At 42.4% G+C, this 121,896-nt stretch overlaps 2 protein-coding genes and 1 long non-coding RNA gene across 4 annotated transcripts; 2 read left to right on the forward strand and 1 right to left on the reverse strand.

The window, feature by feature from the left end:
- The first annotated feature begins 22,999 nt into the window (after positions 1 to 22,999).
- Positions 23,000 to 81,355, forward strand: LOC140896978 (uncharacterized). Its single transcript, XR_012154655.1, has 3 exons — positions 23,000 to 23,147; positions 52,056 to 52,205; positions 81,008 to 81,355. It is a non-coding gene; the product is annotated as an uncharacterized lncRNA (long non-coding RNA).
- On the reverse strand, positions 30,934 to 62,634 carry ZNF831 (zinc finger protein 831). 2 transcript variants are annotated; one of them, XM_073309206.1, is made up of 6 exons: positions 62,505 to 62,634; positions 43,495 to 47,825; positions 42,288 to 42,433; positions 36,725 to 36,897; positions 33,159 to 33,328; positions 30,934 to 32,166 (listed from the first exon to the last, which is right to left on the reverse strand). In XM_073309206.1, exons 2-6 carry the CDS (start codon positions 47,791 to 47,793, stop codon positions 31,315 to 31,317), a joined length of 5,640 nt encoding a protein of 1,879 aa, XP_073165307.1. In that variant the 5' UTR covers positions 47,794 to 47,825; positions 62,505 to 62,634; the 3' UTR covers positions 30,934 to 31,314. The 2 variants fall into 2 exon arrangements, with proteins under 2 accessions (XP_073165307.1, XP_073165309.1); XM_073309208.1 differs by lacking the exon at positions 62,505 to 62,634 and adding an exon at positions 49,835 to 49,865.
- A 17,841-nt stretch (positions 81,356 to 99,196) lies between the features above and the next one.
- Positions 99,197 to 109,946, forward strand: LOC140896969 (androgen-induced gene 1 protein-like). Its single transcript, XM_073309192.1, has 6 exons — positions 99,197 to 99,445; positions 100,829 to 100,972; positions 102,591 to 102,692; positions 104,204 to 104,319; positions 109,349 to 109,500; positions 109,880 to 109,946. The coding sequence occupies exons 1-6, from the start codon at positions 99,197 to 99,199 to the stop codon at positions 109,903 to 109,905; spliced, it is 789 nt and encodes a 262-aa protein (XP_073165293.1). The 3' UTR covers positions 109,906 to 109,946.
- The last annotated feature ends 11,950 nt before the right edge of the window (positions 109,947 to 121,896 follow it).

The following is a 121,896-nucleotide window of genomic DNA, read 5'->3' on the forward strand; positions in this document are numbered from 1 at the left end:
CTTCCTTAGTGTCCTTTAGATACTTGGACCAGCTGGCCCTAATGTTACTTAGAACTTCTTGATGTTGCATGTCTGTCAAGGTTGCTTCTTGTGGCTGTTGTTGTATCTTTTCTGACAGTGGTTTTGTATGTGTCAACAACATCCACATACGTCGTTACATCATCTTCAAGCTCATGGGCAGTTGAGTGCAATGCTGGGCTCCCTGACAGAGTGTCTGCTACTACCAGGTTTTTCCCAGGAATGTATTTAGCAGTTGGGTTAAATAGCATTAACCTAATTAATAGCTTATTAATAGGTGTTGGCATATCAGCAATCCAGGTCTTTTCTGTTGATGAGGGTTACAAGCAGTTTGTGGTCTGTTATCAGTGTAAAAGAATCCAATCCACATGGATATCTGTAAAAGTTCTCATATGTCCATGCTTGCCAGGCACTCCTTTTCAATCTGTGCATTTTGTTTTTCAGCTTCTGAGAGTGCATGAGAGCAAAATGCAACTGGCTTCCACTCAGATCCATGTTGTTGCAACAAGACACCACAGAAGAACATAGCTGCTTTCATTCATTCTGGCTATTGTGGGTTTGTTCACGTCATAGTATGAGAGAATTGAAGCTGTTGAGATCATTTCTTTTACTTTTGTGAAGGCAGTTTCTTAATTTGTCCCCCGTAGCCACAATATGTTGGACTTTAATAGTTCATTCAGTGGTTTTTGTCACTGGAGAAGGGTCTTCTAGATCAACCAAGTTAATTTACTATCCTCAATATGCATCTCAGTTCTGGTACACTCAATTCTCAGATTTCTTTTACTTTCTCAGGGTTCGGACTGATTCCATCTTTGTTTATTGTCTATCCCAAAAATTCACTTTGGTGTAAGTAGAAAATGCAATTTTCTTTGTTTAGTTTCAGTCCGGACTGACTGATTAGGCTTAGATCTTCGTTGAGTGTTTTGTTGTGTCCTTCCATTGAAGACATACATATCAAAATATTGTCCATGAAAACTACAACTCCATTTCTGTTTGTTATCAGTTCTGCCATCTTTCTTTGGAAAATTTCAGGTGCATGGGTAATCCCAAGAGATAATCTTCAAAAGCAAAATCTCCCAAGGACTGTGATAAATATAGTCAGTTTAGAACTCTCTTTGGCTAAAGGAATTTGCTAGAATCCACTTGAGGCATCCAGCTTGGACAGTACTGTAGCTCCTTTTGTTTGGGAGAGGAAGTCATGTAGTGTTGGAAGGATATATTTTTCTTTTCACAACTGCTTTATTAAGTCTTTTAATTCATATGCTTCCATTTTTTTTTATAATCCCCTTTTTGACACCATGATGAACCAAATTTGAATGGGTCACAGAGCTTCCATCTCAGATTGATGCAAGAGATGTGTTCCCTTAAGATATCTTTAATGCACAGCCAGGTATAGCTGTTGTATACTCAGATATTATACCTAGTGGCTGAGTGGTATAGTACGATTTAGTATTCCATTCCATCATCTCTCCTTTTTCCTCCCTTTCGCTGCTGGACTCGAGGCCAGTCTATGCCCCTGGTCCTACAGGGGCATCTCCTCTGGCACTAACAGATAGTAACTGCCCATCAGGTGCTGCTAGATGGCTTTCACTCAGTAACTGGTTCCCAGGCTGGTGCCCGCAGCTAGCTGATTTCACATCTCCGATCCCTTTGTCTCTCTCCTCCTGTTCCAGATCCCTCACGCTCCTGAGAATAGCACTTCTCCTCCCTGGTCACTCTGGGTAACAGAGAGCCATCTGGCCAGATAACTGTTTGGCTCCCTGCTCCAGTCCCCTTACCCACCATGACACGTGGCTTAGTCATCTGGGTTGGGAAATAAGGAGCCAGCAAATTCATTAAAACACTGAGGTTGGTTGGGCTCCCCTGGCTGCTTTTTGTTAAATTACAAGTGTGTCTAACATAGACTTGGTCAGGAAAATGGACTGGATGAACTGGGGACTTGAGGAACTGACCAAAATTGCACCTGACCATGTAACATCCTATGCTGAAAGCAAATTCCAAGGAGTACACAGCGTTGCTTGGCTGCACAGGCATTTAGTGAGTTTCATGCTTCGACTTGGGCTTTTGGCTAATTAAGTCCTTTCTGAGCCACAGTGTTCTCGCTTGTGGAACTTACAATGCGCTATAGAGAGAGTTTAAGGTAGCTGTCTCGGGAGGCTTATGCAAGTCCACCCCATCTCAGAAAGCATATACAGTGCAAACGGAAAAGGTTCAGAGAAGGGCAACAAAGATGATCAACGGTATGGAACAGCTTCTGTACGAAGAGAGTCTAAATAATCAGTACTTTTTCATACAACGCACAACTAACTTGTGAAACTCATTGCCATGGAATGTTATGGTGGCCAAAAATATAACTGGGTTTAAATAAAGAACTGCTGTCCTGAGGATACATCCATCAATGGTCAGGGATGCAACCCCATGCTTGGGGAGACCCTACACTGCTGATTGCCAGGAGTTGGGAGGGGAAGGCTGGTGTGGATCACTCTAACCATCCCATTCTATGTACTCCCCCTGAAGCTCTGATACTGGCCCCTTTTCCTGCTGGACATGAAGTGTAGCTTATAGGATGGTTTTGGTTAAGAAATAAGCAGATGTTAGATTTTGGGCCAAATGTAGAGAAATATGGGAAATGGAATTTGCTAATGTGAGGGAAGTCAAAGCTAAGTTGGAGACAAAGTGTTGTTATGGGAAGGTCAGAGTTAGCAAGGATCTGACCCAGGGTTATGTTACCATTATGTTGTTTTGGTTATAACTTGTTCGAGCAAGGTTTGTAATGAGTGTTTTTCAGAATTGTGAGTGTTTTATTAAAAAATGCTGTATATTCTGACAGTATGGGAAGCCCACAAATATTTGGTGCAGTGCTACATATGGAATTGCAAAACATTGTGGGACAAAGATAATAGAATCTTTGGAGGTAGGATATGGTACAATATCTCCACGGTTTGCAACAAGAGACATAGACATCTCCCAAAAGTTGATCTTGCTGGGAACAGGCCCTTTGAGGAGTACTTGCTTGGTTGCATGCAGCTGGGATAGATATATTCAATAAAATTGCTTTACCTAAACATATAACCTTATTGTATCACTTCACAGCTCTTAAATCTGTTTTGTCTACATAGGAACATCTAGGAAAAATAATCTGAATTAACTAAAATTGTGGATTAGTTAAAACATCATTAAAACCCAGCATAGATGCTGTTATGCAGAATTAGAGTGCCCTTGTGAAAAAGTCTCCTTAGGTTTTTCTCCTAGAAGGTGGAAGGCCCTGATCATGCCCCATTATTTACACTGGGGGGTTAGATGCAGGCCCCAGTTCCTTATTTCTTGCAAGGGGCACTTTTCCCTTAGCGGGCCTTCTTTAGTCTCTTCTGACGGCAGATCAAAAGGAAAGTTAAATGTCCCAGTGCACCAGAGAGTAACTTCTTTCCGGAGCCCCTCAAAGGGGAAAAAAGACCAACAAAACCTTCTTCCTTCAGGGGGTCATCTGCATAGTGGTTTCTGAGGTGTTCTTCTGGCTAGGCTGCTGAATTGGCTCACTCTATCAGGCTTACCCTGGAAGTTTGTTGCACTCCTCGCGGGATGTGAAGATCTCCTGGATGGGCAGCTTTAGGAATCACTTCAGCTGTTTCCTTCTCAGGATAATCTCTTCCCCCATCTGACAGCTGTTTCCTTCTTTTAAAGGCTTCCTCCTTACCATACAGGATTGACAGGACCAGAGGGGTTGGGCTAGCCCAGAACACAGGGCCTCTCTGGTACCTTCTTCATCACTGTGGGGTCTATACACCCCATGACAGGCCTTAATTCAGTTTAGCTTAATTCACTGTGGAAGCTAAACCAAATTAAGGCCATTCTAATTCTGAAGAACAGCAGCCACACAAGTGTTTTATGCGGTTTAACTAATCCATTTCATAGGCCTGGTCTACACTACAAGTTTATGTCGGATTTAGCAGCGTTAAATCGAATTAACCCTGCACTTGTTGATACAACAAAGACATTTTTTTTGACAAAAAGGGCTTTTAAAACCGATTTCTGTACTCCTCCCCAATGAGGGAATTAGCGCTGAAATCGACATCACCGTTTCGAATTAGGGTTAGTGTGGGCGCAATTTGAAGGTATTGGCCTCCGGGAGCTATCCCACAGTGCACCATTGTGACCGCTCTGGACAGCACTCTGAACTCGGATGCACTGGCCAGGTGTACAGGAAAAGCCCTGGGAACTTTTGAATCTCATTTCCTGTTTGGCCAGGCGAACTCATCAGCACAGGTGATCATGCAGTCCCAGAATCAAAGAAGAGCTCCAGCATGGACCGAACGGGAGGTACTGGATCTGATCACTGTATGGGGAGAGGAATCCGTGCTATCAGAACTACGTTCCAAAAGACGAAATGCCAAAACATTTCAAAAAATCTCCGAGGCCATGAGGGACACAGGCTACAGCAGGGATGCAACACAGTGCCACGTGAAACTTAAGGAGCTCAGGCAAGCATACCAGAAAACCAAAGAATCAAACGGATGCTCCGGGACAGAGCCCCAGACTTGCCGCTTCTATGCTGAGCTGCATGCAATTGTAGGGGGGGCTGCCACCACTACCCCACCCCTGTCCTTGGACTCTGATGATGGGGTACTCTCCGCCATGCCTGAGGATTTTGCGGATGGGGAAGATGAGGAGGAGGTTGAGCTTGAGGAGAGCACACAGCACACCGTTCTCCCCGACAGCCAGGATCTTTTTATCACCCTGACTGAAATAGCCTCCCAACCCAGCCAAGCCGGAGAAGGGACCTCTGGTGAGTGTACCTTTTTAATTATAATACATGTTATAAAAGCAAGCGTTTTTTAATGATTAAGTAGCCCTGAGGACTTGGGATGCATTTGTGGCCAGTACAGCTACTTGAAAAGTCTGTTAACGTGTCTGGGGATGAAGCGGAAATCCTCCAGGGACATCTCCATGAAGCTCTCCTGGAGGTACTCTAAAAGCCTTTGCAGAAGATTTCTGGGGAGAGCAGCTGTATTCTGTCCTCCATGGTAGGACACTTTACCACGCTACTAGCAAGTGATCTGGTATCACTGCATGACAAAGCCTGGCAGCGTATGGTCCTGGTGTTTGCTGGCTTTCAAGCAACATCTGTTCTTTATCTCTCTGTGTTATCCTCAGGAGAGTGATATCGTTCATGGTAACCTGGTTGAAATAGGGGAATTTAATTAAGGGGACATTCAGAGGTGGCTGTTCCTACTGGGCTGTTTGTCTGTGGCTGAAAAGAAATCCTCCCCACAGTTAGCCACGCGGTGGGGGAGGCCATTGACGCTGAGCTGTTCGCGTTTGGCTAGCAGGGATTTTCACGCAGTGGAGTGAGGGGTAAAGCGATGATACTAGAGAATCGGAAGTGGGGGAGGTTAGTTTGGTTTCTGCTGCTGCTTGTTAACAGGAAAACCGCAGCACTAAATGGCCAACTCAACGTGCTTTGCTTGGTATGGGAGAGGAGGGTGCTGCTGTTATGAAGGTTGCGGAAGCTGAAAAACTATGGCTTACCATGGCCGCCTGCAAGCCGAATTCTGTTGCCCATAACTGTGTGTGTGATCTCTAACACCAAAGCCGCAGGCACTCAATATAAGATGCAAAATGCGACCTTGTACCAAAATCACACGTGCTATGTAATGTGAATAGTGTTCATCGTGAAAGTGTATAGACATTGTTCTGTAAAATGTATCTTCACTGCCTTTTTTTCCACCAGCAACTGCAAATGTTTCAAGCCTCCCTCCTCCGTCCCAAAGGCTATTTCAGATAAGGCGGTGAAAAAACCGCACACGCGAAAAAATGTTCTCTGAGCTCATGCAATCGTCTGGCACTGACAGAGCTCAGCAGAATGTGTGGCGGGACACAGTAGCAGAGTACAGGAAAGTGGCTGATGAATGTGAGGATAGGTTTGCGGCAGGAAGACCAGAGGAGATATGATGCAACACTGGGTCTACTGCTGGATCAAACGGACATGCTCCAGTGTCTGGTGGAGATTCATGAACAGCAGCAGGATCACAGACTGCTGCTGCAGCCCCTGTTTAACCGCCCTCCCTTCTCCCCAAGTTCCATAGCCTCCTCACCCAGACGCCCAAGAATGTGGGGCCGGGGGAGGCTCTGAGCACCCAACCACTCCACCCCAGTGGACAGCCCAAGCAACAGAAGGCTGTCATTCAACAAGTTTTGAAGACTTTTCCTTCCCTCCTACCCTCCTCCCACATCCCACCTGGGCTACCTTGTGAGTTATCTCCCTATTTTTATAATCAATTAATAAAGAATACATGTTTATTGTATAGTAGTGACTTTATTTCCTTTGCAAGCAAGCTGTGATCAAAGGGGGGAGGGCGGGTGGCTTACAGGCAATTTAGAGGCAACCAAGGGGGCGGGTTTTCATCAAGGAGAAACAAACAGAAGTGTCACACAGTATCCTGGCCAGTCATGAAACTGGTTTTCAAAGCTTCTCTGATGCGTAGCGCTTCCTGCTATGCTCTTCTAACCACCCTGGTTTCTGGCTGCACTTATTCAGCAGCCAGGCGATTTGCCTCAACCTCCCACCCCGCCATAAACATCTCCCCCTTACTCTCACAGAGACTGTGAAGCACACAGCAAGCAGCAATAACAATGGGAATATTGGTTTCGCTGAGGTGTGAGCGAGTTGGTAAACTGCACCAGCGACCCTTTAAACGTCCAAATGCACACACTATCACCATTCTGCACTTGCTCAGCCTATAGTTGAACAGCTCCTTACTAGTGTCCAGGGTGCCTGTGTATGGCTTCATGAGCTAGGGTATTAAGGGGTAGGCTGGGTCCCCAAGGATAACTATAGGTGTTTCAACATCCCCAACAGTTATTTTCTGGTCTGGGAAGTAAATCCCTTCCTGCAGCCTTTTAAACAGACCAGAGTTCTTGAAGACGCGAGTGTCATGAACCTTTCTCGGCCATCCCACATTGATGTTGGTGAAACGACCCTTGTGATCCACCAGTGCTTGCAGCACCATTGAAATTACCCCTTGCAGTTTATGTACTGGCTGCCTTGGTGGTCTGGTCCCAAGATAGGGTTATGCGTTCCGTCTATAGCCCCACCACAGTTAGGGAATCCCATTGCAGCAAAGCCATCTAGTATGACCTGCACATTTCCCAGAGTCACTGCCTTTGATAGCAGCAGCTCAATGATCGCTTTGGCTACTTGCATCACAGCAACCCCCATAGTAGATTTGCCCACTCCAAATTGATTTCTGACTGACCGGTAGCTGTCTGGCATTGCAAGCTTCTAAAGGGCTATTGCCACTCACTTGTGAACTGTGAGGGCTGCTCTCATCTTGGTATTCTTGTGCTTCAGGGCAGGAGAAAGCAAGTCACAAAGTTCCATGAAAGTGCTCTTACGCATGCGAAAGTTTCGGAGCCACTGGGAATCATCCCAAACCTGCAACGCTATGTGGTCCCACCAGTCTGTGCTTGTTTCCCGGGCCCAGAATCGGCGTTCCATGGCATGAGCCTGCCCCAGTAACACCATGATCTCCAAATTGCCGGGGCCCGCGGTTTTAGAGAAATCTGTGTTCATGTCTTCATCACTGTGCTGCCGTCCCCTCCTCGCCTGGTTTTTCAGGTGCTGTTTCTGCGTAAACTGCACGATAATGCGTGCGGTGTTTACAGTGGTCATAACTGCTGCGGTGAGCTGAACGGGCTCCATGCTTGCTGTGCTATGGCGTCTGCTCAGGCAATCCAGGGAAAAGGGCGCAAAGTGATTGCCATTGCTTTCATGGAGGGAGGGAGGGTTGACTGACAACATTTATCCATAACCATCCGTGACAAATTTTTGGCCCCATCAGGCACTGGGAGCTCAGCCCAGAATTCCAATGGGCAGCGGGGACTGCGGGAACTGTGGGATAGCTACCCACAGTGCACCGCTCAGAATGTCGACACTTGCCATGGTACTGTGGATGCACACCGCCAAATTAATGTGCTTAGTGTGGATGCATGCACTCGACTTTGTACAGTCTGTTCCCAAAAATCGACTTCTGTAAAATTGGAGTACTTTTGTAGTGTAGACATGGTCACACCTTTAGTTAATTCAGATCAGCTTTCCTAGATGTCCCCATGTAGACTAGCCCTTAGACACAACCAATGGGAGACATAACTCTTACTTTGGCCTGGTCTACAGTAGAAAATTAGGTTGGTGTAACTACATTGCTCAGGGGTGTGAAAAATCCATCCCCCTGAACGACGCAGTTAAACTGACAGAACGGCCAGTGTAGACAGAATTCTCCTATTGACCTAGCTACTGCCTCTCAGGAAGGTGGACTACCTAAGCTCAGGAGTGTGCACAAAGTGGGGCAAGCAGGGACAGAGCCCTCCCCACCCCCCCACAGTAATTAGAAGGGGCACAGAACTCCTCTGGGGCTGTGGGGGGGAAAGTGAGCTCCTCTGGCCCCAGGGCCAAGGCGGGAGCTGACAGCTCCTCCAGCCCTGGGGCGGGGGGGTGGAATCTGTCCCCCCACCCAAGTTTAATATCGGAAGGCTGCTCGCAATGCATGTCCAGGCAGAGCTCTTAGCTGCAGTGTTGGGCAGCCAGATCCCCTCCTCCAGGAGCTAGAGTTCTCTAGAACCACCCCACCCCTTCTCTGCCTCCATCAATTAGCAGCTGAGATGATATAGAGTGACAATCCTCCTAACCAATAGTAGAGTGGCAGTGAGCAGGGCCCCTGGGGGTGGGGAAGGCAAGGAAGTGATTGGTGGACTGAGGAGCATAGGGTCCGGGGGTGGGCGGGCACAGGGTACCCCGCAGCCGTGGTGGGCAGGAGAGGGGAGCACATGGTCCCCAGTGGGGCCCTGGGGGCGGAGAGTGAGCTCCTCTTGCCCCCGGGCCATGTGGGAGCATAGAACATGCCCCCCCACCAAAAAAGGGGTCAAACTTTTATTCCTGTGCATGCCCCTAAAGGGGCGAACCCCTCCCATCGGCGTAGGTAGTGTCGTCACTGAAGTGCTACTGTGGTGGAGCTGCATCGTTGCAGCGTTTGACGTGTAGACAAGCCTGTTCCCTAGCTGTAGATGTGTTAAAGAGATGGGGCATTTTCCTTTCTTCACTTTCCTTTATAGTCTTTCTTCTGTCTAAACAAAATAACTTTTAAAGTTCAAGGCTTGTCTACCCTTGAAATGCCACAACAGCACAGCTGCGTTGATGTCACGCTTCAGTGTGGATGCTATCTACACCGATGTGAGGGGTTCTCCCATTAGTTTATGTAATCCACCTCCCCGAGAGGCAGTAGCTACGTCGACAGAAGAATTCTTCCAAAAACCCAGTGCTGTCTATATTGGGGCTTAGGTTGGCTTAACTATGCTGCTCAGGGATGTGGGTTTTTCACACCCCTAAGCGACATAGTTAAACCGATTTAATTTTCTAATCTAGACCAGACCTTACTCTCCAGATGCCAATTGTTTGGCCATCATATTTAGCTGGCTCATCTCTCCCAGACGCAGGCTGAAAAGAGGCATGACTTGCTGGGGTGCTGCTGACTCACGGTACCCCATCAGTCATTGCTATGGACTGTTGGAAATGGCTGACCAATCTGTTCATGGGTAGTTTAAATGTACTCTGTTCCAGCAGGGTTTCTTGTTGCACTACTCACGGGCAAGAATTTAGGGGTAAACCGTCCAAAATAACAAGGAACCAAGATACAATTGGCTTGTCAGAGGAAAAAGATATTTATAGCTATAAAATGAAGGGGTTTGAAGAATTCCACTGAATAATTTCCTGTTGACTTTATCGTTCTCACTAGTCTTCCTATCTTCCTCAAGGGTGTTAGAAATACATGTGGGGAAGCATCAAGAAATGATTGAGTCTCTGTACTGTGTGTCCTTTAGTCGATATTTTTGTTTTTTAACAGACGACTTACTATTGCAACACAGCTGCTGTTTCTATAGTCCATCTTGGAAAATTTCCATTCTAAATTGCTATTTTAAGTACAAATTTTTCAACTGTTTAAAATCTCACTATGCTGAAACCTGATCTTGAGAAGTCAAAATAATAATTTCACTCGATTTCAAAGTATTTCTTTGTTGCGCTAATGGTGAACTGTGTCTTGTTGCATTTTTGGCACAAGCTATATATTGATTTCCAAAGCCAGTAACATGGAATATTACCCAGAGGGATCCTCAAGTATTAAGTAATAGAGTCAGATGAACAGCAGCTTGTAATTTAGCACAGAAATTTTGAATGTGTGTGAAATAAGATTTTCAAAAGCACAAGCATTGGTCTAACTCTGCGCCATTTGAAATCAGTGGTGATAGTAAAATTCCTATGGAAGCAGAATTAAGCCAACATTGAGCACCTTTAGAAATCCTGCCTATGTAATACCAACGGTCATATACAGCCTTGGGTTGGGGTCTAGCCATTATTTTAATTATATTTAGTGCTCTTAAAAGGCAGCAGATTTACAGTCCTGCAGATTAAATTCTTCTCCTTATAAACTGGACTCATAAAGCATGTCCCCAGTCAACTCTCCCAATGTGCCTCAACTCTCACCTGGAGATGCCACTTTTAGAGAAGAGAGATTAGTTCAGTACCTGGTCTCCCTTCTGAGATTGCAAACAAAGGAGCCATTTGGTATTAATGTGATGGTTTTTTGGATGTGACACTTGTCCACTAGGAACTAAACTGAGATCACCAAACTCGCTTCACAAATTCTGTCACACCAGTCTTAGGTCTTGGTCATTACCATCCTGTGCTAGATTTGAATTAGCAACCTAGAGGCTAAATCTAATCTAAAATCAATTGTCAGTAAATCTAGTGCTGTCCATAGTTCTTTTATCTGTAATTGACACCCGTCTTGATGATTCAGCTATTTTAGTGTTAGTGTAGCTTTCTTTGATTAGTCCTGGGTGCACCATGAGCTTAGGAAGGCTCAAGGAGAAAAAGTGCTCATGATTATTGTATATGACCTCAAAAGTAGAAAGGGCAGGATCCAGAAGATGAGTCTTTCAAGTGTGTTCAGTTAGTATGTGAGTCTTGAGATACAGCTAAAATAGCATTTTTGGTGGCATATTCAGTTAACTCTGTTGCTCCCCATTCCAAACAGAACAGAGCTGAGATTAGTAGAATCTTTCACACTTCTGAACCATGACTATTGTATTTGAGTGTATCCTTCTCCCCCTCTCATGCTTTGTCTACACTACACGGCTTTTAGTGACACGGCCGTGTTGCTAAAAGTCAGGCAGTGTAAACGCTGTTTGTCGGCACTTTTGCCAACAAAATGCTTCCACCCCCTTTGAGTGGGGTTCGCGTTGTCAGCAGGAAAGCGCTCCTGCCAACAACGAGCCATTTACACTGCCACTTGCCGCAGCAAAACTTTTGTCTTTTGGGGAAGGGCCTTTTTTAAGCACGTGTGAACGACAAAAGTTTTGTGGTTCAATTGGCAGTGTAGACAAAGCCTTAGGGCTTGTGTCATAAAAATAAAGGAAGGGTAACCACCTTTCTGTATACAGAACTATAAAATCCTTCCTGGCCAGAGGCAAAACCCTTCACCTGTAAAGGGTTAAGAAGCTAAGATAACCTCGCTGGCACCTGACCAAAATGACCAATGAGGAGACAAGATATTTTCAAAGCTGGAAGGGGGGGAACAAAGGGTCTGTCTGGCTGTGTGATGCTTTTGCTGGGACCAAGTCAGGAATGCTCTTCAGAACTTCTCTTAAATTAGTAAATAATCTAGCTAGAAATGCGTTAGATTTCCTTTTGTTTAAATGGCTGGTAAATAAGCTGTGCTGAATGGAATGTATATTCCTGTTTTTGTGTCTTTTTGTAACTTAAGGTTTTGCCTAGAGGGATTCTCTATGTTTTGAATCTGATTACCCTGTAAGGTATTTACCATCCTGATTTTACAGAGGTGATTCTTTTACCTTTTCTTTCATTAAAATTCTTCTTTTAAGATCCTGATTGTTTTTTCATTGTTCTTAAGATCCAAGGGTTTGGGTCTGTGTTTTCACCTATGCAAATTGGTGAGAATTTTTATCAAGCCTTCCGCAGGAAAGGGGGTGTAAGGCTTGGGGGGATATTTTGGGGGGAAGACGTCTCCAAGTGGGCTCTTTCCCTGTTCTTTGTTTAACACGCTTGGTGGTGGCAGCATAGGGTTCAAGGATAAGGCAAAGTTTGTACCTGGGGGAACTTTTTAACCTAAGCTGGTAAGAATAAGTTTAGGGGGTCTTTCATGCAGGTCCCCACATCTGTACCCTAGAGTTCGGAGTGGGGAAGGAACCTTGACACTTACCTACGCTGGCAAGTTTTTTCGATGAAACTAATGTCGCCAAGGAAAAATTGACAAAAACAAAGTTGCCAAAGCATGTCTACATTTGCTCCCTCTGTCAACAGATCATGTCCACATTCGGGGCATCTTTGTCGACAGCGAGAGCAGTGGACAGTGGGTATGTATCCCACAGTGCCTGGCAACACCATCCGTTGCTAGGTGTTGTGAGAATGCGGAAACAGAGCACGGTGTATCCTGGGATGTGCAAAATGTACCATCATGCACTGCTTTGTGTCCCTTTCCTCCAAAGGCCTCTGGCTTCCTTTCATGCCGTTTTTCCAGCTGTCATTCTTTTGTAGTGCACACCAGCATCTGCAGTGAGAGAGGTAGATCCTGCACTTCTCTCCTATGTGCTGTTAGCTGTCATGAGGACATCGCGCATGTCAGCACAGTTACTCAGAGTTACTCGCAAAGTTAGCCGAGGATGAATCACAGGCCCCCAAGTGTCATATGGACGGCAGCAACTTATCAGTGCTTTGTGCATTCACAGAGCAGCTGCATACGGTAGACAGTCGCTTTTCGGCTAGGGAAACAAGCACTGATTGATGAGATCGCATTGTCATGCAGGTGTGGGAAGACGACCAGTGGGTACAGAACTTTAGGATGTGTAAAGCAACCTTCATGGAGCTTTGTGCTGAGTTGTTCCCCGACCTGCAGCATAAGGACACCAGAATGAGAGCTGCCCTTTTGGTAGAGAAGCGTGTTGCAATCGCTGTGTGGAAGCTGGCGAATCCAGACTGCTACCGGTCAGTTGCAAATCGATTTGGAGTAGGAAAGTCCACTGTTGGGGCTGTATTACTCCAAGTGTGCAGGGCAATAAATCACATCCTGCTGCATAGGACCGTGACTCTGGGAAATGTGCATGACATAGTGGGTGGCTTTGCAGAGATGGGTTTCCTTAACTGTGGCGGGGCGATTGATGGCACACACATTCCAATTTTAGCACCAGACCACCTTGCCTCTTAATACATCAATAGGAAGGGATACTTCTCCATGGTGTTGCTGGCGCTTGTGGATCACCGGCGGCATTTCACGGACATCAGTGCAGGCTGGTCTGGAAAGGTGCACATGCATCTTCAGGAACAGTGGCCTGTACAGAAAGCTGCAGGCTGAGGCTTTCATTCCAGACCACGAGTTCACAGTGGGGGATGTGGAAATACCCGTAGTAATCCTGGGAGACCCGGCTTACCCCTTACAGCCCTGGCTCATGAAATCTTACACAGGGCACCTGGACAGCAGCAAGGAGCATTTTAACAACAGGCTGAGCAGGTGCTGCATGGTAGTCGAATGTGCCTTTGGCCGTTTGAAAGCTCGCTGGAGGTGTTTAAATAGCAGGCTAGACTTTACCGAGGATAATATTCCCATGGTCATAGCCACGTGCTGCACTTTCCATAATCTGTGTGAATCTAAGGGTGAAATGTTTGCTCAGGTGTGGAGTACTGAGGCAGAACGCTTGGCTGCACAGTTTGAACAGCCAGATGCTGGGGCTGTCAGAGGAGCCCAGAGGGCTGCTATTACCACCAGAGAGGCTTTGAGGAACCACTTTGACAATGAGGGGCACTAACACATGTCTGCTTTGGAGTTGCTTCCCTGTTGTGTCCATGTACAAATTTGGGGCCCAAGATCCATGCAACACAATGCTTTAGAAGCCTGTTCCTGAGAGTGGATTGATTTGCTATATGCTTTTGTAGAACACAGAATAAAAACGCTGTACCATTAAATACTTCAGCCTTTATTTATTGTTAAAAAGGATAAAACCTCACAACTGTGTGTAGCTCCAGCTATCATTGTGCCAGCTGCGAGTGGGGGTGGAGCGATGGGGAAATGTAGGAGTGCTGTGGAGTGAAAAGGAATGTGTGGGCATGGGCGGGGGGGGTTGGCAAAGAATTGTGCATCTGCTGCAGTGGCGCTCGACCACGGATCTGCTCAGTCTGCAGCTGGATCAGGGACTTGAGCATCTCTGTCTGATCCTCCATCACTTTTAGCATCCGCTCTGTCGCTTGCCTAGCAAAAGCAGCACTCACCTTTCTGTCCTGCCTTTCGGCTTCCCAGCACTCTTTGCATGCCCTGGTCTGTCTCTCATCGTACTGCAGCACCTCGTGGAACATCTCCTCTTTGCTGTGCCTAGGTTTTTTTCTTATCTGCCGCAGCCAGTCGGCGGGGGTGCGTGGTGATAGGTGCATACTGAACAGAAGAGGGATTGTTACATTCCAGCAAACAATTGAAACATTTTAGTAAAAAGGACATTTTGCTAGTAGAAATCACTTTCTCTCTGAGACTCTAGGCAGGCACACAGCTCCGCGAGCACCCCAATCATGGTGAGTGTCGGGAGTGCGGGGAAGGCGGTTGTGCGTACGGACAAAAAGGCAACGGCTTTCAGGGCAGCTTTTCAGGGAACTCATTCTAAAATTATCCCATACTTTTTCACAGGCGGCCAACCTGCTGGCTGACATCTCGCTGCTGAGGGTGAGCAGAGAAACCAGGGCTCAGCTGCTGCATGCTTGCAGCTTTCACCCTGGTCTATATGCAGCTCAGCTATGTGCCGCTTTGGTCCCAGTTCCAGTGATTGCTAAATGGCATGGGACAGTTTCCTACAATGGGGGAACTAACAAGGCTGCAATCCCTTGGAATCTGCGGCAGAGGATTAACAAGTACCTCTTTGAAACTTTCCAGAGCCTCTCTCTGGAGAATTCCCTGCAGGTCTCGATGTCCATTGACACCCTGCTTGGCCATGTAGATTAGCTACACAGGGCAATGTCCATCTCACAGAAAACACTATCTGCCTCCCACTTTTTGGTTCACTACACAAGCCAAGCAATTTACTCAGAGTCTCATCTGCTTCCTGCTCCCCACTGAGCACTTCTGGAGTGGAGAAAAGTTCCTGGCTGCCTGCCCCACTGGGCGACCCCACTTCTAGCTCGACTTCTTCATCCACAATTTCAGCCTCCGGGTTACTCCCTTTCAGCTGCATGCGAAGTTTCCACAGGGCAACCAGCGATGGAGGTGGGGTCACCACTGAGGACAGCATTCAGCTCCTTATAGAAGCGGTATGTCTTAGGTACACCACCAGAGTGATGGTTCGCCTCCTGCACCTTATGGTACGCCTGCCTCAGCTCCTTCATCTTCGCTCTGCACTGCTGCGTGTCCTGATCATAGCCCTTTTCACACAAGCCTTGAGAAATTTGCCCATATGTGTCCTGATTCCTACGGGTAATTTGCAGCTGAGACTGAACGGGCTCCTCTCCCCATATACTGATCAGATCCAACAACTCAGCGGCGGTCCAAGCGGGAGCGCATTCGGTATGATAGCCAGCCATGCTCACCTGGGAAGCCAGCAAGCAGGAAATGAGATTTAAAATTCCCAGAGCTTGCAAGGGGGAGGGGTGGGTTGGCTGCAGGGGAGCGGAGTTCAAACCGCTGACCAGAGCGGCAGCATGGGAATTGTGGGATACTTGCTGGAGGCCAATAAAATTGGGGAAAAAAACCTTGTGGTGTCTACACTGGCGGTTTGTCGACAATAAAGGGAGGGGGAAAGACAAAAGTATCTCTCAGGGATGGAAGTTTTTTGTTGCCAAAACTAGGCGGGTTTGTTTGTTTGTTTTTTTCGAAAAAAGGCACATTGCAGTATGTATACTATCGCTGTTTTGTTGCCAAAAGCCAGTTAGGGTTCGTATTTAGTGCAGCCTAGTTTTAAATCACTCAAATAATGTAGCTAATAGACTTCACTGTGGGAGGAAGTGTTCCATGATTTCAGTCTAAATCTTCCTCTGTTCAGTTTAAATCCCATTCCTTTTAGTGATGCTGTACCTCCCTGAATCTCTTTACCAGTCCCTGTCCCTCCTGGGTGAATACACCCTCCAAATGTTTTGTGAACAGTTCTCATTACCCTTGTATTGTAGTCACTGTATTTAGCCAAGCTCTACGCCCAGTTGTATACATTTTCATTGAATTTAATGGAGCTGTACTAATATAATTGAGAACAGAAGATGGTTTCTTTTAATCATTCCTCATAAATGATCCATTTCCTTAAAGATTTTTTTGTTTTCTCCTCTGAATTCCTTTCACTTTGTCAGCATCTTGGGGGCAAAGAGGCATGCCCAGAGTTAGCACCTGAATTCTTTTTGAAGTATGTAGCATGTTTCCACAAGCATGTTATCAATTATGGATAATTCCATCATTCCTCTTTTCTGACTATTTTCCAGAAATTCACATCTAAATATGCACATCTGGTACAAATAAAAAAAAATCTGATTTGTACGTGTTTCACATCAGACCTCCAAGGATAATGACTGCTTTTCTTTGCCTATATATTTTGATCAACCCAAGTTGGTAAATCCTCTTTTGCATAATCCCATAAGCTTCATAATATTGCACAGGATGAGGTAGCTTTTTTGTGCTTTGCTAACTGTGTTTACTTTCACTGATACGGTCAGCTTCTGAAGAACGTCTCATGAACAGAATAACATTTCCAGTTTGAATGTTTTGCTCCATTTGCAGCCAAAATGTTTATACAATACCCCAGTCAACAAAGTTACGCAAAACTCTTTCATAAACTGGGTATGTCTGCAATTGGAATAAAAATCATTTGTGTGCTACAGCAGATGTGCCAATGTACTTTGCACATCTGTAATGCCTTCCATCTGAGGATCTCAAAGCACTGTATGGACATTAATATCTCTACTTTATAGACAGAGTAAGAAGCATAGGAACAGATTCCCCCCACCTTTCTTTTTTTGGAGGGGAGGGAAGAGGAACAAAGCCCAAGGTGTACAGGTGAACATATGTTGCAGCTGTGATGGTGCTATCTGTAATTACACATGCAGGGCCTGTCGTCATTAGGGCTACGCATTTTAATGTAACTTTATTCCATAGGGCCTAGAGCTGGTAGACCACTGATGTCAATGGGGAACACATGGGGTATATAAGTCTAAGCAGGACCTGGCATTTATGTTCTTCATATGTGCATATGTGCAGTGTGCCTCGGGTGGCACGTGACCAGTTTTCATCATCAAATTTAGTCCGCTGGTTGGATCATTAGCTTCCCCAGCTTGGGCTGGTACTGACTGGGAGTGTGATGTCAATGCTGCTCCATTTCTCCCTCCCTTACCCCTCCTCCCCCCCGCTGCCACCTTTATGTTGAAAGTGCTATAGAGCAGGGGCCCTGTGTTTGCATTCTGTAAAGTACCCCATCCATGCAGAGGGCTATATAAACAATAGCCCTGGTGTAGTATAGATTTAAAGGTGGCAGAATGGGTGTAAACAATGACATTTAGGATTCCAAGGTTCAACTGAAAGTGGGATAGAAAGAATGTGGGTTTGGCATGTCTAGTTGGAAGAAACTGCAAATCCTGTATTCTGAGTGGTGGCTGCATGTGTGGGAGAGAGAGAGAATTCAGTTTTTTATCTCCTTGGTGAGAAGAAAAGGTTGTGAAAGATCACAAGTGAAAATTAATATCAAATGGTTACTTACCTTTCAATGACTGTGATTCTTGGAACTGTGTTGTCCACACAGATTCCACCCGTGGTGCACACATGCTGTGCATGCCCAGGATCAGATTCTGTTGAAATAGCCATTTCCATTGCACCCTGGGAGTCCTTGCCGCCACTATAACCAAGGATATAAGGGATGGAGCAGTCTCAATGACTTCTCAGTTCTTTTGCCAATAAAGAATCCCAGTTGTCAGGACTCCCAGTAAGCAGGGACATTGTGGAATCGGAATGCACAATACATCTCTAAGAACCACAACTACAGCAGGGTAAGCAACTGTTCATTCTTCTTTGAGTGATTGTCCACATCGATTTCACTCGTGGTGACTAGCAAGCAGTATTCTGTTCATGGAGGTGGGTTAGAGGAGTTCTGTTTACATATCAGTCAAAGGACCTCCCTACCAAAGCCTGCAGCTGATCTAGAGGCTTGCACCAAGGTGTAATGAATAGAAAAAGTGTGGACTGACCTTCAAGTCACTACCCTACAAATCTCAGTCAATGGGACATATTCAAAGAGGTGGTGAAAACTGCTTGGGCTCTAGTTGAGTGAGATCTGATGCACCCAGGAGGCTTTCTGAGGTAGCACATAGCGGGTAAATATGCAGTCCAAAATATACTTAGGCAGTCTCTGAAAGGATATTTGTTGCCCTCTCATTCATACAGCAAATGAACAAACAGTCTTGGTGATGCTGAGATTGATCTGCTCCTGTCCCAGCAGAAAGACAATGCTCTCATGATATCCCTCGTGTGGAGTTTTGCCTCAGCCAGGAAAGAATAACATTTTGGGAAAAAGACCTGTAGATGAATAGATTGTCAGAATTTCACATGAAGCAATCATGAACAGGTATTTTGGGTGAGGCCTGTCTTGTGAAAGATGCTGTGGTGGGGAGGGGCTGTCAGGAGCGCCTGAATCTCCCCTGTTCTCTTGAATTAGGTAATAGTCACCAGGAAGGCCATCTTCATGGACAGATGGTGGAGGGACCAAATAGCCGTGGGCTCAAAGGGAGATCCTGTCACATCAATTGGCACTTGGTTGAAATTCCATGGAAGATGGGGTTCTATGATTGGTAGAAAGGCATGGGTAAGACCTTGGAGAAATTTCCTCCTGATAGAATGAGAGGATACCATGTGGCCCTGCACCAGGGTATGGCTTAATGAGATTGCAGCCACGTTAACCTTAATTGAGCTGAGACCATCCTGACTGAGTAAGAGCCCAAAATATTGGGGATTGTCCCTTGCAGCGAAGCACAGTGTTGTCATTTGGACCAAATAGAGAATTCTTTCTAGTTGGCTTGGCAAGTTCATCTCATTGAGGGCTTTCTGTTGTGACACAGGATGTTCAGGACCACCACAGAGCAGTCTTTTGCGGTAGCTGTCAGCCAGCCAATATCCAAGCTGTCAGGTATAGGAACTCTGGGGCTGGATGAAGGACCTGACCATTGCTTGAGACAGAAGGATGAACTTTTGAATGGACAATCTCAGTAGATCAGAGTACCAGAACTGCCTGGCCCAAGCTGGGGCTATTAGGATGATAGTCCCTGCATCTTGCCTTAGCTTTCTCAATACCCCAGGGAGTACAAGTGTTGATGGGAAGGCCTACCTCGGACCTGGACTCTGAGGAATGAGAAAGGCATGCATGAGGCATCTGTTCTTGCCTCCTTGGGAGCAGAATCTCTGACACTTGTTGTTGTGGCGCATCATGAACAGATCTATTGTTGGATATCCCCATCAGAGGAGGATGATGATGAGGACTTGAGGGACCACTCGTGACTCTGGGAGATCCCTGCTGAGCTCATGCACTATAGTGGGCTGAAGGCCAGAGAGATGGAGAGTTGTCAGAGTGACGTGTTCCAGTTCCTCACACATGGCCTCCTGGCACAAAGAGAACAATTGTGCTCCTCCTTGCCTGTCAATGTAATGTATTGCCATGGTGTTGTCTGAAGTTCCTGCCTGATAATGCCTCAAAAGAGGGGTAGGGATGCCTTGGATGCCAGCAAAAATGTTCTAAGTTCAAAGACATGGAAATGAAGGGAGGCCTTGGGGGCTGACCACTTATCTCAAATTTTTAGGTGACCCACGTGGGTTACTTACCATGGGGTGGAGGCATACATAACTAGTTTTCGATGGAAGAAACATGGAGAACAGAACTTGTTGCATCTGATTACAAGGGAGACCCTCTTGTCCATGTTGTCTCAGATAAACTGATTTCAGATAACTGATCTTTGTCTCAGATAAACTTTGCAGCAGTGAAAGGTAAAGTTTGGCAAGCTGTGTGATGTGTATATATGTGCCAGCACTTGACCTGGAACCTTCAAACAGGTTCTCACCTGTGTGATAGGCTGCCCTTGAAACTGTCATGTGATGTCTATCATAATGTGGCCCCTCTGAGACAGGTATGCTCCCAACAATTTGATGCTGTGTGTTTGGTGTCAATGTGGATTTGATGCTTTGCTTTTGGCGTCATTGTTGATTTGTCCTTGTTGACCCTGTATGCCAAAAAGATCTAGCCTTTGGGTCTTTTTACCTGGAAGTGGATCTTTCCTGTTGCCTGGGATCCCTGGGTGGAATGCTAGAAGAAGTTCATGTAATCCTTAGCCAGCACCTGATATCTCCTGTCTGCATATGTGAAGGTCCTAGAGATGGATACGGGGTGTGCCATATGAGTTTTGCGGGTTCCAAAAGCCCTTTGTCAATAGGAAAGGCTGTCCTACCAGATAATGAGAGTTGGAGGATATCCAGTTGTTTGTTTTTTTTCTTGAATTATCTTGAGAGGCGTACCCAAAGTCTCCTCAAGAGATCTTAAAATGCCTTAATTCATCCGAGAAGGCAGTGGAAGAAAAGTTAGTTGTCTCCTTTGGTGATGAGGACGAGATGGCCAGTAGTCAGAGGAGAGATTATCTCTGCTAGGCTCTTATTCTTCCTCCATATGTTGTTGACACATTAGGGTTGATACTAGAGCCGGCTGTAGTACCTGTTTTGGAGAAGGCTGCCTTGGTCTGGAGACAGCAGAAGAAGCTGGTTTCTTGACATAGGGACTGATACCTCAAGGTGACATGGGACCAAGACAAGTAGGAATACTGTGGGAAAGGAGGGCACACTAGCTTGACAGTTCCCTTCTGGAACCTGTGGACTCATGGGTGTGTCTCAGGGATTCCATCTTCTATTGTCTGTGTCCAGGGAGTTATTCATGGTAGACATAAATCTTATTCCAGGGAAGATGATCTGCGGTGTTCCCCAAAGGAGGCCAAAAAGGTGAAGTCATCTTCCATAGACAGGGCATCCCCTGTCAAGTCTATGCCCACCACCATCACATTGAAAGAGGGACCCATTATATTTATTGCCTCCCTCAGTCTGTCCACGATTAGAGACTCTGATACTGGCCCCATCACGAAGTCTGCAGCCACTAAGAAGTGCGGTGGTGTGAGTAAAGCTTTTGGTACTGAAGAGTTGGTCAGTGCCAAATGAGCAACTGGCATCACTGAGGTCACTGCCAATGAGCCTGGTTTGGGTTTCCTCAGCACTGCAGTCATCATCCTGAAGTCATCTGTGGCTGGCGTACGTGCGTCAGTCCCCTAAGCAGTACTGGAATTAGTGTAGTGCTTACGGTGAGAAGCGATCTGTGTGGGTTTCACCATGGAGTTCAGCAAGGCCAGCTTTGTGGCTCTGAGAAGGCACCTAAGGGAAGGGTTTCTTGGGACCTTCTGCTGAGCAGAGCAGAACAGCAAGGTTTCTGGTAGTCCCTTGAGGTTGGGATGGTGTCGTGGCTCACCAGGGCACTGGAGGAGTGTAAGTGACCTGAAGGTGGTGATCTCTCCAGTTGTTTCACAGGGTCAGTTGAAGCTTGTACAGACCTCTCCGGAAGATGAAGCTTCAGTCACCCTTCTGTCTCTCAAAGTGTGCTTGGAAAATGTCCTGCACGTGGCCATCTCCTAGGCAGAGAAGGCATCTCAGGTGGCCGTCATTGATGGGCATTGTGGTATCACACAATGAGCAGATCTTAAATTCTGGAGACTTGCTTTTGGCCATTTTAGGCTGTGTATAGGAGGAGGAAGGAGATTATCTTGGGCCTTGTACATGGGGTTGTGGAGGCAAGAACCATTAATCTTATTAAAATGACAATAGAGAAGTCTTAGTTTTTCAATCCATCCTTTTTTCTTAATGATCTAAGAACTATAATGACTAGAATAACAACAGGTCTACAGATCTAAGTGATGGAGCTGCCAGGTTCTGTGTCTCAGCCACAGGTGGTAAAAAGGAACTGAAATGCAGTTGAGGCCACCTCACCTCTGACACCCTCATTACGAGGGCTCCCAAGGCACAGGTGTGGTCCCAGTGCATGCTGCTATTTCAAAAGAATCTGCTCTGGCACGTATGGGCCATATACGCACCAATGGTGGAATCTGTGCGGACAGTCACTCAAACAAAATGTTCTGGCAGTTCAAGTCTTCCCCAATGTTGATGCTAAATCACGCTCCTACTGATAAGTACGTAAATTAAGGAGCACTTTAAATGCTTCAGGGCTAATTTCACACACAAGAAAAAGTGGAGACATTTTTTCAGATACCTTGTCTAGAAGCAGTGAATGTATGAGGCTTAGCAGATTATGCGTTTTTGAAAATAGTTTTATGTTCAACAAGACGATAGAGCCAGCAGCAACCACAGTGCAGGCAGATACACTTGGCGATCTGTTTTGTTTTTGTTTTTTGGGGTTTTTTTTTGCTTGCTCTCAAATTGGTAAACAGCAGTGGACACACCAAATGATACTCGAGCAAAGCACTGCAATAAACATTCCTGATTTTTTGATTGGTCCCTAGTTTTGGACTGTCTTAATCTATGTAAACAATATAATTTTGTATCTATAATTTTAAAGATCTCTGTTGCATCACATTAAAGCCTCAGTTCCTCCTAACTTAGCCTCTTGAGACCTTTGTTGCCCTACACTGCACATTCTCAAGGGCAATATAATTTTCCTGTGCTAAGGTTACTAATACAGATCACAGGATTCCAGGTAACTAGCTTCAGTACAAAGCAAAGATTTCATTTATTCTTCAGAGGCCAAGCCCTGGCACAAAGGTTAAGTAAGCAGATTGTGGCAGGGGATCTTCACAGGGACCATGAAGAACTAATCTTCCCTCCCAGGATGTGACGCATTAGTGCACCCTCTCCCCAAACGCTGCAGCTCACGGGCTCTAGTCACAAGTGGGGTTTGCCCCATGGAGCCACATCTAGACAGAAATAACTACAGCTAAAGAAAGTAATACACAGGATTTGATATAAAAGAAAACAGATCTCCTTCCTGTCTGAAGAGGAAGATAAGAAACATCCACCTCAGTAAATGTAGGTGCAGAATATGGATTTTGTCAATGGTTACTGTTTGTTGTAGTAGTGTTCTGTTGTAAGGTTGAGGGAAAAAAAGGAGAGAATGTGAGATTTGCTGTCACTTGCAGGGACATATTTGTAATCACATTTGTTTACAAAATAGGACGTGTACATCAGAGCAGGCACTGACTTGACAGGATAAAGCGTCACAGATTTGCACTGTGCATAGTGCCCTCATGTGGATTTTAGTGTATAGTTACATTTGCAGATTCATTAAATTTTATATGATAATTATATGACAGATGTGGTAGCTGCATTAAGACTCCGGCAAGAACTGTCCAGTACAATCCCATGTGTTAACCCAGACGGAACTCCAGCATCCTCATCAAACCCAAAATACTGTATTTGTGATTTGACCTGAATTGAGACAGAGCTCAGTAAAATTCATCTTAAAAATGAATTTTATGTTGGCAAAAGGTGGCAGAGAGGAGTGTGCTGCAATTTTTCGGTTCTCTGAGAACTTGTTTCCATGGTGCTTTATCCCCCACCTGTAGGGATGTAAATTGTAGTCCACACTCACATGCCATACACTAACTGCATGACATGCACTAAAAGTTCTCTAATGTGTGTTAATGTAATCCCATTTCAAACCGTAGTTAATGTGCACTAGGGAACTTTTAATGCATGTCAGCAGGGTTCAAATGGACCAGTTAGTGCACTACATGTTAATGTGGACTAAATTTTACACCACTCTGTTGCAGACTGAAGCACTGTGTACGCAAGCCCGAACACTACCGAAAACACCACCACAAACTGCAGCTGTGCCTCTGGAATGTGAACAACTGACCACTAAAAACTGTACTGAATCCCCCAAGTCTTTTCTCACAGGCTACTTACCAGGAGAGAATAACAGCTTGTGGTCAGTGGAATGGATTCCTACCCCACACACAGGTGAAACACTGTACATTCCAGTGCCAATAGTCTGAAGGTTACAGTCCCTTCCCTCTGCCCTGCAAACCCATTTCTTTACTGATAGTGTTGTTGTCCAGGATGAGTGGATATTTAAACAGGGAATGTAAGCTAAAGAATGTGCGTGTGTTTAAATATAAAAGGCAAAGAGGAAACCACAAAACGTACTGGTGGCTACTGATGATATACATCAGAAGCTATCTACATATTCCACTTGGGGGATTTCACTGGCACAAGTTAAAAAATGCCACAAACAGCTGCAAAAAACTGAAACACTTTCGGCATGGTAAAACCACGTTAGTAACAATGTACTGTCTCAATGCAAATCTTCCTGTGAGCCAGATGGTGAGGCAGCAGCAGCGAAAAAGATGGGTGGAAACTTCTCAGAATGAGGTTTTGGGTCTCTGGCCTTGCTACATCTTCTAATGTTGCAGTACATTCAAAGGGCCTGATTCTGATCTGGGGTAGAAGACTTTTATCCCAGTGTAACTCCACTTTCTTCAGTAAAGTTACTGCACTTTTTACTGGTGTAAATGAGATGTCTGGACCTCTGAATGCTAGAATGCATTATTTGCAATACTAGTCTGCAATGAAAAACAATTTGTACAGTCATTTCTTATGTGAGTTGAGGTTACTTGTTCATAATGACGGGACTAATAATCAGATCAGTGGCGAATGGTAAATTAATTTTTTTATTAATAGTAAATGGGACTGGTACATGAAATTACTTTCTGACAAACACAGTGTAGGAAGGTGTCCAGTTTACTAACTAAGGGAACTCCGAGAGGAGGCTGTATAGGCGATGTCTTACAGTAAGTGAACACACTGTTAGAAAAGTTAGAACAATGATTGTGTCTAATGGACCATTGTTTCAGTAATCAGTATTCGTGTATCAGTTTTGACGTGAGATCACGTTTGACACAAAACATCATTAAATATCAAGGATTATTGAAATCAGAAAATTTACAAAAGAAAGAAAAAATAGCTATGGCTAATCATCAGTTTAAAAGTACATTTCCTTATCTCGCTCGCTTAAAATCATCTTGTTTCTGTTTCGTCTTAAAGCCAGCTGTGGTACAGCAATGCAATTGGATGCTGTAATATAAAACTCCAATAGCACAACTGTTCCTCTGAAAGCATTTGTTATCCACTCTCACTGGAATGTTGCCAAGCAAATAATCTAAAATTACGCTTAAAACTGATCATTTAACAACAAATATTACATGAACCCTTTTTTAATCTAACAAACTCCCTATACCCAGATAACTAATTTATTCCAAGGAATCTCTAGCACTATCATCAGCTGGAACACAGCTGTGTTGGAGGCTTTGATCTGATCTGATGGTAGGATATCTTCTCTTCCAGCTTCATTAAGATGCAAATAGGGGGTTTCCCTGCAGCTGGATCAGATGAAATAGGTAGGCACTGGATTTTTCCATTACCCATTTGAAAGCCCACGCATTTGTTGTTTCTGCAAAGTCTCTTAACAAATAAAACCTATGAGCAGTTAAAGTTTTGCTTTAGTAGGTTATCAGATGGAATGGCAAGAAACTGTTATCATAAAAGTCTAGAGAAAAGAAGCGCTCATGCCCAGCATTACTTTAGATTACACGGTGGTGTTGAAAATGAAGAAGGAAATTGAACTGGAACTGAAACTAAAGCACTGCCAACATGTATACATTTTCTGATCATTTCATCTAATTAAGTTATTAGCACAGAATCCTGAGCTACAATAATGCCACAGCATGTCAGGCTACTGCCTCCAAAGTTAAGGAACACGATCCAAGAATAGCACAGAGAACATACCATCTAGAGGAAGATTCTGAAGACATTCCAGGGATTTTCTCCACTGGTGGTAGCACTGACCAGACTACACAGATTTCCCAGACATTGGTAGCATTCAAACATCCATTTTAGACAAGCCAAAATGATCAAGAGTTCAACATGAAGTGCCATAATTCATGACGGAAATTCTTAAACTAATTTTTTTTGCAAAATAGGCAGATTTTCTTCTGACATTCAATATGAACTGTGATCTGGACATCTGACACCTGTAAAATGACCAAGTTCCATCAGTGCCTATTTAAAGAAAAATGAACATTTTAACTAGTGCTTGCCTATCCTTGAAGTATCACTCCCTGAAATACAATTTTTTCCCCTGTAATATTTCTATTCTTTTCTTTAAAAAAACCTGTTTCATTCTCTTCAGAACAAAACTGCAAGTGGCTGACTGGCTCTGGCCAACTTTTCTATTTGTGTCATTGATATGCAAACCAGCCATCTGGTTTACTCTGTATGTCATGTAAATATGTGTATCTTATTTTTCTCCCTATATATTCAGGAGCTTGCCATAACTTCGTAGGATTCGGTCTGACTATTCTTTGTAAGGATATTGTCCCAATCTAAGCTATTGTACTTGTCTCTCTTTTGGGCCTTGAATCAAGAAAGCATCTCTGTTCCAGACAGCACTTAAGCAAGTGGTTAAAGTTAAGCACATGCTTAAATCCCACTGAAGCAGATGGAAGTTCAGCACATGCTTAAAGTTCAACACATGTTCCTCAGGTGTTTTCCTGAATTGAAACCCTTCAAGCCTTGATATTTGTTTTGAGTATAGTGCCAACCATACTGTCAACTCTTGCTAATCCGTACTATAATTGTTTATTAATCATTGCCTCCACAGGTGTAACCTCGAATTAGCACTAATTGGCTTTCTTTATATTCTCTTCAAGAGCAATGTCTAGTGTCAAATTCTCCTTTGTGTGACAGCACTGCAAGTTCACTGACAACAATGCAGTTACACCAGTGTAAATCAGACAAAAATATAGCTCCCTATATCTAATCAGTTTCCATTACGTTCCTGACTAATTCCTGAAGTACATGATCACTACCATGTGGACCTTCTCTTCTATGCAAAACATTCAGTTTCACCCATCTGTGTAAACTAAACAGCTATCACTATAGTTTTCACCAGCAGACTGGTGGTGTTCAATGGGAATATATGGTAGTTCTGATATTCAAACAGCTTTCCTCCGACCCTGTATTTGTCTGATTCAGCTTTCACTGCTACAATAAGAAGTAGTAGCAAGAGGCTGGCAGTGCATAGACCGTGGACAAAAAATTCATTCTTAAGGAAAAGTGCCTCTCTGTGATAAATTATTTGATCTGTTGGAGCTGTTACTGCAGTGCAAGGATACTGTTGTCAATTCCTGTCCTTATACATGTTTTGCCATAACTTTCCCACACTATAATAGCTTCTTTCCTAAAGGTGTTCTTTTAAAACCTTGAGTGGGTATTAAGATTGAGTAGAAAGTCTCCATTCCTCTTACTTGGTTTATATGCACAGAAGAAATCTTATATGATCTGAGTCCTGAGCATACATTATAACCTGTCAGTCATTTAAAGACTCTGTTTTAAGAGGTAAATTCAGTTTTATTTTATATCACTTCAGTGATATTTATGACTATTTTTAATATGGGATTCTGTTCCCAAATTCACTGCTGATGTAACTGGTTTAACTCTAGAGACTAGAAATGTACTCCTCTGGACAACACATTTTATGTTTAATCTAAAAATTAATGCAATCATAATATTTTTCTTGACACGTGAATAGAAAATTTTCCTGTTTTATATTTACTAGCAAAAGAAATTTGCAGCTGATCAGTTGTATTCATAGAATCATAGAATCATAGAATATCAGGGTTGGAAGGGACCCCAGAAGGTCATCTAGTCCAACCCCCTGCTCAAAGCAGGACCAATTCCCAGTTAAATCATCCCAGCCAGGGCTTTGTCAAGCCTGACCTTAAAAACCTCTAAGGAAGGAGATTCTACCACCTCCCTAGGTAACGCATTCCAGTGTTTCACCACCCTCTTAGTGAAAAAGTTTTTCCTAATATCCAATCTAAACCTCCCCCACTGCAACTTGAGACCATTACTCCTCGTTCTGTCATCTGCTACCATTGAGAACAGTCTAGAGCCATCCTCTTTGGAACCCCCTTTCAGGTAGTTGAAAGCAGCTATCAAATCCCCCCTCATTCTTCTCTTCTGCAGGCTAAACAATCCCAGCTCCCTCAGCCTCTCCTCATAACTCATGTGTTCCAGTCCCCTAATCATTTTTGTTGCCCTTCGCTGGACTCTCTCCAATGTATCCACATCCTTCTTGAAGTGTGGGGCCCAAAACTGGACACAGTACTCCAGATGAGGCCTCACCAAAGTCGAATAGAGGGGAACGATCACGTCCCTCGATCTGCTCACTATGCCCCTACTTATACATCCCAAAATGCCATTGGCCTTCTTGGCAACAAGGGCACACTGCTGACTCATATCCAGCTTCTCGTCCACTGTCACCCCTAGGTCCTTTTCTGCAGAACTGCTGCCTAGCCATTCGGTCCCTAGTCTGTAGCTGTGCATTGGGTTCTTCCGTCCTAAGTGCAGGACCCTGCACTTATCCTTATTGAACCTCATCAGATTCCTTTTGGCCCAATCTTCCAATTGGTCTAGGTCCTTCTGTATCCTATCCCTCCCCTCCAGCGTATCTACCACTCCTCCCAGTTTAGTATCATCCGCAAATTTGCTGAGAGTGCAATCCACACCATCCTCCAGATCATTTATGAAGATATTGAATAAAACCGGCCCCAGGACTGACCCTTGGGGCACTCCACTTGATACCGGCTGCCAACTAGACATGGAGCCATTGATCACTACCCGTTGAGCCCGACAATTTAGCCAGCTTTCTACCCACCTTATAGTGCATTCATCCAGCCCATACTTCCTTAACTTGCTGACAAGAATACTATGGGATTACTATACTATACTATTATTCCTATTGTATAATTCAGGGAAAGGCATCACTGCAGAATGGCAGGGTTGTACTGTATCTGGTGAGCACCCCGGATTACCTGATCCTCCCACATTCACCCTATGGTGCAATTGCATTTTTAAAAACCAAACCCTAATAACTACCACATTCTTAGTGTCATTGTGACCTTCAAGTTTAATTTTTATTAAAACAAAATAAGTTAAGAATATAAAGGAACAGAATTTTTTTTAAAAAATATACAAATAAGTCAGTTGTATCATTCTTATCAACATTCAACAAACAAATAGTATTTCAGGTACTATATATTGCATATTCAACAAAAATATGCAATTACAATATGCAACTTACATGGCCAGCCAGTCCCCCAGTGTTCATACCTTTCATGCTACTTAACTTCCCAAAACAGGGATTTCATACCCATATTTGCTAGTCTTTAGTATAAACCTTCCCATCTTAATACACTATTTGGCCTTCTCATGTCCCTGTTCCATACATGGAAATCCCATTGAAATTAAGAGCAGTTTTGCATAAAGTTTATTTACAGAATAGGGCTCCACTATCCACTTAGTCTCTGACCTATAAGCTTATAAAGGCATAATTCTGATTTCATTTACACTCCTGAAAATCAGAAACTAACTCTTCTAAAGTGTATGGAGTTAATGCTAGTGTTATAAAACCAGCATATAAGAAGTGAGATCAGAATAAGGTCCCAGGGTTTCACAGAAGTAAAAGGGGAAGATAGCTAATGTTCATTTTTAGTAAAGCAATACATCCATTCTTCCATGCAATCATGTTCCCAAATCCTGTAGGAACCCTACTGAAATCTCTCTGATTTTGGAAATGAATATGGTAGTATTTTTATAAGGAACAAATAAAGACTTTGTAGGTTATTCTTTATTCTGTGTGCTTTACTGCTGACAAAGAAAAAATCCTGCTAACCCCATTAACCTTTTTCAACACAAGGGCACTAGTATTTATAATTAGAAATCAGTATAGCACTCTGATCATGATATCAATTTACCTAACAGTAAAAATATATACCAACATAATTTGATGCTAAATAAAAAGCTCTCTGCAGGGCAAATTGGAACTATGGTCACATTCATAATGCATATGAGTGTAAAGGGATGACGTAGAGCTTAGCATTTGGTTCCATTTGTGTGTATCCACAGAAGGGTTGCCATTCTGGCACTTTTCATTCACTTCTTACAATATGCATATGTTTCTCTGACATACATAGATAGTACACTAGACCTATTTATGACTAGGACCCATACAGCCTCACTTGTGCATGATTGCATGATTATTCTTTCCTTAAAGTACATGCAATTATGACTATCACATGAAAGTTAATCCATAAAATCCTGTATATGAGTCCAAATCATACAAAAACCTCATAGCAAAGGTAAGTATAAAATTTGACTCTAGTACAGCAGTGCAATGATTTCAAACTTTCTCTGTCAGTTTAAACTAGCTTTCTAGTGAATGGTAAGTGTATCTGGTATTTTACTGACTGGAGATGTTTTCATGTAAACAAAGTAAATGTTGGGTTTCAAAGCAGAAGTTGATTTACATTTGGGCTAAACTTCAGAACAAAATAAAACAAAACAGTGTAACTTGCTTTTAGAGCACAATCCGAAAATCTGATCAGAGAAAATCTCTGTGTTAAAAATCTCATTACAAAGAAACATTGACATTACCTATTTACACCCCAATTCCTCAAAGTAGAGCTAAAGAATAAAATATTTCAGTAGATCTCAGCAGAAAAGGCACAAAACACAAAGCAGGGCATGCTTGTGTCATTTTGTCACAAAGAAGCATTGACCATTGTACAACATGGAAAAAGTCAGTATTTGTGTGACATCTCTCAATATCATAGATACATGGGGGATATATCTTCCTCCCAATGTACATACATAACTTCCAGCAAAGCTGGAAATAATTACTAAAAAGGGTAGCACAGGGATGAAAATATACCCAATGGTTTGTTACAATCTACACCTCAACTTATGCATTAAGGTGGCTGATAGCTGTTTTATCATTATTGGTAAACAAATACACTGCAGTGTCTTTATAATACAGTCTCTGTGAACTGGGGATTGTGGGTGTTATGTGGGATTGATGAGGTTTAGTGGAGTTGGGAACCACCTTGTGCATTTAAATATATAATTTAACTGCTTCCTTGCTCCATACAAAAGCATTAAAATATGTAAAAGAAGCCTGAGTCCTTGCAAAGAAGAACGGTTGTTCTTAGAAGAGAACTTTGCCTATACTGTGCAGGAATGGCTATTCTGATGTTAAGGTGCTTCAAAAAGTCAGATCAATGATCTACAATTTCCAAGGCATTTCTCTCTATAATGCACCGTCATACATCCATCTGCTGTGGCAGTGTCCTGTTTGCTATATTTCTATAACTAGCCTGTCTTCATCATCACTGCTTGTGTCAGCGTATTCCACTCGGGTTTGTTTCCTTATCATCTCTAACCCTCTTGTTTTGTACGTTTTGGAAGGTGTTTCAGAGCTAGCTGTGGACTCTGTGGGACTGAAGGGAAATGAGGGCTCTTTAAAAGTATTAGTGCCAGTTTCATTAAGTGTTCCATGGCCATCTGATTGTAAGCAGGCTCCGTTCTTGTCCACGCATCCATGAGGACTGGTATCAGAAGAGTTTATCCCCTGTATATTAGCTGTGCTAGGTAAGCTAGTACTTGCGATTGATGTCTCAGGAAGGGTGTTTACCTTTGATCCCAATGAAGCTGAACACACAGTTTTGGAACTAGGATTAAGTTTGTCCTTCAGAGCTGAGTAAGAATTTCCTTCCATTGGATGTTCCTCCTTTCCTGAGGTCTGGATCAATGGGTATAATGCAGTAAAAGTTTGACCTTGTGACTCTACATTGAGTATATTTTTGTGGTTAGCTTCTGGACATAAGAAAAAAGGAGCAGTAACCTCTGAACCCATACTCACATGCTGGCAGCATGTGCCAGTGCCTACAAAATCAAAAGGAAAAGACCAAAGAGAGGACTCCACAGGGTCAGAATGAGCATTTGGCTGTGACTCCACTGGAAATGATTTCTGAAGCATGAGAGGTTGAGCCATTAAACAGCAGATGTTCAGATCATTGTTTGTTTCTCGCATGGCTGCTTTAGCTGGTGATGAACACGAGCATGTTACCATAGGTAATCCTGGAGTTGCATTAAAGTTCTGAAGAAAGAAATTGCCTCTTGAGTGTTTCTCAGTTGGTCTAGTAACATCCTGCAGCAGATGTGGGCAGGGGGGGAAGGATCGGGAAGGAAATGAATTTCAATTTACATTAAAATTTTCAATCCAAAGCAATTTCATCCTTTGTAAAGAGAATGAAATAACAATTATGTTGACTATATCCACATGACTATAAGACTGTTTATATTGGGTGTAACTCTGTTGAGATCAACTGAGTTATACAGGCATAAATGTGGTCCTTCATCTCTACAATTGTGATTATATTTGCTTTCCTTTTTGTCATAACTACAAGACAAAGTATTCATCCCTCCAGTGATTGCTAATTTCTAATAAATGAGGTAAATTACTTGTGCATTTCTCCACTATTGGTTAGTTGTTGAAGGTTTTTTTGTTGGTTGTTGGTGTGTCTGTGTGTATTTTGTTTTTTGCTTTTTAGCTAGGTGATAGCTTATGGCTGAAATAGGGGGTTGCTGACTAACTGCATGGTTACATGGTGTCCGGTTGATTTTCTTTATGTTGAAATACTATGTACACATTGCAAGGGAGTGTGTATAACTGAAGCATTAAGGAGCTAAAAACACAGGGTTTATTATGTTGTTTGTGAGCAGTATAGAAATACCAAGGTGGGTGTGCATCTACAGCAAAGTTGGTTTGTTGAGGAGCATCTGAAGAGTTAGATTCCTAAATATGAGAATTAATTTTCATAAAAATGTAATTTTACAATAGTAATTTATACTAATATATTCAAAACTCATATAGTAGCTGTGACAGTGAGAGAAATGCCATTTCAAGTTATGTTATTTTCATTGCAAAAACATTCTAAATTCAGTGATTTTGAATGTTTTTGCAGCCATGTTACCTTACCATCTTTGCAGCATTTGTAAAAACACAAAATCTGAGAAGCAAATAAATGGGAAAAAATTAAACTGCAGAGCTTTCAAATAACAATAGGGTGAAATTGAAGTTTTCTAAAATCAGTGTCGTCATCTGTGTATTTAACAAAGAATTACAGGTAAAACACCTACTTTTCCATCCAGTTTGCCTTTTTGCCTGAATTTGCTTGGATGCCCAGCTGGTGAAAATATTCCTGAGTTATTTTTGTGATTCCTGTCTTCTTTCTTATGAATATTCCCTTTGGACACTGGCTTGTCTGAGGTGGGGCAAGATAGCTCCTCCTGCTGGGGGAGATAGTTATCTGTTGGGAAAGAGATGATTTAGAGAGATTTTTAAGGTTAGATACAGTGCTCAATGAGTTTTCCATAAACCTTTTTTTTTCTTTTTTTTATATCTATGGACAGATTTTGACTTCTTAAATTGTTGTATCGAATTAATTCTGAACATGATTTATCCTAATGTACTTTCACCTCTGGATTCCTTGCAAACTGTTAGCAGCTGTGTTGAGTAGTTGCTATTTGTAATCTGCTATTCAAGCTGAGTGACTTTTCATGAATATTCCTGAGTGAATCTTCTTCAGCCCTTCTTTTCAATTAAAAATTCTTGTGAGCAAAATTTTGCATGTACATATCTTCATGGGAAGCAACTTAAAGATCTCGTGAATACCAGTGAAGCAAATTTTGAAGTTTTGATTCCAATAAAAGATCTTAAATACTTTTTTCTTCAGAATTTGCTTACCTTTCTATCCTTCATGTATCTTTATACAAAAATTTAAATGATAGAGGCCGGGGGGTGAGGTAGTGGGGGAGAAGGGTAGAAGGAGATGTGTTAATAAGAACAAGGGAGTAGGAAAAGAAGTTAGGGAAGAAATGTTAATGAGATACAAAACTGCAAGCCAAGGGAATGGCCAGAAAGTATCTGAACTTCAAATTTCAGAATGGAAAAGGGACCGAACTGGAAGGACCTACTACAGTTAAGTTGCTTTGCCACATTGCAGTGGCAAGTAGTAATTGCAGTGTTGTTGTACCCCTGTTGGTCGCAGGCTATAAAACAGACAAGCTGGGTGAGTGAGGTAATATCTTTGATTGGACCAGCTTCTGTTGGTGAAAGAGACAGGATTTTGAGCTTACACAGAGCTCTTCCTCAGGGAGTACTGGCAGAATCCATCATAAGAAACAGCCAGCTCTTGTATATTGCAACTATACCAGCTCATATCTCCCAGGTTACTAGCATTAAGTAGCTAACTAATTAGATAAATTAGATAAATGGAGAGGATCAGGGTGAGATACAAATAGTCAAAAAAGACAGCAAATGATTCTTCTGTTGATTGGAATTATATGATAATTCGCCTTTTATTGCACTGCACACTGCTGCTACGTGCTATTGCTGATCACAAAAGGGATAAGTCAGTAGAGCTGGCTGGAAGTTGGAATTCCTTCCTGCAAGAAGTTTCCAATTTTTGAAAAAATGTTTTGTCCCAGGTCATGATGAAACTCAAAATGAACATTTTTCACAGAAAGGGATTTCTAGACAAACTCAATTTGGGGGAAAACAACAGTGGAATTTTTCAGCTTGCTGGCGCCTGCCTGGAAGGCTCTTGTAAACTTTGTTTTCAGAAAGTGAGCTTGACAAGAGCCTTCCGGGTGGGCTGCCAGAGAGACAGAGAGCTGGGGTGCTCAGCCCTAGCCTGGGGGGAGACAGGGAGGCTGAGCACAGGGCTCTCAGCCACTGGTAGCTGGGCAGGCTGAGAGCTGGGAAGGCAGTCACAGTGCTCAGCCTCTGGCAGATTACCTGCAAGGCTCTTGTCCATTTCATTTTCTGCCTGCAGGGAGAAAATGAAATTGACTAGACGTTGGAAGAAGGCAGTGGGGAGCTATCATTTTGAAATGTTTTAAAATGTTTTACTACAGATCACTCTGTTTACCTACCAATGTGATCATACATCAACCTCATAAACTTCCCTGATTTCAGCACCATGGTCAACACTAATTTCCTATTACAAATGAGACATACACCTACTTATCACAAATAATGGCCCAGATTTTCAACCCTGTGAGCTATACTTAGATATGGATTTTGTGCCTTAAGGCAGAGCCCTGAACAAGATACCACCCAGGCAATAGACCCACAAGGCACAATTCCTCCATGCCTCTTGTGCTGGAAGTATAATCTTGCTTGGTCTTAGGCAAATGTGCATGTGGGAAATGTGGGCCTTATCCCTTGTATGGCTGTGTAACATGAGGGAACAGTCTAACCAATCTAATGAGTAGAGAGAGATTGGCTGATTTACAATAAGGGGCTCTCTCTATGTTTATGTTCAGTTCGCACGTGCAACTTTTCTTGTATCAAAACCTTGTCTCTGCTTCCATTCTTTCTGTGTTCATAAATAGTATTTGACTTGTGAGGAATTGTGCCCAGAATCAGCAGTGCGGCTCATCCATAAAATTCAGCACAGAATGCCAGCAAATTTCTGGAGTACTCTCTTTACTTTATATACATATGGCACTTAAACCAGAATACATAAGCTACTAAAACCCCTCAATCCATATTTTTATTTATTTGAATAAGTACTACAAGGTTAATTTATTATGCAATAGAATTATAGAATCTTTTAGCAGAAAAACAGAAATGTTCAAAAATATTTTTACTGCAAAATATAACAGTGCAGCACAGCAAATAAACTATAAATCTGCTGTGTCAACAATTAGACATGATTATGATTCTAATAACAGAATTAGTGATTTTTTTCAACCATATTTGAGTTGTACAATTTCTCTGTCTCCTATATATAGATATATACAATTTGTATTTTATTTATAACTTGATAATTCAGAGCACTTTATTTACAGTCTGCTGAGCCCAGATATTGCAGGCAGCAGGGCTGGTGATTTAAGAGGAAGCACTCTTCTGAATCAATACTGAAGTTCTGAACCAGGATGCTGAGGCCCCTTTTTCAGATCAAAAGTAAAATCAAGATTCATGTTATCACTAAACAGGTTGATGTGTTTCACTCCAGAAGTGGCTTCATTTCAGGTTCTTTCTGTACCTCACAATGTATTAAGAAACCGAATTATTAATTTTTGTCAAGCACTTCAAATGAACACTGCCATAGAAGAACTAAGTTATTGTTATGTCCATTTATTAATTTGAACTATCCTAAATTCCTTTATTTCAGGAATAACAATATAAAACTGACTGATATAAATTATTGTATAAATATAAACTTATTGTGTATTTGAGGATACCACTAACTCTTGTGCAGTCCACCCCTATGAAGAACTGTAGACTACTTGGGCACTTCCATGAAGGATAGCTGTACCTAGTGACTCAGAGATCTCATCAGTTGTTCCAGTCATCAGGAGATGGGTGGCAGTGAAAGGAGACCCACTGTCTACAACTTTACCTGTTCTATAGACAAAGTTTTTTTTCCCTAGGGCTGGCACCAGGCATGTTTATTATCAAATAACACATTTTCCCAGTATCTAGCTTCTCTTACAAAGGTATAGGCAGATGGGGATTTTGAAAAGTTGGGCCCTGATTTGCTTTGATGGTCATAAGAACATCATTGCAAAGGGAGGAAATACAATATTTGCAGCCATATATGAAACATAATATGTATCAGATAAATTGGTTTATATTAAAAATTAATAAAAGAATATTACACGCTTGCAAACATGAATAGGTGAGTAATCCTTACCTTGCAATTTTGACGCAGGAGAGTGGCATTTCTCGCATTGATTAAGGCTATCATGTGTGTGGAGCAGCTGATGCTTTTTCAGAGAATCTAGTGTCCTGTTTGGAAGCCAGTGTTGCTTGCTCAGCTTGTTAGTTTTCAGCTGACTATATCCGTGCATGTGGTTCCCTTTGGACCTGCATTGTAAAATATACCATTTTCAGTGAAAACACAAACAGATATGTTGTAAGTAGTTGCTATTTAAAAGTAGCCTTAGTAGAGTATTATCACAACTTGACTGGAATTCCACTGGGGCTGAAACTGGCTTATAGAAGGTACGACTATAATGAATAAAGGAAATGTTACTTTTATGTATGCCACAAAAAATCCTATATTAGAGAGCCTTAGTAGCAATGGGCAAAATCCTGAAGTTCTTAATTTTACTGGAGTTGGTGGAAGCTTTGGCTGAGTAGGATTGTGTAAAAATTGAGTAAAGACTTCAAACCTTGGTGCATCGAAAGGAAAGGGCTGTGTACTCTGCAGGAAATCCACAGATTTTGCAACCAGGCAAGATATCAAAACAAGATCATACCTCAAGGACCAGGGTCACACAAGGACACATGTACTTGTCTGCAAGTGGCCTCTGGCTCAATTTCTTATGTGCTACTGTTTGCTTATCACTACTAAAGAACATAAATATTTCAAGGACTTAGATCAAGGAGTTTGAGTTCTCTGGTTTTTGCTTTGAAGTGACAAAAGCCTATTAGTTAAGTTTACACATCAGAAGATGTCTCCTTGGGAATGCTGATGAAGAAATACTCACCTAGCTTCCAAAATATGACAGCACCTCACATCTGTGTGAGTCATAATGAGTGGGACTTTCAAATGTACCTTAGAATGTCACTGAAAGTCAGTGGGAGATGTGGTCTTAAATCACTTCAGATTTGGCTCCACTGTAGTAAAACACCCATGGCTGGCCTATCTCAGCTGACAGGCTCACAAGGTTCAGGCTGCTGGGCTATAAAATTGCAGTGTAGATGTTTGGGCTCAGGCTAACAGAAGGGTCTCAGAGTCTGGGCTTGCGTGGGATTCAGCATCAAGAACAAGGCTTTGTAAGTGCCAAATTTTTAGCCAGCCCATAGATTTACATGAACATTTCTGTGTGTAAAAACAAACAAACTTGCATTTGTGTGCCTGGTTTGGGCAACTAGCTCCCTAAATGTGCGATCCATGCATTCAAATGACTATCTGCCATGTAAAATGAGGGCACTCCGTTATTTTTTGAAAAATAAGTGCACAGATTCAGAGGTCAGGACAAAAAGTCTGGCCCTAAAGGAATGTGACTAGACTATTTAGATGGCACAGGTCAGCTCTTAGTTCTCTGTTTTTATTATTCTCTCCTTGGCTGTAGCTTAAACCAATATATGGTCCCATTTATGCTTGTCTCTTTAAGGCATTTGGCTCATTGAGCTGCTTTCTCTATGCTCAGCCTGCTTTTTTGCTTAACAAGTGAAATCTTTTTTTCAGAATCACTGGGCCTCAGACAAGAGAATTTGGCCCATGTATGACTTAATTGGGAGTCCCATATGGGTATCTGAAGGCAGATTTGGGTTAGACTACTGACTTAGGGTCCAGTCCTGGAAACCTGAGACAGGCAAAATGCCCATTGACTGAGTAGAGACTAAAGGATTGAGCTCATGTTTTCTAAATTGTTTTTAACAGCTTATTTGTGCATTAAATATATTCTATAGACCAAAATAGCTAAAGGATTAAGTCATGGGAAAGAGAAATGAGAGAGAGAGAGAACACACAAAACCCAGCAAATTCTTTCCAACCACCATGATCTAGCTCATTGGTTCTCAAACTTTCGTACTGGTGACCCCTTTCATATAGCAAGCCTCTGAGTGCAACCCCCCATATAAATTAAAAAACACGTTTTTGTATATTTAACACCATTATAAATGCTGGAGGCAAATGTTGGGGTTTGGAGTGGAGGCTGACAGCTTGCGACCCCCCCATGTAATAACCTTGTGACCCCCGAGGGGTCCTGACCCCCAGTTTGAGAACCCCGGAAGCTAGTCCACAGTTTGTGGAACTATGGAGGCAGAAGAGACCCACAGCTGCACCCTTGGCATAAATTCATTACACCTTTGTTTTATCTATCGGAAATACAACATAACTTTTAATTTCAATTCTGGCCTAAATTCATTCTTTTTTTCTTTTTAATTTATCAATATAGAGCCCTACTTCTTGTCACTTAAGAGGGTTAGTGGTGGTTTTTTTTATCCTATCCCTTTTCTTACCATGTTACAATTGTTCAAGAGGCATGAACTAGAAAAAAACATGTGTGACAACGTACAGTGCTACAGGAAAGCTTTGCAGCATTCTTAATTCATTTCCTCTAAAACAGAAAAGTGTGTGATAAACAGGAACTGAAAACAGTCACGTGAGAGTTTCTGAAAATGTGTATGGGGGGCAGGGATTGCCAGGAAAAGAACTGACAAGTAGAAAGAAGGCAATTCAGCCCTGAAGGTCTGATCTTGTAATTCTGTTAAAGTCAATAGAGATTTTTCCTGTTTCAGGACAGCAGAATTGAGCACTTTAAGCCCTGATCCTGGACTGAGCTTTGTGTGCATAGACCCTTACTTCTGCATAGGGCCCACTAATTTTAATTCAGTGAGGTTTTCCACAGTTGCAGGACTCTGCCTGCACAAAGCATATTACAGGACAGAGCCCATAGATACAGTCACATTAATGGCAGTAGTTTAGTTGATAGCAAAGCTCGGTCATCAAACATACAGTGACACAAATCAGGATGGGGACATGCATTCACATTAGGTCCAGATTAGATGTGGTCCTATTGGAGAAAAATTAAATTGGCAGCCTTTGCCTCAGTGGCTCAGAGGCTTTGACTCACTCCTCTCAAATAAGCATCAGTTAACAGTACTGGAAAATCCTCATGCCTGCAATTTATACCTTCTTATATCCTTCTGTTGGATGCTCCTCCAGTTACTACCCTATCATTTACTACCCTGTCATTACCCCCTCAATACATGTATAACACCAACAGACCCTGGTCGTCAGCGAGCAGGATTGAAGCTGGGACCTCCTCTGGAGCTTAGTGCATGAGCCTCTACTGCATGAGCTAAAAGCCACATGGCTGTTAGCTAAGGCTGTAGAGCAGACTTATTAATCTCTCTCTCTAAGGGTATGTCTACACTACGAAATTAGGTCGAATTTATAGAAGTCGTTTTTTTAGAAATCGGTTTTATATATTCGAGTGTGTTTGTCCCCACAGAAAATGCTCTAAATGCATTAAGTGCATTAACTCAGCGGAGTGCTTCCACAGTACCGAGGCAAGCGTCGACTTCTGGAGTGTTGCACTGTGGGTAGCTATCCCACAGTTCCCGCAGTCTCCGCTGCCCATTGGAATTCTGGGTTGAGATCCCAATGTCTGATGGGGCTAAAACATTGTTGCAGGTGGTTCTGGGTACATATCGTCAGGCCCCCGTTCCCTCCCTTCCTCCGTGAAAGAAAGGGCAGACAATCGTTTTGCGCCTTTTTTCTTGAGTTACCTGTGCAGATGCCATACCACGGCCAGTATGGAGCCCGCTCAGGTAACTGTCACCGAATGTCTCCTGGGTGCTGGCAGACGTGGTACTGCATTGCTACACAGCAGCAGCAACCCCTTGCCTTATGGCAGCAGACGGTACAGTAGGACTGGTAGCCGTCATCGTCATGTCCGAGGTGCTCCTGGTCGCCTCTGTGAGGTCGATCAGGAGCGCCTGGGCAGACATGGGCGCAGCGACTAAATTTGGAGTGACTTGATCAGGTCATTCTCTTTAGTCCTGCAGTCAATCCTATTGAACCATCTTATGGTGAGCAGGCAGGCGATACGGATTGCTAGCAGTCCTCTTGTACCATTTTCTGCCGGGCAGGCAAGAGATGAGGATGGCTAGCAGTCCTATTGTACCATCTACTGCTGAGCAGCCATGAGATGTGGATGGCATGCAGTCCTTCTGCACTGTCTGCTGCCAGTCAAAGATGTAAAAGATAGCTGGAGTGTATCAAAACAAGAAATAGACCAGATCTGTTTTGTACTCATTTGCAAACCCCCCCTCTTCCCCCTGTCTAGAGGACTCATTCCTCTATGTCACACTGCAGTCACTCACAGAGAAGGTGCAGCGAGGTAAATCTAGCCATGTATCAATCAGAGGCCAGACCAACCTGCTTGTTCCAATAAAAACAATAACTTAGGTGCACCATTTCTTATTGGAACCCTCCGTGAAGTCCTGCCTGAAATACTCCTTGATGTAAAGCCACCCCCTTTGTTGATTTTAACTCCCTGTAAGCCATGTCATCAGTCGCCCCTCCCTGCGTCAGAGCAATGGCAGACAATCGTGCATCTGAGTTGATAGTGCTGTCCAGAGCAGTCACAATGGAGCACTCTGGGATAGCTCCCAGAGGCCAATACTGTCGAATTGTGTCCACAGTACCCCAAATTCGACCCGGCAAGGCCGATTTAAGCGCTAATCCACTTGTCAGGGATGGAGTAAGGAAATCAATTTTAAGAGCCCTTTAATTCGAAATAAAGGGCTTCATCATGTAGACGGGTGCAGGTTTACATCGACTTAATGCTGCTAAATTCGACTTAAAGTCCTAGTGTAGACCAGGGCTCAGTGGTCTCCGTGCCACTAGATGGGACAAAACACCACACACAGGAGGTATGTGGGTTACACATGTTACATCAATTCAAATTCATTGATGCTGGCTTGTCGGTTTACTGAGGTGTCATTATCATCACTTCTGATTACGGCCCTCTGTCTTTATAGTGTTCACCCAGTTTATCCAGGATAATGTTATTCTGCCAGGGCAAATTTAAATTTAGTGCAAGCAGACACTGAAGTTTTTGGAGCTGTACCCACTTACTCTAGGGTTAAATTTGTCTCCCAGTCACCAACCCGGTCTTCCTTAGCATAGCAGCAAATCCTGTACTAACTGCTGTGTAAAAAGATCTTTTCTTGATCCAGAAGAGAAATTCTCTTGTCTCTACGGTAACCAGGAATGCTTTGGCTCAATGCAGTTTGACCCAGATTATCAGATCACAGGCCAGGCATGGCTTTTGGCCATGCAATGGCTTTATGGGTGACATCTATCAAGAGCAAAAAAACCTGGGATACCACAAAAACATCAAGTAAGACCTAAATAATAATACAGTTCTTCGTAGTTCTGCCTTGTACTTCATCTGCAATTAGAGAACTAAAGGTTCAAAGTTTGGGTCCCTCCAGGAAAAAAAAAATTGATTCTTTTGTTCCCTCTTGAAATTATAAACTTCAGACGACTGTGAGCATTAATTGACAAGGTTTCCCTCTGCCTTTGACACATTTGTGATGTGCCTAGAAAGCTTTGCACTTTCTTTATAAAATAACATAATTAATTTCATGATCATGCATTTTCCCAAAGCATCATGCTTCTCTGTTTTGGTTAATTAGCATTTTGGGGGCACCCGTTTTTAGTTTCTGAATCTTATACCTATCTTAGTAAAATGCTACCTATATTGGATGAGGTTGAAAACAACATTCTTTACCATTTTGGGTTGATTTTCATTTTTTTCTGTTTATGGCTCCTCTTGGATTTATTTGTTGTGAATGTTTCCCTTCTGCAAAGTATTTCTTTCTTCTCTCGCTCTGCAATATTTTCTGAAGCTCCACTTCCTCCAGCCTTTGAACTGGACTGTTGAGAATAGTGAGAAGATTATACTTGTGCACTTCAAAGCACATGAACATTTCTGAGTGAGTTACAGAAATAAACTGATTAGATTAACAGAATGTTGTCAAATAGTGTAAATCCTACATTTAACAGTGTAATAATGATCTTTGGTAACAAATTCCTTCTGTATTTAAAAAAGTATTTATATGTTGTGTGTTTAAATTCATCACTACCTGAATATTAACCATAAAATTAAAAATAAGACAAGTTTAATATTTTTCTGGGCCCATGCAAAAATAATGTATGTGCTCTAGTACTGCCCTGCTGGGTGTGAGGTTGACGTTCACCTTAGACATTCTTCCAGGAGCTGTAAATCTCTTGAACTGATGAGTTACTCTTAAACTAAAAATATCCTTCAAAATCTTAAAAACATTTTATAAAGTATGAACACAAGTGTCTCTGTTAAGATGTGAGTTCATCCTCATGAAAGATTTTCACTATTAATTCAAGTGTAAAGCAAAACAGATTCTGGTACAGGGGCTGTCCTTTTTACTTGTTTGTAAAGCACTTAGCACAATGGGTCCCTTGACCCTCAACTGTGACTCCTAAGGGCTACTATAATACAAATAATAATTTAAAATGAAAACAGAAAAAAGCACATGCTGGAATAGAGGAATCCAAAGACTATAAAATTCAAGTTACAATAAAGTTAAAGCATGCTTTTCTGGCTAAGCAAATTTTCTGGCCAAATTTCCATGCAATAGGACATGCTTATTTCCATAAAATATGCAAGTCCTGTGCACAAAATGAGCAGCTATGTGCAGTTTGCATATGTACCTGTGTATTTTATATCTATAGTCACCTGTGTGTGCCCACACATGCATATTTTGGGAGAAAAAATTAGGCACTTTTTTGTTAAAGTAGATTAATTCAAGGCTCTCAATAATCTGGGACAGAATAGGATTTATATGTACGCTGGAATAATATGCCCCCTAACCTTCACTCTCCTATTCTTTCTAATTAAAGAGTAATCTTGGAGAACTGTGCCCCTGTTCTGAAATAGGAAATAGGATTCACAACATTACCTTCTGTAGCTGCTCTCCCTGTGAAAAGGATGAAACCAGTGTTTTTAAATTCCCAGTGGTCAAGCCATAGGACACAGTCTTGCTAATATTTTTCATTTTGATAAAAGAAAAGTCACATTTTGACAATGTGCCTTCAATACCAGAATTTTTCTTACAGATGTGCAAGGAAGAGTAAGCAGAGTCGGCCTTCTCCTTTTGCTCAGCAGGTAGAGGAAGGCTTCTGGTTAAACAACACCAAGTTAATTGAGGCTCAGCATTTAGTGATGGAAAGGAGCCCTTTGTGCTTGAGATCCTTGAGTTTCCCGAGAGACAAGTCAAACTGATTTGGGACAGTGCAGGGAGTTCCTTACGTTGAGTACTGAGGGTGTGGCAATAAAACGTGCCAAAGGAATGGCAAAAATAATTTGAATTGTCCATTGAACACACAGAATACTGTAAATCCTGCAACCCTGGTGAAGTGTCCTTAAGGATGCCTGAAGAGCTACCATCTGTGTCCCATCCCATGATTGTCTGTTCAGTGTCCCCGCTAGAGGTTGCCCCTTTGCCTGATGAAGATGTCATTATTAAAGAGTTATTTCCTGAGTGAAGGTGGCGTAAGACCTGATTCTCTCCTTTGATGTCGGCAGATATGAAAAAGCCACCTGTGTACATAGAAGTAAAGCACACTTTCTTCTCTGTGGTTTGTGCAGAGCAACCAGTTGTACTTATCCACTTCTTGTCTGCTTGCATTTGATCACTTAAGTTATCTTTATGCTTAGTCTCTTTCCAGGTGTCTTTGATTATTTCCTTCTGCCTGCAGCTTTGGTTCTGAAAGCTGTCATCTATCTTGGTTGGGATGTTAGTTGTTCTTGAGTTGACTGATGAACAAGGTACCAGAGCCTTCCAGTTTGTATGTACACCCCATCTGAGCCCTACTGCTTTGGCCTGGTGTCTCAGTTCAAATTCTAAAGGGGACAAAAACACATCACCAGAATCAACACTGACTGTCCTACTGTTGATAGTGCAGGAAGTTTTGGTTATCGGAACTGGTAGAGAAATACCAGGCATGCTTTCCTGCCCTGGTTCCACTAAAAGTGACAGGTCTGTAGTACTCTCTTCTTGCGGTAATTTAAGGATGTACTTTGGAGAAAATGCATTTTTCTTCAGAGGTGGAGTTACCTGACCAAACTCCAGATTTTGAGTAGTGGAAGATATGCCAGCATCATCACCGCTATGCAGTGACACTCTTGCTCCTGCTGTCACAGGACATGTTTTGGCTTCTGTATCTGTCACCTTACTTAAGGCAAAAGAACTACAATTATCTCTCTTTAACTCAGGCACCAGAAATTCAGAAAGTGAAGCTGTTGAGACCTTTGCTGATTGTGGAAGAAGGTTAGCAGTATTATCACTATCATATATGGGTTCTATGTGGAGTTTCATTGTTTTCTCATATTCCATGCCTTCAGCACTGCTGATTGATTCATTCATGTCTGTGCTTGAATTCTGCTCTCCGTCTTTAGCTGACTGTTTAACTAATGCTAGGGAGACGGCATGTACACTATAACAGTCTATCAATTTCACTGTTTCACCTACTGTGTTATTTTCGCTACCGGAGCTGGGACTGGATTTTAGAGCTGCATTATCTCTGCTCTTCAGCTCATCGACTTTCAGTTTTTTTCTCTCTGATGGTAGCTTTTGGAATTCCTGTGTAGATTCACCACTGCTGCAGTTGTGTGCCCTTAAGGCCATCTGTGCATGTTGAGAAGTTTTACTATTAAAAATATTTTCACTATCTAATATGAGGGTATTGGATTCGCTCCCAGGATGTGACTCTTCCAATTGACTATTATGCATTTGCAGACTATCAGTGTTCAGCATGTTAGAGTTTAATTGACTAGCTCTCTGCTTAAGTTGAAGCCTCGTTTCATGACTGCTTACAGCCAGTAACATGTTATTGCCACCTGTATATTTATCTGAACTATGTTTGTTGCTGCAGCTATGTTTTGGGGAAGTTTTGCATATTACACTCTGTTCACCAGCATTTACTGAATGTGCCATTTCCATTAGTTCTGTAAATCTGCCTGCATTCTCTTCTGAGGAGACACCATGCAGTACACGATTACCAATGGGACAGGTTTTTGATTTCACAGTGTTTAATTCTGTGTTAGAAATGGTCACAGGGGAGGAAAGATTCCCGCTTAAAGAGCTCCTCCCATCTTTTGGCTGAATAACTCCATCACCACTGGCTGCTTCCTTTGGATCAGGGGTGAAGCCTATATTGTCTGTTGCCTTTTCCCCCCTTTGATTCAGTTTCTTGGCAGTTTGACTGCTTTTCATTTTTTGGTAGATTTTCTTGAATGTTTCGTCACCATACATCTGCCATTTTTCCTGAGAGAACATTTTTAATTTCCTTTGAGTTGACTTCTTACATTTAGCGTTCACTCCTTCTCCCCCAGCTCCAGGCTTTTTAGTTTCTTTCATCTCCTCAAAGGGAGAATAATCATAGACTGCATTACTTAGTGGCAAATCATCCACTGCTGTTTGTCTGACAAGTGCACGGGGATGGCTGTTAGGAAAATCCACTGAACTTGTAGCAAGGTTGTTGCTATGCAACAAACTAGAAGAGCTTGTATTCAGGGGCTGCCTAGTGAGAGATGGTAGATTTGAGCTACCCACTCTGTCATGTGCCATTCTTGTGCTCTCTACAAATGGCAAAGAGTTGCTTCTTGTGACAGGCACACAGTCTATTGTTGTCGAGAATTGCGTGGGGACTGAATGAAAAAACAATGGCTTGGATTTTTCTATGGGTGTAAAGGTAGATTTTGCTGAACAAAGGGAAAGATTCTTTTTCCTGTTTACATCAAGAGATCTGATGTCAAAATGGAAGGAGTCTTTGTATGTGTAAGGCATTGGCAGATCAATACTGCCCTGCTTGGAAAGCACTGTTTTTCTGGGTCTAACGTTGTCTAATTGGGTATCATCCACCACAGCTTTGTTATGAGAGATCAGTTTTGAGATATGCTCTTCCAGCTTCTTTTTCTCTAGCATCAAGGCTGTTGCTTTCTCAGCTGAATCCAGTTTTGCACTACTTCCTGCCATGCACCTTAAGCCACTGAAGGCAGTTTCATTTTCCAGCTCTGTGCTTTGTTCACAAAGACTATGCAGGGGGCTGGAGGTCAGCATCTGTTGTTCTGTACTATCAGAGCGTGACAGATATCCAGAATCAGTGCTCTCACACTTCTTCAGCTTATAGTCAGATGGTTTGCAGTCCCATTGCTTATCTGAATAAGTTGCTTGCTGCCTTTGCAACTGAATATGTTTATTTGCTGTTGAGAATCTTTGCTCCTGTATCATCTTTCTCTGGTGTACACTGTCTGGCAAAACTACTAGAGAAGATAGGTTTTGGGGATCTTGCATTGGTTCTCTTTCAGAAGCACCCTGACTTGCCTCTGGCCAATAGGAATCATCAGTTGTTATTTTCTGACTTTCTGATGTAAGCGATAAAGCGTTCAGTGTTGGCAGTGAAATAATGGATGGAAATTTTTTAGTGTCCACTGTGGTACTGGTTTCTGAAATTATTTGTTTAATCCCTGGCCCCTGCTTTTCACAGACACTGCTGTCTCGTTTTGCACCCTGCTGTGACATGATGCTGTCTGTTGCCTTCTCATTCTCCTCTATTATGCCACTGTTGTCAGACCCTGAGGGCAGCTTGGTATTGTTGACATGTGTTTGGGTTCTTCTGTGTTTATACAAATTGCTTTGAGTTTTAAATGCAATACCACAGGTGGTGCAGGGAAAGGGCCTCTCACCTGTGTGTGAGCGAATATGTTTCTCAAGGACACTTGGCTTCAGGCAATCTCGTCCACAGTGTTTACAGATGTACTTCCCGGCGTTTTTGAATTTCCCTGGACTTCCAACAGGTGCATTTGAACAGGAACTTGATGGTAAAACCGGTGAACTAACTATGTTTAATGTCAAAGTTTGCCCTGCTTGTTTCTGAGCAACTGACTGAAGCTGATCTGTCCTCTCTGAATGCAGAAGTGGGTTTAGGATTAAAGGCATATTACTGCTGTCTAGATTTATGCTGCTTCCACCAGCTGCTAACTGGTGGTTTGATTGATAGCATCCTGACTGGATAGGATGATACAGTGGTATGGTAAGGGCTTTCAGGTATATAGTCTGAGACAGGGCTTGTTCCTGCTGAAAAATCACAGGACTCTGTCTGATACTTGATGAACCCTGTGCAGCCTGAAGAGATGAGACTTTAACTGGTTGATCAGCTAGTGCAACTGTGGAATGGGTTTGCCTCTGTGCCTCCATTTCAAAGGTTATATGTTATCCAGTTCAGTTATCTATGGGAAACAAATACAACATATAGTTATGTTTGAAATGAAAAACCATGATTTTCTTCAGCTGTTTATTATGCCATATAAATTAGGCATCTACTATACTGGTAGATGCAAAATTTAATTATATTTCTATAAGGTCTTCCATACTGAAGAATATCAAAACTTTTTATACAAACTTTACATGTACAGGAATCAGTTTATTCACTACTAAAATAGTGTCACCTCTGGTTTGTTGGATGGAAGCTAACAAAACACAGGAACATTACACAAAAGTTTAGTATAGTGCAAAGGAGACCTACTGCTAAAGACTCCTTTTAAAATCTATCCTGAAGTGGTACTCAGATATTAAAAATCTTAGTCTTCAAACTGACATCAAAGCACTTTCATAATATTGGAAATGGTATAGGATAGGATACAGTGTATAGTACAGTAATATAGAATTACTTTGCATTAGTCTGATGTTATATCTTTGTCCAAATTACTTTCTAGATGAGCAGCTTTCAGTGCTCCCAAAGATTCATGATTAACTTATTCTCACTGAACAGTATGCTTAATAAAATACAATGTTAAACTTTGTAGGCCAAGTCTTCATCAGGACACTCTTGTGCGCACTTGATTTACACATGTACAACTGCCAACATGGTACAAATGCACAGTGGCACACACAACTGCACTTTTGAAGATCAGTCTTCAGAAAAAAAATAACAAAGCTTGGACATTTAATCAGATATAAAATATAAATGATTGTAATTAATGCAGTAACTAAAGGATACAAATATACCCTGTTTAAAATAAAACACATGCCTAATGAAGCTTTGACAAGAGGCAGTGTAGCCTGTTAGTTACAACTGCAGATTGGGAATCAGAATTTCTGTATTGTATTCCCCACTCCTCCGTTCATTTGTGTTGTGACCCTAATCACACCAGTTCTGATAGTACCCATTGAAGTCAGTGATATGTTTTCCATTTACTTTAATGGGTATTCTATCAGAACCTTAGTGCCTAAATTTACACATCTGTAAAATGGATTTAACAATTAATTACTCACAAACTTCACATAGATGTTGAGAATTAGGGCTTTGAGATTTTCAGATGGAAGATGCTATACAACTGACAAATTCATTATATATCTATCACTCTCAATATAGTTTTAAATAAATAAGTTTAATTTGTTGACACCATATATTGTGTTAGTTCTGTCTTTTGAAACTAATCTGGAAGCCACTGATGTTTGGAAAAAAAAACATAATTAGAGTTTAATGTAGCATTTTAACAAGAATTGAGTGTGAGTCACATAATCCCATATCTAATACCCCTACCATTTCAGAAAGTTCATATCCAACTTTGGTTACAGTCAGGTCCCTCTCTAATTATAACAAGTCTCTGTTTCTAAAATAAACATTCCTTAAAAAGAGCTGGTGTCTAGATCTACTCTCCAGTGTGAGACAATACAAAGTAATGGATGCACTGCAGTTTAATCTGCATTTGATACTTTTAACTACAGCTGATGCAGACAGGCCACAATTACAAGGAAATTTGCACAGACAGTTATTAAAGAGTCACTGCTACAAACAATGAGTGTTATGCATGGCCCCCATACAATGACCTTGTTTAAGTGAGGCTGAAGACACTGTCAGAATTAAACAAGGAATCAAAATGTGAAAACAAAATGAAACTGTAGATTTAAAAGGTTCCTTTTTTTACTATCCAAATTTATATATGTAAAAGATATAACAGATGTTAGAGGTCACACTGTTGGAGGCAAAAAGTGGAGATAGCTTACAAAGTTGTCTTTGTATGTGTTGAATGAATTAGAGACACCATGATGACATGTTGCCTTGTGTTTATATATATATAGAGAGAGAGAGAGAGAGAATAGCTGGGCAAAAATTATGTAGGTACAGCTTGCACACTCAAAAAGGATGCTACCCTTTAAGAAAATGTGTCCCAATATACTTGTTTTGGTTCAAGATTTGGTTATCAGGTTCAGAGCAATTTTTATTTTCACAAACCTGATTTGGCTAGCCTTGGTGGTTTGTTCTCTCTCCCCTCCTCCCCTTCCTAAAAGTAAAAACAAGTTGGAAAGCCATAAAAATAAGTTACTTTAAAATTACCATTAGGAAGAGCAGAAATAGCAGGATAATATCAGCATAATCTATCATAAATAGAGCCTGACTAAACAGTAGAAAACTTCTTGTGAAAATTCATTCAAATTGTGATTCATCTATGTTCACAACCCTTTCGTGTTTAGTTTTTCTGAATATTCAAATACTTAGGTTTACTAGAGCAAATAGTCGCAAAAAGCACATTTTTTTAATAACAGTCAACAGTGACATTTGAAATGTGCACTGTGTTGGCTTCTCACATAATTCACTGTTACAGTTTCTGCTACCTAATTGGATGATCTATGTAGCGAACTGTCACAGAATAAACAGAAAATATTGTAATCGAATATAACAATCTGAATTTTGAAACTATGTCATGTGACTTGTATAGCTAACCCATACAGCATGCATTGCAGGTATTCACAACAAACTCGTTGTAAGATATACTCTCTGAAGAAATTTGTGAATAATGTTAAATAATTACATTAGAGGACTTTTCAATCTATTTGCAGACAATTCATGATCAGGAAAAATGGCGGTGCTTCTGAACTAAATTAGTTGATCTGAATTATTCACTCAATTGCAGTTGGAATAGCTGATAAACCAAAGATCCGATAGTGGTTCAGCCACTATGTTGACTGAGAAAGTTAGCACAGGACTCAATTGAGCTAATATATCACATGAACAAATGGAGAAGTTGTGGGAATAACCCTGTATGTGCGATCAGGTGGAACTAGTCACAGTTCACAAACATGCTAGGGCTACTTGCTCAATCATAATGAAATCCATGATGAAATTCTAGGCTGTAGACTAGGAATAAGGGTCAAGACTACAAATTAAAAATAGGAGTTCTGAGGTAGCATGAATAAAACTAAAAGAGCCTCTAGAGACCCCTCTATGCTATGATATTGAACCACAACAGCAGCATAGCCCTCTATAAAGGTCAGCCATCTATAAAGGTACAGCTACATCAAGCCAGTCATAGCCCATGGAACAAACTGTACTTCTCCACTTGAACAAAGGGGGACCAATCAATCTGCCTCAGTTCCTTAGCAGATACAAATTACTTCCCTCACCCCTGCACCAGCTCAGCTCCACTGGTTAGCAAATTGGGGAGGAGTAGGCAGAAACAAGGAGTGGAGTAGAAGCCCCAAAGCACCTTCTCTCTCCTTCGCCCATCTGGAAGGTTGCATTGGCAGGGAGGGAGTCTTGCTTCCCTTTTCACACTTGCACAGTCATGTAAGGCTGGGCCACATTCTGACCCAAAGTAGACACACATCTGATAATGGGCATGGTACATATGAACTTGTCTTGCTGTATGGTGTACCTCTACTTAAGGAAGTTCTTGTGTTACACAGGAAGTCAGACTAGATGATCACAGTGGTCCCTTCTGGCCTTAGAATCTGTGAAAACCCAACATTTGACATGAGTCAACGCAGTATACATTGACGTACCCTGCCCTTTCACCTCCTTCCCATGGCCAATGCTTTTGTGTGTTTAAACCCACCTGCCAGGCATGAATTTCACTTTTCCGTGTTAGAGGTTTCTATAAGGAGCAATCATTCTGTGGTATGGTGTTTTACAGAAATGGGAAGTAGAACATAAACTGTACCCAGCCCCACTGCAATATGAGGTAACAAAGCAAAGACATAATAATTTCCAAGTAAGACTGTGCCTTTCTATAAGAATGACCAATCAGACTGGCTGTTTTCATGATATCCTCGGATTTATCAAAACATTTATTAAAAAGATCATTACTCTGAAATACCCAACTGCACTATAGAATAGCAACTTATTTGTTAGTGTGCAAAATAATGGGACAGTGGATACACATATCTAGTAGTTCAGTTTTTATGCAGCAATATGCCTATAATAATAATTTCACTGGTAGGTAGATGACATGATACCCCAGAAATACGCCAGATAGGTAAATTAAATAAATGAATAGCTACCTCAGAAAGATAGACAATAAGAGGTTTACATTTTCAGAAAAATGTCTGTGTGACTAATTTTCACTGTACACAGTTACCATGAAAAGTTTGTGGAGGATATTTTCCTGAGAACAGCCCCAATACTTTGCAATGTAATAAAAAGGAAAAGTCAGACATCTCCTGTTTCTTTTTTTAAGGCCATGTCTACACTACCCGCCAGAGTGTAGCAGGTAGTGATCTATCGGGGATCGCTCTGCAGTCGACTCCGGAACTCCACCACAGCGAGAGGCGGAAGCGGAGTCGACGGGGGAGCAGCGGCCGTCGATCCCATGCCGCGAGGACGCGAAGTAAGTGATTCTAAGTTGATCTAGGATACGTTGACTTCAGTTACGCTATTCTCGTAGCTGAAGTTGCGTATCTTAGATCGATTACCCCTGCAGTGTAGACCAGGCCTGAGACGAGCATTAATCATCAGCTATATGGTCACAATATAATTTTTGGGAAAGTTTTAAGTAATGCTAAACTTTTGAATTAAATGGTAACACACATGCAGCTTAACTGATGCATGTATAGTTAAGTGACATTATTTCTATTCAATTCTGGCAGTTCTCTGTTTTTCGTACCAATTGATGTTATCTTTCTTCCTAGGTGATGTCCTGTGTTGCTTACATTTTAGTGTGGTGCATAAGATCTCACTTTTCATGTCTTTATAGTATAAAGATACTTCTACGGAAAAAAAACACAATATTCTTTTGCACATAGGCTGTGCTGCTGCAGCAACAGTTTATCACAATCTCATTGTAACTCAAGGTTAATTCTAGATAGTCTTTATCTAATATAGCAAATCAATTTTTACAAAAAGCATCCAATCCTGAAAAGTACTGAGTGCCCTCAACTCTTATTGACATTTGGGGAAATGGAGAGTGCTCAGCACCTCCAAGGGGGTACTTGGTACCTTGTGGAACTGGCTCCACAGGGTCAAAACCTGGTCCCATTGAAGCTAATGGGAGTTGTGCTACTGGCAAAAGTGGAGCAGGATTTGGCTTATCCTGAATTTTTCCAGCCAATTCCTCAAGTTTAAAAAGTATTACTTTTATATTGGCATTAACAAAAGTGGTCACTGTAATTCCATTAAAATACATTAATTCAGTCACTGGTCCAAATCATGATTCTAGTTACTCCAGTGTAAATAAATCCTATAAAGTCAATCGAGTAGCTCCAGACTGACACCAGTGTAGCCAGGGTTGCCAGGTGTCCGGCTTTCGACTGGAATGCCCAGTCGAAAAGGGATCCCAACAGCTCTGGTCAGCACCACTGACTGGGCTGTTAGAAGTCCGGTTGGCTGTGTAGCAGGGCTAAGGCAGGCTCCCTGCCTGCCATGGCTCCGTGTGGCTCCTGGAAGCAGCGGCATATCCCCGCTCTGGCTCTTAGGTGTAGGGGCAGCCAGGGGGCTCCACATATTGCCCCTGCCCCAAGTGCCAGCTCTGTAGCTCCCATTGGCTGCGGGCAATGCCTGTGGATGGGGCAGTGCACAGAGCCACCTAGCCGCGCTTTCGCATAGGAGCTGGGGGGGGACATGCCGCTGCTTCTGGCAGCCACCTGAGGTAAGTGCCACCCAGAGCCTGCACCCCCTCCCATGCCCTAACCCCCTGCCCCAGCTCTGATACCCCTCCAAACCCCTCAGACCCAGCCCAGAGCACCCTTCTGCACCCCAAACCCCTTATCCCCAGCCCATCCCAGAGCCTGTACCCCCAGCCAAAGCTCTCATCACCACCCCGCGCCCCAGCCCCTGCCCCAGCCCTGATCCCCCTCTCGCCCTCCAAACACCTTGGTCCCAGTCCAGAGCACCCTCCTACACCCCAAACCCCTCATCCCTGGCTCCACCCCAGAGCCCACACCCTAAGCTGGAGCCCTCACCCCCTCCTGCACCCCAACCCCTAAAGCCAGCCCTGTGAAAATGAGTGAGGGTGGGGAAAGTGAGTGACAGAGGGAGTGGGGATGGAGTGAGCAGGGGGCAGGGCCTCGGAGGAGGGGTAGAACGGGGGAAGGGTGTTCGGTTTTGTGCGAGTAGAAAGTTGGCAACCTAAGTGTAGCAGAGATTGGCTTTTAACTCACTGTGTTAACATATCAGTTACATTAATATTAAACACATAAAAATATGGGAGAATAACAGAGCTACATTTTCCTATATAAATTGCTTCTTTATTATGTCATATATATTATATATCCTTGGGTTTCTGAGCACTACAATACAGCCCCATTGTAATCCTGAATTATACAACCAAAACACTCTTTCTACCCACTGGGTATCTAATACCGCATACAAACTGTGCTGTAAAGTTGCGATCACATATTTAAAAATATTGCTAACAGTCCAGCATGCAATCTATTTCCGGTATTTCTTCTTTACATTTCTTTACACAGTATCTCACATACCTTTTGTGAAGAGTAATTTTTAAATAAACACAATATTCAGTCCCCTGACTTGGCCTATGGGTATTATCCATAGGCACAAAAAGCCTGATGTGTTTTATCACACCGAAGTAGCTGTTGAACATTCTACACATGCATAATGTACTATACTGGCTGATAGGATGCCTTTTAAAAGGCTTCCAGTCATTCCTACTCCAAATATAATACTGCAGAGTATAGAAAAGATTAAGATATCCTCTTTTGTGTAGAAATAAGAGAGAATTTTTTTAGCTTACCGTACTTTGCATATAACTAAGTATTTCACCAAAAGAAGCCTCATTGCTGTCAATATTTGATGCAATCAGAAAGAGAGAGAAACGCGGACAGACTTGAAACAGATAAGAAGTAGGAAGTAATTTCTTTTTCTGTATACACTAGTAAGTGTCATAGTAACAATCTTCAAAAAACAGGAAGAGATGAAACAGGAACATGAAACAGCGTTTCAACCTTTTTCTATCATTATCATTAGTCATCTAACAGCCCATAAACAGAATCAGCAGCCTTGAAATGTAGGTGTTTTATAAATTGCATTACTGGTAACATTGTTAAGTGAAAGATATTAATGTGATACAAAGAATACTCCTATAATTATATGTGACTAAAGCTAATTTTCTTAAAATACTTTTTGTACAACTGTAGCAGGTAGTTCTTAAAATTGTAGTGGAAATGAACAGTGAAAGACACAGATGTTTGTTAGACAAGAATCCTAGTATCTATCCAATGTGAGTATGATCCAAGGGCTTCTGATAGTGCAGCACAGTTAGGGAACAAGTGATAACTGGAATGGTATAGGACACAGATACTTTAGCTATGTTGGAAAAATGCAGTTAGCGTAGGCTGAGAAAAAGAGACTTTGGCATCTAAAATCAGCTTAGAGTTACATAAAAAATATGGTGAGGCCCAGTTGCAAAAACAAGTGAAGAGACAGTCTTAATTGTCCAGATCTTGAGTGTGGGAGTTCACTTCATCAGGTCAGACACATTACCACTCAAGTTCATTGCTACATGACAGCTTTTCAGCCCTTAAGTGACATGGGCAAAGAGGCCCTGACCCCTTCTAAAAGCTGTTTTACTTTCAGCAGTCTTCCCTCCTGCTCTCCACAGATGTGGATAGCCATGAATGTAACAGAACCAGTGTGATTTCACTGCACTAGATGACTTGCTGTGAAAAATCCTAGTAGGGGGTTCACACACCTTGTGCCACTGAGGCTTGATCCACATTATCCCCAGAGGAAGACTTTGACGTAAGCCAGGGAAGAAGCATCAGTGTGGCCAGTAGACTCATATATTAGGAGGTTCTGTAGTGTGATGTTTACTGTTTTTTTTATGGATGCAGCCCTTAGATGAAACACGAATTTTATTGCTTTGAGTGATTCTCTGTGCCACATCATTGGATTGTACATGCCAAACTGGAACACGTGAACTTCATTTCCCAAGCTTGTGCAAATTAGCCCTTTCTTGACCTGCAAATGATACATGCTCATCACTAATACCTTGGAGATGTCATGTCTTCATAATGCAAATTTTACTTTGGCTATCATCATATCATCATGTGCTGACTCATTTGGTAAACACAGAAGTTATGTTTCTTTTGATTGATTGGTCCATATTCCCTGCGTATCCACTGGAGTCTTTGAGATCAATGGTTCAGAGTTTGGATCATCTCTTCAGATGGAAGTGGGTTTTAGTTTTGCAAAACTTTATTGGTCTGGATTTGTTTGTTTTTCTCTCACTCACTCATTCCCTCTCTCTCACACACACTCACAACTGAGAGTGACTTTCATCCTGGTCCCATTTACCAAACCCCTAGATTCTGGGGTGGTAGCCAGATAAGTGGTTCTGGGGTTAGCCAATCTCTAATTCTTTCCTTTATTTTTTTTCCTACTTTTATTTATGAAGAAAAAAGCTCTTACTAATACCCAGTATAAAGTATGGGAGCCGTCCACTCCTGTGGTATACAGGAATATTCTTAGCAATAGTTAAACATTAAATTAATGCATGCAGTTAAAATAAGATCAGTGAAACTACAAAAAACATGCTTTGTGCCAGCAATGATTCTTGTTTTGTGTCAAGGTTCCTCCCCCACTCTGAACTCTAGGGTACAGAGTGGGGACCTGCATGAAAAACCTCCTAAGCTTATCTTTACCAGCTTAGGTCAAAACTTCCCCAAGGTACAAAATATTCCACCCTTTGTCCTTGGATTGGCCACTACCACCACCAAACTAATACTGGTTACTGGGGAAGAGCTGTTTGGATGCGTCTTTCCCCCCAAAATACTTCCCAAAACCTTGCACCCCACTTCCTGGACAAGGTTTGGTAAAAAGCCTCACCAATTTGCCTAGGTGACTACAGATCCAGACCCTTGGATCTGAGAACAATGAAAAAGCATTCAGTTTTCTTACAAGAAGACTTTTAATAAAAATAGAAGTAAATAGAATTAAAGAAATCCCCCCTGTAAAATCAAGATGGTAGATATCTTACAGGGTAATTAGATTCAAAAACATAGAGAACCCCTCTAGGCAAAACCTTAAGTTACAAAAAAGATACACAGTCAGAAATAGTTATTCTATTCAGCACAATTCTTTTCTCAGCCATTTAAAGAAATCATAATCTAACACATACCTAGCTAGATTACTTACTAAAAGTTCTAAGACTCCATTCCTGGTCTGTCCCCGGCAGAAACCAGCATATAGACAGACACACACCCTTTGTTTCTCTCCCTCCTCCCAGCTTTTGAAAGTATCTTGTCTCCTCATTGGTCATTTTGGTCAGGTGCCAGCGAGGTTACCTTTAGCTTCTTAACCCTTTACAGGTGAGAGGAGCTTTCCCCTGGCCAGGAGGGATTTCAAAGGGGTTTACCTTTCCCTTTATATTTATGACACTTTGGGTTCACACATTTGCTTTATGCATATGTGTAAGAATAACTACAATACAGCAATGAGTTCCAGTTCCACTGAGGATACTCTCCTTACTGAATCTATCCCAATTCCATACATGTAAGTGAGAACTTCTGAAGGACTATCATGTGCTAAGGCCAACAAACTGATGTAAAAGAAGATATTAATTTTAAAACAGGGGTTCTGCCCTTAACTTAAATGAGCCACACGCACAGTTATGGGCATCTCACAAGCAATTACAAATGGTTTCTCTTAAAAGGCAAAAACTGTCTCTAAGATGATTTAAGCTTCTGCTTGGGACTGTGATTATCATTACTACTCTCACTGAGTACATTTAAAGAATATTCCAGTTTTAGAAATATTACCAACTCCAGCAATATTCCCTTTCTTTAAAATGGAAAATACTGCTGGAACTGGAAATATCTCTAAAACCATCATTATTTACGATAGTCTATAGTTTGTAGTTTTATATAGTGCTAGATCCTTTAAAAATAAACATAAATGCAAGGTGCCATCCCTGAGGAGCTTACAGTTTAAATTAACATTGTACAGATTGGGGATGGGGTACAAGTAAAAGCAATGGAATGACCAGTTGTTTAGCACATATCATTAGCTACACATTTTGTATGGTACTTCTTATGTTTGTTAATGTGTGTTTGAGGGTAAGATTAAAATATACAGGCTTCATCCCCAGGCATGCAGAGCACTCTGAAGCTTCAGCAAAGACCTGATCAAAATCAAGGGACAGGCTCCCACTGTCTTCCCTGTGCTGTGGATCAGGCTCATAGTGCAGAATATAGTACAAGCAGGGCGAAAAATTGTTCTCCTTAACCTCTGAGGATAGGACAAGAAGCAATGGGCTTAAATTGCAGCAACGGCAGTTCAGGTTGGACATTAGGAAAAACTTCCTAACTATCAGGGTGGTTAAGCTCTGGAATAAATTGCACATGGAGGTTGTGGAATCATCAGTATTGGAGATTTTTAAGAGCAGGTAGACAAACATCTGTCAGTGATGGTCTAGATAATACTTAGGCTTGCCATGAGTGCAGAAGACTGGACTAGATGACCTCTTGAGGTCCCTTCCGTTCCTACAATGTTATGATTCTATCCCATCTGTATGGCTGAGTGTGCTAGCAAGGGTACAATGCACATTACACCTATGTACATGTTGACCCATTCCACTCTCCAGAACACCGTAGCATAGTGCACTAGTTTTCTGTTTGAAATGCAAGAGACTGGTTGGTTTGTTTTAAAAGCCGATCTATTTTTAGATGTCACCAACCCTCCACTGCCTGTATAGGAATCTTTAGGCAAGATCAGTTATGTGCATTTCAGACCAAATCCTGGTCCCACTGTAGTCAGTGGCAAAGCTCTCACTAACTGGTCCACGATTTGGCAGCATGATTTTTATAATAATTCATAATGATGAACATAGCAGAATAGAAATAATAATAAAAATAATGTGTTATCCACCAAGGAATATCTGGTGCTACCAAACTCACTTCACGTGAGTAAGACTATGGAATTCTGAATATTCATTCTAACCTGCAGAAGCAGAAAATCCATCCTGAAAATGCCTCTGACTACACCGACTTCATATTTGTCATTTTCAGTATGCCTATCCAAATTATTCCACTGAGTCACTGTTCGCAAATACAAGAAGCCTGCACATAACAAAGCATTAGATCTTGTTAATATAAAAAATAAGTAAGAAAGAGGGGTTTTTAAATTATTCATATAATTGTTTAGAGAAAATGAGTTGAATAGGAAAAACTGTACTTTTAGTTATTTTCAGATGCATAATTAGCTTTCTATGATTTTTGTTCATCATTTATTATCCATGGACATTTTTTACATGTACACTAGAAGTGATGGGGCCAAATCCTGTTCTCTAATACACAATTCCTGGTACTTCACTGTGGCCCATATTTTAGTGTTTGTAAATATAAACCAGTGGTCTGTATACACTTTTAATTTCAAACTTGAAAAACTATACATCAGACAAAAGAAAAATCTTGGACTGAGGGTTACATATCATGCTTCAGTCCATTATTCCCTGTGATTTACTTTTTTCATATTTATTTTTTTCAACTGAATGGCACCACCTATATACAAACTGAAACAAAAAGTTCATCTAATTTCTTAGCCACCACGTGGCTTCTTCTGCTACCTCAAATTTAATTAGTGAAATATACAGTTTGTTGTGACCAAGACTAATTTACTTGGTTTCTTGGAAGACACCAGAAAAAACCTTGCATTTATAGTGTTTTGAAAGTATGGCGCCCAACTATCTTGGCTTCTTCCAGAGCAATAAGAACATGTAAAAGCTCATCCCCAAGATGTACCTTAATCTAAAATCAGAACACAAATCATTTGGGATACTCCTGGCTAAGGATTCTCATGCCCTGTCTTCAGTAGAGCTACACCAATTTTACACCAGCTGAGGATCTGGCCTTCTGACTGTTGCAAAAAACAATTGCAATCTCTGGCTGTTTAAAGGCCATTTTATGCTACCTATGGCCTTAATCCATCCCGCGGTGTTCTGAATGAAAGACCCTTTTACCAGGCTAACATATAACTGCAGGTCAGCTATACTTAGTGGCAGGGAGGGATTATTTGTTTTTGGTTTTTACTCCTTGTATAATCCTCTTGAAAAGTTAAACTAGTTGCAGGATGTTTCAAATGGAAAAAAAAACGCTGGTCTTTGGAACAAAGAGAGTCGATTTAAAAGCTAAATTCTACATTAGTACTGACAAAGTACATCTGTCTTCTGAGAACTCATACATTTCCTCTTCTGAGTTTTAAAAGAATGCACATTTATTTACAAAACAAAATGCTGACACAGTTCAACAAGCACATTTATACTTTCGTCCTTGCCAGCACAGATACTTCTGGCCACATAAGAGATAAATAACAGCGTCTCTCACAAGGAAATGCCATGTCAACTGCTTGAGTGGCAGTGACAAGCTGTACTCTTATGAAATGTTAGGGCCAACCCATCTCTGCAGGAAACCATTCAGCAGTGGCACTCCATTGTGCTAGAGACTGTACAAACATAAAACCGAACCATCAATAGATTTATAAGTTGAAAGTTGGCACTGTCATATTTAGTAAGCACCTATGAGGAAGGTAGCTTTTATTAACTGCACATTTAGCCAGTTCAGTCTGAAATGTTTCAGCCTCTGGCATCATCTAGTTCCCACTAGGCATGTTCAGATACTTCAGACAGGTATTTAGCATAGTCAGTCCCATATGTGAAACATGATACCTATATTTACAACAACCAGCACCTTAAGTTCTTGGGGCAGGTTGGCTAGGGGACCTGGGTGGAAAATGAAGGGCAGCTGGAGGAAGCCCTGAATAGTTATCTGAATAAACATGGATTCGCTTGCACTGCTCACTTTATCTGCCGGATAGTCCCACACATCTATATAATAAAGTTGTGGCCTAATTAAATCCATATCAAGTGCCTCCTATCCTTCTTTCGGTATAGCCAGACAATGTTTATTGGAAGGACTTCCTGGAGAATAGATCACACTTGTATTCAATTACATTTTCATACACAGTATGAAAAAGTAATTGTACCATTAGTAATACATTAATTACTAATGGTGCAACAAATATAATTTTGTTTGGTAGAATAGAAGGGTGTTTTTTGGGAGGGGGTTCTATATTGTTTTTAGAGTGTACAAGTTCCATATACTTCTACACTTCAATTCTAATTAGTAACAGTGGTGTTGATGGACTTTCTCACTGGCCCAGAAGTGACTGCTAGTCTCCCCCAAGATACCTTTTTTCACTGTAAACAGTTTCTCTGTCTGGCACTTATTCTCATTCTTACCTCATTCCCTGAAACTGAAATCATCCCCCAATGCCTCGTAACAAAAGTGCATATGTGACTTCAGCTCTTTAGTTGTTCTTCAAGAGATCTGATCCTGTGAAGTTCTGAGTACCTGCACCAGGGTGCTGACTGCACACTTCTGCTAAAGTTAATAGAGTTGAGGGTGCTCAGCCTGTTGCAGGATCAGGACCCAGGTTTAGAACCTCCTCATCTTTGGGAATATTGATAATCTTTCCCAGGAGAATCAGTTTTAACCATAGTCTGACCCTGAGACATCTGCCTGCTCATTGTGATATCAATAGTCCCTGAAAATCACACACCTTACCTCAGTTGTTGTGTAATATACAAAGCAGCTACAAAACATGCTTTATCTAATTTTGAAGTCATGGGACAGCAAGAGTCTCTCTTCAGGTACTGTGTATGAATATTTGGGGGAAATTTACCCTTCCTAATTCCACAATATGCTCCTACCATTTCTTAGTTTTACATAAGTGGTTTATTTTTGTGGATATTGCACCAGAATATTATAATCCTTTCAGAGTATATGAAAGAGAGAAAATTAAACCTGTACGATCAAAATACTCCAGATAAAATGTAGCAGCTGACTTAAGTTTCTATAACAACTGAAAAATATACACCACCTATGACAGCAAAGAATTTAGGATTTATCTTGATGGTTAATAGAAGTACATCAATTTGTGCTCTTCATTTTTTCTCCTCTTGGGTATTTTTAAGTTTGAAACCTCCAAAAGGTTTGACCTCAGTATAAACACTCTGTAAGCTAAAAATATATTTTAATATGTACATAAAACATTATTTTTGACTTATAGTTTTCTCAATCAGTATAATTTGTACATCAAAGTATTTTCCACTCTAATTCCTATACCACTTCTCATCTCAGCTGAATCACACAGTACTCTCTGGATTATTCTACGTCTGTACTTCTATTTTAAACTTAGCTTATTTCTCTCAAAAGGGAAACACATTTAATACATCTGTTATTCCTGCACATTGTTGGCAGCTTTATAGTGACCAGAAAAATAGGACGTTTCTAGTTGCACAACAAAAAAAAATTAAGGGAGTTTGTATTTTTATTTTGTCACATCATCAAATTCACTGTGCATTTTCTATGCTAGGAAAGAATTAACAACCTTCAGCCAAGAATCTGCAATCAACAGGTTGCACTAAGAGTAAAATAATAACCTTAATCCAGCTTTTAAAGTTTTGGAGACTGGACTAACAGATGTAAAAATACTGATTATAAAGCTGTCTCAGACAGACGTGGGACTGGTACTAAAATGCTCTATGTTTTGGAGAAAAGCTTCCCTCATCTTGAATTTAAATAATTACTGCATTAAAACAAGCACAACTTAATGATTTATCTCATTCTGCATAGAATTTCTATCCACATAAAGTAACAACAAAGCACTTGCTAACCTTTAGGCGGTCAGTCCATAGGCAGGTGGAGTGGTACAGGTCTCTCTGGAATAGCATTGAAACAAAAGAAGCATCCCGTTTCCTTTTTCAATTTTCTTTTTTTTTTTTTAAACTGATCATTGAAGGTTTTGCAGTGGGGTGTGTGGAGGTGGGGGTGATTTCAGCCCATGCTTGGCGTGGGAAGAGTTTTAATGGCTGTTGCTGGTAATATGGTTTGCCTGTTACAGTGTCTGCACTACTGCAGCTCTGTGTGGGCGTAAAGAAATGACACGACTGGGTTTCAAACCATTACAGTGAACATTTGCAAACAGATTAAAAAAAAAAAAAACCATCGGGTACAAATGAAAAATTATTTTTTTCTTTCTTATATTCTCTCTTGGTTTTTAAAGGAGCCTTCTTTTTTAACCTTGAAGACTTAATAGATTTAATGCCCTTTCACTCCATCCAGTTCTCCTTCTGGGCCTATAAGATAAAGAATGTAGCTGAAATATTTAGGAAGATTCTTGGTTGTGTTTTGCAATAAATGTTTCACTATCATCTTTATTTCCACTCTTCAAGGGATTACAAGAAGTTAGTCTTTTTAAAACTCCTTATCAGAATAATTTTTATTTTCTGTAGCATCATTTACATATGCCTTGTAAAACACTTCAGTGACTTAATCATACAGAGTTTTAAATTATACAGAGCTTTATTCAATATAAAAGCAACCCGCTGAGATTTGATTGAACAGGACTCTGAAGGGCCAAATTTTGCCCCCTCTTCTGGGGACACAGAGGCTCCTGATTCAGTCAGACAAGTAGAAAATAGGTGGCAGAATTTAAGCACTGTGCAGGAGATCCAAAAGCAGAGCTCTATGTGTGAAGGCAGTTATCTGAGGCTTCCTGCGCTTCAACATGAAGGGGGGATTTAGAGGTGCCCTATGGAAGGGGTGGAACTGGCAGATTCATAACTATAAAGATTCATCAGCTATTCTTCTGCAAGGAGAGGGAGTGCACTAGCCACTGGAACTAATCTATATTCCAAGAAAGAGTGATTAATTCCGATAGTCAAAAGTGCAATTTATCACTTCACATCACTATCACATGTGTGAGTATGACACCCAGATTTTTAGAAAAATATGTAAGCATTTGGCACACAAAAATGCAATGCAGTGAGCCCAATTTTCATGTGCTGTTAACATGATTTCATATTGTTATTATTTATTGCTTGTATTACAGCAGCACCTAGAGACTGCCACCAAGAATGGAGCCTATTGTGCTAGGCTCTGTACAAACGCACATACAGTCTCTTTCCCCCCAAAGAACTTGCAATCTAAGTGGATAGACAAAGGTCGGGGGGGGCATAGAAGCGAAGTGACTTGTACATGATCACATGGCAGATTAGTGGCAGAACTGAATTAAGAATCCACATCTATTCACTCCCAGTCCAGTGCCCTATCCACTATATCACCCTGTCACCCCCTATACTGTGTTGTAGCTTTTATCCCAAAGAATCTGTGTTGGGGTGTCCACCCCACACAAGATGGGAAGGGGTTAAGGTGGCCAGGTAGGCCTATTAACTCCACAGGCTGCACCAGAAAAAAAGCCAAGGAGCACGGAATTTGATTGCAATAAGGTTCAGCTGTGCAGGAATAGGCGGGGCCTATAAAACCAAGAAGTTGGCAACAGACAGGTTGCTACTGGGAAAGAGCAGACACACTCTGGGAAGAGGGAGGAGGGTTTGGAACTGGTACTCCCAGAGAAGGGGGAACCAGCAGTCCAGGGAAGGAGCAGTGAGAGCTGGGAGAGTAAAGCCCAGAACTACTGGGTTGTGTGTGCCTGGACTTGAATCCAGAGTAGAGAGCAGGCCCAAGTTCCCCTACCAACCTCCTACTTGAGTCAGTGAATGGGAAGACTGCCTAGGACTGCTGAAGGAAAGAATTGAATATCACCCCTCTCGCCAGGTCACTCAGTTTCTCCCCATTTTGGGGTAGTCATGAAGAGAACACTGCAGTTCCTGGAGTGAGAGAGGAGCTCCAGACTACAGAGAGAGAGTAACAATGGGCAACGGCGAGAGGGGGTGTTGACCTCACGGAGTTAATCCCCAGAGCAGCCAGGAAGAAGCGCTACACTAGCCATGAGTGGGGCACCCCATCACAGGATCCCCAAGTGCTTTACAAATTATATTCATATAGCCCCACAGAAATGCAGCTACCTGACACTGCATAACATAATGGAGAGGGGACATTTTGGCCAATGGTACCAAAGACCCCTACTCTTAAGAACTGTGGAAACGTTCAAGTTCACATAACAGACAAAATGCTGGTGATTTAAGTCTCATCAAAAGACCCAGGCAAAAAATAAACCTTATGGAGTTCAGTTTATTTGCCTCCAAAGGAGTTCACTCACTCCTACCGGAGTTGGAATCTATAGTTCCAAGGAGTCAGTGTTTTCACACCTTATTGTTATTTATTATTTGTATTTTAGTAGCACCCATCACATGCTAAGCAATGTCCACACACAGGAAGATAAGGTGTAAGCTCTTAAGAGCAGGCACTAAGAAAACCAAGAACCTCTCTTATGTGACCATTGTGAAGCCTCACCGAAAGAGCTGTTTTCTTTTTACACAGAACATGGGACTTTGTTGGAGTAAGGCAAAATCATTATCCCTAAAGCTACTCTGTCTCTCTGCTTTGTAGTTAAGATTCTGTCTAGGATGCTTCTCAGACCTCTTCATGCCTGGCTTTTTGCTACGGGTTTAACATAATAATACACATATCCTCATAATCTGATACTGCAAGATTATTCCTTGCCCCTGCAAGTAATCTTATTGGGTCAACAGAAGTAAATGCATGAGTAAAAATTGCAAGTTTAAGCCTATGGTGCTCAGATTACTAATCCACCCCTCTAAAATAGAAAGCCAGAATGAGATACATTTATTAAAAATGAATTACATTATGATGTATTAAAAATACTTTCATTTCCATATCTTCCTGGTAGAACATACCATAAAATATCTAGCGCTGATAAAAGAACCAGTTTGAGTGTGTTTGTGATGGTGTAGGGTCTGGCAGCAATGGATACTCAGACTCTTTTAATGACAGATGATAGCAGGTTATAGCCAACTCTAATGAAACTTTTCCAGACAGAATAGCTGATGAATCTTTATAGTTATGAATCTGCCAGTTCCAGACAAAGATGTCAGTGGCATCAGTACTGACAATAAAAAAGTGTAGAGGTGAAAGATACAGAGTTCCCAGCAGAGTGTTACATTCATGTAGACTCTGACAAGTTTGTGTGTGATAATACAGTATAATATGGACTCTGAACTGAAACTGCTTAAGTCAATTCACTTAAGACTGTAGATTTCCTAGCGCTCTAACTCCATGTGTGTTGCAGAAGCAACAAGTCAGACTCTTATCTCTTAAATTATCTGTTCCTTTCAACATTAATGTAATCTTTGTGTAGATAAAGGGACTGCCTCAGACTGCTCAACACAGAAACTCCTGACCAATTAAGCAGTTTTTGTGTCATGGTTCTTAAGATCTTGCAGCCCTCAAGACATGTCCTAAAAGTCCTCATCTTCTAATGACATTTCACATGACAAAACCACTTGGATTTCTGAGGATAAAATCTGTGCTGCAGCTCCTGGAGGGGGGAAAAATTGGGAAAGGGAGCCAGAGCCAGAGGGATTGGGGAGAAGGAGCTAGGACATGGCTCTGAGGGGAAATAGAGACTGGTTAAGAAAGAACACTGGTGTGCGGGACCCAAGTAGGGAATCTTGCATCAGGTACAGTACTGAGATGGGAGCAAAACTGGGACTTGGGGGGAGAAAAGTACTGCCTGGGTGAGGGGACTGGGACAAGGAGTCGGGGAGGGGACTAGGATGGGGACCTGGGTGGTGTGGAGAGACAGGACTAGCACAAGGACAGGCTAGAGGGGACACAGGCAAAAGAGGTCAGGCTTGGAGAACAGCGGCAGAAGAATCATAGAATATCAGGGTTGGAAGGGACCTCAGGAGATCATCTAGTCCAACCCCCTGCTCAAAGCAGGACCAATCCCCAATTTTTGCCCCAGATCCCTAAATGGCCCCCTCAAGGATTGAACTCACAACCCTGGGTTTAGCAGGCCAATGCTCAAACCACTGAGCTATCCCTCCCCCCAAGAGTTCATGCCCACAACAGCACATTCTCCTACAGAACCTGTAAGGTTATCTCTACACTATAATTAAAAACCCACTGCTGGCCAGTGCCAGCTGTCTCAGGTTCATGGGGCTCAGGCTGGGTGACAGTTTAATTGCTATGTAGATGTTAGCTCTGGGATCCTGCAAAAGTTTGTCTCTCTCACCAACAGAAGTTGGTCCAATAAAAGACATTACCTCATCCACCTTGACTCTCTAACCTATTACTTCTGTCAGTTACTCTGTTAGCTCAAGTGGCAGAGGTCCGTGTTGTGGATCTAAAACAGGGATTGGCAAACTCTGGCATGCGACCTGTCAGGGAAATCCACTGGTGGGGCCGGGACGGTTTGTTTACATGCAGCGTCCACAGCTTCAGCTGATCACAGCTCCCACTGGCCACGGTTCGCCATTCCAGGCCAATGGACGCTGTGGGAAGAAGCGTGTGCCGAGGGATGTGCTGGCCGCTGCTTCCCGCAGCCCCAGTTGGCCTGGAACGGCAAACTGTGGCCAGTGGAAGCTGCGATCGGCCAAACCTGTGGACACTGCAGCTAAACAAACTGTCCCAGCCCACCAGCGGATTTCCCTGAGGGGCTGTGTGCCAAAGGTTGCCGATCCCTGATCTAAAGAATCCAACCCTGCTAATGAACTGTACAGGACTCAGTATAAGTCCATATGATGTAATTTCTGTTTTTCAGTTTGCTGTTTCAAAATGCTAGGTAAATTATTATACTAAAATGGATGTTAAACCATATTTAAAAAAATATTATGGTTGCAAAATCAGGTACTCAAAACTTAGGAAATGCCCATGCAACCTTAATTCAGCCTCCTTGTGCATATACAGTATGATACAGTCTTATATTACGTGATACAGTCTTATATTATATTATATTAAATTATGTATTATTTTTTCTAAATGGCCCCTGCCTCATTTGTAAGTTGACTGAAAACCTTTAAAGGAAGGATTAAGAAGACGGAGGTATTTGAATAGGTCACAGATATTCAAAGCAGGAGAAATGAACATACCCCTGTAAACTGACAGCTATCTGTAGCCTCATATTACTAATACGTAATAGCAACAAATAAAGACTAATATTAAACTTTAATAAGAACTAAATACAACTCCTCCATTTGCACAAACTTCCAAGCTGTTAATATTTTGTCTACATATAAAAAATTAGTAAATTAGCACTTTAATTGCTTATGGCAAAAAATGTTGAGTAGTAGTACAATTTAAAGGTAAAAAATTTGGAGATTAGATTCAGTTATTCCTAATTAGAATTCAAAAACTCATAGAGATATGAATAGCAATAAGTTGTTTTCTTCTTTTTTTCCCCCCACTTGGTAACTTATTCTAACCATTGAAATTTAATTTCACTCAAACTATTCTAGGATCCTATTAGGTAACAAAGTAACCTGATGAGGGAGAATAGGAAGAGCACACTACAAAAACCAAATGCTATTCTATTACACTTTAATCTTGATTGTTTTCATTTTTTTCCATTAATACCATAATTCTTTGCACTTCTAATGCACTCCTGTAAGATTCTAAAAGCACTTTACAGAGAAAAATTAAGGATGTCTCACATCTTTGTTCTATTATACCAATTTACAGCTGTGTAAACTGAGTTAACTGGAAGAAAGAGTATGTGATTTAACCAAAACCACGAGGCAGGGGCAATGCTGGGACCAGAAACCAGGAGTCCTAATTTCCAATTCCCTTCTCTGTTAGAATATTCACTGTGTCAAAACCACTTTTCACAAATTTCTTCTGCTATAGTTACTTATTATTTTAACATTATTTTATTGGAACTACAAGGGTTTCAAAGTTCATTATTTCTACTAAACTAATTTTTCATTTGTCATTGCTAAAAGGATACTAAAGTCATCATTTTTTCAAGCTATTCTGAAAGAGGCCCTCATCTTGGGACCTGTAAGAATAAATAATAATAACTAATATGTACGAGGCTAGCCATAAATCTTTGGGCTTAATGGAAAAGCCCTCATGTTTTATGAAAAATATGTAAATTTTTAAACAATTCAGTACATTCATCATTTTAAAAGAAAATTATATATATTTAGATAATATAAAAGTTTACACTTATATCTACTAAAACTAAAGTAAATTCACACTCAGAGCCACATTTTTCAACAATAACCTCCATTTTTGTGCCTGCACAAATAACTGCAGACACAGTTTTGCACCAGAAATTATTTGCAGGCACAATTAAGGTCACTTAGGGTATGTCTACACTGCACTCTAAGCCCAGACTCTGCCTCAGATTTAAGCCCAGGCTCCCGCTCTGTCCACACAAAAATCAGTCTGACTCAGCTCAGCAAGCTCCTAGGATGCAGGTCCTAGGACCCTGCGAAGGGGGATGGGTCAGAGCCCCAGGCCCGCTGCGACTTGGATCCAAACCCTATCATTTTGCAGTGTGGAAGCAGCTCAAGCCACAGGCCCAAGTCAGAAGATCTGCATAGTGCTGTATGGATGTGTTAGTACAGCTGTGAGACCCAGATCCAGCAATTGTAAACACAGGTTTACAATGCAGCATGAATGCTGAAATGCAGCCTTAGAAACACTGAGTCCACAAGCCTGGGTCCCACAGACCTGGGTTCACATTGCAGTGTAATGAGATGCTTGGATGTCAAAGTGATCCTAATCACACCTGCAATAACTGCAGGTTCAAAAGTAAAGGCCCAGTTGAGGCCAACCTGAAAATTTAGGCTAAAATCCTTACTACTTTGAAGTAACTTTTCATCCGTAGCCAAGTTTTCATCCGTAGGCTCTAAGGATCAAAATTCAAATCTCTTGTTAAAATCCCTAGCTGAGGTCTGTACTGCCTACATACTAGATGTTTAATTCTTAACCACTCGTGTTCTTGCTTTTCTAGGTTTGTCAGAACCTTAATATTAAAATGTAATTTTTCTTTACTGAATAATTTATTATTATTAATTACTATTATTTACTGACTTATTTGTATTTAGGTAGAGTTTGAACATCCCAATCAGAATTGAAGCCACCTTGTGTTAAGCATTGTGAGAACATATAGGACGACAAAGTCCCTAATGTTAAGAGTCTATAATCTAATTTAAAACAAGACACAAAAAAGTATGTAACAAACAATAGGAGTGAAACAAGAAAGGAGGAGGAGGGGAAGAGTAAGAAGGACGTGTTTCTATCAGCTAGCTGTGGACTTGATCCAACTCCCATTACAGTCAATGGGTGTTTTTAAATTGACTTCAGTAGGCCTTAGATGAGGCCCTATATGCAAAACTTAATGGTTCTGAATCATTAAATTTTTAAAAATATATAATTAAATGTATATCTGTAATTCCCAATTTAACTACTGTTAGCTGCATTTTCCTTTAGACCTCACAGTACAAGAGGTCTGGAGAAGGACACCTTTATGGACTAAATCAGTATTTCATGGCTAAAGGGCAACATGGAGGAAAATTGAAGATAAGTGGAAGAAACAGAGAGCTGAGGCTGGCTTCAGTGGTAGAGCAGAGAGGATGTGGGTTATAATGAAGAACTCCCCTTTCTGCACCAACCACCCCTACACTGAAACTGTGAAGGGGGAGGCACTGGGGACACATACTAACTCTGAAGTACTCTTGTGCTAGAAAACTGCTGCTACAGAAACTTAGTGGTATGTATTTGGAGACTCCCTGGAGCATCGTTTGTCATGTATTGAGTATCTTCCACATGTCTGGGGTTTACAAACATATCAGAAATTCAGGTTTCAGAGTAGCAGCCGTGTTAGTCTGTATCCGCAAAAAGAAAAGCTGTAGCTCACGAAAGCTTATGCTCAAATAGATTTGTTAGTCTCTAAGGTACCACAAGTCCTCCTTTTCTTTTTGCTATATCAGAAATTGCGGTTCATGTCCTACAGTCTAATTCAGATATAGACAATTCAGTACAGACACAAAAATACTGGATGATGGGTTAGACTAGAAGCAATGCAGATCTCATGGAGAGATCAGAACTGAAGGCCTTTGTAACAGAAGTATATTTTAAAAGAAGGGATATAAATGAGAAGGAGGTTGTTTGTCAAAAGAGAAGATGGTAGTTCTAACGTTAGGAGGTGATATTGGTACAAGATAAAAAGGAGGTGATTAACAGTAGCTTGTAAAGTGGGAAATATTAGGGCTTGGATACAATTTATTTTGAGACACTGAAAATTTGGGCCTATCTGAATCATCACCCATTTAGCACGGTATGAAAATCCAAGGGGACATAGGACTGGTATTACTAATTATATTTCTGTGTCCTATTTCCCTCTCTCGAGCATGTATGCTTTTACAAAACTGAGTAATCTGAGCTGTATCCACTACAAAGGTTAATACTCCAGGGTACGTACCCTAATAAGTTTTGATTTTTCTGTTCTGAAGTATCATGGGGGGGAAAGGAGTATGCAAAAGAGAGAATTCGATACCAAGTATCTGATTTTCACTGAACATTACCCCTCTAAATATAGGTAAAATTGTGTAAAAAAAGGCCCAATTAAGTTTTGGATTAGCAAAAAATGCAGCATCAGGTTCTAACATAAAGATTGTGTTAACTCTTTTTTTAAAAAGCTTAGTTCTAAAATAAAATTTGTGGCTGGGACCTCAGAAATGGAATATCCAAAGCAAATTTATTTTGCCTTTCTCGCTTATGTAATGAAAAAGTGAGATCTGGATCTGGGTAACTCAAAAGCAGAGTCCATTTTATACCACTGTGTCTGGGAATCACCAAGGCTACTTTTAGTTTGACAGATACTGCTCAAAGAGAAAATAATCCAAATAAATAGTGTTGAGGAAGGATTATCAGTTTACCAAAAAAAAAAAAAAAAAAAAAGTAAGTCAATCTCTGAAGACTAAGAACATTCTTTGATTCTGATGCTCAAGGTCAATATGTCACTTGGAGTAAGAAAGCAAAGCAAGGGTCACGGAGACCAATGTTAGAAGAATTTCCTTTCTTTCACTTCTTAGATCACTGACCATTAGACAAATAATCAGAGTGAATACAAAATGTCCATATATGAGTGTTGTAAATAAAGAGGCTAAAAAACAAACTGTGCTATCACTTACAAACTATGTACCCTTATTATCACTTGGAAGGATATACAAAATGATGGATAGTGTAACAAAAATGTTCAGAGCACTTTACAATTTAGCAATATATAAAATCAGAGATTAAGGCAATTAAACACAACAACCAGAACATAGCACTTTAACCTGCTTTTAAGAACTGTTATCAACCGGGAATTATAGATAATCAAAAACATATTCCAAAAAAGCACTCACTCCCATTTCTCAAGATTGTCTTTTGATAGTGCCCAGAATTGAGGGCCCCATTTTGTAAGACGTTGTTATACAAAGACATTGTAAAAGATAGTTGTTTCCCCCAAAAGTTTACAAGCAAGTCTGAGAAGACACAAGTGCAACAAACAAAGAAAATGGGACAAGAAGGATGACGACAACACTGATTTAAAAAAAAAATGGTTACTTGACTAACTTCATGCTGTCAATTACATTTTGAAAAATTATAAAAAAAGTCCCTACTTTAATTGCAGGATGATTGTCAAATAATTGCATCTGAGTTGCAGACAAACCATGGAAAATTGTGGAAAAGTAATAATGGACATTATTATTTGTGGCAATGAAATCCATTATTAGTTTTCTGTGATTTTCCACTGTCAGCTGCCCAAGGCTAAGAGCGGGGGCTCCCGCTCTCAATTGCCATAGGCCCACCTGAGAGTGGGGGCCCACAGCTGACAGTGGGGGCCCTTGACTGACAGCGGCAACACTGGGCTGACGGCGGGCTCCCGCTGTCGGCTGAACTGGGGCTGAGAGCAGGGCTTTGTATGCAACTCCAGTGGGAAAGGTTACCACCACTCCTCCCGGAACCTAAACCAGTGGAGGGGTGATTAAGGTGAATCACATAGGTTGTAAACAGCTCCCGAAATGTGCCATCCCATGGGAAGACTTTTATATGCTGGTTCAAACTGTGTTTTCCAGAGACCAGCAAAGAAAGGGCTTTTAATATAGAAATGCTGTATTTAAACTGACACAGAACTTTCTTTCCGATCCAGCAAATGTCCAAGGGGTACACCAACCTTTGTGGAAGGGTTGGAAAGTCTTTGGCCTACTAGGGCCCATAAGAGTGCTTGGTGACTCCTGGTATATTTGGAGCAGGGATGGGCAAACTTTTTGGCCCGAGGGCCACATCAGGGTATGAAAATTGTATGGCAGGCCATGAATGCTCACAAAATTGGGGATTGGGGTGCGGGAGGGGCTGATGGCTCCAGCTCTGGGGTGCAGGCTCTGGGGTGGCACCAGAAATGAAGAGTTCAGGAGGGGGTTGGGGTGCAGGAGGGAGGGCTCCAGCTGGGAGTGCAGGCTCTGGGGTGGGGCTGGGGATGAGGGGTTTGGGGTGCAGGAGGGTGCTCTGGGCTGGGACCAAGGGGTTTGGAGGGCAGAAGGGGGATCAGGGCTGGGGCAGGGGAGTGTGAGGGCTCCAGCAGGGGTGTGGGCCCTAGTTTGGGGTGCAGGAGGGTGCTCCAGGCTGGGACCGAGGGGTTCGGAGGGCAGGCGGGGGGTTAGGGCACAGGGTATTGGGGTGCAAGCGCTGGGTGGCGCTTACCTCAAGCAGCTCCCAGAAGCAGCGACATGTCCCCACTCCGGCTCCTATGTGGAGGCGCGGCCAGGTGACTCTGTGGGCTGCCCTGTCCGCAGGCGCCGCCTCTGCAGCTCCCATTGGCCGCAGTTCCCGGCCAATGGAAGCTGTGGTGGCAGGGCTTGGGGCAGGGGCAGCATGCAGAGCTCCCTGGCTACCCCTACGTGTAGGAGCCAGAGGAGGGACATGTCACTGCTTCTGGGAGCTGCACGAAGTGGGGCAAGCCCCCTACCCCACTCCCCAGCTGGAGCACCAGAGCAGGGCAAGCCCCAGACCCCGCTCTCCGACAGGAGCTTGAGGGTTGGATTAAAACATCTGGAGGGCCAAATGCAGCCCCCAGGCTGTAGTTTGCCCACCCCTGATTTAGAGAGTGTATAAAGATATTTATTGGGTTTTTTTAATGTTTTCTCCGTAATCCTTTTATTTTAGGAATAAATTTGCTTGCTTAGAGAGAGCTGTGTGGTAACAACTGCAGTACACTGTTCAGAGCCTTCAGAGATAAAGCAAAGCACAGGTGCTGGCCTTTAGGCAGATTGGCTTGCTGGAGGTATCAATGTACTTGGGGACTCCCAACACTTCCTGGAAGCATCTGTTATCAGCGTCTTGCTGGCACTGGGGTAGCAATGGCATTCCCTGACAGTCATCTTTCTGATTTGTCCACCAATGAAAAAATGCAAGTAAGAATCCTGGAACAAATACTGGCAACTTCACGCTTTGCCTATTTGGTTGATAGACCGACCTCAGCCATCCCTGAAATGTCTCCAACCAGCTTGAGGCATGTTCTCATTGATGATAATGGGTGATCTTGAAAATCTGTTCTAATTCAAAGGATGGCACAAAACCTTTCTTGAGGCAAGAAGTCTTTCACTGTCTTTGAGTTGAGAATTGCCCCTATGAATTCTACTAGTTGGGCTGGAAGTAGATTTGACTTGCTGAGGTTGATCTTGTCCATAAACTTAGCCACTCTATCCCACTGAAAGTAGTCATATTTAGGTAGGAGAGATTGGGAGTTGGCTCTCCTAACTGCAAACCAGCCAAAGAGTAGATTTTTCTACCAGAAAGTTACAATCTTTGTGACAGTATATCCTTTAGGGTAGATTTAGATGGGTCAGATTTTCTCATCCTCTCATTAGCAGCTGTCATAACTAAGGTGCCTGGAGTAGGATGAATATAAAAATACTTGCATTCCCTCAACAGAACTTGATACCTGTGGTTTGCACGCTTTGATGTGGCAGAGGTTAAAACTGGGGTAGCCCATAAATCTTTGGGTCCAAAATTCCCTTGTTTATCGGCATAGCAACTTGACCTTGAAAGACCAGATAGAGATTATCAAATAATTTGTATGTCATCTCTTGAATGAGTTCTAAAGGAATCTCAAGTGTCTATGTCATCCTTTTGATGAGGTCCTGAACTGCGTTAAAGTCATCATCAATCATAACAGGGACTGATATCACCACTGCTTCATTCAAAGAAGATGAAAATACCACACCTACTATGGTGTCCCCCTGATGCTCTGTGAAATCACTTTCACTCAGTAGTTCATTCATGCTCCTCTGGAGTAATGTCCTGAAACCCTGTCGTGCTCAGCTGCTGGAGATTTTACTCCTGGAGAGATTATGTGCCAAAAAATTAAAAATTCTGCAAATTTTAGTTGTCAAAATAATGCAATACAATGTTACCAGTTTCAATTGCTTTGATAAGTTATTTAAACTACAATACAGAAAAAAAAGGCACAATAACTATTCAGCATTTCCTAAACACATGAAAGTTAAGTTACAACTACTTGGTAACCGGTACGCTGCATTCCAGTTATAATCCTGGATTTTCATTTAAATTACATTGCAGAACACCAAACAGGGGGAAAAAAAACTAGAATGTCATTTTAAATTTCTCAGACTTTCACACATGAAAGTCATACAGTTTTGCTAGTCATTGTCCTGGACTTAGCTGGGTACTTTGGGAAATGCTTGGTTCTGATTGTCCTGACATTTTATTGACTGCTTGGTAAATGTTTTATTTGCCCTCAAAAGTCCTTTTTATTAAATGGGTAAGTAAAAATCTAACCCTATTGTGCCACTTTGGCACAAGAAAAAAGTGAGAAAGTACATTGGTCTTCCGAGCTGATTCCCTTACTGTCATTTATAAGGCTTTACATCACTCTGGCTATGTAGGGGCCTTAAAACGTTTACAGGTTTTTATGCTTCTGGGGGAACTGACTGAGAATGGGAACAGTTAAGTAACAATAGAATAATTAACAATGTTACTATGCAGACAGGTTGCTAAAATTCTGCTTCAGAGAATGTGATCAATTAACCATCAACAGCAACACATAATGTGGGTTTTTTTAAATAAGCTATTTTCTTTAACTTAAAAACAAACAATTTTCAGTAACATGATACTAATATTTTACTAAGTGTTTTTTCAGTTCTCAAGAAGTTACATTTTGCTAGGCAGGTAGGCTGCTATACGTCTGCCTTGGGGACAGAGCCTTCCTCCTGCATAACAAAAAGATCTACCCTCCTCCACGCCCCTTGAGCCACAGTATCAAGAGAGCAGGACAGAGTTTCTCTCTCTTGTTGGACAGCCCTGCCCCCTGACGGTGATCAGTGTCTCCCCACAGGCACGCACGCCCAGCCCCCCTCCCATGGCAGTGATTTGCATCTCTGAAGCTGCTCCAGATACGCTGGAACAGATGTGCTGCCTAGGCTGCCGGGGGAGAAAGGCGTGTGTCCCCCCAGATTTATTTTGCGTTTTTCTGCATGGGGGGCACAGAAATATGCAGGCCATATGAATTCTCCGCTCCCAAATGGGAGCAGAATTCTGTCTGGAGTAAGATTTGTCCCCAGTTCTTAATGGAGAAACCTGAAATTGGCCTGGATACTAAGACCATGGGGTCCCATGCAGGCCTGTAAAGACACAATGTGCAGCTCCAAACAACTATGCTGGTCAAAAGATTCCAGTCTTGCACATGGGGTCCATGGACTCCAAGAATGGGATCCACATATACAGATACTCAAAGATGTGGTGGATTCTCCTTATCTTTATGTCTTTTTTTAGTCAAACACACATTCACACCTATGGCATTGTGTAAATAATATTAAATAATCTACATGAGTAATGTGCCTCAGATAAATCAAGTGAAACTCCATTTAACTCAAGTACACCGATTTAAAACTTCGTAAGGGTTTGTCTACATGGGGAAACTGATTGGAATAGCTAGTGCATAATAACTCTCCATGTGGAAACTCTTATTCCAGAATAAAAGTGTCCACACAGGGAGTTTTTCCAGAATTGCTATAGCTCTTTAAATTCACATCCTACTTTACTCTGGAATAATTTACCTGAATACACAAGCCCCAAGTACAGAACCTGATTCATGGTGTCAGAGGCATCTTCATAATAAAAGCTTGGCAGAGCAGCTAACTGTAACTATCATGACTCAGCTGCTTATGGTATTTTAAGATGGTTTTCTTGTGCATAAGTTCATTGTTATGGTAACTACCTGTCCTACAGCCCACAGTCACTAAATCCTTCTGTCTGATTGCTTTTATCATGTATGTAAATCACTACTACTTGCTTTATTCCTTCATCTTATAGTAATTTATAGAACAAAGGGTTGCCACGTTCTGTTAAATCTTTTGAGCTGCTGTCACTTGGCACTAGCAGGCTGATCTTAAAACTTTCCCTCGTTTCATTTTCTCTACTACCGAGAAGTTCTTTTCTTGTTGTGTTAAAAAACACAAAGGTTCAATACATAGACAATACTATTTCCTGAACCATTTTTAACAGAGGTGAGGCCAAGTTGAAAAGTCCAGATCTAGAATTCAAAAATCACAATGTTCAGATCCAGGGTTTTGATTTAAGCTCATTTTTAGTTGTTGTTGGGGTTTTTTGTTTTTAAACACAAAAATGTATAACTGAAACTTATTAAAGGGACAGATTTTGCCTGGACCTTGCACAGAGAGGTGCATTTCCCTCTTGTTGTGTCCCACATGCAAGAACCAAGGATTTATAATCACTGTGCTCTCCCTAAGGGCAAGGATTTCGTGGTGCAAGCCACCCTATATAAATCTGCCAATCCATGGTTCCCACCCCTCACCAGCCAGCTGAGCTACATTTTTTACTTTTACACTTCACTTTCATGCATTGTTTTTTTCTCAGTTGTTAGGGAAACACTTAACTTCTCCCCTTGCAATTTAATGTTTAGCTATATACTGCCACAAAGACAATTTAGGATTTAAAGGTAATTGATCTACTTCCCCAACAGTCTGATTTGGTGCCCTCAGTACTATGACCCAGGTTTGCCTCAAGGAATGACACTTTTTGAAGACACTTCTTTTGTGGGGCCTACAAGAAATATGGTCCCTTGAAATATGTGTTAACTACTTATGGTAAACAATCTGTTCCATGCTGTATTTAGCTGTGACACTGAGTACATTTCCCAGACCTGAAGAGCTCTGTGTAGCTTGAAAGCTTGTCTCTCTCACCAATGGAAATTGGTCCAATAAAAGGTATTACCTCACCCACCTTGTCTGTAATACCCTGGGACCAACATAGCTGCAATACTGCATACAAGAAATGTGTCAGTTAAGTCTTCTACTTATTCATTCGTCTGTTTTTTTTAAATCATTGTTCCATCATACTGTGAACTAATCTTTGATGAATAACTCTGTGATCTTATTGATATTGCCCCTCTCCTATGTCTGCATCCCACAATAGTATCCTACTACCTCCCTCATTTTGTCCTATCTGAAATCAGTCTGCCAGCTCTCCTGTAACAGGGATTTTTTTTATCTCTATTGAGAAGCATCTAGCACACAATTAATAATGCCACATGCTGCATAGTAATCCCCAGTTGTGCACTACATCATAATATTTTGCCTTTATATAGCACTTTTCACCTGTAGATCTCAAAGTGCCTTACAAAGCTGGGTGAAATCATTAGCTCCATTTTACAGGCAGCTGAAGCACAGAGAGTACAAGCTCTGTTATAATTAGGGCTATGATTCTATCATGGAAATTGTGAATTTGAATAAAGTCTGTGAAATCTTGGAAATGGCTATCAGAATACATTTGATTAGGCCCCCAAACCAAGTGGTGTTCTGAGCGGGCACATGGGATCAGAGTGTCACTCAAAATTGGCCCTTTTACCCATAGATGGGTGGATGGGCCAAATCTAAGTGGTGGTGCAACCCTGTGCGCCAGGTCACAACACCTAGAAGGGGGAGTCCAGCCCAGTAGGACAGGAGCTGCGGCTGTGGAGCGAGTTTGCTCTCCAGTATCCACACCTGCTAAGGTTTCACCTTTCAGCACCCCCCCCATACTCTTGTGTATGTTGTGTATTTATGTTGATGTAGCAAAAACTACATTATTTGGTGAGCTTTCCATGACTTTTCTGCCATGAAATGTATTAAAAATTGCCATGCCAAAATTGTAACCAAGCATCTGAGCCATACTAGGAAAGTGCAGTGCTCAAGCAGGGGCCCTTGGAGACATTATGCTTGCTGAAGTTAGGAGCAGGCATAATGTTTCCTGTAGCACTGAGGAGAGCATGGTCAATGAGGGCCCCTATGATACCCACAGGACGACATGTATAGTCTGTGCTTCCCAGCCTTGAAACTGGTCATTGTGTAAGGCCCTGGCTACACACCAACCAAACAAACAACTCTCTCTTGAATGATGCATACTGTTGGTGGCACTAGCTAGCCTCCCTTCTGCTCACAGAGCACAGACCGCCAAATCATAGTTGCCTTCTGTGCGGGAATATTTTGGCATAGAAAAGATTCTTTTCAGAGTAGCAGCCGTGTTAGTCTGTATTTGCAAAAAGAAAAGGAGTACTTGTGGCACCTTAGAGACTAACAAATTTATTTGATTCTTTGTTTTTCTCTCCTCATTGCACAACCATAATTTGGCCAAGAAACATTTATCCAAAGTCATGCAGCAGAATCAGGAATAAAATCTAGGCCTCTGATTCTTCACCCTTAAATTAATCCCTTACACCATAGCTGCCTTCCCTTGGTACCTTTGACTCTTGGCCCTTCAATTAATCCCTTACACCATAGCTGCCCTCCCTTGGTACCTTACAAAGCTCTGAGGAACACCCACCTCTCCATTCCCTCCAGTTTTTACCCCATTATTCTTAAGGCTCAATATGTTACAACTATCCTCCTTCCAGCCAATGAAAACTGGACTAGACCCTCCTTGAGTGTCTGGTAATAGGTCACAGCAGAGCAGAACAGCATGTGGGATGCTGAGTGGGATGAGAAATAAGACAGAGACTGATTAAGTCAAATACACTGGATTAAATTCTAGCAGAGTACTATATACAACCTGTGCACAGCAGGGAACCAAGGGACAGAAAATTTCCACTTATAAGCTCCCTTCAACTCATGTTGTTCTGCAAGCTACAATATTTTGGTAGGGAAGAGACCATCAAATAATAATAATTAAAAAAAAAAAAAGAAGAAGAGTAGTGACTTAATCCACCAGGTTCTGTTATTCCTGTCTTCTCAGACTGGTGATTCTCTCATCTTCAAATGACCACTGGTTCCCACTCTGTAAAATTCCAAAAGTGGCCATGCATTGAAATCACTGAGTGCCTCTTTTAACATATAGCCCTTAACACATCAATGGCTTCCAAAGGGAGAAAAATGTCTGTTAGATAGCATCACAAAGCCAAATAGTCTGAAAATATATTGTGATAAATCTTAACATTAAAATGTTAACTGTATTTACAATGTTACTTTTTCCCCAAGATGACCTATGAAACACAACCAATGGCACAGAATAGCACTGCATAATTTTAATATTAGAAAATTTAAGTGATCATGTGAAAAAAAACATTTGATAATTTGCAAGTAGAGTATTTTCACCTATTTATGCTTTATACGGTATCTCGCAAGTCACTGAAATATGATACTGCACAGGGGTTATGTTTCAGTAAATGTGATTGTAAATGTCAGTCTCCCTAGGTTTCATGCAGTTGTGCTTTCATCAGTTGTCAAGGAAACACTGGGTCTCTCCCCGTTGTGCATTAATGTCTAGATTTTCATTTCCATAGCTACAATGAAACTTTAGTATTTTAAGGTAACAGTATCATGACATTAATTTATCAGCACTTATTAGTTATTACAACCCAGCTACTGAAAATTACATCCGTAGTTTTGCAGTTACATGTGTTTGTACATGCAAGATCCCATATTTGCACATGCTAAGAAATCTGTCTACCTACCCAGGCTCTGTACATCAAACCCTCTCTGAAATCAGTTAACACTTATAGGAGAAAGCACTCTGTTTTCACTTTTAAATTTAGGTTTCTGCATATGCTAAAAATTAGTGCATGCAAAAACTGTGGGGACAATTTTATGTGCCCTTGATCTTCACAAGTTACTCATGGGTCCTTATATTACTACAATGAGATGTGACAGATGCATTTTCTTTGAGCTTTACTGATCATGTGTGTATGCGTGAGTGTCACATAGCACTGACTAAACTCTCAAAGTCCTGTTCCAGTATAAAACTGGTCTCTATGAAAAATCTGAGTTGGATTCTCTAGAAACAGTCTCTTTAGTTGTCCTAAAGTCCTGGTTAGGAAACGATAGGTATCTTAAGATATTACAGCTCCTTTGAAAATCTGACCCTATGTAAACAAATATTATTTTTATTTTGTTGTTTTAACATCCAGAGACGGCTGGACCTAGCTGGATGAGTGACGTGGGGAAGAACAAAAGGAACCTCCCCGGAACATCTACACAGGGATGGGCCTGATCCTGATCTGTGTGTCCCCTTAGTGTTAGGAACCAGGAGCATTAAAACTGAAAACAGACAGACATCCTAAAATGGTTATGCCATAGCCGTGACAAACTTTCACCCCAGCTGGCACTGCAACTGGCTCCTGTGGGGAGGAAAAACTGCCTCTGAATATACTCCCCCAATGTCACCAGAAGCATTCTGTATTTATGTGCTTCTCTGAGGCTATTACTAGGAACTGATACTTGTGTGGTGTCCCTTCCCTCTCTCTGCAGCTCTGCCTAATTAAGGCACAACAAAGCCCTTTGTGTTTGGCGGGCCAAATACTATATTTAGGGGGAAATTGTGAAAAAAAGAATGCAAGCAATGCACATGAAAAGCCTCCTGCTCTTTTGCTTAACAGAATTTCACTGAACTGTGTTGGTTATGTAGAAAACATTCAGCTATGACTGGCATCTTGCTAGGGCAATTTTGCTGTTCAGGACTAGTGTGAAGTACTGTATCAGAGACAGAAAAAAAAATTCAGACACTAACTGAGTATGCCAGTAAGGCAACATATTAACATATTTAATTGTCTTCTATTGTTCACCACAGTAACAGTAATTGCAATGCACTTAAAGAATTTTATACCATACATAAAGACAATGCAAATGTAAAACAGTTACATCCATTTGCTTTAAAAAGAACTGCAACTATTCAAGTATAATGTCTTTAATTGTCCAGAGAGCGGGAACTTAGGGCCTGGCTACACTTGCAGATGTAGAGCGCTTTGAGTTAAACCAGCCTTCGGAGAGCGCAGTAGGGAAAACGCTGCAGTCTGTTCATGCTGATAGCTGCAAGTGTACCGGCATGGCCACATTTGCAGCACTTGCAGCGGCATTGGAAGCGGTGCATTATGGGCAACTATCCCACAGAGCACCTCTTCCCATTCTGGCGCTGTGGCTTGTGGGTTGGGGATGGGAGGCATTCTGGATCCTGTCCCAATGCCCCGTGATGCAGCAGTTCGCATCCCAGCAATCCCTGTGCTTCCGTCCACATTTGGCACCATCTTTCAATGTTTTTTGTATTGCGCGCTCTGTCTTCCCTTTCAGTCTGCAGGAATGGAGCCCAAACTGCTGAGGAATATGCTGACGTTACTCAAGTTTAATGCAGTCGAGTTACTCAAGATCAAAATGACAGTGAGGACTCTGATGATGATATCGACTCGAGTAATGCATACAACACGAGATTGTTTGTGGCATTCACGGACATGCTCACCACCGTGGAACGCTGCTTTTGGGCTCAGGAAACAAGCACTGAGTGGTGAGATCACATCATCACACAAGTCTGGGATGAAGAGCGGTGGCTGCAGAACTTTTGGATGAGAAAAGCCACTTTCATGGGACAGTGTGATGAGCTCGCCCCCACCCTGCGGCACAAGGACATAACACTGAGAGCTTCCCTGACGTTGGAGAAGCGGGTGGCTACTGCAATCTGGAAGCTGGCAACTCCAGACAGCTACCGATCAGTCACTAACCAGTTTGCAGCACTGGAATCATGTTGATGCAAGTTTGCAGGGCCGTTAATCGCATCCTGCTCAGAAGACCCGTGACTCTGGGTAACGTGCATGACATTGTGCTGGCTTTGCACAAATGGGTATTCCTAACTGCGGAGAGGCAACAGATAGGACGCATATTCCAATTCTGGCACCAGACCACCTAGCCTCCAAGTACGTTAATCGGAAGGGGTATTTCTCGATGGTCCTCCAAGCGCTTGTGGAGCACCGTGAGCGTTTCATTGACATAACGCAGGCTGGCCCAGAAAAGTGCATGACGCATGCATCTTTCAGAACACTGCCCTGTTCAGGAAGCTGCAAGCTGGGACTTTTTTCCCAGACCAGAAGATCACCACAGGGGAAGTCGAAATACCCACTGTGATCCTTGGAGACCTTGCTTACCCTTTAATGCCGTGGCTCATGAAACCCAACACAGGGAGCCTTGACAGCCTCAAGGAGCGGTTCAACAACAGGCTGAGCCGGTGCAGAATGACTATGGAGTGTGCTTTTGGCCGTTTAATGGGCCGCTGGCGCTCTCTGTCTGGGAAGCTGGACCTGGCCGATGACAACATCCCCGCGGTTATATCCATAACATTTGTAAAGGGAAAGGTGAAAGATTCACTCAGGCCTGGAACTCGGAGGTTCAACACCTGGAGGCTGAATTTGAACAGCCAGAGAACAGGGCTATTAGAGGGGCCCAGTACGGGGCTGCAAGGATTAGGGATGCCTTGAGGGAGCAATCTGAGGCTGAAAGCCACCAGTAATGTTTGGTGCCCTGCATGGGAGTGAAGTGCAGTGGTTCCAATGTTAGTAGGAATCTGTGTTTGCTATGCTGACTTGCAGTGCCTGTTTCTTCCCTGGGCTAAGGTATCTTTTACTTTATGCAATAATAAAGAATATTTTCAAACCCAAAAAATCCATTTATTGAAAAGAAACACAACTGATTGGGAAACAGAAAGGGTAAGGGGGTGCGGTGGGGAACAGTACAATCACAGATTTGTGTATCTGCTTTATCATATTCAGCCTTCCTGTCTGGAGTGCTGTGCAATGAGTACTGCACTTCAGGATGGCTATTATGCATGGTAATGGGGTTGAGTGCAGTGGGTAAGGGTTGTAGTTTTCAGGGCTGGATGGTGAAGCTACAGGTCTTGGAGGCAGCTGGTGGTGATAAGAACCCGGATGTTGGGGAAAGTGGGTTGAAGGTGACATGGGGGCACCAGGGAAAGAGTTTTGGGACAAGGGCTGCGGGTGGGGGGCAGGCACGGTAGTGCTCTGCCTGCATGGCTACGAGCGCCTCGATCGAGTCCATTTGGTGCTCCATAATGCTTATCAGCCGCTCCGTGCTTTGCTGCCAGAGCTCCGCACTTTTGTGCCGGTGTTCCTCATTCTGAGGGCGGATCCTCCTTTCACTCTCCCTCCACTCCTGAACTTTTTGATTTTCATTAAGGGACTGCTGAATGACTTCATGCAGCATGTCTTCTTTGCTTTTACATGGCCTCTTCCTAATTCGCTGGAGTCTTTTGGCCGGTGATAACACGGATGGCTGACATCCGTAAAAGCAAAATGCAACAACACTTAACAGAGGCAGCATTGTTCACACCAGACAGAGCAATGATTCCCCTGTACTTAAGGGCAAGCACAGTCTATACAATAGCATAATTTGCCCGTCCCAAAGCAAGCGCACATAACCCACGGGAGCCCCAAAATGGTGAGTAAGCACAGAGTCAAGGGGGACTGATTGTTTCACAGCCTTACTGTCCTCTGGGTTTCTGTGCCTTGGGGAGGCCCCTATACTGAACACTCTCCCCACGTTTTCCACAGGAGTTCATCCTGGAAAATATATCGCTGCTGAGGGTGACCTGGGAAGCAAGGGAGGGTCTTCTACTACAATGCGGCTTCTGGCCTGGCCCATATGCAGCTTGCCTGTGTGCAGCAATGGTCCCCCCGCCCCTCACGGCACAGTGGTGCGGACATGTTAGCCTGACTGGGACAAGGACCACAGTGGCTCTCCCGAGAAACCTGCGCAAGCGCATTGCCCAAGTTCTGGATGAGACCTTTGAAGAGATCACTGAGGCCGATTACCGCAATGTGAGAGAGCACATCAATGCCCTATTCCGCATCTAGGCATGCATGCAGCCCTAACCCTCCTCGCACCAAGATCCCACACCGAATAACTTCCTTCCCAAAATAAAAGCCGCTTACCGGGAAACTCCTCTGGTGTTTGTCCTTCCCCAAGCACTGGCTGCTGCGACTGGGTACCTTTCTCCTGGCTCGAGAACAGCTCCTGGCTGCATTCATCTGGGGATGCCAGGGTGACTTCCTCCTCCTCAGCACCTTCGCTCCTGCTTTCCTCCTCCTCCTGCCTTGTTGCACTGGGCTCTGAAGTGTCCCTGTTGGTACTCAGAATGAAGATGGGGTAGCCCCCCAGTATTGCGTCCAGCTCTTTGTAGAAACAGCAGATTGCGGGGGCAGCACCAGAGCGGTGATTTGCCTCACAGGCTTTGCGGTAGGCATTCCGCAGCTTCTTCACTTTAATCCTGCACTGCACTGTGCCCCAGTCATGGCCCCTTTCCATCACGTCCCTTGATATCTGTCCGAAGGTATCGTAATTCCTATGGCTGGAGCACAGTTGGGACTGAACAGCTTCCTCTTGCCAATAACTGATGAGGTCCAGCACCTTACCATTGCTGCAAACTGGGGATCGCCTGGTGCATGGAGGCATGGTCACCTGGAAAGATGCGCTCAGAGGACTCCACGCCTGGCTGAGCAAATAGGAAGGGGATTTTCAAAATTCCCAGAGAATTTAACGGGCGGGTCTGATGGTTGATCACCTGAGGGCAGGGCAGTAGAGTTCAAAGTGATGACCAGAGTGGCTAGAACAGGCATCGTGGGACACTTCTGGAGGCCAATCAGAGTACATTAACAGACCAGGGTGTCCACACTGGTGCTGCGGTGCTCCAGCAGGGGCGCAACAAACATTAGTCCACTCACCAAGGTGGATTACTAAGAGCGCTCTAGTCTCGGAGTCCGGGCATTCTACGTGCCTTGCCAGTGTGGATGCGTCGTGAGTTAGAGCGTAAGGGGCTGCTTTAATGCGCTCTAACTCGTGAGTGTAGCCATGCCCTTAGAAACGTTTTCATGGAGGACATGAGGATTTGAGGTCTTATAGGTTTGTACCATACATGTAGTAATTAATTTTTTTAAATGTTTAGCTCTAACCTTAGCTTTTGTAATGGAGCCAATCAGAGCCCTTAATAAGGACATTTATAGAGCATTTTATTTCATCTGTTTTTTATCTGTTTGTATGCTGCTACTGACTAAGAAAGGATAGGACTGTTTCCAGAAGCTACAAGTAGCAATCATAATAGCACCTTCCATTCGAGCTCAAAGCACTTTACAAACATGAATTAAGCCTCACAACACCACTTTTAGAGTTGGTATCAAAGCAGCAAGATTTTTATACCCACTATACAGAGTGAATCTATAGCACCACTGGAAAGAGAACCCACAATCATGACTTCCTATTCCTTGGGTACATGATTTATCTTCCCAGCTGCAAGAAAAAGATATATGATAAAATAAGTCCTGTTACTCTAGATTTTAGTTCTTTGTGTCACTGTAAACCATTGGACAAATTCTGTCTTCAGATGCACTGCTGCAGATCCCACTGACTTAAGTTACACATGTCCAGCTAATTAAAAATACTATGAGAACTGCTAAAGATTATACTACAGTGTCGAGGGTAAAAATAAATCACCTTCCTTGTTTCACACTTTAGAAACCAATGTCCAATAATGATCCATTTAAACTAAGAAAGAGAAGTGATCATCTCAGCAATTTAAAAAAAAACTTCAAAAATTAAATAATTTTCCATTCTTTTAAGCACTGTACATAATTATTCCCATGACAAAAAGATATGACAATTTGTACCTACTTACATTGCCACATGTGCTGCTATCTACACTATCATTTGTCCATATATTAAAGAAAAATGCTCCAAATTTACTTTGTATTCAGTATTCATTTATAGGTCTTGCCATGGCACTCATCATTGTAGTATGCAAGCACCATTCAACAATTAAAAAAATTAGAATATCTGTACACAAGAAGGGAAGGGATTAAATAGTCATAATCTACATTCACTGTAAAGGTGATAAATTGGGTGGAATATATGGTATCTGTATTTCTTCAGTGTTCCAGTTCATTTCTTCCTTGACTGATGTCTTTATGCTTTCAAACTTTGGCAATTTGCCAGCATGCTGTTTCAGTCACCCACGTGGGTGGTTATCTAGATATTCATTTCTCCATCATTTCTGCTTTTGCACAGTTGAATAAACTCTGACTGAAAGATGTTCATACCTTCAGAGTATACCCAAATATCCTTGGTCAAATGGTATTTTAGTTGAATAGCCTTGCAATATAAATAGGAAGAAAATTAGGAAGGGAGAATTTCTACTTTCAATATGTTTCATTCTTCATCTAAATGTTGAATGTTGCTGTCAAATTCTGAGGTCCAGCCCCCAAATCTTTATATGCTGAACACATCTGCCTAATCAATAAATCCGATGCTACCTTTATTACGATCAGGTGGGAATAATATGTGTAGACCTGTATTATGCTCAAGTGATTTCCACTCAAAGTGCTGTACAAGCATATATATACAGCATCACTAAGATGTAGAAATCATTAGGAAAAAGGACATTTTGGCCAGAGACAACAGGAAAAAGCCCTACTCAGCAACTGAACATGCATTTTGTTCAGGTAATCTCTTAACATCTTCTCCTTAATATCCACACATGCAAGACATCCAAATACCACATAAACCAAATGGCTTAGTGCTCAAGTTATCTACACTGGAAGAATGGAGGCCTGAACCAATCCCATCAAGATTTGCCCCTGAAACTTCAGTAACCCCAGATGTATTAAACCCAATTGTACACACTTGATCCTTTTCTGCAGATTTGTGTGATATTCATCATTTCATACATTGGAAGGGATAGATTTTTGTATTACAATTTTAAACAATGAAGCACAGTTTAGTATTGTTTAGCACAGGGATCGGCAACCTTTACCATGTGGCCCATTAGGGAAAGGCGCTGGCGGGCCGGGATGCTTTGTTTACCTGCAGCATTCACAGGTTCGGCTGATCACAGCTCCCACTGGCCATGGTTCACCGTGCCAGGCCAATGGGGGCTGTGGGAAGAGATGACCCGGCCCACGCCACTTCCCGCAGCCCCCATTAGCCTAGAATGGCGAACCGCGGCCAGTGGGAGCTGCGATCGGCTGAACCTGCGGATGCTGCAGGTAAACAAACCATCCCGGCCCGCCACTGGCTTTCCCTGATGGGCCGCATGCCAAAGGTTGCCAATCCCTGGTTTAGCAACTAGAGGTTTTAGGACTCCTGGGTTCTATTCCCAGCTCTTGCTCCCTGTGGGGTATTGGTTAAGTCACTTAAGCTACCTGCCTCACCTCAGTTACTGCAAAATAAAATAACACTTCAAAGAGTAGTTACAGGGGTTGCTTTAAAGTCTATTAGAATGATTACAGGTAAGTGCAGAACTTTTAAACCATTAGCTTCCCAAGCTAAACAAGAGGTTTGAGTGAAAAGAACTGGAAAGTATTCAGCATTTTGTTTGTTTCCTGTAATGCAGTGGTCCTCAGTGGCATTTAGGCGGCAGGGTGTCCTGCGGGCGCACATAAATGCCCAGGTGAGCGCCATGGCACCCGCGGACACTGCATTGGGGTCTCCTGGTATAATGAATGCTTCCCTTTCCTGATTTCCATCAGGTGCTGATTTAACCATTTCTGCCTAAACATGTAGTTGGAGGCTATATGACCTTCTTAACCTCCCGATCTGCCCTTCTTGTGGAAAAAATGTCAATTAAATGGAACACCTTGTTGGCTTGTGTCAGTGCACCTGCTGCTTCATCTCTGTGAGACAGTATTGCCTTGGAAGCTTGAAAAGTAGGCATCCAGTTTCACCAATTTTTTTTTCAGTTTTATGGCCAAGAACCCCTTCAGTGAGAGGTTTCTTTCCATAATCCACAAACAACAATCTTCCCAATCCAAGATTATGGGGTTTCTTTAATCATTAACACAAACATGACATGATTTCTCATTATCTATGAGGCTACTAAGGAAATATGGTTGCATGTGTATTCTCTTTTACAAAATACTTACACTTATATACAAATATGAACCATCTTTTAATCTCTTAGCAAGATTTTAATAGTGCTGTGTTACAACATTTCAGTGACCCAAATAGGAAGTCACTATCCAATATCTATACATGGGAAGAGATCCAAAGTTTACCAGTTTGCCTTCATGAAAGTCCTGTTTGTAATGTAACTGACTCCTGAAACAGACCCTGCAAACTTTCCCAACAGACTGCTGGATGGAGCTTTTTTTGAAGCCATCAAGATTGACAGAATATTATGTTGATGAGTCAGTTTGATTTCTACAAAGCCAAAAACTGCTTTGATTTCTACAAAGACAAAAACCGTGGCTGTTTATGCAATATACGGACAGAAGAAGAATGGAGATCTAGCATGGTCCTTGAAAGTAAAAACAAAAATAATTATTCCAATGGCGGGGGCAGAAACAACAAAGGGAACATTTTAAAGAAATTTTAAAATATTTTAATTCAAGATGTTATTACAGAGAAACTCTTTTTAAGTCCACAGTGTTCTAAACATATGACCTGATTTTCAGAGGTTTTGTGGACCTACAATACTCATTCCTAGACCCTCTGAAAATAAAGGCATTGGTACATATGTCTCTACCCAACTCTATATTTTCCAAGCTTCTACAACCTTCCACTGATACAGGATTTGGGAATGTTATATTGTACATTTCACAGTAATACAATAAGTTTTGGCTATGCTCTGCTACAATGGTACAATGCTACATCAGGCAACCCACATATGTTCAAAAATGTTTTTTCTGCTGCTTACCTTCTCAGGTTATACTGCTTAGCACGATGATTTGATAATTCAGAAGTGATAGTTCTGATCATTATTGTTCTTATATTCCCCTTAACTCTTCTCATCGGGGACAAAGTTTCCCTTTTAAATTGATTCAGAAGCATTAAAGATCTATCACCTCTATGCATATGTCATATTGCCAGAGTTGGGATCAGCAGAGGCACTTGCAATGGAGCCTCTTTAGTAGAAACAAGAGGAGGCTGGTGGCTAGGACATTATCTGTGAGGGATTCCAGGCTTCAGAATTTACTGTCCCTACTGGTCCGCAATATCCTGACTGATAACCTTCAAGACATGCTGGGCTACTTTTCTTCCTGAGCATTTGAAAAGTAAAGGGAATTGTATGGATGGGGAACTGCTCAAAGGGGAGGTGGGTTTTAGTTTTTAACTTAGTAGTAGTGGGTTATATTTAGAGACCTACCAAATTCAGGGTCCATTTTGGTCAATTTCACAGACAGAGGATTTTAAAAATACTCAGTTCCACAGTTTCAGATGTTTACATCTGAAATTTGAGGGTGTTGTAACCATAGGAGTCCAGACACAAAAGTGTGTCTAGTGGGGGGGTTGACAAGGCTATTATAGGGGGTTCATGGGATTGCCACCATTACTTCTGCACTGCTGCTGGCAGGGGGGCTTCCTTCAGAGCTAGGCAGCCAGAGAGCAGTTGCTGGCCGGGCGCCCAGCTCTAAAGCCAGCACCAATGCCAGCAGAGCGCAGATGTGAAGTAGGGTTGCCAACTTTCTAATCGCACAAAACTGAACACCCGTATCTATTCCCTAGCCCTGCCCCTTCCCTGAGGCCCCGCCCCTTCCCTGAGGCCTCCCCACTATCTTCCCCCTCCCTCAGTGCCTCGCTTTCCCCCACCCTTACTCACTTTCACTGGGCTGTGGCAGGGGGCAAGGGCTCTAAATGGGGGTGTGGGCTCCGGGGTGGGGCCAGAAATGAGGGATTCAGGGTGCGGGAGAGGGCTCTGAGCTGGGGCAAGAAGTTGGAGTGCAGGAGGGGTGAGGGCTCTGTGCTGGGGATGCTCTGGACTGGGGCCGGGGATGAAAGGTTTGGGGTGCAGAAGGGGGCTCCAGGCTAGCGAGTGGGGCTGAGGGATTCAGAGTGCGGGAGTGGGCTGTAGGTTGGGGTGCAGGGGGATGAGGGCTCTGGAGTGCAGGAGGGGGCTCACTGGGGGGGGGCTCAGGGCCAGGAGTTGGGGTGCAGGAGGGGGTATGGGCTCTGGGCTGGGGCCAGGGATGAGGGGTTTGGGGGGGCTCAGGGCTGGGACAGGGGGTTGGGGCACGGGTTTACCTCGGGTGGCTCCCGGTCAGCGGCGCAGCAGGACTAAGGCAGGCTGCCTGCCTGTCCTGGCTCCGTGCTGCGCTCCAGAAGTGGCCAGCAGGTTCGGCTTCCAGCCAGGGGGAACAGGAGGCTCTGCAGTGTGTGCTGCTCTTGGCCGCAGGCACCGCTCCCCTAGCTCCCATTGGCCAGGAACTAGCCAAAGGGAGTATGGAGCCGGTGCTCGGGCAGTGTGCGGAGCCCTTTGGCCCCCCTCCTAGGAGCTGGATCTGTTGGCCATTTCCAGGGTATAGCGTGGTGCCCTAGGACAGGTAGGGACTAGCCTGCCTTAGCTCCACATTACCACCGACCTGACTTTTAACAGCCCGGTCGCCAGTGCTGACCGGAGCCACCAGGGTCCCTTTTCAACCAGTTGTTCCGGTTGAAAACCGGACACCTGGTCACCCTAAAGTGAGGGTTGTAGGGTCTGGATTACCATACATTCAGGTTTTTCCCAGTAGTCTCCCACCCAGGTTGGGGGCTGACAGCTGGACCCATAGCCTCTCTGTGTGGGGGCCTGACCACCGGAGCCGCAGCCTCCTGTCCCGGTCAGGGGCTGACAGCTTGAGCCGCAGCCTCCCAGTTGGGTCAGTGGCTGACAGGTGGAGCCCCAGCCTCCTGCTCAGGTTGGGGACTGACAACCACCCTAACTTCTGTGCTGCCTTCAGAGCTGGGCTCCCAGTTGGCAGCCGCAGAGCTTTCTGCATCTGGAAGAGGTTCCTGGAGGTGGATTTGACTTGGCTCTGGAAACAGCCCCTGCAGAGGAGAGGAAGTCCGGTCCTTCCCCAGAACGGGCCAGGACTAGCAGCTGGAGCCTGGCACACGGTGGAAGCTTGGGCACCCCCAGCCCTGCCCCTGCCCTACAAGAGCCAGATTTCGCAGCTGAGATCAGATTTCATGATCCATGATGCGTCTTTCACAGCCATGAATTTGGTAGGGTGCTAGTTATATTAAACTGTATTGCTGCACTTAGGATGCATTATTAAATTATGACAAGAACATCTATGAAATATAGAGAGATGCCTTTTATAGCATTCCTGTAAATGGAAATAAATAAATAAGAAAGAGACTGAGTTTTATTTTATTAAAATTCTGCTTCAAAGGGTGGGTTAGTATTGGATCCATGTTCCCAAACAGCTAAATCTTGCAATTAATTTAAATACTTAACATTAGGGCAGCTGCCATGATGAATGTTGCCATAACAACACAACTGCAGTGATGTCCATGATGACACAAAAGACCGTTTCTATGGTAATGGAAGTCTTAACTTCAAGGATGCATACAAGCCCATTACAAAAAATGGGAACTAACACTCTAGGTTGAGAGAAGTTTCTTCCTTGTACTGCCCATCTGTCTACATCCATTAGTTATCTCTTGTTGTATACTTAGATGGAAAACAATTTGGGGCAGGGACCTTCTTTTTGTTCAGTGTTTGTATAGCACCTAGCATAATGGGGTCCTGGTGCATGACTAGGGCTTCTAGGGAGCCTTAGCAGTATAAATAAATAATAATAATAATTAATAATATAAATGGGACAGTCAGTTTACAAAACAGAAATACAGGGGCTAGATTTTGTTCCTAATTACATAAGTGGAAATTCCGAGATTTACTGGTGTCAATAAGATTAGAATCAGGCATAATAGAGTGATTCTGATCTTATTCAACTTTTACCTCAATGAAATTCTACTTACCGCAAAGGAATTATTTCAGTGGTGTGAAATCAGAATCAGGTAACCATTCTAATTTTAGTTTATCCAAAGGATTACTGGAGATTTATAAAACGTAGTTAAGGCCTTGGCTACACTTGCAAGTTACAGCGCAGTAAAGGAGCCCCGGGCACACTAGATCATTACCCGTCCACACTGGCAAGGCACGCAGAGTGCTCTAACTCTGCGGCTACAGTGCTGCTGGTACTCCACCTCAGCAAGTGGAATAATGTTTGCTGCACCCCCGCTGGAGCGCCGCAGCGGCAGTGTGGACGCCCTGGTCCTATAGTGCGTTCTTATTGGCCTCCAGAAGTGTCCCACAATGCCTGTGCTAGCCACTCTTGTCATCACTTTGAACTCTACTGCCCTGCCCTCAGGTGACCAACCGTGAGACCCACCCATTATATTTTCTGTGAATTTTGAAATATCCCTTCCTGTTTGCTCAGCCAGGCGTGGAGTGCTATCAGCGAATCTTTCCAGGTGACCCTGCTTCCTCCACGTGCCAGGTGAGCCCCAGTATGGACCAATGGCGAGTTGCTGGACCTCATCAGTGTTTGGCGGGAGGAAACTGTCCAGTCCCAGCTGCGATCCAGCCGTAGGAATTACGATACCTTCGGACAGATACCAAGGGACATGATGGAAAGGAGCCATGACCAGGATGCACTGCAGTGCAGGATTAAAGTGAAGGAGCTGCAGAATGCCTACCACAAAGCCCACAAGGCAAACAACCGCTCCGGTGCTCCCCCTGCGACCTGCCGTTTCTACAAAGAGCTGGACGCGATACTGGGGGGGCGACCCCACCTCCACTCCGGGGACCACCATGGACACTTCAGAGCCAAGTGCAACAAGGCAGGAGGAGGAGCAGCAAAGCAGGAGCAAGGGTGCTGAGGCGGAGGAAGACACCCCGGAATCCCTAGATGCATGCAGCCAGGAGCTGTTCTCGAGCCAGGAGGAAGGTAGCCAGTCGCAGCAGCCAGTGCTTGGGGAAGGACAAACACCAGAGGAGTTTCCCAGTAAGCGGCTTTTATTTTGGGAAGGAAGTTATTCGGTGCGGGCTCTGGGAGCGAGGAGGGTTAGGGCTGCATGCATGCCTAGATGCAGAATAGGGCGTTGATGTGCTCTCTCACACTGCAGTAATCGGCCTCAGTGATCTCTTCAGAGGTCTCATCCAGAACTTGGGCAATGCGCTTGCGCAGGTTTCTCGGGAGAGCCACTGTGCTCCTTGTTCCAGTCAGGCTAACTTGTCCACGCCACTGTGCCGTGAGGGGCGGGGGGACCATTGCTGCACACAGGCAAGCTGCATATGGGCCAGGGCAGAAGCCGCATTGCAGTGGAAGACCCTCCCTTGCTTCCCAGGTCACCCCCCGTAGCGAGATATCTTCCAGGACGAACTCCTGTGAAAAATGTGGGGAGTGTGTTCAGTATAGGGGCTCCCTTCCGCTGTTCGCTCTCCCCAGAGGCACAGAAACCCAGAGGACAGTACAGTCGTGAAACGATCAGTCCCCCTTGACGCTGTGCTTACTCACCATTTTGGAGGTCCCATGGGTTATGTGCACTTGCTTTGGGACGGGCAAATTATGCTACTGTATAGACTGTGCTTGCCCTTAAGTACAGGGGAATCATTGCTCTGTCTGGTGTGAACAATGCTGCCTCTCTTAAGTGTTGCCTTTTGCCTTTACAGATGCAACCTTGAGATCTAAGCTGTCCGTGTTATCACCGGCCGAAAGACTCCAAAGAATCAGAAAGAGGCCACGTAGAAGCAAGGAAGACATGTTGCATGAAGTAATGCAGCATTAAAGTAATGAAAATCAAAAAGTGCAGGAGTGGGGGGAGAGTGGAAGGAGGGTCTGCCAGCAGAATGCGGATCTCCAGCACCAAAGCACGGAGTGGCTGCTAAGCATCATGGAGCGCCAAGCAGACTCGATCCAGGCGCTTGTAGCAATGCAGGCAGAGCACTACTGCGCCCATCCCCCTAGCAGCCCTTATCCCTAAACTCTTTCTCTCCCTCTTTCTGTCCTTGTGCCCCCATCTCACCTTCAACCCACTTTCCCCAACATCCGGGTTCTTATCGCCACCAACTGCCTCCAACCCTTCACCACCAAGCCCTGAAAACTACGACCCTTACCCACTGCACTCAACATCCATCACCATGCAGCACAGCCATCCTGAAGTGCAGCATTCATTGCACAGCACTCCAGACAGGACATACGCAAATCTGTGATTGTACCATTCCCCACCCCCTTACTCTTTCTGTTTCCCAATCAGTTGTGTTTCTTTTCAATAAATGGATTTTTTGGGTTTGAAAACATTCTTTATTATTGCATAAAGTAAAAGATACCTTAGCCCAGGGAAGAAACAGGCACTGCAAGTCAGCGTAGCAAACACAGATTCCTATTAACATTGGAACCATTGCACTTCACTCCTGTGCAGGGCACCAGACATTACTGGTGGCTTTCAGCCTCAGATTGCTCCTTCAAGGCATCCCTAATCCTTGCACCCCCATGCTGGGCCCCTCTAACAGCCCTGTGCTCTGGCTGTTCAAATTCAGCCTCCAGGTGTTAAACCTCCGAGTTCCAGGCCTGAGTGAATCTTTCACCTTTCCCTTCGCAAATGTTATGGAGGGTACAGCACACGGATATAACCTTCTCATCGGAGCCCTCACTGTCACTTTGGATCATAAGAAATAATTCGACTGCCAAACGTGACGTGCTGGCGAGACTCATCAGCATACTCCTTGGCAGTGCGGGCTCCATTCCCGCAAACCGAAAGGGAAGACAGCTCACAGTACAAAAAACCTTTGAAGATGGGGCCAAATGTGGACGGAAGCAAAGGGAATGCTGGGATGCGAACTGATGCATATGGGGCGTTGGGATAGGACCCAGAATGCCCCGCACTCCCCACCCCCTTCCCACAAGCCACAGCGCCAGAATGGGAAGAGGTGCTCTCTGGGATAGCTGCCCATAATGCACTGCTCCCAATGCCACCCCAAGTGCTGCAAATGTGACCACACCAGGGCGCTTGCAGCTGTCAGTGTGGACAGACTGCAGCGCGTTCCCTACTGCGTTCTATGAAGGCGGGTTTAACTCACAGCATTCTACATCTGCAAGTGTAGCCAGGCCCTAAGATTTGCAACAGTAAGAGAAAAGGTAAGAGAGCAACAGAGAGGGACCTGAGGAACTCTAAAAGCAGACATTAGACTAGGAAAGAATTATCAATAAAGAAAAGCAATTTGGATTCTCTTCCAGAACAGTAGGAGGGAACGAAGGTTGTGGGGGAAGGTGTTCTTGTTCTGCATTGCTTTTTGATGGTTACTATATAAAATTACACCCTTCTAAAACTTTCCACCTGGAATTTCAAAGCAAATTACAAAACATTAATTAACATTTTAAAAATTAAAACCATTAATTAACATAACATAAGTAAGGCTTTTGATACCATTTCACATGACTTTGTCATAAACAAACTAGAGAAATGTAGCCTAGATTAACCTCCTATAGGGTGGATGTGCAACTGATTGGAAAAGCGTTTTCAGAGAGTCATTATCAATGGTTCACAATCAACCTGGAAGGGCATATCAAGTGGGGTCCCACATGGGTCTGACCTGCGTCCAGTTCTATTCAGTATCTTCACAAATGATTTAGATAATGGCATAAATAGTACACTCAAAGTTTTCAAACAATTCCAATCTGGGAGGGGTTGCAAGCACTTTGGAGGGCAGGATTAGAATTCAAAATGATCTTGACAAACTGGAGAAATGGTCTGAAATAAACAGGATGAAATTCAATAAGGACAAATGTGAAGTACTACACATAGGAACGAATAATCAATTGCACAAATACAAAATGGGAAACAACTGCCTTCGAAGGAGTACTACACAAAAGGCTCTGGTAGTTATACTGGATCACAAACTAAATATGAATCAACACTGTTGCAAAAAAAGCAAACATAATTCTGGGATGCATATTAGCTGCAGTGTTTAAGCAACACATGAGAGGTCATTTTTCCACTCTATTCAGCACTGCTTATACTCCAGTTGAGGCCTTATGTACAATGCTGGGCACCACATTTCAGGAAAGATGTGGACAAACTGGAGAAAGTCCAGAGGAAAACAATAAAAATATTTAAAGGTCTAGAAAGAAAAATTCACATTTTCATAATTCCTAAAACACTGCAATATTAGGTGGTGTGCCTAGTCGTTCATCTCAGTTGGAGCAGGACAGTACCGAATTCAGAGAGATCTACTTATCTGTCACTGGCCTTTATTCAGATAAGTAAATATATATAAATCAAAGCCAACTGGGTAACTTGTTAAGCAGCATATCATATGTTACATGGGAATTCCATATGAAAGCTACCTTTCTGGAAAATTCACAAAGGTGATTTCTTAATCCATAGCGAACACTTTTTTGCATTAGTTTAGTACGCTCCAGTGTGATCAGTTAAACTGGTACAATTCTGTCAACTGTATAAGAGCTTAATTATCCCATCTGCTTTTGTGTCCAAAAAAACATATGTGGCTGTACACTAGGAAAGGAAAAACAAAACAGAAAACAAGTCATAATGACAGGACAGGTTAAACCCCCTGACTCATTTAGATTAGAAATCCTTGAAGTAATGATCATCTGTATAACTTTAAAGAGAAGCCTATGTTTCATCTGTATATTCTCCCCACAAAATACTAGCTAGTAGTAGTTGTAATTGGAATGTTCCAAAGTTGGAGAGAGAAGGTCAACTGCAGTTGAGATGTGGAGAAGAGTAGCAAGTAGAGATGCCAGTCAGAATGAATTAATGGCCAAATCACAAGTACCCAGACACATCTTCAAAGAGGTGTGAAGGCAAAAACCACACTAAAGTACCTCAGTTATGAAACCAATCACCACCTGCTCTCCTAAAGCCAACAGTCAGTCATCAATATTCTTGTAATCGTTTAACAGGGCCTATGTCTATTTTACTGTACTTGCAATTTATCTTAAAATACCTTCCAATTTATCTTAAAATCTCTTTTGACTCATTAATGTAACACCTTTACTTTCCTACAGGAAACAAAAATTGTATTTAAATCTAGCCTAGAAACAATAATAAACAAAATCCAACAAAAGTAGATTTGAACTCTGGGAAAGGATTTCAAGTGTTAATTTTGAACTAGGATTGTAAGGACTTCCATTCATCCCTTACATTCTTTTTTCCCGTCAGGAGGTTTTCCAGCACTTGTTGTTAATCTGTTGAGTTTTGTAATCTCAAACCACTATTATCAAACTAATATATTTATACTTTATTTTTCATGCCAAACTATTTTACAGAAATCATGCACTCATCATAGAAATACAACTCCCTCAGGTTCAGTGTGACCATTCCAGTTGGATGCAATAAGTTAGGACAGGAAGTGAAAAATTTAGGTTGGAATATGTAATTTACTTGTTCTCATAATATAAGAACTAGGGGCCACCAAATGAAATTAATGGGTAGCAGGTTTAAAACAAATAAAAGGAAGTTCTTCTTCACTCAGCGCACAGTCAACCTGTGGAACTCCTTGCCTGAGGAGGTTGTGAAGGCAAGGACTATAACAGGATTTAAAAGAGAACTGGATAAATTCATAGAGGTTAAGTCCATTAATGGCTATTAGCCAGGATGGGTAAGGAATGGTGTCCCTAGCCTCTGTTTGTCAGAGGGTGGAGATGGATGGCAGGAGAAAGATCACTTGATCATTACATGTTAGGTTCACTCCCTCTGGGGCATCTGGTATTGACCACTGTCGGTAGTGGGCTGGATGGACCTTTGGTCTGACCCAGTATGGCCATTCTTATGTTCTTAATTAGCTAAGATGGAATCTGATCAAGGCACACTGGTATTGACTACAACACAACTCTTATGAAAAGCGTCTTTAATGATAATGTCAGGAACTCTGTTTTCGGTCTTATGCTAAGGACAGTGTACAGACATCCTGCCCATCCAGAATGCCATGCCTATCTCAAGAGGCATAAACCCATCCCAAGGCCCGCAGACTGAGGTCCTCCACAGCTGACACAGGCATTCCCCCACCCTCATTTTGTCCAGGACACCTAAGTCCCGCACTAAAGGCTGATCCCTCCCATCCAGGGGCAGCCAGCACCAGGTCCCCGTGGATGGGCACAATCACACAGGTAGCACGTCACCGTCTTGGTAAATCCCGCTGTCCCCTGTGTTACTCCACTGAATGGGCCACGGTGTGCAGATGGCTGATGGGTTAGAGGGAGTAATTCTGGGCTGCCCGTCATCTCCCGCTCCCCTGACCCCCAACTCCTCGGACCGACGCGCATTCCTCGCTACTATGAAATGAAGAGGCGTCGCCGCAAAGCGCCTCACCTTGCGAGCCTCACAACATGGCGTCAGGCGGCTTTACGCCGTCACAGAACTCAACGAGGTCGCACAAGATGGCGGCGGGCGGGATGATGCACGCGCAGAGTTCACCACACGGGACTAGGCTCTCCAGTGAGGGGAGGAGACGTTGGAACGCGCCTCATTTGCAGACCCACACAAGATGGCGACGGGACGTCTAGCTCGTGCGCGGAACGCGCCGAGGAAGGGGGCATGTGTCGCGCATGCGCAGCGCCCCCTCCCCCACGCGCGTGCGGGAGGCCCCGTGGGGGAACGGGGTGTCGCGGCTGCGAGGCCCACCCAAGATGGCGGTGCGGTTGCGGGGTCAGCGGCTCATGACCTTCGTCCACTTGTTCTGTTTCCTGTGGGCCTTGTTCTCACTCTCTCAGAATGTGGGCCTGCCCCACTCCCTCCGCAGGGAGAGCGAGAACACCTACGGCGGCCGCTGGAAATACCTGACCTTCATCAACCAGGTGCCGGCTGGCCCGAGCGGGATTGGAGGGCGCTAGGCCTATTGTGAAGGGGGAGTTAGAGGGGGGTCTCACCTGGGGGCAGTAGATGTGGGCGAAGGGGGTGCAAGAGGGAGGGGTGGCTTGAAGGTTGCGGTGGGGGGGCAAAGAGGGAGGCCTGGCTGGAAGGGGAGTCAGTGTGGGTCAAAGGGGGCACAGTAGGGGGGTCTGGCTTGAAGGTTGCAGTGGACAGGTGTGGGTCAAAGGGGTGCAAGAGGGAGGCCTGGCATGTGGGGAGAAGTACATGTGGGACATGGCGGACACAAGAGGGGAAGCCTGGTTTGATGGTTTCAGGGGGCAGGTGTGAGTCAAAACTGGGGAGAAGAACCGGCCTATGGAGGGGACCGGTCATTTGATCCATGTTTCCATTATTGTATGAAAAATTAAAATTAAATTTAAATTAATTTTGAAAATTAAATTATCTTATTTAAAAGTAACTGAAAATGTAACAGCAGTAATGACAATGATAATATCCAGCCCTTCCCTTGTGCTTCTCTTTTTCGGAGTACTTTACAAACATAAATTTAAAAAATCAAACAGTATTTTGGATATTATCACCTAACTTCTGTAGAAAATTCATGGAATTTTTTTCTCTCTTTTCAAAAAAATTTTTTTAATGGGGAAAAAATAGCAGATGATTAATTCTAAACAACTTAATTTTATAACAAGGAACCAAATAAAATGGCTTGTATAAAATGGGAAATTTTGAGACAGTGGAGATAGAAGATGTTCACATTGATCATTTGGGACTTGATCTTGCAATTCCTGCTGCTCACAGAACTCCCATTGGCAACAGTTTTGCACAGGGACAGTGTGCACATAGAGAGTTAGGATCAGCTGCCTGCACTTTAAAAAGTTTGAAAATCCATTACTAAAATGCATGTTTAGAATTAGTCAGAGGATAAAGTTGCCAAAAGCAAGGAGTAAGTGAAATTTATGGTCCTGAGCCAAAATAAAGTAGGGTAAAACTCCTTTTGAGTCATTGGGAATTTTGGCTGTATTAGAAATACAGAATTTTGTCCTTTATGCTGAACTGGTAAGATGTCATTACAGTAGAGAGACTAGAATCACAAACACTTGAGTGTTTTACTTTTTTTTTCCAAAGGAAGTTTAAAGCCACTGTAGTGCCAGTAAATGTATACATGAACAAAAACAAGTATATTGATTGAAGAGTGAGGCAACAGGCTAGGTAAACATGAATAACTTCCAGGACAAACTTATATTCACTTAAATAAAGTGTTTTCTTCTTTGGAAGACTAGAGAAGAGTGGTAAAAGGATATATTTGTAACCAAAATAATGTAATAAAACAATTTCTTAATGTTTTCTTCATTTCTTAATACATTTAGATTCTGCAAACTCTATTGTTTGGAATATGTGTCATACTTGACTTTGCTTGTGTGTTCATCCCTGCCAAAAAGAACCATGTGTCATCCCGATTGTTGCCTCCAAGAGACTTCCTCTTCTCAGTGCTAGTATTCCCTGTTGGCTTAGTAAGTAGTTCCTACAAACAGGCCCCCCTCTCAAATAACTTCGGAAAAGACAGAAGATATTGGCACATCCAGATTAAACTGACACAGCTGAAAGCTGTAATATTTCATATGCTATTTTATTTCGTTTCAGACATAATAACAGATCTAATTTATCCCTGACTTGATTGACTTTTAATGTATACCCGATAGGAAAGGATCATTTTGTCTAATATGTTAACAGCTGCTTTTTGAAACATGTGGACACAAAGCAAGTTGAGTTCACTTAGGGCTTACCTTTCTTCCCGTAAGTAATCATCAAGAATGGGGGTACTCATGAATATTTATGTGAAAATGAGTTTATGTTATCAGATTCCTAGATTGGGGCCTTGTGCACCTGAGAGAGGTGCTCTGATGTAACTAAATTGGTTCAACTCCCTTAGGTGGACATTCTTAATCCAGTGTAAGAGTACCTTATTTTGATTTAGCTTATGTCAGCGAGGAATGAGCATAAATTAAACCAAGAATAGGCACTCATAAATTGAAATAAGTGTCTACACAAAGGATTTGCACTGATTTAAGTGAATTGGTTTCTAAACTGGCTCAGTTAAATCAGTGCAACTTTCTTGTGTGGACAAGGCCTGGGATTGTCTTGAGTTCTGTGGACAATGGAGCTTAAGAAAAAAATTCTTACACTTCAGAAAATATAAAATATGCATATTTTAGGAATTAAGGAAGCATTAGATTATAAAATTGCTGCTGTAGCTCCTGTACATGTCTCACTTTAATTTTTCTACAAACTTTTTTGTTCTTGGTTAATGATTATCAATTATATTGTATTTTTCAAAGGATTGCTTTGTGGTCTGAGTTCACTAATAGCAAGTTACTGTTATATTTCCCTCATTCTTTTAGTACATGCTAACCAAAATGAAGTGCAGACCACCCACCCTGTCCTGCATCTACTGACCTCAGTGGTAAAATTCCCATGGACTCCAATGGGAGTAGAATTAATTTAATAAATTCTCTATTACTTATGCAATAACTTATAGTAGTATTTCAATGAAGAATACATTTTCTGAATTTGACAGGAAAAAAAAAAGACGGTAATCAGTACTAAACTGTCTTAACATTCACCATGTAAACAGAAAAACTTTTTAAAACATCTTCTCTTCAAAGCAACTATTTTGATGAGGATAAACTCTGTCTGAATAGTCCTGTGCACAAAGATTAGTAATACAGTAGACCCTCACAGTTACGAACACCTTGTGATTGGAGGTTGTTTGTAATTCTGAAATGTTCATAATTTTGAGCAAAACATTATGGCTTTTTCAGAAGTTTACATCTGAACATTGACTTACTATGAAGCTTTACTATGCAGAAGAAAAATACAGCTTTGAAACTTTACTATGCAGAAGAAAAATGCTGCTTTCCCTTTATTTTTTTAGTAGTTTAGGTTTAACACAGTACTAGACGGTATTTGTGCTTTTGGGGGCGGCGGGGGAGGGTGTCTCTGCTCCTGCCAGATTGCATACTTCCACTTCCAACTAAGGTGTGTGGTTGACTGCTCAGTTCGTAACTCTTGTGTTCGTAACTCAAGGTTCTGCTGTATTTAGTTTTATTTACATGCAGGTTTTTATCTCAGTTTGTAGCTGTTACTTTTTGGACCCTTTATGCATATGACAGAGAATTGGTTTACCCTAAAGAACTGGATGAGACTACTCCATCCTGGCTTAATCATACTATGGTAAGCAGATAGTGTTTCTTTCTTAAGGTCTTGGGTTTGATGTTTTTTCACTTTATGGTATTTTCCTCATTATGTATGTATAGTATATGCAGTTTGTTTGAACATAACAATAACTTGCAGACAATTTAGTGTACAGATTTCTTACTTATCTTCTGGTATTCCACACTGCATCAAGTGTAGATATCAGGGTCATGGCCTGTAGCCCTACCATACCATTCTCTAAACTGGTTTCAGAGTAACAGCCGTGTTAGTCTGTCTTTGCAAAAAGAAAAGGAGTACTTGTGGCACCTTAGAGACTAACCAATTTATCTGAGCATGAGCTTTCGTGAGCTACAGCTCACTTCCATCTCTACTGCTGGTGGAGATGCACCAGTAGTAACAAGAATGTGGGGGGGAAAGACTAGTGTAGACTCAACCCAGGGCTCTCTGTTTTGTAGGGTACAGCTACACTGAAGAAAAAAGAAGAAGAAATAAAAACCCTACAACTCTCTGGGTTTCAGAGCCCAAGCTCCAGCCTGAGCAGAAATGTCTACATTGCTATTTTAGCCTCAATAGCATGAGCCTAAGTCAGTTAGCCGAGATTCGGAGATTCTCTGCTGTGGAGTTGCAGGGAGGGGGGTTGGTTTCTTGAGTGTAGACACATCCTTAGTTCTTTTTATGAACAGCTAGATGCCTCTTTCACTGAATATCACCTGTCCTGTGCACTGAATTAGGCAGGGTGCGTGGCTAAAACAGTATGTAGCATGTATTTATATACTGTATTATAATATATACATGGAAGAGGGCTGCACAAGTCTTTTTCATTTTCTGATTTTTGGGTGCTTCACACTGCAGCCAGAACGTTCTTTTAATATGTTTTTGTATGGAGTGTAAATCTAATAATCTATCTAGATATATGAATTTCTTAAATCTTGTAGAACATTCGTGGATAAATCTGTAAATTGCACAGTAACTGGTCCTATATATTATGGGCCAGGTCCAAAGCATGTTGAATGTAGTTAGCTAAATTGGTCCTGATCCAAAGCTAACTGTAAGTCAACATAACTCCCACTGAAGTCAGTTTGAGTTCTGAATGAGAAGGACTGCAGGATTTTACATTATTTAGTTATTGACTCTCTAATTTGTCTCATCGGTCCTGAGCCAGTACCATGTCAATGACAGCTTTGCCATTGACTTCAGTGAATATAGGATCAAGTCTATAGTACTCAAAATCAACTATTGGCATCTTATTTCCTGATTAAAAACATCAATTTAATTTGGTTGCATCTCTTGGTGGCCTTTAATTTCTGGGGGCATGGATGCAGCTGTTACAAAGTAAAGAGACTACATTTGTGAGGGATGGAAGGAATCTGTTATATTAGTTCATCAGAGAAGCCTACCAAAAAAAATACTCCAGTGCTCTTCCTGAAGTTTTCACAGTTGATGTTTCTGTCATAATTGTTTTCTAGGATATCGTTTGTTCATATTGTATCTTTCCATATCTGATTCTTATATTTGATTTTTATTTTCAGCATACCACTATACTGCCACTACTTCTTGTTGAGCTGGTTACATGTCCACATAAGTATCTTTCTAAATTGAGGGGAATGATAGGACTTAGCATCTTTGGTACTTCATACCTCACATGGTAGGCATTCCTTGTTTCTCAGAAACACATCAGCACCAAGAAGCATAAAGAGCAGAATGCATGTGTGTGTTTTGTCATAATATTTATTGCTTGATGGAATTACCATAATGTATCTTGGTTGTTACACTCTAGTATAACCATATACAAATACTTTAAAAGAGATAATAAAAATGCATGCTACAGTCACTTTTTTTTTTTTAAACTACAATAGTGTGGTCCCACAGGGAACGCTCCTGATTCATGACCACCTGGTTCCAAATACTACCTCCATGTGTGCTTTGGAGAGAGCTGCTGCAGAGCACTCTTCAATGGCAGATGTAGTAGCGAATGTTCATGTGTAACCTTTATGTGGAGTGCCCCCCTTTGCTGCAGAACATTTATGACCAGTAGATTTGACCCACAGAGAGGTTTAAGCTACACCTCTACCCCAATATAATGCAGTCCTCAGAAGCCAAAAAATCTTACTGTCTTACAGGTGAGACCACGTTATATCGGGGTAGGGAGAGGAACAGCTCCCTGCCCCAGCTCACCTCTGCTCTGCCTCTGTCTTCTCTGCTGAGTGCGCCGCTGCCGCTCCGCTTCTCCTTCCCTTCTTTCCAGGCTTGCCGTGCCAATCAGCTGTTTGGCGCGGGAAGCCTGGAAGGAAGGAGGGGGGAGAGAAGCGGAGCAGCGGCAGTGCGCTCAGGGGAGGAGGGGGAGCGGAGGTGAGTTGGGGCGAAGAGCGGTTCCTCTGGGCCCCCCCTCACTCCAGCTCACCTCTGCTCAGCCTCCGCCCCCTCCCAGGCTTGCCGCACCAGCTGATTGGCACAGCAAGCCTGGGAGGGAGGAGAGGCAGAGCTGCAGCACACTCGTGGGAGGAGGCGGAGTGGAGGTGAGCTGGGGTGGGGAGGCTGCAACAAGTACGGGGGGGTGCAGAGGAACCACTTGTGGTAACACGAATTCGGATGTAACAAGGTAAAGCAGCCCCACTCCCCAGAGTGCTGCTTTACCGTGTTATATCCGAATTCGTGTTACATCAGATCACATTATATCAGGATAGAGGTGTACTTAATTTATTCAAAGTCAGTGATAATGTTAAAACCTAATAATGATCAATTTGAATAGCAACATGGTGAACTATTTCACTGCTTAGTGTATTAGCAAAACAAATATTTTACATGTGTGTGTAAAATATTTATGTAGCATGGTTAGATTCCGTCAAAAGACATTCCACAAAAATAAGTTTCAGGTTTAGAATATACAGACACTTGAATATGCTGTTTAAGTGTCTGATCCTCCACATAGTATACTAGAAGGGAAACAGATAACTGGGTGCAAGAGGAAGATTTCAAAGGAAAATGAAAGATGTCAGGAAGCTGGAAGGATTTGAATAAAGCAAAGCAGATTAAATTTAAATTCTCTTTATTGATTAAAAGATACAAATATGTTATTAGACACCTTACTGTTTTCATTTGTTTTGAGTAAATTTGTTTTAAGAAAAACCTCTATAGATTTCCCCAAAAATTCTGCAGGCTCAGAGACTAAAGTCTTACAAATTTTCCCTCAAATTCCCTGTAACCCTGCTCAGGATGAATAGTAAACTGTCATAAAATAACTGCTTAAATTTAGTTGCTGACCTTTCAAATGGTTATTCATCTGATACAGGCAAGTTATCAGTCTGTCTTTATTTATTTATTTATTTCATTTTAAACCTAAAATTAAAAATACCTATCCTGAACATTAATCTCCTTTCACTTAATTATAAATATAATTACATGAATATGAAACTAGTATCTTACCATAGCTAGCTGAAACAATAAGAAAATAACCAGAAATCTTGAATCCAAATATTCCCCAACTACACTCAACAGTATGAGCCCTTAATACACCATTTCTTATCCAGAAGCTTGCAGCTTGCCCTGAAGATCAGCACATTTGAGTTACTTTGGCTTGGGGAGGGGAGTAAATTCCAAAGTTGAAGGCCCCTCAGAGAATGCCCTGCAGGCAGCTCCAATCTGTTGCATAGAGGGGGCTCCTGTTCAAACACCTGTGTTCACTGCAACTATGGTAATATAGCCTGAGTAATGTAGTCCCCAGGGCATGGCTACACTGGAAACTTCAAAGCATTCCTGCGGGAGCGCTCCCGCAGCAGCACTTTGAAGTGTGAGTGTGGTTGCACACGGCTCCCAGTGCTCGGAGCCTGTTTACACAAGCGCTTTAAAGCGCTCTGACTTGCTGCGCTCAGGGGGGTGATTTTTCACACCCCCGAGCCAGCAAGTTAGAGCGCTATAAAATGTAAGTGTAGCCAAGCCCTTAGGCTAGGTCTACACTACGCACCTTACAACGGCACGCCTGTGCCACTGCAGCCACAGGGTTGTAAGGTGCGCAGTGTAGCCGCTCTTTGTCACCAGGAGAGCATTTCCCGCCAACAAAGTGCTGTCGACAAAGACACTTTTCGTCATTAAAACGTCTGTCGTTCAGGGCGGTGTTTTTTTTCACACCCCTGAATGACAAAAGTTTTAACGATGAAAATGCGGTGTCGATGTACACTGAGGCTATGTCTGCACTGTAGTACCTAAACTGGCTACAGCGGCATTAGCATGGCTAAAAATAGCAGTGTAGATGCAGTGGTGTGAGCTTCAGCATGGGCTGTAGACAAGCACACCACAGACGTTGGGTGCTCACTTGCTTTGTTGAAAGCTGCATTGTCACATCTACACTGCTGTTTTTAGCCATGCTACTTAGATGCGTCTACCTGAGCTGCAGTCACACCTCTGATTGCATTGTGCATGAACCCTTCGATACATAGGTCCAATCCAATTCAGACTTTATAGCTCAAAACCCGCCCTTTAAAATCCACCTGGAAACCATTAGATAGCTAATGCACATCCCAGAGTAATGGGATCACATATTAATAAACCACCACATTCTGTACCAGCTTCTAGGTTGATTTAAAATGTAGGATGCACTGCATTAGAAAATCTTCAAATGGAAAAGGCATGGATTACTGAAGCAAGCTCCACATCCAGAAGAAATCATCACAGTACACTGCTACTGTATGAACGCAACATTTAGTGATACGCCTGAATTGAAATGACCACCTCTGTAAATGTATAGTTAATGTACTGCTGCATGTCCATGTATATAACATGAAAAAAGCTGAGAACTAAAGAATAGCTACAATGTCACATTTCAGAGTAACAGCCGTGTTAGTCTGTCTTTGCAAAAAGAAAAGGAGTACTTGTGGCACCTTAGAGACTAACCAATTTATTTGAGCATGAGCTTTCGTGAGCAGGGGATATGGAGGACTTATTAAAAAAAATCTTAGCAAATCTTTAGTTATACAGTTTCCAATTGTAGAACAACATAAAATATTTAAACAACAATTACAATAAAATGTTCCTAGGGTTGAGGCAGTTCTGTACCTGCTATAATGTCTGTGCCAACTCTAACTCAGAATTCTGTGGTTGTGTGGGTTTGTGTTGCATCTTTAGGGTCACATTTTCAAAGGACATCCAGTCCATACCCATGCAAAACTTGTTCATGGAAAAACAACATTGCTTAATTACCAATCATAAGAGGTAGATAGGCTTTCAGTGATGACAGTTTTCATTCAGAAATGCTTTATTTGCTTATACACATAGAATTTGGTTTTGTGTGCACAAAGTTGCATGTGTAATTCACCATTCAGTTATGTGTTACTTATCCTTCTAGTGGACAGAGGTTTATGAATCTTCTACTGCTTACACCAGTGGTTCCCAAACTCGTTCCGCCGCTTGTGCAGGGAAAGCCCCGGCGGGCCAGGCCGGTTTGTTTACCTGCCGTGTCCGCAGGTTTGGCCGATCGCGGCTCCCAGTGTCCATGGTTCGCTGCTCCAGACCAATGGGAGCTGCTGGAAGTGGCAGCCAGTATGTTCCTCGGCCCGCGCAGCGAACTGCGGCCACTGGGAGCCGTGATCAGCCGAACCTGTGGATGCAGCAGGTAAACAAACTGGCCCAGCCCACCTGGGGCTTTCCCCACAAAAGCAGCGGAACAAGTTTGGGAACCACTGGCTTACACCTAGAGAACAGTCATTTAACTCAAGTGACCAAGGCTTGTGTTTTTAGTCACAGGTTCAATCCCATTGTTGGCACAAGTTAGCTGCACATATCCAATGTTGAAGATCCTCTATACATTTGACACACATGGATACATTTTCAGAAGAGCTCATGATCAGCCTCCTGTTCTGCAGACTAATTTTTAAATCTTATAATGTGAATTCAAATGTGCATATTTGTACTCACAGGCACTTGGTTAGAGGTTCAGGTACTCTGATTTGTGCTGACAATTCAGTTGTGAATACAGAAGTGTTTGTACAATCTTTGTGGGCTTCTCCTGCACTAGATTTTGAATATTTGGCCTTCAATATTGTTTTATTTTAATGGTCTGTGTTTAAATGACAGTTGGAATGCACACACACTTAAAAAAACATCTGATAGTAACACAGGTTGGCACAATGAAGAATTCTATACTGATTCTTTTTGTGTGTACATATGATATATACTGTAACTTGTTTGGCAAATCTGCATAGTTTTGTGACTTTAAGCAATGGCTGAAAAATGCTTTGCAAACCTCTGTTCAAAGGTGCTAGAGAATTTTAAACCATTATTACGTGTAATTGTTTTAATGATAGTCATGATATTACATTTTACTCTTAGAGCCTTTCATCAATAATCTCAGATTACTTTATAAATATTAATTTATCCTCACTACACTCCATTAAACCCCCTTACATTGCTTTTACTGCAGGGAAAAGTTTAAATCAAAACAAAGCTATTTTAATTTTAACTGAAAAATTTAAGTATTTATGAACATTATAGGAAAAAAATTGCTTGAAAATTTAACTAATTTACCAAACATTCCTTTTAAATTCCTTTTAAATGCAAAATTAAAATTGACAGAATTGAGATTTTCATATGTCTGAGAGAGCCAATTTATAATCTTAAAGCAAATTAAAATGGAGATATGTCTAGTTCTGTTTCTTAATACTGTTTGTCTTTCATTGCTTTAGGGTACTATGGGTAAATTATGCATCAGGGATTTGGGCATACCCAATTTTAGAAGTACTAGGCATACCTGGAAAGGCGGTACTTTTTACCATTTCCTACCTTGTAATGGTAGGATTCTACTTACTTGGAGAGCATCTAACACAGATATTATGGGGTAAGCAATGCACAGAATTTTCATTGTCACGGGATTTTGATTGGGATAAGGACAGTAAATGTGTGTTAGCAGAGAAATCTTCTGTCTAAACCTTTCCCTCACCAGATTGGTCAGCACAGAGCTTTCTCATCTCTTTCCAAAGAACATAAATTTCTTGAATGAATGTATCTAATAAGGAACTTTTATAAGTAAATATCTGCTGTTTCAGTGGAGTTTTCATCTCTGGAAATCTAGGATGAAATTTTGCTTGAGCCATTAGACAACTTGAAACAATTCTTCAGGAATAGAAATCTATGCTTAGGAGAATCCCGCAACTGGAAATGCAGGCCAGGATTGAAATGTCCACACTACTTAATTTTAATTTGTTCCTTTCTTGCAGGTGACTTTCAAAAATGTAAGAAGTAAGCATAGAGAGGAAGCTGAAAATAGGTCACACAAAGTGCGAGTTTCGTTTATGAACATACTGCATTTTTAAATCGAGATGCCAACATGCACTGTTTTGAAATATGCTCAGTCATCTCTCAAATATATTGTTCAAAGCAATAAAAATATTTCTATACCGATAAGCAGTCAAGCAATCTATAAGGAAAAAACTAATTTGTAATCAAGATTTTAATGCTTCTAACAAACTCCCACTCCAGTTATATAGAAAAAATGGTTTACATATATATTCCTGCCTGTATCTGTGTGTGTACACATGCACATACATATTCAGGCCACGAGAATGCTTTGCATTTTTTACCCAAGAGGATATGGTTCTGGCTAACCTTAGGGTTTTAATGCTCAAAGAAGTTAAAATTTTCTCCCAGGGTTTGTTCAAGAACCATATTAGACTCTAAATGTCACTACATTATGTCCAACATTTGTAAGAACAGTCCTGTGTTAAATAGTATTACAGGGGACTTAAACGTCAGCTGTATCATTAATCTGTCACTTTAATCATTAATCTTGATTTCAAGACCAACAAGCTATTACCTTATGAACCCTTTTAAATAATCTACCACTTATTTCAGTCTAAAACTAGAAATAACTATCCAGTTACAAAATATTGCTTACAAAATATTGAGTCATCATAACATCCTACTAAATACATGAGGCATAATTAATCATCAAGCCTTCTTTGGATGGATTAAATACATTAACAACCTTTCTATTGCATTTATAGCCAAACCAGATTTAGGATTTTGAATCTACAGGAGAATATTTAATAGTTGTAAATCTTTTTGCCTCTTAATGGGTGACTAATATGTGGTACATTTCAACTTGGACCCCTGTTGTTGGAAATGTAAAATATTTATAAACTAATTCCCTAAAGATCAATCCTGAATTGTTCTTTCTCTTTTCTTGAGTGCCTTTTGCACTCTAAGGCCTTATCTACACTACAGGGGAAATTAGATCTAAGCTACACAATTTGAGTTATGTGAATAGCATAACTCAAATCGATGTAGCTTAGACCTGCTTATGCGGGCTCCATGTCTAGTTGGCAGCCCATATCAAGTGGAGTGCCCCAAGGGTCAGTCCTCGGGCTGGTTTTGTTCAATATCTTCCTAAATGATCTGGATGATGGTGTGGATTGCACCCTCAGCAAGTTTAGAGATGACACTAAACTGGGAGGAGAGGTAGATATGCTGGAGGGTAGGGATAGGATACAGAGGGACCTAGACAAATTAGAGGATTGGGCCAAAAGAAATCTGATGAAGTTCAAGAAGGGCAAGTGCAGAGTCCTGCACTTAGGACCGAAGAATCCCATGCACCGCTACAGACTAGGGACCGAATGGCTAGGCAGCAGTTCTGCAGAAAAGGACCGAGGGGTTACAGTGGACGAGAAGCTGGATATGAGTCAACAGTGTGCCGTTGTTGCCAAGAAGGCCAGTGGCATTTTGGGATGTATACGTAGGGGTAGCAGATCAAGGGATGTGATCGTTCCCCTCTATTTGACATTAGTGAGGCCTCATCTGGAGTACTGTGTCCAGTTTTGAGCCCCACACTACAAGAAGGATGTGGAAAAATTGGAGAGAGTCCAGCGGAGGGCAACAAAAATGATTAGGGGACTGGAACACGTGACTTACGAGGAGAGGCTGAGAGAACTGGGATTGTTTAGTCTGTGGAAGGGGATTTGATAGCTGCTTTCAACTACCTGAAAGGGGGTTCCAAAGAGGATGGATCTAGACTGTTCTCAGTAGTAGCAGATGACAGAACAAGGAGTAATGGTCTCAAATTGCAGTGGGGGAGGTTTAGCTTAGATATTAGGAAAAACTTTTTCACTAGGAGGGTGGTGAAACACTGGAATGCGTTACCTAGGGAGTTGGTGGAATCTCCGTCCTTAGAAGTTTTTAAGGTCAGGCTTGACAAAGCCCTGGCTGGGATAGTTTAGTTGGAGATTGGCCCTGCTTTGAGCAGGGGGTTGGACTAGATGACCTCCTGAGGTCCCTTCCAACTCTGATATTCTGTGATTCAGCTATAAATCTCCTGGCTATCAGGTGCTCAGTGTTTTTAATAACTTTGTTGCTAATAATTTAAGGGTAATATAAACTCAGACTTAATCTGTTTTAATTGTGTTTTGTCTGAAATTGTGTAAATAGAGAAAATTCTAAATAGTTGTGATTATGGTTTTCAATGTTTGTGTATAATGGTTGTACATTTTACCCCTTAAGTATGATAAAATAAATTTGTAAAACAGCCCTCAGTAGACACTTGGTAAGGATAGCAATGTTCCACAAAATTAAAAACCAAAAATTGAGTTTTATCTGTGTCATAATAAGGTATCAAAACTTTTAAATAGTCCCTCTTATTTTATGGAGTAAGCATTTTGTTAATGTGGCATAAAATAGTAGATAACAAATGAGGTACAACACTAAGTCCAGTATAGGTAGGCTTGATCTGTGGCTCTGGCTGGTCTTTACTGGGTACAGGACCCAGAGAGGAGCAGAGAACAAAGACTGCTTTATGCTTTGCCCTCCACCTTATCTTGAGTTTAGCCGAGGGCCAGCACAAGTTATTTTAGCCTCAAAGCAGTTCTAATTTGCACAAGATGGTAATAGTCCTCTGGGTCTATTACAAATAGGAACTGACAGAGCACAAAGGCATTTTATCTGTCCTTATGTCAGGGCAATGCAGGAGGAATCCTCAGTTGACAGCTTCATGGCCCCTCTGCAGGATCTGGCCTTTAAACAGAAACTTGACTCTTGACTCTCTTTGCAGGTTTAGGATGGTGAACTATGTCATGAGAATGACTGGGGTAAGTAAAGTCAGGTTTCAAGCCTGCATCAGAGGTGTGGACATGGAGACATCCAGCTGATGGATGAGGGAGTGTGTTTTGGGGTCCATATATATTGGGTAAGACCATATGCAGGATGGACCAAGACAGGCAGCCACTCATGAACTTGTGATCAGACATTTCTATGTAATTTTTCAAGGACATATATTGATTAATGGAACTTCCCATTACATTTTTATAATAAATAGTAGAATGATTAGATTCAGAATTTTCAAGGATCAAAGTTTGGGAGTATTATGATTGTTTATTGCATAACTAAAGGACAACACAGCCACTCAAACAAGTTAAGGTAGGCAATTGTGTAATTACTATGATTGTTCAAGGACACATGTAAATACATGTGATTAGCATATGTCTTCACAGTTATGCAATTCATATTCCCATTTGTTGTAATTGTGAGCATGAATTGTTGGACAGCTCACTTAAATTGTCATAACCTGGAAGATTTAAAAAAAAAAATTGGAAGTGTGAGATATTGCATTGCTGGGGGGTAGGTAGTTCACTCACTTCACATGCAGTAGGATTCTATGCAACCAGTTGTGCAACTGGTTGAAATAGCTGGTTACAGCTGTACCTCATTTAAAGCACAAACAGGCTGGGAATCATAAAGAGAACTATTTAGTACCGCCATAGTCAAAATTATTAGAACAATATAAGTTAGGCTTATTTCCATTATTGTTAAATATCTGTCGGAAGGAAGAGTGCCAATGGTGTGAGTCATACAATATGTACATTTTGTTACAAATTCTGAGTCATTTTTAAATTGAAATTATGCATCATTCATGAGCTGAAAACCATTTAAGACAGTTGTGTATCGCCTTCTTCTGACATTCTGGTTATCTGCAAAATGTAAAAAAATATGATTGCACCTGTATAACATGGCATCTCATTTCATCATGGGTGGTTTAAATATGTTAAAGCAGAAGAGGACTCTGCAGACTGCATGTAAAAGAGCTAGGGGCCTACAACACTCTTGTGAAGGGGATCAGAGATGGCCAAAGGAGTATCCTTTGACTTTTGGGATGCTGTAGGATTCTAGGATGGGAAGAGATCTGATTGAAAAATAATTATTTGCACTCATATTGCACTTTCCAGACAAAGGTTTCAGCATACTGCACACATCAATTGATATAGCCTCACAATACCTCTGTGAGGAAAGCATTCTGCCCATTTTACAAGTAAGGAAATGACACTCCAGAGAGGTTGTGTGTTTTGGGAAACCCACTCAAGAGGTCTGTGACAGAGCTGAGATCAGAAACCATGTCTCCTGATCCTGTGGCTTAGTCACCAGATCATTCTACCTAATCAAGACTGCAAGCTCTAATTTAAGCTATTTGCTCTTTGAGGCAGTCCTAAAGCTTTAACAATCAGCTTGAGACTGGATGATGAAAGGAAGAGTGTAGTAGTATACTTAAGTCACATGACATTGTGATTTCTACCACAGTGAGACATGGGCTGTGAGGTGACTAACAGCCATTATGATTTTCCCCCCTGATTTTATGCAGTTTGTGGCCAGTGGAGCTGTGCAGTTCACAGAACATTACTTGTGCCCGTCAGTTCTGCAGTCCACCCACAATGCTCCCTACATGACAGTGCATGGGTCTATATGGCCTCTCTCCATGTCCCTTCTACATTTTGGCTTTGCGGTGTTAACAGAATCATGGCAATTCCATTGCATTTTGGCCATTTTGCTGCTAGAAGAGGGAAGGGGACAGGATTTCATCCAGTATAAGCAGGCGAAGTAAAGGCTTCTGATTGCATAATAGCTCTGACCTGCCAATCCACTTATTTGCAAGTCCTGACTCTTGTCTGAGCAGAGACTGACAATCATATTACTTTTTTTGTGGTTTGGTGATGTGCATAAAAGGGATCTGAAAAACGAGACCACCGCCCTTTTCATTTATGTCCTAAGGCAGCATTCAAGATCAGGTCTTCAAGGGTGGAAAGTGAGAAGAACACGAATAACCTCTGCTGCTTAAACTTTTTTCCATACCTAAATATTTGTTTTATTTCGCATTATAACAGTAAAGAAAAAACCTGTGGGACAAATTCTACCTTTGCTTACGTCCATGCAATATCATTGACTACTCTGGGAGTCCTAGGGTGTAAGTGAGAAGGGTGTAGAATTTTGTCTGTGTCTTGAAAACTACAGTTCTAGAGAAAAATGTGGGTGGGGTGGGGGAACAAGACCTTTTACTAAAAACCCATCAGGATATTGCAGCACTGGCATCTGAAAGCAACTTGCGAGGAAAAATGTTGCAGTTTTTTGCGTTTGTTGATCAATGAACTATGATTATTCCACTGCAGAAATATTGGTGACAAATACCCTGTTAGTAGAACCAGCTTTTGCTCTTCGTTAGCTAGGTAGAGTTCTGGTCACTTGAAAAAATTACTTTCCACTGTGTTCTAGCAGTGTATGCAGATGAGTATGTTAAACCCTGTCGATAATTATTTAATTCTAGGAAAAACCAGGAATTTATACAGTTCAAGTAACAGCTGCATTTTGTGATTAAACACATCCAGTGGGGTCCATACGAGCTTTTAGTGCAGCTGATGGAAGACCACTGACAATGCTAAATTAGAGACTAGTTACTCCCTTTCGCACCCAACATTTGTTTGTGAGCTGAAATGAGGCATTGCTACAAAGTCATTATTTTTTCAGTAGTTAAATGCTTGTCAGATAAACTAAGCCATTAAAACCGTATTATCCAAAATGAACTCTCTGTTGATCTGAAGTATTCATGATGTGCCCGTTGTATTAGTTCCAAGAAAATAAATTTGCATTCACAATTATTTGTGGGCCCAAATAATAGAATTTTGACATTTCACTGTTAGCTCTCTTGGTGCAAACAATATTTACATATGGAAATAGATCATTTAATGGATACCTGTTCTGTTCATTCCCTCTGAAGCACTTGGCAATGGCCACTGTTAGAGGACAGGATACTAGGCTAGATGGACCATTGATCTGACCAAGTATGGCTGTTCTGTTCTTAGATGTCTCACTAGACATGGTAGTTGTGTAAGGTCTGTGATTTGCATGTGCAAGATTGTGGGTGCAAATGAGTTTGAATACAAAACTGGGTGCAGGGAGGAACAGTGTAGATTGCTGCTTCTATTATGCTTAGCCTTTTTTGCATATTAATATGGATGCATATTAATGGAAAACTGCCATTTAGGTCCCTCCCCCTGCCCTGGGGATGGTACAGAGCTGGTAGATACAGAGCTGCAGGCTGATGAGATGGGGAAAACATTGCTGTCTCTGTGTGCACAGGAGTGAATTTCACCCTAGGCAAATAAGACGAAAGGGGGATTTTAAACTGGATCAAATTGAGTTAATCTGGTTTGAAAATACTTGCGCATACACAGTGCATCCCATCATTACACACTAACTCCACATTTATCAGGAGCTGTGCAGTCCACTTGCAAAGTGTACTAAGTTTGTTTCAAATTGAATTAGTTCAGTCTTTTGTGCATGCACACAATTGCTGCACAACACTTTCTGTATGCTTCCAACAGCTATCTCACAATGCTGTGCAGGTCGACCGTTACTGACCTGTTCATTTATTTGTGTGTCAATTTTCCAGGATGACCCTTCCTCCCTTTAAAGGGTGGTGCAGAGCCAGATTTTGTCTAAATGCTCCTGGATCCCAGCATATCATTATTCTGATAATACAACTACAGTAGCCCTTCAGAAGTCCCACAATATGCCTCGCACAGCTGCTTGGAGTCGGGCTGAGACCTCAGATCTTATTGCCATCTAGGGAGAAGCGTTTATTCAGGAAGCTCTTGTGACCAGCCACAGGAATAAAACCCTTTTTTGTGGTTACGACCAAGATGCCGACTAGTGCCAGATAAAGAGCAAGCAGCTCAGGAGAGAGTACACTGAAAGGAGGAATAAAAGGAGACAATCCAGTAGGGCACATGTGATCTGTCCAGTTTTTGATGAACTGGACTGGATTCTATACAGTTAGAGTATGGTCCATCCCAGGCGCTATTTGGAGACTGCTGCCCACGTGTTCCCTTACACCCAGGATCAGGCTAGATCCATTGGTGGATGAGCAGGAGGATCCCAGAGTGGGGCTGTCCCCCTGAGGGCCAGGATCTTTTTGGGACTCAGCTGATGACTGCCAGCTGGAAAGTCAGCTCCCCAGTCAGACCCCAATTTCTGCCCTATGTTGCTAAGCCGAAGTCCCACCAGAAACCCAGGCCTGGACCAAAGAGTCAGATCCCCTGGAGGGAACTTGGGCACATAAGTACTTGTCTTTACAATTTATAATTTATTGGTGGTGGTGTTGGATGTGAGCTAGAAGCCCCCTCCTCCCTCCCACCCAGCCCCTTTTTGCTGCTCCAGAAAGGCATCCGCCAGGATGATGCAGTCGTAGTCTGTATCCACCCCCCTCCTGCAGCAGATTGGAATATCGAAAGCATTCATGTATGCAAAATTCAACAGTTTTAGATCGTGCTTAAAGGAAAAGAAATGTGGTTAGTTTCCATCAGATATAAGTGCACACTGAATGTTAGGTTAAGGCACAAACAATAATGCTGCCCGTTGAGGTAAAAAATGCCCTGTAATATGCATTATAGTTGACAGTGTAGTTTTAGCTGTCAGTCCAAGGAAGAAGAGCTCTGTGTGGCTCAAAAGTTTGTCTCTCTCACCGAGAGAAGTTGGTCCCATAAAAGGTATTGCCCCACACCACTGTTCCCTCTAAGGTGTGCGTGCACAGGGCGAAACACCATGCACACAACAATTTGCACAGAAGAAATTTTTTGAGCACATGGCCTGTCAAAAATTAGAGGGAATGTTGCCCCACATACTGTGCTCCCTGCTGTAGCTTGCAAAGGCCTTCCACTCCTGCAGCGCTTCTGGGGAGACCATCCTGGTGAATAAATTCAAAGCATATCTCAGGGGTCTCCCCTTTCCTTTTCTGAATAAGACCATTCTTTGCCTCCTAATCACCCACCTCAGTGTAATGTCGTGGAGAGTGAGGACCACCCAAAGAGGACAAAGAGAGGATTACAATCCAGCTCACCTCCATGCCCCCTTAACATGCTCTTTACACCTCCAATGCCATAGAAGTGCCTCCAGAGCACAAACAAAAATGGAAAAACAAACTTGGAACATGGCTCCAGCCGCCTCACCCCGCCCCACCCCTACCAGCATGAAAACAGACAAAGTAGACTGAGATCCAGGTGCACCCACCACTTTCTGTACATGCAGACCACTTTTACCATCTCTGAGGTTCCCCCAAAGAATGGGAAGAGCCTCAGGGAGTTAAAGTCACATATACATCATGAAAAAAGCTATCATGACATGTCTGGGATATGAACAATAAACAACTTGTTTTTCCCCCTACTCCCAGAGCCACAACAGCAAGACCATCAAGGACAGGGTCTTTCTGAACTGCTGACAGGCTGGCCAACCTGAGGGGGGGAAAAAGAAAGACTCGGGATGAGGTCTTTGCAGAATTCATGGCAGAGTCACATGGAAAGGAAAACCAAGCTGTCTGAGAGGTGGTGGCTGAACATAGGGACCCAGAGAGAGAAAGAGATGTGGATCTCCCAGGAAATCCTGGGCTTAGCCACCATCAGTAGTGCAGTGGCCAGGGAAAGCATGGTTGTGGCCAAGGACAGCATCTCCATAGTGAAGGAGAGCATGAAAAAAGACAGAGAGATGCTGGGAGAATAACATGAAGGGGAAAGGAGTCCAGGAGAGCTGGCTGTATTTTAAAGAATCCCTGTTGAGGTTACAGGGACAAACCATCCCAGTGTATAGAAAGAATAGTAAATCTGGCAGGTGACCAGCTTGGCTTAACAGTGAAATCCTTGCTGATCTTAAACACAAAAAAGAGGCTTACAAGAAGTGGAAGATTGGACAAATGACCAGGGATGAGTATATAAATATTGCTCAGGCATGTAGGAATGGAATCAGGAAGGCTAAATCACACCTGGAGTTGCAGCTAGCGAGGGATGTTAAGAGTAACAAGAAGGGTTTCTTCAGGTATGTTGGCAATAAGAAGAAAGCCAAGGAAACTGTGGGCCCCTTACCAAATGAGGGAGGCAACCTAGTGACAGAGAATGTGGAAAAAGCTAAAGTACTCAATGCTTTTTTTGCCTCTGTCTTCACGAACAAGGTCAGCTCCCAGACTACTCCACTGGGCAGCACAGCATGGGGAGGAGGTGGCCAGCCCTCTGTGAAGGAAGAAGTGGTTCAGGACTATTTAGAAAAACTGGACGGGCACAAGTCCATGGGGCCGGATGCATTGCATCCAAGAGTGCTAAAGGAATTGGCGGATGTGATTTCAGAGCCATTGGCCATTATCTTTGAAAACTCATGGCGATCGGGGGAAGTCCCAGAAGACTGGAAAAAGGCTAATGTAGTGCCCATCTTTAAAAAAGGGAACAAGGATGATCCTGGGAACTACAGGCCGGTCAGTCCCCGGAAAAATCATGGAGCAGGTCCTCAAGGAATCAATTCTGAAGCACTTAGACGAGAGGAAAGTGATCAGGACAGTCAGCATGGATTCACCAAGGGAAAGTCATGCCTGACTAATCTAATTGCCTTTTATGATGAGATAACTGGTTCTGTGGATGAAGGGAAAGCAGTGGACGTGTTATTCCTCGACTTTAGCAAAGCTTTTGACACGGTCTCCCACAGTATTCTTGTCAGCAAGTTAACGAAGTATGGGCTGGATGGATGCACTACAAGATGGGTAGAAAGTTGGCTAGATTGTCAGGCTCAACGGGTCGTGATCAATGGCTCCATGTCTAGTTGGCAGCCGGTATCTAGCGGAGTGCCCCAAGGGTCGGTCCTGGGGCCGGTTTTGTTCAATATCTTCATTAATGATCTGGAGGATGGTGTGGATTGCACCCTCAGCAAGTTTGTGGATGACACTAAACTGGGAGGAGTGGTAGATACACTGGAGGGTAGGGATAGGATACAGAGGGACCTAGACAAATTAGAGGATTGGGCCAAAAGAAATCTGATGAGGTTCAACAAGGACAAGTGCAGAGTCCTGCACTTAGGACGGAAGAATCCAATACACTGCTCCAGACTAGGGACCGAATGGCTAGGCAGCAGTTCTGCAGAGAAGGACCTAGAAGTGACAGTGGACGAGAAGCTGGATATGAGTCAACAGTGTGCCCTTGTTGCCAAGAAGGCCAATGGCATTTTGGGGTGTATAAGTAGGAGCATTGCCAGCAGATCGAGGGACGTGATCGTTCCCCTCTATTCGACATTGGTGAGGCCTCATCTGGAATACTGTGTCCAGTTTTGGGCCCCACACTACAAGAAGGATGTGGAGAAATTGGAGAGAGTCCAGCAAAGGGCAACAAAAATGATTAGGGGACTGGAACACATGAGTTATGAGGAGAGGCTGAGGGAACTGGGATTGTTTAGTCTACGGAAGAGAAGAATGAGGGGGGATTTGATAGCTGCTTTTAACTACCTGAAAGGTGGATGCAAAGAGGATGGATCTAGACTATTCTCAGTGATAGCAGATGACAGGACAAGGACTAATGGTCTCAAGTTGCAGTGGGGGAGGTTTAGGTTGGGTATTAGGAAAAACTTTTTCACTAGGAGGGTGGTGAAGCACTGGAATGGGTTATCTAGGGAGGTGGTGGAATCCCCTTCCTTAGAAGTTTTTAAAGTCAGGCTTGACAAAGCCCTGGCTGGGATGATTTAGTTGGGATTGGTCCTGCTCTGGGCAGGGGGTTGGACTAGATGGCCTCCAGAGGTCCCTTCCAACTCTGTTATTCTATTCTATGCAGAGGCACTGCAGAGACGTCCAGAGTTCATGGACGCTATCCCAGGCCAGAATGCCCTCCTGCAAAACATACTCTTGCTGTCCTGTAATTTGGGATCTTGCCATTTTCTTCAGCTCCTGGCCAAGGCTGGCTACTGGGACCAGCAACAACTTCTAACCTCTGCATCCCACAGCAGTGCTCTCAGTGGCTCCCATTCACCTCTGAGATCCAACCTCTGGGCCGTGACAACACTTGCACCTGAGGGTCCAGTTCTTTTGAGCCCTGCAATGCCCCCTGAGAATTTTTAGCCATAGCACTCAATCCAGGGTGACAAGAAGAGCTAGAGGCATGGTGTATGCAAACCCCCCTTCCCTAAATTGTTATATTTGAAATGTTCTTATTGTTTCACTTTGAGTTTTGTTTGCACTGTTGCAGTAATTTAAAGGTTTGTGTATAGTTGGTTACTTAAGAAAATTGGTTAGTTAAATGTATTTCCAAATACAACCATTGGTTTCATTTAAACTTTATTGTCGATTTTTGTATCGTTCTTTCATAATACAGCTGTTTACAATACATCCATTATGAGTCATCATAAGCATTTAACTGAGAAAATCATTTAACTAAAAAAAAAATCATAGAGTCTTACAAAAGCATATAGGTAATGTTAAACTTCATCCCTCTGCCCCCTCATCCCCGCCAATAAACCAGTGCTTACAATGTCTGCATCCCAACACATACCACATAGGCTAACATGTTCAGGCATAAGTCTCAAGGACAAACAAAATATATCCCTGAAAGCATTCCCTGGGGCGTCTGTGTTTTCTGTGGAACACCTTACTGGCTGCTTGAACCTCCAACCAAATCTTCACATCTCAGCCTCTCACCCATCAGTAATGATTTCACCGTTGCTCCCACAAATATGGTGCAAAACACAATGTGCAGTTATAATGGCTGGAACGATTTTTCTGCTGCTTCCATAAACTGCACCCTCAGTCTTTCAAAGAGCCAAATACACACTCGACTACCATTGTACAACGACTTGGGTGATAGTTAAAATTTTTCTTCCTTCTGTCTATGACTTCATTAGCCAGGAAATCAGGAGTAAGCTGGGTCTTCCAGAATAAATAGACCAACCTCCACACCATTAATGTCCACAATGATCCTGGAGCTAAACAGTCCTTTCCCCATTATTTTAAATAGCACTACATTTTTTGAAAGCTCCTAGCATCATGGACCTTCCCAGACTGCTATTTAGGTCTATAAATTTGCCAGAGTGTTCCCCTGGTGCTTTCAGCACCATGAAGATCTATCCCTTTCTGTTTATAAATTGTGCACCATGAGGAGGGGTGGATGGGCAATAAGCACATGGATTC

Source organism: Lepidochelys kempii, chromosome 13 (assembly GCF_965140265.1).
Source record: "Lepidochelys kempii isolate rLepKem1 chromosome 13, rLepKem1.hap2, whole genome shotgun sequence".
In the NCBI taxonomy this organism is placed as follows: Eukaryota; Metazoa; Chordata; order Testudines; family Cheloniidae; genus Lepidochelys; species Lepidochelys kempii.

Bases quoted from the DNA above. Each gene is read 5' to 3' on its own strand.
- ZNF831 (XM_073309206.1), bottom strand. From the start codon at position 47,793: ATGGAGGCACAGAGGCAAACCCATTCCACAGTTGCACTAGCTGATCAA. The intron at 36,898-42,287 runs GTAAAGAATGTT...TTTACAATGCAG, and splicing joins ATGAAAATCAACCCAAAATG to GTCCAAAGGGAACCACATGC. The intron at 32,167-33,158 runs GTAGGTGTTTTA...CATCTGCTGCAG, and splicing joins AAGGCAAACTGGATGGAAAA to GATGTTACTAGACCAACTGA.
- LOC140896969 (XM_073309192.1), top strand. From the start codon at position 99,197: ATGCGCAGCGCCCCCTCCCCCACGCGCGTGCGGGAGGCCCCGTGGGGG. The intron at 99,446-100,828 runs GTGCCGGCTGGC...TAATACATTTAG, and splicing joins ACCTGACCTTCATCAACCAG to ATTCTGCAAACTCTATTGTT. The intron at 109,501-109,879 runs GTAAGCAATGCA...CCTTTCTTGCAG, and splicing joins TCTAACACAGATATTATGGG to GTGACTTTCAAAAATGTAAG.